At 41.6% G+C, this 121,896-nt stretch overlaps 1 protein-coding gene and 1 long non-coding RNA gene across 2 annotated transcripts; one reads left to right on the top strand and one right to left on the bottom strand.

The window, feature by feature from the left end:
* Positions 1-321: 321 nt before the first annotated feature.
* kif19 (kinesin family member 19) lies at positions 322-119,335 on the top strand. The gene is made up of 20 exons (XM_034194719.1): positions 322-360; positions 7,746-7,829; positions 72,203-72,313; positions 73,899-73,986; positions 80,402-80,538; positions 86,931-87,056; positions 87,136-87,330; positions 90,900-91,046; positions 91,142-91,264; positions 91,839-91,995; positions 92,119-92,293; positions 95,777-95,975; positions 96,080-96,350; positions 96,453-96,577; positions 97,504-97,667; positions 97,773-97,878; positions 108,162-108,285; positions 112,014-112,399; positions 112,913-113,081; positions 118,872-119,335. Exons 1-20 carry the CDS (start codon positions 322-324, stop codon positions 118,997-118,999), a joined length of 3,054 nt encoding a protein of 1,017 aa, XP_034050610.1. The 3' UTR covers positions 119,000-119,335.
* Positions 5,936-24,376, bottom strand: LOC117531592. The gene is made up of 3 exons (XR_004566656.1): positions 24,269-24,376; positions 12,010-12,013; positions 5,936-5,947 (listed from the first exon to the last, which is right to left on the bottom strand). It is a non-coding gene; the product is annotated as an uncharacterized LOC117531592 (long non-coding RNA).
* Positions 119,336-121,896: the final 2,561 nt, after the last annotated feature.

The following is a 121,896-nucleotide window of genomic DNA, read 5'->3' as shown; positions in this document are numbered from 1 at the left end:
AGACGTGAAGGGTGCGGGTTTGATACCCGCCTCCAACCCGTTCTCGGTCTGCCGCAGAATGAAGTCTTAACACTGACAAGAACAGCGAATGTTCGACGCATTTTTTTTTTCGGACGGCTGTCACAGAGACAAAAGGACGGACTGAGTCCGGACTGACAGTAAGAGGTCGATAAAGTGAGAAGAGACGACGGCAGCAGCTGTTATTATTCTGAAGAGTCCCCGAGGACAAAGTCCTTCAGCTGTGATTTTTTTTGGACACACAGTCTGCAGCATGGTCCACCGTCCCCAACTTTATATCCTTCAGTCTGTCCCAAATTGACCATGAAGGACACCGGAGAGTCCAAAGACCACCAGCTAACTGTGAGTCAGGCTGAAAAATCACTCCTTTATTTTCTTCGTTTTGTCTGACTTGTTTGCTGTTTTATGCCCTGCATTTTGTCTCATATTGTCGCCTTGTCCTCCATATGTCTGAATTATTGAAACGGCTCTTTCACTTGTCTGGTCTCTTGTCCACCAATCATCCACACAGACTGAAAAAAAAAAAAAAAAAAAACAGTTTTAAAAGTATTATTTTTATGATTACTGCTTGATTGGATGAGGGAAGAGTTGATTCATTTTTGAGGCTCTGATTCAATGCATTCTGTACTTCAACATCTGACTATGACGTCACAAACAGCTCCACTCGATGGCAACCTACCATTTTTGAGCTCGTTTTGCAAATAGAATTGCCTTATTTTTTATGGTTTAGATTTAAGAAGGTGCTGCAAGCATTTGTTCAGAGATTTTGATCAACACTAACTAGCGTGATTGCCGCAACATTACATCACCACCAGCAGCCTGATTTGTTGATAGGAGGTAGATCGGATCCACGTGTTGCTGATTCTACCATCTGGGGTTGAAATTGAGACATGTAGGCTCAGGCATTATTTTATTTATTTTTCGCCCGTGCCCACCGTAGCCTTAGTTTTAGTACTTTGCTGACAGGGGCGTGCTCAGTGTGGTCTCATGATGGCATTGTGCTTTCAGAGATGCCCTTTGGCATCACATAGTTGTTACAAGTGGTTGCTTAAGTTTTGGTGCCTTTCAACCACTCTGAGGCCTCATATGCAAAGTGTGCGTACACACAAAAACCTGGTGTACATCCGTCTCCACGCCCACGTTCAGATGTATCAAAAGTGAAATGACCATGAAAATGTGCAGTTCATCACACAAAAATCCTGACTGGTGTACGCATGTTTCTACAGCTATTGTGCCACCGTCGACATGTTGAGGTGACGCAGGAAATTGGCAATAGTGTGAAAACATGAAGGCATCAGAGTGATGTGCACACCAGAACCACACTGATGAACAATTAGCCGAACACACCCACGTGTTTGCACCAATTATGTGGATGGATATAATAGCATGCACAAAGTGATGCGTAAAATGGTGCAATGGCTGCGTTACTGTTGGCTCATAAACTGATTTTGATTACCAAGGCCACTGGAGGTGTGCATAGAACTGCAGCCGACCCAGAGTGCAATGCGGCGAGGAGCCACGGGCTGTCTGTGTCCACACAGGTGCTGACCACGCTGGGCTTCCTGGCATCAGGGGCATTCCAGTGGGAGCAGGCCGATCGGTCAGGAATGTGCCAGTCAGCTTTGTGCCGAGCCACGCCAGCTGTGCGGGATGCAATCATCCGAATGTCATCACATCACATTAAAGCACATTTTGCAGTGAGAGCTGGTTTCCCTAATGTAACCGGAGCTATTGACTGCACACATATCGCTATAAAGGCACCACCACATGATGAATTTGGGCTTGTTACTCGTAATTGGAAGTATTTTCATTGCATCAATGTTCAAATCATATGTGATGCACAAATATATTGGGTTGGGTTAGGAACAGGCTGGAGGCTGGCACAGTGCGTGATGGGTGGCTGCTTGCTGTGTAAATAGTTAATTCATGTAATTGTTCCAAACAAAAACCAACGCAGGCACATTTGAGCATGTGGGCATTCAAATATGTTTTTCTGTTGAGCCGCGAAGCACCAAATTTCTCTTATCCACCGTGTGTGTGCGCTGCTGTGAGCTCACTGTGGCTGCGGCCTCACAAACACACACACACACACACAAAGGATGGGACAGAGTCTATAAAAGTCTTTTTAAAAAAGTACAAATTCTTTCACCAAAACATCAAATCGAGGCTTGCATCTTAGATGTGCCTTCTGGCAAATTGTAGCTGAACTTTCAGGTCTCCTTTTTAAGAAAATCCTCCTCTGTACCAATTCATCATGAAGCTGTATAACTGGGAAAACAAAACATCCTCATATGAAACCAATGATAATGATAATAATAATATTAAAGTAAACAGAGCTCTGCTATCAGAAAAGTATCGGTATTGGCAGATATCCAGATACAGGTATCGAGATGATCGGAAGTGAAAAATGTGGATCGTGCATCCCTAACACACACACACACACACACACACACACACACACACACACACACACACACACACACACACACACACACACACACACACACACACACACACACACACACACACACACACTCACACATGCTCCCACTAATATATTTCCCATTTATTCTGTTTAACAGGGAAGCAAATAAACTATCACTGCTTGTGTCCACGTCACTTCCAGTCATCTGTGACTCAAACTCGGTATCATTTCTTCTCTGTATTCATGTTGACTGATGTGACGGTGTGGGGAATTTACACGAATTTGCATATTTTAATAAGGATGTGGAAAAGGAGGAGCTTGGTGCGTGTGCATGCGCACTCAATTCCACGTTGATTGGGATGTACAAACGGAAAGTGCATCCATCCATGCCTACGCACACTTTGGTACATCTGAAAGTTTTGGTGCATACGCCACTTTCTGGGTTTTGGCGTACACCATGTTTTTGTAGGAAACCCATGCAAGTGTTTGTACATGAGGCCCCAGGACATTCCTCTTTGACTTCTGACATCACCAAGGTGTTTTTCTCCTTGAGAACCACTGCTCACTGGATGTTTCTTCTTCCTTGGACCAATTTACTCTCGAGATGGTTGTGTGTGAAAATCCCAGTTGATGATCAGTTTGTGAAATGCTTTAACTGGCGACTGTGCCACATTCAGAGTCATTGAAATCCCATTTTTTCCTTAGTGTGATATCCAATCCAGTCCAATCCAACTTGATTTGTAGAGCACTTTAAAAGAACAACAAAGTTAACAAAGTGCTTTCCAAATAAGACCTGAATAAAATACAACACAGGTAAAACAAAAAATAAGTAAAAAAGTGACCAACATGACTAACACTGACTAGAACAATTTTGAAATGCCTTAGAGAAAAGATGTGTTTTTAAGCGAGACTTAAAAACCTCAAAAGAAGGAGCCAGCCTAACATCCAAAGGCAACTCATTCCATAGTTTTGGGGCCACCACAGAAAAACCTCAGCCACCCCCGTGTTTCAGTCTCGACTTGGGGACATCAAGAAGTAACTGGTCAGCCGATCTGAGAGACCTTTGAGGGGTGTATACAAGGTCTGTCAATAAAGTATAGGTCTTTTTTATTTTTTTCAAAAACTATATGGATTTCATTCATATGTTTTTACGTCAGACATGCTTGAACCCTCGTGCGCATGTGTGAGTTTTTCCACGCCTGTCGGTGACGTCATTCACCTGTGAGCACTCCTTGTGGGAGGAGTCGTCCAGCCCCTCGTCGGAATTCCTTTGTCTGAGAAGTTGCTGAGAGACTGGCGCTTTGTTTGATCAAAATTTTTTCTAAACCTGTGAGGCACATCGAAGTGGACACGGTTCGAAAAATTAAGCTGGTTTTCAGTGAAAATTTTAACGGCTGATGAGAGATTTTGAGGTGATACTGTCGCTTTAAGGACTTCCCACGGAGTGGGACGTCGCGCAGCACTCCCAGGCGCCGTCATCAGCCTGTTTCAAGCTGAAAACCTCCACATTTCAGGCTCTATTGAACCAGGACGTCGTGAGAGAACAGAGAAGTTTCAGAAGAAGTCGGTTTCAGCATTTTATCCGGATATTCCACTGTTAAAGGAGATTTTTTTAATGAAAGACGTGCGGACGGGTCCGCGCGTCGGGACGCAGCCGGCGCGGTGCGGCGGCACAGGAAAAACACCTCCGTGTTGATAACCATTTGTAAAATCCAGGTGGCTTTTGATGGCTTTCAGTGGAGTGAGTATATGAGAAATTGTTTAACAGCTGGACATGTTCCAACTTGTCCTTAAGGCTTCCAACAGAGGTGTTTTTCCTGTGGCGGAGCCTCGTGGCGGCTGCGAGCCGACGCTGCAATCCGCCCGCACGTCTTTCATTAAAAAAATCTCCTTTAACAGTGGAATATCTGGATAAAATGCTGAAACCGACTTCTTCTGAAACTTCTCTGTTCTCTCACGACGTCCTGGATCAATAGAGCCTGAAATGTGGAGGTTTTCAGCTTGAAACAGGCTGACGACGGCGCCTGGGACCGTTGCGCGACATCTCACACCGTGGGACGTCCTTAAAGCGACAGTATCACCTCAAAATCTCTCATCAGCCATTAAAATTTTCACGGAAAACCAGCTTAATTTTTCGAACCGTGTCCACTTCGATGTGCCTCACAGGTTTAGAAAAAATTTTGATCAAACAAAGCGCCAGTCTCTCAGCAACTTCTCAGACAAAGGAATTCCGACGAGGGGCTGGACGACTCCTCCCACAAGGAGTGCTCACAGGCGAATGACGTCACCGACAGGCGTGGAAAAACTCACGCATGCGCACGAGGGTTCAAGCATGTCTGACGTAAAAACATATGAATGAAATCCATATAGTTTTTGAAAAAAATAAAAAAGACCTATACTTTATTGAGAGACCTCGTATATGTAAGAGGTCTGCCACATACATGGGAGCCAAGGCACTCTAAACTTTAAAAGTAAACAATAAAATTTTTAACTTAATTCTAAAATAGACAGGCAACCAGTGTAGAGAGGTAAGAACAGGGGTAATGTGCTCACATCTACGTGTTCCTGTCAGGAGATGAGCAGCAGCATTCTGGACCATTTGTAAAAGCGAAGCCTGATCAATACCAACATAAAGGGCATTACAATAATCCAGGCGAGTGGTTACAAATCCATGCAAGACTCTTTCTAAATCTCGACAAGATAAAAAAGGCTTAACTTTGGAGAGTTGCCTCAGCTGAAAAAAGCCATTTCTCACCATTGTATTTATCTGCTTGTCCATTTTAAGAGCTGAATCATATGATATGTACAGTAGTGTTCAGAACAACAGTAGTGCTATGTGACTAAAAAGATTAATCCAGGTGTTGAGTATATTTTTTATTGTCACATGGGAAACAAGGTACCAGTAGATTCAGTAAATTCTCACAAATCCAACAAGACCAAGCATTCATGATATGCACACTCTTAAGGCTATGAAATTGGGCTATTAGTAAAAAAAAAAGTAGAAAAGGGGGTGTTCACAATAATAGTAGCATCTGCTGTTGACGCTACAAACTCAAAACTATTATGTTCAAACTGCTTTTTTAGCAATCCCGTGAATCACTAAACTAGTATTTAGTTGTATAACCACAGTTTTTCATGATTCCTTCACATCTGCGAGGCATTAATTTTGTTGGTTTGGAACCAAGATTTTGCTCGTTTACTAGTGTGCTTGGGGTCATTGTCTTGTTGAAACACCCATTTCAAGGGCATGTCCTCTTCAGCATAAGGCAACATGACCTCTTCAAGTATTTTGACATATCCAAACTGATCTGTGATACCTGGTATGCGATATATATATAGTATAGTATAGTATAGCTATTAGTAAAAAAAAGTAGAAAAGGGGGTGTTCGCAATAATAGTAGTGTGGCATTCAGTCAGTGAGTTCGTCAATTTTGTGGAACAAACAGGTGTGAATCAGGTGTCCCCTATTTAAGGATGAAGCCAGCACCTGTTGAACATGCTCTTCTCTTTGAAAGCCTGAGAAAAATGGGACGTTCAAGACATTGTTCAGAAAAACAGCGTAGTTTGATTAAAAAGTTGATTGGAGAGGGGAAAACTTATACGCAGGTGCAAAAAATTATAGGCTGTTTATCTACAATGATCTCCAGTGCTTTAAAATGGACAAAAAAAAAACAGAGACGCGTGGAAGAAAATGGAAAACAACCATCAAAATGGATAGAAGAATAACCAGAATGGCAAAGGCTCACCCATTGATCAGCTCCAGGATGATCAAAGACAGTCTGGAGTTACCTGTAAGTGCTGTGACAGTTAGAAGACGCCTGTGTGAAGCTAATTTATTTGCAAGAATCCCCCACAAAGTCCCTCAGTTAAATAAAAGACGTGCAGAAGAGGTTACAATTTGCCAAAGAACACATCAACTGGCCTGAAGAGAAATGGAGGAATATTTTGTGGACTGATGAGAGTAAAATTGGTCTTTTTGGGTCCAAGGGCCGCAGACAGTTTGTGAGATGACCCCCAAACTCTGAATTCAAGCCACAGTTCACAGTGAAGACAGTGAAGCGTGGTGGTGCAAGCATCATGATATGGGCATGTTTCTCCTACTATGGTGTTGGGCCTATATATCGCATACCAGGTATCATGGATCAGTTTGGATATGTCAGAATACTTGAAGAGGTCATGTTGCCTTATGCTGAAGAGGACATGCCCTTGAAATGGGTGTTTCAACAAGACAATGACCCCAAGCATACTAGTAAATGAGCAAAATCTTGGTTCCAAACCAACAAAATGAATGCCTCGCAGATGTGAAGAAATCATGAAAAACTGTGGTTATACAACTAAATACTAGTTAAGTGATTCACAGGATTGCTAAAAAGCAGTTTGAACATAATATTTTTGAGTTTGTAGTGTCAACAGCAGATGCTACTATTATTGTGAACACCCCCGTTCTACTTTTTTTTTTTATTAATAGCCCAATTTCATAGCCTTAAGAGTGTGCATATCATGAATGCTTGGTCTTGTTGGATTTGTGAGAATCTACTGAATCTACTGGTACCTTGTTTCCCATGTAACAATAAGAAATATACTCAAAACCTGGATTAATCTTTTTAGTCACATAGCACTGCTATTATTCTGAACACTACTGTAGTTTGAACATCAGCAATTTTTCTGGACTGTGCCTACGTGCCTAAATGCATTGATATTCTGCCATGTTTGACTAGATATTTGCTTTCAAGTGCAAATGACCATTTGGTGTATGAATATGCTGCTACAGATCCAAGTATAAAACCTTGTGTTATGCAGCATAGCTCATAATGGATTGCCATTACCATGTTCCTATATTACTCTGCCCCCACTCAGAGCGTAGGTTGAAGTTCTTATTACTTCTGGCAGCAGCTTCAGTGTTTGTTCCACCCCCATTCATTGACTGTATGTCAGCAAATAGTTCATTACAATGTTCCAGAGCCAAACATGACATCTGCACTTATTTTGTTTAGGCTAACAGCTGAAAATCAATGTGTTGTGATATGTATGGTATTGTGGAGTTGGTGTATCACTACACCCCTACTTGGGGAGCAATATTAGGTTGCTGAAAATACAACGGCATTTGCATTAACATCTGCACAAGCACTTCTTTTTTGTTGTAAAGAAAGATGCTTACTGTAAAAGCTGAAATAGGAATGTGTGCCTTTACTGTTTCTTCCCCTAAAAGCAGCGTTTATTTAATCACTCCTTTCCATCCGGCAAAGGGAAATCAGATTTGGAGTAAATTCAAGGGCAAGTAACACGGCTCTGTGTGCTGCAGGTTGCTTTGAGGATCCGACCCCTCAGCGATGCTGAGCAGGAGGAGGCGGGTACTACCATCGTGGCCCACAGAGTGGACGACCAGGTCAGACGAGTGTTAATGTCCTGCTGTGTGTGCTGTGTGCTTGTGAGCCAGTAGAGTTTCTTCTTGAGGTTTGGTGCCTGTGTGTCAGAATTTTCATCTGGCCCGTCATGAGTCCGCACAGATAAGGTGTCAGTGGGAGCCTCAGTTTATCCATCACTTCTGTTCAAACCCAACTAATTCAGCTCCTTCAATACCTGCAATTTAATTTCCTCTCAACAACAGGTCTGTTCTGACACTCACTCACAATGTTGCAGTGCCTCAGTGCATTTGTCGGACTTGAATGATCACAAAGTGTTCTGGTTAGAGCTGCCGATAGATTTTGTAATCAATTAATCGAGGAGTAAGACTTTATTATGCAAAACCTCAAAACAAATGAAAGGCATCACAGGACTGATGCATACCCCCTGTGCACTCTCCACACTGATACACACGCACACACACACACACATATATATATATATATATATATATATATATATATATATATATATATATATATATATATATATATATACGTACACTCAACAAAAATATAAACGCAACACTTTTGGTTTTGCTCCCATTTTGTACGAGATTAACTCAAAGATCTAAAAGTTTTTCCACATACACAATATCACCACGAGCATGACGAGCATGCAGATGAGCTTCCCTGAGACGGTTTCTGACAGTTTGTGCAGAAATTCTTTGGTTATGCAAACCGATAGTTTCAGCAGCTGTCCGAGTGGCTGGTCTCAGACGATTTTGGAGGTGAACATGCTGGATGTGGAGGTCCTGGCCTGGTGTGGTTACACGTGGTCTGCGGTTGTGAGTCTGGTTGGATGTACTGCCAAATTCTCTGAAACGCCTTTGGAGACGGCTTATGGTAGAGAAATGAACATTCAATACACGAGCAACAGCTCTGGTTGACATTCCTGCTGTCAGCATGCCAATTGCACGCTCCCTCAAATCTTGCGACATCTGTGGCATTGTGCTGTGTGATAAAACTGCACCTTTCAGAGTGGCCTTTTATTGTGGAAGGTCTAAGGCACACCTGTGCACTAATCATGGTGTCTAATCAGCATCTTGATATGGCACACCTGTGAGGTGGGATGGATTATCTCAGCAAAGGAGAAGTGCTCACTGTCACAGATTTAGACTGGTTTGTGAACAATATTTGAGGGAAATGGTGATATTGTGTATGTGGAAAAAGTTTTAGATCTTTGAGTTCATCTCATACAAAATGGGAGCAAAACCAAAAGTGTTGCGTTTATATTTTTGTTGAGTGTATATATATTTACATATATACAAGGTCTGTTAGAAAAGTAACAGACCTTTTTATTTTATGCAAAAAATATATGGATTTGATTCATATGTTTTTACGTCAGCCAAGCTTGAACCTTCGTGCGCATGCGTGAGTTTTTTCATGCCTGTCGGTTGCGTCATTCGCCTGTGGGCAGGCTTTGAGTGAGCACTGGTCCACCCCTCTCGTCGTTTTTTTCATTGCGAGGAAATGGAATGATTTGGGCTTTGTTCCATCAGAATTTTTCAGAAACTGTTAGAGACAGGCAGCTGGAAACCATTCGGAAAATTCACATGGCTTTCGGTGAAAAGTTTATGGGCTTCACAGAGATTAAGGAGTGTTACTACCACTTTAAGGACGGCCCACAATGTCGCGCCGCACTCCGAGCCGCGATCAACAGGCAGAAACCACCAGATCATTTCTAAACGGATGGCTGTTTGGACCGTCGTGTGCAATTTCTCTGGTTATCACAAGAGCTGGACATCAGCCATTTTCCGGCAGATTTCACTTTTAACAAGAGATTTTGTCATGGAAAGCCGCATAGAGGCTTCGTGCGTCACAACGGATTCGCTGATGGAGCGAGACAAAGAACACCTCCGTTTTGGAGTGTCAGAGGACAAGTTGGGACATGCCCAGCTCTCCACAATTTCTCTTATACTCACTCGACTGGTAAGCCACTGAAAGCCGAGATAGGCACGCGCAGCAAAAAACACCTCTGTCTTGGAAGTCTCACAGGACATGTTGGGGCATGTCCAGCTGTTTCACAATTTCTCGGATACTCACTCGACTGAAAGGCATCGAAAGCCGTCTGAATCTTCTGAATGGTTTCCAACACGGAGGTGTTTTTTTTTGCTGCGCGTCCTGAGCTCCTTCGTGCCGACCCGCGAAATCCTCCGCACGTCTTTCATTACAAAATCTCCTGTAACAGTGGAATGTGCCGCAAAAGTGCTATGTCCCGCTCTGTTGCCATTTCTGTGGTAGTCACATGTTGTCCCAGATCAACACAGCGTTCAGTTTAGAAATGATCTGGTCGTTCCAGCCTGTCGAATGGCTGCTCGGCGTGCCCTCCGCCACTGTGAGCCGTCTTTAAAAAGGTTTTAACACTCCTTAATCCGCGTGACGCTGACAGAATCTTCACCGATATCCATCTGAATCTTTCGAATGGTTTCCAACTGCCTGTCTCTAACAGTTTCTGAAAAACATTTCATGGAGCAAAGCGGCAGTCTCTCAGCAAGTTCTCAGACAAAAGAAATCCGACGGGAGGGGTGGACCATCACAAATATTTTAGTGATCAATATGATTTTTGAGCAGATCTCTTGCCGCACTGATAGTGGAGATTTTATGCTCAACATGTTTTATGAGCTGTGTTTTGTTTGATATTGACCTTTGACTAATCTATATTATCATAGTCAAGTGGCCTCTGTGTGCGTGCATGTGTGTGGCTTTGATCACGGCAAAACCGGGGACAGTTGACATTTGCCGTTTGGTATGCTTTTGTATTTTGTGTCAGGGATGAATGCTGCAAAAACAGAAAGTTGTTAAGACAAATATTTTTGGAGAAATTAGCAATTTTAGCTAACCAATAAACAATGGATGTTGGGCTTCAGTGCATCATGGACGTTTGGGGTTTTAAATGTTGTTATTGTGGTTCATGTTAGTTTAACATGTTGTTAGTGTTATTGATTTATTGTGTTTTTGTAGCTCAGTTGGTTAGTTCATTTAGTTTGTCAGTTAGTTAGTTTAGTTTTGTTGCTGGTACCATAAGTGAGAAGTGTATTGTGTCTGATGTCTTTCGCCATGTCTCTGGTTGTGTCTAAAATTAGAAGCACCTGCTTGTGGCAAAATGCAGACAAGACAAGTCTCCAGAAAAGTTTGTTCTAGAGACCATAACTTTTTTGTTTTGTTTTTGGTACCAGGCTGTAAACATGTTTATTTCTGTGATAAAAGTGTGAATTGTAATGTGTGTCTGTGGAGACCAGCTTCAAACTATCTTAGTTAGTATATGTTCTGAAAATCATTCATCCAGTTTAATTACAAAAAAGACATTACTGTTTGTCATTACCATCCTGTTTGTAGGACAGTGGACCAGTTCTTTACCCTTGCGAGGATATTAGAAGGGTCCTTGGGCGTATCACCAGTGACTCTACTTGGAAAATGTGTACAACTGGAAAACAGAAAAGACGGGGCTATTTGCACAGTCGGCATGAGAGTGGAGGGCAGGTGACCACAGTCGAGCCGGCTGCCACAATGTCTATGTGCCCCACGAGTGTGCCGTTACCAAGCAACACATGTGGACAAGCAACGTTGTCAGGTGCGACTGAGGTGACTGGAGTGTGATCGCTGTCCAGCGCAGCACGCATCTGGACAGCTGTAATGTCCAGCTGGAACAACTGACCGCTGTGTAAGCACAACTCAGCTGGAGGACATAGCTCGTGCCATCAACAACATGAAGAACACTCCATGCTCTTGTCAGTTCCAGTTGACAGCGGCTCAGTGCACGTGACATGTTAAATTAAAAACACAGAGCACAGGAAAATTAAACAAATACATACAACAATAACTACATACATAATTACATCACAAACATAAATAATCACATAACAAAGGAACAGAGAGTGACACTTTTGTCTTTGAGCTGAGTTTGTTCTGTAAGGTGGGCATGTCCACGCCAGCCGCTGATGTTGGGATCTGTGGACCCGCAAGTCACAGCTGGAGAACACATACCGTGTTATGAAGGACATCACCTGACGACACTCCACGAGAGACGTGTGCGTGTGCATGCTGTCCTCACGTGGAAATACATGAAAACACATCGCCTTTGCAATGGGCAGGAGTGACCGTGTCAGCGTGCACATCGGCAGGCTGTACCATGTGAAAAGAATCATCTGAACATGTGTACACTCAGCTGGTGATCTGAATGTCACATCACCCATGTCAGCTATGGTCCACATGATGCGGTGACCTTCAGCGCACTGCTCTCTGGGCACTCGCCACTTGTTCGACACGCTGGGCCGGCAGATGATAAGAGTGCACTGCTTCATCATGTCATTTCATGACTTGACGTCATATACAGAGGAACAGAAGGTTCATACTTGTATTGTCCACTCGATAAGAGGGATTAAATATTAGAAATTGCGTTTGTTTTTTTGGGGGGGTTTTTTGGTGTGTGGTTTTTCTTCCCCCACAGCAGCGGCACAATGTTCCAGGTGCTCGCACTGTGTTCGAAAGCGATATCGTTCATGCCTGTCCGACCGTGTGTCCCTCCTGACAGCTGATGGAATCTTTCACGGTTCCCCATTTTGTTTGTATTTTGCATTTTTTTTTTTTTTGACTGGGCTCTGCTTCTTTCGCCCACCTTTGTGTTCTGTGTGAAGGAGCCATTAGGATTATCTGGACAGCTGTCAGAATGCAGTGAGAATATGATGAATGCACTTACATTGCAGAATGAGCAAGGTCCGATTGCAGGTCAAGTAAATATATTCCAGCAGCACTCGTGGTGCATTCAGGCACTGTCGGGACATTCAGCCAGGCTCTGATGAGGTGGATCATTTCGAACTGCCCTCGAACGCGATCAGAATACTTCGAATGCCGTTTTCATGCAGTACGAATATTTAGATTTCAGTCAGACAGCACTCTGACTGCCGTTTGATAATTTTCCACCTCGACTGTACCTCTACTGTTTTGCACATGTGCAGAACATTCGGGGTAGCCACAGGAATTTGCCCGACTGTTTAGACTGCTCTCAGACTGCTGTCTGACGTCCTCAAATGAACCTTGACACTTCCGGAATGTGTGTCAAACTTCCATTCGGACGGCTTTTGGCCTCATTCAATATCTAGTGTGATGGGGCTATGAAGAAAGAGCTGAACCAGAAGGTGAGACTCTAAATTTACCGGTTGATTTACACTCCAATCTTCACCTATAGTCAGGAACTTTGTGGAATGACTGAAAGAATAACATCACGAACACAAGCAGTGGAAATGCATCAGACATCTGGGTTTACACTCAGGGACAGGGCAAGAAGCTCAACTATCAGTGAGAGACTCAGAGTAGAGCCACTGCTTGCTAGCACTGGATGGAGCCAGCAGAGGTGGTTCGGCATCTGGTCAGGATGCCCCCGATCATCTTCCAAGGGAGGTCTTCCAGGCATCTCCAACTGGGAGGAGACCTCAGGGAAGACTCGGGCCATGCTGGAGGGATTATATTTCCCATTTGACTTGGATACTCCTCGGGATCCCCCAGGAAGTGTTATGGTACTTGTCTGAGGATAGGGACGTGTGCGATAAGCTGTTTAGTCTACTGCCACCGCCACCCGGACCCAGATAGGCAGCAGCATCAATTAAGGAATGGACATTACTGTATATACTGTGTAATGGTTTCCAAACACTTAGTTATCAGTTAATTATTACGCTTTAAAAATCTAATGATTGAAATCAGTTTAAATGGCTGTTCAGTGACAGGTTAGCTCAACCATTTCTTGTGCACGTGAGTATATTTTCAACCATATTGCACCAGAGTGTCGTTTATTTGTTAGGGCATCTTTCTTCATGTCATATGAAGGACTTTTGAGCATTTCTTTAACAATAGGTGGAAAACAGAAACATTATTATTGTTATTATTATTATTATTATTATTATTGTTAGGTTATTTTTCCTTGTCAGCTGCCCATACATAGTAGCAGATCTATCTTCACCTGCGCTGCTTCTGTTGGTCTCAATATGAGACCATTTACAGCAGCATCAACAGTGAGTGAGGGATGATCATGATAGTGTAAACAGTAATGAGCATCTTCTTTGGAGAGCACTGTGCTGTCTCTCACTCTGGAAATGAATGATGCAGTAGTTGCCGCATTGGAGGTGGTAAAATGTTCTTAATGAAGCCAGAGAACAACAACAAAGCTGTCACACCTCAGAGTGTCTCAAATTTGCCTCAGTAAACCAGTGACAAACACTGGCGGCAAGCATCCACATGGAGGAGGCGATTTCTTCTTGGTTTCCTTCTCCTAAAGCTTTTCCTGGAGTACATTTGTGAAAGGTCTGCTAATCCACAGCAGCCAAGACCTGCTGGCTTGTTTACCCATCTTCTCGGAAGTAATTCAATTGCTCCAAGTATTCAGAACAACATCAGCACTTCTCTCTTCCATGACATCATTAAAACAGGCTTGGACCCAAGGGGATTAGAACATACGGGAAGACATGATGCTGACACAGCCTCAAGGATACTTTGTTACTGTCTCCAGCTCGAGCAAATCCCAGCTTCTGTACTGACTGAGGCAGATAAGCAATCATAGTGTTTTCAGCTAAGAGTCTAATTTCAAACTGGTGTTGCTGTATGGTTGCTAGGGGCTCACCTATTTTTAAGTCTACCACACTCGGCCCAGAGGTTTAGTTGGATTTGCAATACACACATTATTAAAACAGTGGGATTCCACACATCTAACTTCATTTTCAGTTTATTTTCATTTATGTAGCGCTAAATCACAACAGAGTTGCCTCAAGGCGCTTCACACAAGTAAGGTCGAACCTTACCAACCCCCAGAGCAACAGTGGTAAGGAAAAATTCCCTCTGAGGAAGAAACCTCAGGCAGAACCTGAGGCTAACTGAACCAGTGATTCAGCTGAGACCGTAGCCCACTTCAGTAATGCAATAAACATACAAAATAACACATTGTTTTTACCGTTCAATGCATCCAAAAGCCACATCAATACGTTTATCATCCCAGAGATATGGAAAAGCAGCTGTATTGAGATCAAGTTCAAGTTCAACTTTATTTGCCATATGCAGTATTAAAACCACATTGGAAAAATGGTGCAAGGAGCTCAAAAGTGCACTAGCAAGACATACACAAACAATAAAAGACATAAAAAAATGCCATAAAAAATGACAAAGCCACAAAATAATTTAAGATACATTTAAAACTAATCAAAGAGTGTTGATTATTGCCACAGCTTGTGGGAAGAAACTTTTTCTATAACGTGTTGCCCCACATTTAATAGACCGATAGCGCCTACCCGAGGGAAGAAGCTCAAACAGGTCCCTGGTGGGATGCAGGAGGTCTTTAGTAATAGCCAAAGACCAGGATTGAAGCCTTTTTTTGTCAATGTCCTTCAGGACAGACAGTTGATCAGATGATTGTCTTGCTTGTTTTGATGGCGGCCATAATACGTTTACGACATTGCCGACCATACATCATTTTACAACAGTGTGAAGGCCCCCTGACACTTGCATGCACTCTGCCGTGCATGAGAGTAAACTCATCTCAGACTTGTTCAAAACCATTGTAAACTGTGCGCAGCTTCGTGCCAGTGTGCAAAAACTTTTGAAATTTTCAAAATCTCCATCACGGATTAATTACGCGAGCTTCACGTGAACATTACGCAAACAATTCAAAAACACTGCATGTGAGCACTAGTGATTGCGTCAGCTGACCACATCAGAGCGTAGCTCGTCTGAACGATTATAACGCGATGTTAAATCTATCATGAACATACTTTTACAGCTACTCACAAGAAGGAATGAACATGCAGCTTTTTACCAAGCCATTACAGCATAAACATGACAAATAGTTACCTTTTTAGACAAAAAGCTCTGATTAGAGGTATTTTCAACAGCCAACTCCTACAGAAAATGATTAATCCGCCATATAATAATTATTTTATATACACAGCGTCCAGTGCACAATGTGTGGCATCCAGTGGAACAAAGTGCAGCGTCCAGCTGGGAACACAGCGGGTGGGATCGTCATGATGATCTGCATGCAAGTGCATGGATCAAAGTTGTGCAAGTGTCAGGACACCTTGACTGACGTCATTCATTAGTAAATTTGCATTCAAATTTAACATGCATGCAAAGGGGTTTAGTCAAATATCATTAGACATTAAAACAAACAAACAAATAAAACAAATAAACAAACTAGCGAACCGTGCTTGTAGAGCACAAACCTCCATCAACACTACTTTCCAGTTTCACAAATTTTTACCTTAAATAAAATGTTAAAGGTCAGAGTCCTGTTAGAAGTGGCTTTTCATAAGCTAAAATGTGAGGAGTATGTACACTCAACAAAAATATAAATGCAACACTTTTGGTTTTGCTCCCATTTTGTATGAGATGAACTCAAAGATCCAAAACTTTTTCCACATACACAATATCACAATTTCCCTCAAATATTGTTCACAAACCAGTCTAAATCTGTGATAGTGAGCACTTCTCCTTTGCTGAGATAATCCATCCCACCTCACAGGTGTGCCATATCAAGATGCTGATTAGACACCATGATTAGTGCACAGGTGTGCCTTAGACTGTCCACAATAAAAGGCCACTCTGAAAGGTGCAGTTTTGTTTTATTGGGGGGGGGGATACCAGTCAGTATCTGGTGTGACCACCATTTGCCTCATGCAGTGCAACACATCTCCTTTGCATAGAGTTGATCAGGTTGTCAATTGTGGCCTGTGGAATGTTGGTCCACTCCTCTTCAGTGGCTGTGCGAAGTTGCTGGATATTGGCAGGAACTGGTACACGCTGTCGTATACGCCGGTCCAGAGCATCCCAAACATGCTCAATGGGTGACATGTCCGGTGAGTATGCCGGCCATGCAAGAACTGGGACATTTTCAGCTTCCAAGAATTGTGTACAGATCCTTGCAACATGGGGCCGTGCATTATCCTGCTGCAACATGAGGTGATGTTCTTGGATGTATGGTACAACAATGGGCCTCAGGATCTCGTCACGGTATCTCTGTGCATTCAAGATGCCATCAATAAAATGCACCTGTGTTCTTCGTCCATAACAGACGCCTGCCTGCCCATACCATAACCCCACCGCCACCATGGGCCACTCGATCCACAACATTGACATCAGAAAACCGCTCACCCACATGACGCCACACACGCTGTCTGCCATCTGCCCTGGACAGTGTGAACCGGGATTCATCCGTGAAGAGAACACCTCTCCAACGTGCCAAACGCCAGCGAATGTGGGCATTTGCCCACTCAAGTCGGTTACGACGACGAACTGGAGTCAGGTCGAGACCCCGATGAGGACGAGCATGCAGATGAGCTTCCCTGAGACGGTTTCTGACAGTTTGTGCAGAAATTCTTTGGTTATGCAAACTGATTGTTTCAGCAGCTGTCTGAGTGGCTGGTCTCAGACGATCTTAGAGGTGAACATGCTGGATGTGGAGGTCCTGGGCTGGTGTGGTTACACGTGGTCTGCGGTTGTGAGGCTGGTTGGATGTACTGCCAAATTCTCTGAAATGCCTTTGGAGACGGCTTATGGTAGAGAAATGAACATTCAATACACGAGCAACAGCTCTGGTTGACATTCCTGCTGTCAGCATGCCAATTGCACGCTCCCTCAAATCGTGCGACATCTGTGGCATTGTGCTGTGTGATAAAACTGCACCTTTCAGAGTGGCCTTTTATTGTGGGCAGTCTAAGGCACACCTGTGCACTAATCAGCATCTTGATATGGCACACCTGTGAGGTGGGATGGATTATCTCAGCAAAGGAGAAGTGCTCACTATCACAGATTTAGACTGGTTTGTGAACAATATTTGAGGGAAATGGTGATATTGTGTATGTGGAAAAAGTTTTAGATCTTTGAGTTCATCTCATACAAAATGGGAGCAAAACCAAAAGTGTTGCATTTATATTTTTGTTGAGTGTATTTAGTTCATGCACTCAAATTGAAGTTTTTTTTTTGTGGTGTAGTCAAGTTTTTTGTTGTTATTGTTGCTGGTTTTTTTTTTTTTTACTTTTTTGGCTTCTGAATTCTTTTTCAGATAATTTTCACAGAACATTAGTAATTTCTGCACAGTTAGTCATTGCTTTTTGGCACTTGGTTTCCAACTGGAAGACAACTGGAAGACAAACAGGCATAAAATTGGAACCTCCATCCAATTTTGGTGGTGTAGGTAAATCCATAACAGAAAAATGAGAGTGATTGAGGCACTTTTGATTGCGATATAATGCAAAATGTACACCAAATGGGCTTTCAATATTAAATTAAAATATCCTCAAAGTCCACAATCCAAATCAAATACAGCTGAAACTTTGTCAAGTGATAGTGAGTGTCAGTCTGCACCTCACTTTCAAATATGAGAGTGATTGGGGCACATTTGATTAAGATATAATGTAAAATATATTAAATGGGGTTTTCAGTGTTAAATTTAAATGGCCACAAAATCTGTAATCTGGATCAGATCCAGATAAAGGATACCATCCTACATACATCTCAAATATGAAAGACATTTGATCTTCTTTGACAGAGTTATGAATTTTTTAAAATTCATCCAATGCTAAAGGATAGGGATTTTTTTAAAATTTGTCAAGCATTTACCTGACTTTGACCTCTGACCTGTGGTCTTGAAAATTTAATCAGTTCAGGGTATGAATCCTCTCTAAAAAATTCACAATGATATGGAAAATTCTGGGTTAGAGGCTGTTCATAAACAGACAAACAAACAAATAAACAAACAAACAGGGTGAAATCATAACCTCTGCCCGACTTCTTTTGCGGAGATAAAAAGCCTGTGAATCATGCGGCAAATGGCCCATTGAAATGGCAAAAGGACCAATGCGCTCAGCACCGAGGGGTCAACTGGCCCTTTCACATTTTTTACCGGCTGAATCACTGTCGTGATAATGCATCACTTGCGCTGCTCTGAAATGATAAGGAGAGATTATAGCTGGTTTTAAAAAATGAGTATGCATGCATTTACTTGCCACCTCAGTCCTTTTGTAACTAATTGTGTGTTGCATACTGATTGCTATTTGGGAGACACGCCGTCAGACAGCCACCATATGGTTCCAGGTCATGCTCAGACAGATTACCGAGGTTGCTGGTAGCTCACTTGGCTGATCGGATGGGAGTTGCTAGATTTGGCTGTCCTGGCAGAAAGCATACAGTTCCAAGCTGGCTAAGCTGGGTTTTAGCTCAGCTTAAACCTGCTGCCACCTGCTCTGACTCCCCCCAGCTTACTCTTCCTCCAGCGATAGCTTCAGGGGATCCGCCTCTGGCTGTCACTGACTGCCTGTTTACACACATTGAGCTTTTCTTGTCGAGTGAGTGGCGCATTAATCAGGCACTGTAAGGTTGTTTTTTTGAATGAGGCATTCGTGTGATTCCAGCTACGCTATTGTTATTCAGCCACGGTCATGTCGTTAGATGGATTGATCTTCTGGATAGAAAGGGATTTTCATGTTGCCAACATATTTTGGAAATGAGGTTGATTGTAACCGAGGAGGTAAAATATGAGCTGCAGATATCTTAAATCAGGAGTCTGAAACTCATGGCTAAACCACATGAGACAGTAATATGTGGTCCAATTAATTTGCTGGAAAATTCAGTAATTGTCTTTTTCTTAGAATAAAGGTGAATGATGTTTGATTTTCAAAAGTGCCATAGGAGCACAGCACTAGAAGGTTAGCATTAGCACGTAATGATGTGTTATCATTGAGCCTTCTGACTCAGAAACAACAGAAATTTAGTAACATGTATTTATATATTTATTTGCTTTAGGATTCATTGTGGTGTCATGATACTGTATATGCTGAAATTAGTGCTTTGCTACTTGGCTTATATTATTTCACAACATTAATATTTTTAGTACATTATTTACAGCAACTGGACTGCAGGTGTTTGGTTTATAGCACCATCTTTGTTTTCCTGTTCAATCTGTGTCAAAGCCGTGGGGAAATTTACTCCAATTGAGCAATTATGTTACTATAACAGCCCCATCTTCGAGATCTGTAGTGTGCGATCAAAAGACAATAGCGCAGTAGCAGTTGGGGCATGTTTACATGAAATATTTTTCTTGTTTCTTTCTGTTTTTCTTTTTGCTTATTGCTGACAAATTAGGCCATATTTCTTTTCTGCCACCTGATTCTGTTTTTTTCTCTCTGTTTGAGGTGCAGCTCCATCCAGAGATGGGAGTGGGTGTCTTCTTCTACAGGCCTTTTGTTCTGTGCACCAGCATGGACTCCTAATATTTCCCAAAATTTCCTCTATATTCGTATTGCCAATTGTGTCAGTAGGATGGCCCAAGCAGAGGGTCACCCCTCTGAGTCTGGTCTGCTTGAGGTTTCTTCCTCAAATCATCAGAGGGAGTTTTTCCTTACCACTGTCGCCTGTGTGCTTGCTCTAGGGGTTAGTAAGGTTAGACCTTACTTGTGTGAAGCACCTTGAAGCAACTTTGGTGTGATTTGGCGCTATATAAATTGAAATTGAACATAATCTGAGTGCATTATGGGTGGAAATGGGGTATGTCTTGATTTTCTTAATTAGTCATGGGCAGTAAGGTGAAGCTTCATATTTTTTCCATTTGTGTTTACTTTTATTACATTTTGTGGTTGTTTTCATTTCACTTTCATTGTGTACATGCATTGTCAACCCGCGTGTGTTCAGCATATCTGCCTCATAAACTAATCATGACCACACAAATGACTGCAGTTATACTTGCTGCTTACACAACATGGGTGCCAGGCTTGAAAACAGCAACTGCCTTGGTTATATACTTGGAAAGATATTTTTTCATGTGCACGTGATAGCTTTTGCAATTATTAATATAACTTTTCTTGTGGATTTATAAAAATAAATAATATACAGTGCAAAAGGTTTAGCTTGTTAAATGTGCAGAAAACCTTTAAAAATACTGAAAAGCTGCTAAATGTCTTATTTATAAATAAATAGTTTTTACTTTTTGGTGATAAAACCTTTATGTTGTCTTCTGCACATTGGTAGAAAACTGAGTTGCATTTATTCAGACTTTTATAATTGTATTACTGAGTTATTGTCTGCAACTGTCTTGTGTTGCCATTAATAATAAATTCTTATTTCTATAGTGTAAGTTGAATACACAATAAAATGTAATTTATGTCACAAGTACACCTACAAAGAAATATTTTATTATTATTATTTTTATTTTATTTATTTATTTATTTATTTATTTATTTATTTTTGGAGAAATTAAGTTTGTAACATGAAACAGATTTCTGTCTTAAATTACAGTGAGAAAAATAAGCATTTGAACACCCTGCGATTTTGCAATTCTCCCACTTAGAAATCATGGAGGGGTCTGAAATTTTCATCTTAGGTGCACGTCCACTGTGAGAGACATCTAAAAAAAAAAAAAATCGGAAATCACAATGTATGTTTTTTTCATAATTTATTTGTATGTTACTGCTACAAATAAGTATTTGAACCCCTACCAACTAGTAAGAATTCTGGCTCTCACAGACTGTTAATTTTTCTTTAAGAAGCCCTCTTATTCTGCACTCTTTACCTGTATTAATTGCACCTGTTTGAACTTGTTACCTGTCTAAAAGACACCTGTTCACACACTTAATCAATCACACTCCAACCTGTCCACCATAGCCAAGCCCAAAGAGCTGTCTAAGGACACCAGGGACAAAACTATAGACCTGCACAAGGCTGGGATGGACTACAGGACAACAGGCAAGCAGCTTGGTAGAAGACAACAACTATTATGATTATTTATTAGAAAGTGGAAGAAACACAAAATGACTGTCAATCTCTCTCGGTCTGGGATTCCATGCAAGATCTCCCTTTGTGGGGTAAGGATGATTCTGAGAAAAATCAGAACTACACAGGAGGACCTGGTCAATGACCTGAAGAGAGCTGGGACCACAGTCACAAAGATTACATTAGTAACACATGATGCTGTCATGGTTTAAAATCTTGCAGGGCTCAAGCCAGCACATGTCCAGGCCCGTTTGAAGTTCACCAGTGACCATCTGGATGATCCAGAGGAGGCATGGGAGAAGGTCATGTGGTCAGATGAGACCAGAATAGAGCTTTTTGGAATCAACTCCACTTACCATGTTTAGAGGATGAGAACAACCCCAAGAAAACCATCCCAACCATGAAGCATGGGGGTGGAAACATCATACTCTGGGGGTGCTCTTCTGCAAAGGGGACAGGACGACCACCGTATTGAAGGGAGGATGGATGGGCTCATGTATTGTGAGATTTTGGCAAACAACCTCCTTCCCTCAGTAAGAGCATTGAAGATGGGTCATGGCTGGGTCTTCCAGCATGACAGTGACCCCAAACACACAGCCAGGGCAACTAAAGCCGGGTTCACATGGATATTCCTGCCGTGTGTGGTGTGTTCAGAGCGCTCTGATCTGCTCGGAAGGGCGTCAGGAGCGCTCCGATCGCAAATCGGGGATATTCAACATGTTGGTTTTTTTTGGCCAGATATCGCAGCGTGTGTTGTGTCCTCCGACCACAAACGAGCACGCAGCCTGCTGAATGTGATGTGCAGCCAATCAGAAAGCGAGGTGACGGACATATGGAGTGGAAAATAAAATCAAAACAGCTGTTCTGACTTACCATAAGGTCCGGTGGTCACACTGTCTCCACTTCTTTAAAGAACGCCTTGTCTTTTTCTTTTTGTATCGTTTATTCCCTCTGTTTTAAATAGTCCACAAAGTACCTCCGTTTGTTTACTCTGAAGTCACGTTTAATCTCGAGAGATTTTTGCGAGATTTCCTGTGTGAACTGTAAATGTTCGTGTGTGAAATCTGTTCGTGTGTGGTGTTGTTGTTATTACCGTGTGGCTGGACACCACACACTGTACGACCAAACCTGTTAGATCCATGATTTTTTATCTTCACGTGTGTGGTCTCTCAGGTTTTGGAAACCTAAAGATAATTTTAAAATCCTGTCGTGTGAACCAGGCTTCAGGAGGGGCTCTGTAAGAAGCATTTCAAGGTCCTGGAGTGGCCTGGCCAGTCTCCAGATCTGAACTCAATAGAAAATCTTTGGAGGGAGCTGAAACTCCAAACCTGAAAGATTTGGAGAAGATATGTATGGAGGAGTGGACCAAAATCCCTGCTGCAGTGTGTGTAAACCTGGTGAAAAACTACAGGAAACGTTTGACCTCTGTAATTGCAAAGGCTACTGTACCAAATATTAACATTGATTTTCACAAGTGTTCAAATACTTATTTGCAGCAGTAACATACAAATAAATTATAAAAAAAAAATCATACATTGTGATTTCCAGATTTTTTTTAGATCATGTCTCTCACAGTGGACATGCAAAAATTCAGACCCTTCCATGATTTCTAAGTGGGAGAACTTGCAAAATCGCAGGGTGTTCAAATACTTATTTTCCTCACTGTAAACACACACGCACATCTTTCATTTGATTTTTGTTGTCTATACATTTCAAATTAGATTTTCTTTTAGAGACACAGATAAAAACAAACATACAAACAATTTTTTTTTTTTTGGTCAGAATTCTAGAGCCCTAAAGGTAAAGGTGTGTTTATGTCGATGTGGTATAGACGGTGGCTCAACCTCATGAATGAGACGCCTGAAAGGTTTATCAGTTTATCTCTCTGAGCTGCAGACTGTTGTAGCCTTGGAAGGCTTTCAGTTAATTGTCAGGAAAAATCAGCAAGACTGTAATTAGCTATGGCTACGCTATGGCTTTAGTTGCAGAGAGCAGCTGTGTTTTCCTTTTGAAATTCTTTCCAGGAGTGTGTAATGTGACTGGTGTTATTGAGCATGCTTGTCAATGGTACCTGAGTGTTGACTGCCTGCAGGATGTGTCTGTCTGAGCTTTCGAACTTATTTAGCATGTGTTCGGGAAAGCTGGCCTGTCAGTAGTACACAGTTGGGAGGCTTTACAGTGAGGCCATGTATCCATGGAGACGCCTCCACAAGGTCAGGGCCATTGTTGGTGTTTGTTTTGATGTTGTTGTTATTTCTGTTTCTCAGTTGTACAGACATCCATACCGGAGAGTAATGTTGCCTTGACAAAACCGTCATCTGTCATTTGCAGTAGTGGACGGTAGGTGACAACGTGAGACACTGTTATTTCTCTATGTTTATGAGACACACGGCAATTTACTTAATTTAAAAGACACTAACAATTTTAGCATTTTTGCAGAGGTTTATATTTACCCCCCTCACATTAGCTACCAGAGACAGATGCAAAGCGACAAGCTGCCATTCATTTTCTACCAGAGTGGGTGTGGCACAGAGACGAGAAGCCTGTGCAGGACCAAAATAGACAAGAAGTCTATTTTTTGCAAATACTGAGTGACACAACACTGTGACATGCAGTGTGATAAACATTGGTTGCTCGCTTGAACAAAAAGAATCCAAGATGGCAGAGCATGCTACATGACAACTGTGTTTCTGTATGGATCTATTATGTTTGGCATTTTTTCCTCTTGTAGTTTGTGAAGGTTAGTGAGAAATATGTACACTTGTAAATCTAAAATGCTGTTTTGTAACTAGATAATACTACTAAAAGATGTCTTATGGTGATGTTAGCAAGCTAACTAGTGATACAGGCACATCACTAATAGTGGAGTTTTTTAAAATTAGATTTTGAGAAAATCTCTGTTTATGTACAGATATTTGAGTCTGTTAAGTTCAACAGCATAAAGGCTTCTCTGTCAGAAAACAACAACAAAAACCAGACTCAGGGACTGGTGCATTCTTATTCCGTAAAGAGAAATCCAGCCAGCAAGCCACCACGCAGCTTAGGTCCTTTGTAAAGATCCAGCCCTTTATAACAATATGCAGCATTCAGTCTGGTCCAAGGACAAGCTGGCTTGATTACAGTGACGCGGGTTGACGAATTTTCTGTCGTTGTGGAACACAAAGCGCCTCACCTCAAGTGCTAAGTATAGAATTTCGACATCAGGTTCATCAGTGAAAGGAGATTCAAATTGCTTTTACACGCTTCCTTTCATTTAACTCAAAACAGCTCCACCTGCAAAAGAAATTGCACTGAATGGGAAAAAAAAACAATTGACCGGAGAAACTGCTGTCAGATATGAATGTGTGAACAAGCTCTTGTGTGCTCTGTGAGTTAAGGACTGTTCTTTGATGATAATCAAAAGCAAACCACCCTGGACAAGAAGGGGCATGAAACTGCTTGTCATTCAGAAAATAGTCATTTATTGTTGGCAGGTTTATTTTGGGGGGGCTGATGTAAGTACAATATTTTCTTAAATTTAGTAGATTTCAATTTTTAAAAAAAAAGTTGTGGTGGACATATTTTGCACATTTTGGTTAATCCAAGAGCAAGTCTTTGTGTTGTTACTTCATTAGCAATGCCTTTATTGATACTGGCTCTCATAATGGGAACAACTCAACGTAATTTTACAATCCACTTCGGTTTGATAGATTAACTGGCATTATCCAACACAGCACTAGCAACGTTGACCTATTCCAACACATTGTGGGCTTTAGTTTGTGTATTTGCTAAGACTTTTGTGTTGAGGGACCCATCCTAGGCTGTGTGTTAAAATGCTACTAAATGATTGCATTTTGTTGTGATTTTTATTTAAAAAAAATAATTTATCTTCTCCTGAGAAGTGTTTGGCAGTTGCTGGCACACTTTCATTTCTACCGTGTCAATTACTTTTTTAATCTGGAAGGTGACGTGACGCTGTTGTCAAGGTTAACTTATTCTATTGTCCTCCAAAAAAAGCCAGTTTAGCCAATTTTATAGTGACATTTAAGCTTATGTCAATCTGGGTTGTTTGTTTTTTGTCTCCAAATGTAATATGGTTTAGTGTTGCTTTAATTGGGCTTTCAAATCAAATTCATCTATTTTGCAATCAGCAAATGCCTGTCTTACCTCTTTGTAACCTGCTGTGTATTTAGAAAAGAAACCATTGCATACATTACAATAACACTGAATAATTAGCATACAGTGATAGTGGTGTCACTGATTTCACTCCTGTTGTGTTCACACACAGAGCCATTGAATTATTGTTATTATTGTTATTATTGTTCACTGTGTGGTGCTGTCATTTATCCACAGAAAAATGTCCCTCCATTAGCCTTTTCCAGATGGTGGATTCGGTGTCACTGACACTGGGGTTTCTGGTAGCGCTTAGCTTAGCCATGGGTTTAGCTTAGCTTAGCCAGTATCTCAAAGGGGTGAGAGCTGGTTCACATCACAGCTGTCCTGTTAAAAGCAACCACTCGTCGTCACCTTTCTTTCCAACTCCGTGATCACAGAAGCGGTTTCCTCAGCGAGACTTGCCAATGTCCTGAATGTAGCAGCTTAGCTTAGTGCGACGCCATGCCGAGGCATAAACCGCAAACATGGCCAGTTCCACACTTTTGGAAGAGGAAGCATGCTTTGTTAAGAATTTTCTCTTGGCGACACTAAAGGAAAGCATCTAAATCTGTGGTTATATCCATGTTTTGAAGACCATTCTCAGACTGTGCTGAGCTTCACTCGTGCTGTTTGTCAGTGATGCACTATAAAAAAAAATAATAAAAAAAACACCTCTCACTTTCCTCCTCAAAATATTATCTTTTGAAAATCTTTTCATCTCATAAGCAACACTAGGCATGTGACTATGTCCTTGCAAAATACACATTTTAACCATTTTGACGTATTCACCGTCAAAGTACACAAAAACCATTGATTTCACACTGTAACAAAATTCAGTTTTCCCCATTCATTTTAATAGAGTGACTCGAGAGACGTGACCTGAGATGATGCCACCAAATTCTCCAATAACAGCCACAGAAGCCTATTACTTCTTCTGGGTTGTCTGAGTGTCTTGGTGGCTTTCCTCACTCGTCTCCTTGTTGCACAGTCACTCAGGCCCTGTCACACCTTGATGATTTAACCTGCATATGCTGACCGCATTAAAAAAGTTGGCACACGCTGTCGTACATCTAATAAATTAATGCAGCTGTCACACCTTGATGATTATCCAGCGTATGCCGAGAGCCCCGTTTACACGCAGTGGTTCTGGGCGGTACTGCACAGTGTGGTGCACATCAGAAACAGAGTAATTTAACATTATTTTTTTTTATTTTCATTTTTTTTATCTTGGTGGACCATTTTCATTGTGTACAGAATGCTGTTGAGTCGATTCTCTGTGGTAAATGCTGCCGTGAATGAATGAAGGGCTGTGACTCTTTAAATGTTTAAAGCATCAGCTGCTTCCTGATCAGTGGACCTGATCAGATCAGATCTGATTAGGTTATCACACACCTGAATAATGAAACGCTGTGATGGTTTATACTTTTAAAACACTAGTCGACCGCGATCATGTGTTATCTGAATTAAGTGCTGAGCTGTCTGTCTGATCAATCGATCAGGTCATCTGATGGTCACACCACAGCGACAGCACTTTAAAAGTTTAAATCATCACACTTCTGTGTGATCAGAGTGCAACACCAGCATGAGAAACACACCTGGTAGGGCTGAAACGATTAGTCGAGTAACTCGAATAATTTGATTACAAAAAGTTTTTGAAGCAAATTTTGTGCCTCGAAGCGTCGTTTAACTTTGTAGTACATATGCCAGGCCTGTGTGTGGCGCTTTAAGATTCCCAGAAATAAACAAGACTAGAGCACGCCCATAAGCCGTGTAAAGGCTAACCCAAAAGCTTCCGCTTTCCAATGCGACACACAGACTAAAATAAAGCCTTTTAAGAGAAAGAGGGTCCACACTGATCATCTGAAATAGATTGACTGCACATTTAAAGCGAAGCAGTGTATTTGTCTATTTTTAAAAAACACACGGTCTGCTCTCGCCCGGTGGCCGGCTGCTGTTGCTCTCTACTGGTGTGAGGGGCTCTCAGCACTCCGCTCACACCGGGCGAGTCACAGCTCCATCCCAGCCACACTGAAACAGTTTCTGAAAGATCCTCTCAGCAAAAGTCCACTCTTCTGTGTTTTGCTCAGCCTCGCTTTGAGTGTTTCGCTTTGTTGGGCAATACACAATGCTTCACAAACACTGTAACTTAAATATAATAATAATAATAATAATAATAATAATAATAATAAACTGACTGCAAGGCTTGCATGTTCAACCTCCAGCTGTAATGCATCTGCTGAATTGCAGAGAAAAAGGGATTCCAAAAAAATTAACGCAGGGACCCAGTCCACCAACCTTTAAAAAAAACTCACAAATGGTTCAATTTTAGAGGTTGGGGAAAAAACAAAACAAAACAGAAACCATATCCCATCGCCATTTCAGCAAGATGTCAACACTGGTGCAGCAACATTGTGCCATTGCTTAGGGAGAGCCCTGGACTATTGATGTTGTTTAAAAACGCAAAGTACTTTTTATCTGATTACTCGATTGCTCACCAGAATAATCAGTAGAATACTCGATTACTGAAATAATCGATAGCTGCAGCCCAAGCACCTGGAGCAGAAAAACCACTGAGGGACTTGCTTTAAAACGCTACGTTTCCAGCCACAAATTAAAGTATTTTCAGATGTCATTTTCAAAAATCAGGAGCTTTATGTGGATTCATGTCCATCTGTGATGGTGAATTGGACTGAAATGAACAGGTCAGATTTACTCCATGTGTGAATGAAACAGTCGATCTGCATGAGAACTGCAGGTTTCAGCCAAACAGTGGACAGCATTAATGGACGGATGTAGACTTATGAGTAAATTACAAGAAACATGTGCCAACAATCACACTACTTACCTACAACTTATGTCCAGCATGTGCCACACGCTGGCACGAGATGAAAATTTTCAGCATGCCCAAAATTTTTGGAGGAACTCAGCTTATTAGGACGTACATCTGTGAGCTTCAGCGTATTTCAATGTGATTCGACGTGCTTCAACTTGCTCTTAACTTATAAAAAATTTACCCTTCACTTATTAGACTTATGCCAGCATTTTTAATACGATTGGCATACACAGGCTAGGTGTTGTCAAGGTGTGACAGGGCCTTTAGACCTCAACAATTTTTAGAAGAGGAACTCGCCCCTTTTATTTCCTGTTAATTATGTAATTTTTTAAAATGTTAATTCTGTCTTAATGTACTTATAAATTGTTTAGGTTCTTATCATATACACACTATTGTTATTATTTTTATTTTATTTTATTTTTACTTCTGTTTTGTCATTTAATTTTTAAATGGACCACAATCGAAATAAGTGTTTTCACTTTCTTGTGTCATCCATGTATTTTTAACATATTTACAATTTACAGTGTACTATATACTTGCATTGAACTTACTAAATAAAATCACTCACCGCACTCACACTTTTAACATAAAGATGACTAAAGCCCCGTTTACACATAGACGGTAAGAGCTCCCGGAAGCGTCCTGGAAGAGTTTATGGCCGTCTTAAGGATCACATGCCGTTGTTAACGCCAGCACTAGGGGGCGTGGCTTAGTTCCGGCTTTACCGGGAATCGTCGAAAAAATTATTCAACATGTCGAATAATTCCGGGAGCGCTCCCGGAGAATTCGCGTGATGACGGAGACAACGCGAACAACGGCGTTTGATACTTTTTAATTGCCATTTCATCCTGCCCCTTCCTGTAGTGCCGCAGTTTACACCGCCGTAATTGGCGGCCGGCGTTCTATACCTAATCAATAATGTAAAACGGCGATAGAGCCCACATCGGCGTCCTCAAGGGCATTTTAACCGGCGACAGAGGCAGACAAAACGGCGGCGCTAGCGGACAATACGCCGTTCTAAACGCCACCTCCCGGTTAACGGCGTTCCAAACGGCCGATAGGCGGCGGTCAATATAAAAACGCTAGCGCGCTGCATGCAGGCCTCTCACTCGCGGCCAGCTCCAGATATTTTTGCAGAGAAGCTCCAGTATGCCTCCTAAAAGAAAATTGGCAGCAGTAAGGACTTACCAAGAGGTCTGGCTCAGAAGCAGAGGGTAGCCCTGTGGTGGAGACGGAGCAAAACGTTGAGGAGGGGAAAAGGAAGGAGAATAAAAGGCTGATGATCTCCCTCCCCCTGCAGTGACAGAGGCATGTATTCCTGCTGCTTCAGCCTATTATACTCTGGGGGCGGTGCCTATATGCAAAGGTTCCTGGAGTAACGCAGGATTTGCCTGGATAAATCCAGTGGTACACAGGGCATTATCGGCGGCAGCAGAACACGCCATTCTCACGCGCGTCTTAACCTGTGATTGTAAAGGATAGAACTGGGTATTAACCCCCATTGCCTGACGTGTGCCGGATGCTACGGCGTCAAAACACCGCTTTATGCGGTGGATTTAGCGGCATTTTATCCACGTATTTGCGGCTAGTACGGCGGTCAAAATGCCGGTGAAATGCTCCGCCCCTTTCCACCGCTAAAACAGCCGGAACTACCGCGAACTTCGGTCTACGTACTACCCGCCGACAAAACCGTCTATGTGTAAACCATGTTTTACCACCCACTGCTGGAATGGAATGTGAGTCCAGAATGTAGTTAGGAACATCCATTGTTCAGTGTTGTTAGCTAATATCCGTAGCTTCTCCAAATATATTAGTCCTATCAATGTTCCATTTCGGCAGCGTTCATCCTTGACCCAAAGTACATAAGGATACCAAACAGAAAATGTCAGCTCTCCACAGTTTCTCTGTGATTGAAATTACGCACACATGCACGTACCCCCCCACACACACACACGCACAGAGCATTTTGTCTTTCCCACATTCTGCCGCAAGCAGGTGCTTCTAATTTTAGACAGGCAGGAACAGAGACGTGGCAGAAGACATCAAACACACTACAGTTTTCACTCATGGTACCAGCAACACATGGTCATTGCAACATGAGACTTAACTAAACTGACTAAACGAATTCAACTACAAAACACAAATTAATAACACTAACAACACTGTTAAACTAACATGAATTAAAATAAATGAATTAAATGAACTAACATACTGAATTTTAATGAACTACAATAACAACATTTAAAACTCCAAAACCTTGATCTCTCATAGTGCATTGCAGCAGAATGTCCATTGTTTACTGGTAAGCTAAAATTGCTCATTTCTCCAAAAATATTTGTCCTATCAACTTTGCGTTTTCACACTGTTCAGCCTTGAAACAACATACATAAGCATTGCGTGATCAAAGCCATACACACATACACACAGAGGGCACTTGGCTATTACAACAGATTACGAGGTCTATTAGAAAAGTATCTGACTTTATTATTTTTTATCAAAAACCATATGGATTTGAATCACGTGTGATTACATCAGACATGCTTGAACCCTCATGGGCATGCGAGAGTTTTTTCACGCCTGTCGGTTACGTCATTCGCCTGTGGGGAGTCTTTGAGTGAGGAGTGGTCCACCCTCTCGTCATTTTTTCATTGTTTAGGAATGGCTCAGAGACTGCTGCTTTGTTTGATCAAAATTTTTTTCAAAAACTGTAAGGCACAACTGAGTGGACACCATTCGACAAATTCAGCTTGTTTTCGGTAAAAATTTTAACGGCTGATGAGAGATTTTGGTCTGGTAGTGTCGCCGTAAGGACGGCCCACGGCGCCTGCGTGCGATCTGCGCTTCGAGGCGGCAGCATCTCGCCGTTTCAAGTTGAAAACTTCCACATTTCAGGCTCTGTTGACCCAGGAAGTCGTCAGGGAACAGAGAACTTTCAGAAGAAGTCGGCATGAGGAGTTTATTCGGACATCCATTGTTAACGGACATTTTGTAATGAAAGAACGTGTGGGCAGAGTCGCATGTCCGGCCGGACCCGACCGCAGGGGGTCGCGACAGGAAAAACACCTCCATTGGAAACCTTAACGGGCAAGTTGGAACATGCCCAAGCTGTTAAACAATTTCTCAGTTACTCACTTGTTGAAAGCCACCAAAAGCTGCCTGAATTTTACAAATGGTTTTCAACACGGAGGTGTGTTTCCTGTCGCGGCGCACACAGATTCGCCGAGTCGTCACGGAAACGACTCGGCGAATTTGCGCGCACGTCTTTCATTACAAAATGTCCTTAAACAGTGGAATGTCCGCATAAAGTCCTCATGCCGGCCTCTTCTAAATCTTCTCTGTTCTCTCACGATGTCCTGGGTGAATTAAGCCTTAAATTAGGATGTTTTGAGGTCGAAACAAGCCGACGACGGCACCTGGAAGTGCTGCGCGATGTCCCGCTCCGTGGGAAGTCCTTACACCGACAGAAACACCCCATAATCTCTCATCAGCTGTTAAACTTTTCACCGAAAACCAGCTTAATTTCTCGAATAGTGTCCACTCGGATATTCCTCACAGGTCCAGAAAATTTTTTGATAAAGCAACGCGCGCCGTCTTGAGCAGCGTGTGAAACAAAGGAATTCAGCCGAGAGGGCGGGACCACATTTCACTCAAGGCGTGCCCACAGGGAAATGACGTCACCGACACTCGTGAAAAAACTCACGCATGCGCACGAGGGTTCAAGCATGATTGGTGTAATCGCACATCATTCAAATCCATATAGTTTTTTTAAAAAATAAAAAGGTAGGATACTTTTCTGGTAGACCTCGTAATTTATATCTAATTGCAGAGATTTGCTTTGAGTTTGAGTTTAAGGAAGATCATTTAGAAATTTTTATATTGAGAATTCTGATTTACTTTTTCTATTTGAAATGGTATAAACTAATTAAAAATGCATGAAATACCAAGGGGCCCAATACTTTTGCGAGGCACTGTAGGTACCGAGTTATTGCCAAAAATACTAATGGACGATTTTGTTTGTTTGTTGGTATTTCTGCAAAAGGTTAAGTCTTTGTCCACAGGGGTGGTTATCATTTCCAGTGACATGACTGATAATTACTGATAATTTCATATATTGGTGGACAAAAGCAGTTCAAAGATATTGAGAGTAACACGGTGAATGTCAAAACCTGTTGGTGAGGATTTGTTTTCATAATAACATAAATCTGCCTCTATGAATAGATTTTCTTTCACAGTTGTACCAAAGAAACTGGGTTCAGAAATGCTTAAAATACAAATTCTGTCAAAATTGCCTCTTGTTTCCCTTATGTTCGTGTTCCCCAGCTTAGCAGTCCATCTTTATAACAACCTCGTGTAAACCCGGACAAATGGAATGAAAAAGGGTACACGTCTTTTTTACGAGGCATACTGTTTAAACAGCTTTGCGAAGGACAATACTTGGAAAGGAACTATAAATAACCTTGTCTGGAAGACTAGACTTGAGCCTAAAATTTGAACCAGTGGAGAGAGAAGCAAAACAAACAAGTGCTAAAGAAGGATTTATTTTGGTTCACACTAAGGTAGTCCGACTTGTTGCAAATCCACATATATGTGGCTCCACAAATAGACTACCCAGCCCTGGAAAGTGGATAATCTTCCCTTTCCTCTCTTCTCTTGCACCACTTGATCTCTTCTCTGGCACTGCCTGATTCCCCTCAGGACTCCTCAGGTATATGCACCTCTGAGTCTAGTCCATTGAGCTGTTGAGCTGCTCTCGTGCTCTTCCACTCCAAATCTGAAGTAGAGTGTAGGGTGTGGCAACCCTTCACAAACCAATGCTAAAGAGGCCCTGCTTATGACCACTCTTTGGTACTCCAGTAAATGCATGGTTCTCATGATGACCCCCTCTGAGACTACGCCACAGCTGGTGCTTGAAGCACCAGAAGGTGACTATGAATCCTAATGTCTGTGAAAAAAAAAAAATATAGATAGTACAGCTATGGCATGAACCAGTGACGGGTGTGACTTGTTAGCATCCTCTTGTTGCTTCGAGCATGTTCTGAGTTATCATTCAGGCCAAGACGGATAATGATAAGGCATAAATACCCAACAGGATTTCAATATAACCTCATCAACTTATTATATGTTATGTAACCATAATGTATGAGGGAAATTGTGATAAATATGCAATTACTGTCTGTGAGATGTATTTTCAGGATATGTGCATTTGTCTCTACTCCAACACTGTAACAGATTCTGGAGCAATATTCTTCTGCCTACTTATAGTAGCAGCCAGCCTCAGGACCACAGCTGATAGGTTGTACTGTAGGCTGGCTGTACACATACTCGACAAAGGCCACCCATAGGTTATCTGAAGGGTGATTTTAAAGCGCTGACAATGCAGCTCTGGATGTCACCATCGTGGCAGTGATCACCAGCCTGTTCGGAGGCAAGCCGGATTGAGCTGTTTCATCCTGTTTTTGCACGTTTTTTGAATCATGGGCGATTGTAGTAGAGGGGCACCCTGTGGAATAGCCCTGTAAGTTTGTTTTCGGGTGTTTGATTAAGTCATATGTTTGTTGAGTGGGTGTTGGTTTTCATAACAGATGGCTTGGGTGCGCGAAATAAAGTCGGGCACCTTCAGTGACTTGCATGTGTTCATGTCCTTGACTTATTTAAAGAAAACTGGCTGTAAAAGTGATGATTTGTATGAAAAATCAGCTTTATATTTAGTTTTGTAATTTCTGCTGTTTTTTTTTTTTTTTGTAATATACTGCCCCTTACGAAAAAACCAAACCGTTATATTCCTCATTTTGAATTTATTGAAAGTCATGTTGAGTCACGGGTCTCCACAGACGGACTCCATCTTGTGAAAAGACCACAAAGATGGCTCGCACAATACTTTTATACAATGTGGGCGTTATAGTGGCTGTGGTTTCGTTTCACAATTTTACTGGCTCATCTACAACTTGCACATGTGTGATGGAAGTGAAATGTTTAAACTTTAAACCAGATTTCAAGCATTTCTAAACAAATTAGCAAAGTAAATACTTGATCACTAACATAAAATAAGGAATTAGCACAGATATTATATAGCAGTTTGTCCATTTACTTATGGCCTCTGAAAATGTGGGCACTGTGTATACAAATTGCTGCAAGAGATTTGTTTAACCCCTTTAATTAAAGCTAATCTGCACTGCATAAATACCACGATTGTATCATTTCAGTTATTCGGTATTCAGTTATTTACGGATCTGACTGTATTGATAGGTTGCAGTGTGATTACAAGTGGGAAAAACAAAAGGTGGAAGGGAGGAAACTAAAGGTGAACGAGGACAGTGAGGTAGTGACGCATCAAGTGACTGCAACAGGCTCACGGACCAAACAGCCCCTGGGTTTCTTAGACTGGAGGGAGAAAATCCCTGTGGCTTTCTCTGTGTGGAAGTCATAACAACATGTTTGTCTGGCAAGTCTCAGTTACAAGCTCAGCTCCAGAATTAAATGACAGCATTAGTTCATTGTCGAAAAATGCAGCAATCTTAACTATGTTGTTTTAGCTAATCACATTTCAACACAACAAGAGGACCACAGATCACATTAACTAAGCCACCATTTGTCATGTTGCTGCCCATGATGGGTTCATGTCCTGAATCTTGTGTTTTATTTATATGAGATCAGGTTGCCATCGTCATGCTTCAGTTATGTTTTGTCTCATTTTATTTATTTTTGATGTATCATGGGCCCGCCACATATATTGTTTTGCTGTGCTATTAATTGTTTGCTTTCTCTTATGTGGATGTAGTTTCAGTTTTATTCTGTTTATCACATTGTTCATATTATACTTTAGTCACAGGGTTTTGTTATTTATCTGCAGTGCTTCTTATTTGATTATGTTCCATTTGTTATTTATTGCATTTCCTGTTTATCTGTTATCTTGTTTTATTAATTGTATTATTCTCTAGTTACCAGGTTTGTTAATTTTGCTCTTCTGGTTTGTGTTTTCAGTTCTTATGTTCGTGCTTAGTTTGTTACCAGGTCTTAGTTGTTCTGCGTTCTGTCCATGGTTCTGGTTATTGTCTCTTGTTCTTTGACTGCCCCTGCTCCAGCGCTTGTGTCTTTGTCTCCCACACTTAGATTCTGTCTGCTTTGCATTTTCACTCACTCCCGCTCTTGCACCTGCTCACGCATCTTTGTCTGTTTCATCACCCCACTCTGTTTTCCTGCCTTCACTATCTTGTTCCATGCATATCTCTGTCCAGTAGTCATGCCCCCTTCCAGAACCTTCACAGACACCTGCATCTTGTTTCACTAATCACACCACCAGTTATTTAAGCCCTCACAGTCTCACAGCTCACTGCCAAATCATTGACTTTGTCATTTTCCAGCCTCTGTCTCATGTCTTGTTTTGTCCAGCTTATCTGTATTTTGACCTTGCCTGTTTTTGAGCTTGAGTTTTGTCTTGACTCTGATTGCCCTTACACTGTGTATTTTGATCTGTGCCTGTTTTTGGCTATGCCGCTGTTTCTTTTCTGCCTGCTACCTCTGCCACGCTTCTGGACCACACATGTACCGACTACGCGCCTGTTGAGCCAATTAAATCCCTTTTTTGAACTCTATCAGTCGTGTGAGTTTGCAGTTGTGTCCTACAGTTTGTGCCACGCCTGATACCATTATTATTAATATGCATATGTCGCGGACATGAATGAGCGAACCTCGTCAGCATTGCTCCATGTCATTTAGGTTCTTCAGACTTTATTTTGAGTAAATGTTTCAGGGGAGCATTAGCATGGCAAAAACCTTTCAGCTTCTGGGAGGGTTCTCCTGCCTTTTTAAGCATTTTTCTTTATTTGCCGCTCACATACTTGGAAAAGCTCCTCGCCATCTAGCCATGTCCGTTAGGTCCTTCAGACTTTTTTCAGTAAAATGGTTCTTGGGAGCATTAGCATGACTAAAACCTTTTAGCTTTTTTTATGCATTTTCCTTATTTTGCCTTTCATCTTCTGGAGGGGCTCTGCCCCCATACTCCCCACCTTTTTAAGTATTTTTCTTTTTTTGCTTTTTAGCTGACCCCCCTCATTACAGCCCTCTTAACCCCCTGCCGCTTTCAACATTTTTTAAATGTAGATGTAAATTAATATTCAAAGTTTTCAGCTAGTTGACAGTATATAAATATATATAAATATAAATTGTCATGTAAATGTCACTTATATACATGCTGTCCATATTCTTGAGCCGCTTAGGTAGGTAGGGAGAGTTCCCATGGGATAAAAAAGCTTTTCGACTGACCATCCCTGGTTCTCAAGACCAGGCACCTATGTGGCTCTTCTCTCTCTCTCTCTCTCTCTCTCTCTCTCTCTCTCTCTCTCTCTCTTTAAAAAAAGATATTCAGGTGTACCTTAGTAAACAGTAGAGTTCCACCTTACATTTGGAATATATAATAAAAGATATACCTTACAGAATTTTCATATCAATATGATATACAATATGACTATGATTTGACACAAAGTGCAGCAACAGTGAAAATTAAACATTCTTAAACAAAACAGAAATAATACCACACTCATTTTGCACTCATCATAAGGTTAGGATACTGTGCCCTCCAAAAGTATTGGAACACTTGGAATTTCACTCATTTTAATTTATGTCATTTTAAATACAAAAAAATAAAGAATTAAAATTGATAAATTGATCTTCCTCAAAGTTAAACTGAAATCAAATCTCTAAAATTGGATAAAACCTGAAAATAATAATCAGTTTTATTGCCAGTTTTCTTTAGACAAGTCAGGGGATGGAAACATGAACATTTCCAAGTCACTGAATATGTCTTGGACTTTGTTTACATCAGTGGACTTTGTTTGACCAAAACATCAAATCTAGGCTTTCATCTCAAATGTACTTTCTGTCAGATTGTAGCTGAACTTTCAGGTCTTTTTTTTTTTTTTAAAGAAAATCCTCCTCTACACCACTTCATCAGGAAGCTGGATTTTAGATTTTTAATTAATTTATATCAAGCTGTAGAGATTTGCTTTCAGTTTGAGTTAAGGAAGATAATTTTAGAAAAAAATGTATTTGAAATGGAATAAACAAATTAAAATGTGTGAATTACCAAGTGTTCCAATACTTTGAGGGCAATTGAGAAACACAGAGAAGCAGCATCTTACTTTTTATATATAGTGCAGCAAATAAGAGAATATTTAGAGTGGAATCCTGCAAGTGGTGATACAAACATCAAATTTGGCACAAATAATTCATAGACCTTAACGCTTAAAAAAGAAAAAACTGATTGGTCACTTGAATTTTCAGTAGTCAGCCAGGTAGGGGTCAATTGAAGAATTACACTGGGCTCTAAATCAGGGGTGGGCATCTTGTTCTAGAAAGGGCCAAGAGGGTGCAGGTTTTCTTTGCAGTCCCTGATTCCACCAGGTGATTTCACTGATTAATATCACTTTGAGCAGATGGAATCAGTTAATCAGTGAAATCACCTGGTGGAATCAGGGGCTGTAAAGAAAACCTGCACCCTCTTGGCCCTTTCTGGAACAAGTTGCCCACCCCTGGTCTAAATTAAAAGATGCTCCAATCATATAGAAAACTACACCACATTATTTGCCTGATCATAAAGATTCCAAAAAAGGTATAGTTTGGACAATCTGTGACTGAATGGTCTGGAGTTATGAGGTAAAAGCAGCAAGAATGGTGACAAAGGTCAGTTTCAGTTTGTACAGGGGTCAAAAGTTAAAGTTGCTCCATTAAATTTGCTCCAGCTGTATTTATGCTGAATTTGATGCTTGTATCACCATTTGAAGGATTGTTTCAGTTACCTGCTGCACTATTAAGCCAACAACAATAAGCCACCCAAATTAAAGGAGAAATGCTGCTTTTAACAACCTGGACCTCATTTCTGGGATAAAATACAGTCGTTTACTCACCAATATAAGTTTGGTGTGATTAGAAGTCCATAGTTCAAACGACGTGTTCAGTTTAAATCTGGAGCAAACATTTTTGTTCTTCTTCTAAGCTGGATTAGAACTTTTTGGGGTACACAACACAAACTACTGGACAGGAGGAACCTAGCAGTCAGTGTGACTCACTGACTACGTTTACATGCAGCCAATAACCCTTTCATAACTGGAATATTAGCAATAACCCGGTTGCTCACAGCCATGTAAACAACAACCACAAAAACCTGAATATGCTCATATTCCGGTTTTTAAAAACACGAATGTGACCCCTGGGTTATTCCTTTTCTAATCCGAATATCGGGTCATATAAATGCGCATTGGGATATCCCTATAGAAAGGAACATTATTTTGTGTTCTGCGCATGTCCTATCTGCAAGGAATCTTGGTCTTTTGAGTATGGCAATTACTTGTATGCGGCGCGCGCAACCCACCGGACACCACAGAAGCAGAGATAAACAAGCATGGGGAAATGCAGACGTGGCAGCACAGCACCACACTTTTGGAGCGAGGAGGAAACCGAGTACTTCATTAGTATCGTGAAAGACATGAATATAATGTCTTTTATTGACGATAGAAAGTACCAAGATAGTGACATTTACAAGAAGGTGGCTGAAAAGTTACGTGAAACAGGATTTGCACGAATGCCAGACCAAATCAAGCACCGGTGGAAGACGTGCGTCGCTGTTTAGATGGGTATTATCCAAATGATACCAATGACCATGTATACAGGAGTAACTCTGTCTGCTTAAGCATGTAAACAGGTTATTCCTAATGATTCAGAAACCGGAATATTGACCTTATCCCGAATATTAACGACATGTAAACGTAGCCACTGATGTGAAAATGCAGGTCTTTCAACCAGACGTGTGGTGCTGTGACATGTCACTCATCTGTGTCCAATCAGATTTCAGGAGAGTCCAGTGAAACCCCCTTCCTCCGCTCTAGCTCCACCCATGCCAGGAAGTGTTTGACATTTGAACATTTCCTGTTTCACTGTGACTGATAAATTGGCACTTACTGTTTGAGTGTGAGCTTGCCACTGAGTTCCCGCCAGATTCCATGGGATCTCGTCTGTCAATCCAGGAAGTGTTTGACATTTGAACATTTCCTGTTTTACTGTAGATTTGAAAATTGGCACTTCCTGTTTAGGACACCCTGTACCATGAGTGAGCTTCGCGCCGCTTCGCTCATATTATTAGGGCTGAAACAATTACTCGAATAACTCGAATAATTCAATTACAAAAATGATTGAGGCAAATCCTGTGCTTCGAAGCTTCATTTAATGTTGTAGGACATATGCCAGGCCTGTGTGTGGCACTGTAATGTCCCCAGAAAAACAACAGAAGAAGACTAGAGCATGCACTCAGGATGTGTAACAGCTAATAATTTATCCCTTAAAGCTACCAGTTTCCAATGCGACAGAGTAAAATAAAGCATTTTAAGAGAAAGGGGGTCCACACTCATCATCTGAAATAGAATTACTGCGCAGTGAAGCAGTGTGTTTGTCAATTTTAAAAAACACACAGTCTGCTTGACGTGGTGAGTGACTATTGACCCGACGGCCGGGTACCCACAGTCGAAGCCGGCTGCTGTCTGTTTTGTTCAGACTCGCACTCAGTATTTAGCTTTTTAATTTTTTGCTTTTTTTGGGCAACACACAGTGCTTCATAAACACGGTATCTTAAAAAAACAAACAGTGACTGTGAGGCTTGAATGTTCAACCTCCAGCTGAAATACATCTGCTGAATCGCAGAGAAAGAGGGATAAAAAAAATCATGTAGGGACCCAGTCCACCAGTCTTTAAAAATAATAATAATAATAATAATAACTAGGACTGCAAGCAGTCATATACGGGCCCTCGTTCCGCACGACCGCCTACCCAGGGCAGTGTGTTCTTTTGTGACCAGATGTGGGCATGTGCATACAGGGGCAACCACTCATCACACAGTTAAAATTTTAAACAAATCACACAATACATCAAGGAGGTATGACATGTTGATGGTTCATCCACTAGGGGCGCTCAATGTACAAACAGAGGGGCCAGGTGTGTTGAGGATCCAACCATCATCATACATGTGAAGTTTCAAGTCAATCAGGCAAAGCATGAAGGAGTTATCATGACTTGATGTTCATATGGCGAAGGGTCAAAATGGCGGCACCATAGCGGCCACACCCTTCGACATACAGAAAAGCTTTCGATAACTTTTGGTCAGTATCGTCTCTGGGTGATCTGGAAGAAATTTGAAGTGCATTGGACAAAATCCCTAGGAGGAGTTCGTTCAAATACAACATGTGGAAATCACGCCAAAATGAGAAGAAAATTCAAAATGGCCGACTTCCTGTTTGGAGTAGACCCATGGTGCAAGAGACTTTTTTTGTATGTCTATACAAGTCACACGTGTACCAATTTTCATCTCCCTACTCCAAAAAAACCCCTATGGGGAGGGGGTTTTGAAATTTTCAAGGGGGCGCTATTGAGGCATTTTGCCCCGCCCATGGGTGACGCCCCTATGAATTGTAAGAGGTTGTCGTGCTCGACCTGTGTATCAATTTTCATGATGATGTGACAAAATTAAAGCCGTCAAAAGGAAGAACGTAATTTCATGGCGAATGGGCAATATTCGGTACGCTGCGACACGGACGCCGTTACTCGTAACTTCATGGTGTTTATCGCCTATGTTCACCAATTTGTTCTGCATGTTTTAAAAGTGGAATGAAGTTGATTGGGTTAAGTATGTGACATCAGGACCTCTTAATGTAAAAATAGGACATTTCCGGCCACCACCGGGGGGCGCTATGGCGCAGGTGGGAACTTAAGATATGTAGACGTTCAGGGCAGAGCCCTCATCATGTCCATCAAGTTTGAAGGATCTACGATGAAGTATGTGGGCGTGACAGCCATTCGAAGTGAAATGGCGTGCTCCGAAAAGCTCGCCAAAGTTTGACGACCCCTAGCAGCCACGCCTTTTGACTTAATTAGAATCTTTTGATAACTTTTGATCACCATTGTGTTGTGATGATTTTGACCAAATTTGAAGTCGATCGGATGAAATCCCTAGGACGAGTTCGTTCAAATGTAAGTAGTGGAAATGGCCAAAAATGGCAAAAATTTGCTCAAAATCGAAACTTAAAATCAAAATGGCCGACTGACTTCCTGTCGATATTTCACCATGACAGTAAGAGAGTTTTTCGTGCGTCCTGGCGTGGTAAATATGTGTACCGAATTTTGTGAGGCTACGACGAAAAAAACCCAATGCGGAGGGGTTTTTGAAAATTTCTAGGGGGCGCTATTTCGCGATTTTTCTGCGACCATGTGCAAGGCCCCCAAAATATCGAATTTCGGATCCGGCCGGACGACTTTGGAAAGTTTGGTGAGTTTTTGAGCATAGGAAGAGGCCGAAATTTCGATTTCAAGAGTGAGAATAATAATAATAATAATAACTAGGACTGCAAGCAGTCATATACGGGCCCCCGTTCCGCGCAACCGCCTACCCAGGCCAATGGGTGCCCTTGTGAGCACATGTGGTCATGTGCATGCAGGGGCAACCACTCATCACATAGTTAAAATTTTAAACAAATCACACAGTGCATCAAGGAGTTATGACATGTTAATTGTTCATGCACTAGGTGGCGCTCAGTGTACAAACAGAGGGGCTGGGTGTGTTCAGGGGCCAACCGTCATCATACATGTGAAGTTTCAAGTCAATCAGGCAAAGCATGAAGGAGTTATCATGACTTGATGTTCCATGGCAAAGGGTCAAAATGGCGGCACCATAGCGGCCACACCCTTCAACATAGAGAAAAGCTTTCGATAAGTTTTGGTCAGTATCATCTTTGGATGCTGTAAAAGAAATTTGAAGTGCATTGGACAAAATTCGTAGGAGGAGTTCGTTCAAATACAACATGTGGAAATCATTTCAAAATGAGAAGAAAATTGAAAATGGCCGACTTCCTGTTTGGAGTAGACTCATGGTGCAAGAGACTTTTTTGTACGTCTGTGCAAGTCACACATGTGTACCAATTTTCATCTCCCTATTTCAGAAAACCCCTATGGGGAGGGTTTTTTGAAATTTTCAAGGGGGCACTATTGAGGCACTTTGCCCCGCCCATGGACGAGACCCCTATGAATTGTAGGAGGTTGTCATGCTTGACCTGTGTATCAATTTTCATGGTGATATGACAAAATGAAAGCCGTCAAAAGGAAGAACGTAATTTCATGGCGAAGGTGCGATGTTCGGTACGCCACCACACAGAAGCCGTTACTCGTAAGTTCACGGCGATCATCGCCTATGTTCACCAACTTGTTCTGCATGTTTTAGAAGTGGAAGGAAGTTGATGGTGTTAAGTATGTGACATCAGTACCTGTTTAAGTATAACGTTCAATGGCGAAGGGTCAGAATGGCGGCGCCATAGCGGCCACACCTTTCAACATAAAGAAAAGCTTTCGATAACTTTTGGTCAGTATCGTCTGTGGGTGATCTGGAAGAAATTTGAAGTGCATTGGACAAAATCTGTAGGAGGAGTTCGTTCAAATACAACGTGGAAATTACGCCAAACTGAGAAGAAAATTCAAAATGGCCGACTTCCTGTTTGGAGTAGACCCATGGTGCAAGAGACTTTTTTGTACGTCTATGCAAGTCACACATGTGTACCAATTTTCATCTCCCTACTCCAAAAACACCCCTATGGGGAGGGGTTTTTGAAAGTTTCAACGGGGCGCTATTGAGGCATTTTGCCCTGCCCATGGGCGACGCCCCTATGAATTGTAAGAGGTTGTCGTGCTCGACCTGTGTATCAATTTTCATGATGATGTGACAAAATTAAAGCCGTCAAAATGAAGAACGTAATTTCATGGCGAATGGGCAATATTCGGCACGCCACCACACGGACGCCGTTACTCGTAACTTCACGGCGTTCATCGCCTACGTTCACCAATTTGTTCTGCATGTTTTAGAAGTGGAATGAAGTTGATTGGGTTAAGTATGTGACATCAGGACCTCTTAAAGTAAAAATAGGACCCGCCACCACCGGGGGGCGCTATGGCGCAGGTGGCAACTTAAGATATGTAGATGACGAACGAGCATGGGAAGATGCCGAAATTTCGATTTCAAGAGTGAGAATAATAATAATAATAATAATAATAATAATAATAAACAGCTCAATTACAATAGGGTCCTCATAGGACGTTGCCTACTCGGGCCCTAATAATAATAATAATAATAATAAACTGCTCAATTACAATAGGGTCCTCGTAGGACGTTGCCTACTCGGGCCCTAATAAATCAAAATGTTTAAATTTTACAAGTTGGGGGAAAAGAAAAACAGAACACAAAGCCACATCCCATCGCCATTTCAACAAAATGTCAAGACTTTGGCACAGCGACATTGTGCCATTGCTTCGGGGGAGCCCTGGACTGTTGATGTTATGTAAAAAAGCAAAAGTACTTTTTATCCGATTACTCGATTAATCGCCAGAATAATCGATAGAATACTCAATTACTAAAATAATCAATAGCTGCAGCCCTAATTATTATTATTACTATTATTATAGTTATCCTGTACCTCTGACAACTCCTGAGGGTAGTTTTTACAGAATCTAACAATTCAACATCAACATTTTTCGTTCAATCAGCAATTAAATCTGGGTAACGACCATTACAACTTCTTGAAGGCAGAAGAATGGCTACATTTAGTTGCCCTCAAATGTACTTTATTGTGCGTTTTACCTTTTCTTTGCAAAGTATTGTATTTTTTTAAAAACATTGTGTAAAGGTCATTTTGTGCTTCAGCAGTAGAAGACCTGGAGCTACTTGAAAAACACTATTGGTTGTTGTTTCACACGTAACGCCTCCCATTCTGCCATGTCCGATGGAGGCAAAGTGGAATAAAATGGTTATTGTCTGGAAATATTAAATGGTTTTGGACTATTACCGATGTCATTATGTGTGAACAAGGGTGTGAAGTTAACTTTACACAAAATGAATGTTAGCCAGTCGAGGTGCTGATGCTTTCTGCAAAGGTCATTACTGTGCACTCCATTTCCATCTGTGCAGCTGACAGGAGAGAAGGTTACAAACATTCAAACTTTTTTGTTGATTTTCCTTCCTGGAACTATAAAATACTGATATAAAATTGCTATTTTTAGTCTTTTGGCCCAAGATCTATAAGACTAATACCATTAAGATTCGTACACACTCTGAGGTGTGCTGAGCCCTATCTCACGATTGTCTAAAAACCATTCATACAGTTTTCTGAAATTTGGTATAAACAATTCTTGGGACTGTCTCGTCTTGGAAAGTTGGACTTTCTGATTGAATACCTTGTTGATCCAAATCCTGTGACCCCAAGAAGGGCAAAAAAATGTCATTTTTTTCACACTGAGTGTAGGTTTTTTTTTTGTTTGTTTGTTTTTGGAGGCTACCTCCAGGCAAGAAAAATGTCCTTGAATTGTTCTGTTTGAATTGTTATTTATCTCATGCACACAAAATAATTATTCAAACATGAATTATGCCATGCACACGGATTAGTTTTTGAGTGTTCCATTTTTTACACTTTATGGCTGCTCTAGCACTCTGTAGGTGTGTGCACCTTCAGGGGCAAATCTTTGAAGTCAGGTCCATTCAAGATGTGCAGCTTCTTTGAGCTGCTCTGGGTTTCAATAATGGAAACCTGCATCTCCACCTCACACAAATTGTTCCATTGGCAATTGTGTGTCATTACATCTGTATCATGCACATGTGCAACGTTTGTGTGCACCTTTGTGCCCTGTGTGTATCTGTGCCTGTAATAACATGTATCTAAATGCAATTCAAGAATAATATGGGAAAATGGCACCATAACATTGCAGATGCTTTGAACATGCTCCAAATGCTGTAACATTGACACACACAGTTCTGTTGCAGTTCCACCATACATGCTCCAATATGGTCTGTCCTGGTATATCTCATCATCATGCAGTGACACATTATTTATGTATAACATCATATTGAACTTCTTGCAGTATTTTGCGGCATGTCTGAGTCATTCATCACATGATGCTCTGTAACATGTGAATGGAATATCATAGAGGCAACCCATGTTACAACATCATCTACCAGTAAATATATTATTTAGAATAAGGTCGGTAGTTGCATTATTGCTGTCCTTATAAATATAGTGACACTGGGCGCACCATGGCTTTTACTTATTGCCACTTTATTGCATTACTGCCGTTAAATTAATGTTTTCTTGGATGAGATTTTCCATTATTGCTCCCTTTGTGCTCCTGCTGTTCAATAGTACACCTAGTGCCCCGTGGATGGAAGAATGGAAATGAGCAAGCAAGCAGGAAATAAGAGCCCCTCTTTGATTTATGGTTCTGTAAGGTGTCATAAATCCAATTACAGTGGCTTTGTGTGTGTGTGTGTGTGTGTGTATGTGTGTGTGTGTGTGTGTGTGTACACGTGTATGAAGTTAAAATTGCATCGGCCAGCGTCTCACTGTATTGACTGAGCATCCTTTTTACCAGAGTCTGAGTCTGATGTCCGCAGCCAGATGTCTTATGTAACCCTGACTGATCCCACTGCCAGGTCCACTGTGATTCACTCCACACCTCCCACCCCGGAGAGCCCCTGAAACTGGATCTACAGCAGCATTGTTGGGGAGCCGGAAGGGCAGCTCGAACACTTTCTATCAGATGACCAGAGTAATTTGTGCCTCCGATTATTCCAAAGCTCCGAAAGAGCAGCTTGAATGGTCACTTGTTAAAGGTCACCACTAAGATCTGATTAGTTTGTCGTCTTAATCCTTTTATTTACTGTACTTTTTTTTAAAACTTAATCTTTATTTTTCTTTATTTTTGTATAAACACATACACACAAACAGCAGCATGAGAAACAGCAATCAAAGAAAAACATGTTTGATACATCAATGACAGCAGAAAACAACAGAAACAAATACAGGTCATTGTATTAATAATGGCAGAACTGGTTTCCATCTCTCATCAAAAATTGGTTTCTGCAGTCTCAGTAAATACGTAATTTCTTCCATTTAGTACACGGTCCATACCTTCTGGATCCATATATTATAAGATGGAGGCTCTGGCTTCAACCATTTAATGGTTATGCATTTTAGTGCTACAGTAAGCAATAAATTTAAAAGATGCTTTTCATTTCTCCTGTCCATATCTTCAGGAGCTGCACCTAATAATGCTATTAAAGGGATCTGTGGTATATCTTTCCTGAAGATCACTTTAAAGGCATCAAATATCTCTTTCCAAAAAAGGCTTAATTTAGGACATGACCAAAATATATGTGTGTGATTAGCAGTGTTTGCCCCGCAGTTCCTCCAGCACGAACTGTGGTTTGTTGGTCGCATTTTAGCTATTATCTCTGGTGTCCTGAAAAATCTTATTATGACTTTCCATTTAAATTCTCTCCAGTTGTTTGAGCTTGTGACCAAGTGTGCACTAGTGCATATCTTATTCCAAGTGTCTGTTGATAGGTCGATGTTCATCTCCGCCTCCCACCTCCGACGTACATGCTCAGAGTTTTGAGTGGCTATTGATATAAATAAATGATATAATTTACCAATCACTTTCCCGTCTCCTTCACCAATTTGTTTCACTAGAAAAGTCTCTATGGGGTTGGGTGTCAAAAGCTGCTCCCAGTCTTTGTGCATGGTCAAAAATGACCTAAGCTGCAGGTATCTAAAAAAATCTGTCTTTGGAAGGCTAAATTCCTTTTGCAGCTGTTCAAATGATTTGATATTATTATTTTTTATCAACTGGTGTAGATAAGATAAATTACAGTCTGACAATTTTCTAAAACCAGTATCTAAATTATTAGGGATGAAAGTTATCATAGAGCCAATATTTGTTAGGATTGAGAGCAGCCTTAGCAACCCAAACGTCAAACGGATTTTGTTCCAGATTTTTTAAATATGTTCTGTCCATATTGTCATGTCCCTTACAGGGTTATCTAAAAAGGGCAAATTCTTTTAGGGGTACTGAGCACATACTTTTTTCTATATTTAGCCATCGGGTGGACATGTCGTCTTGTATCCAGACTATCATTGGTTTCATTCGTGCCGCCCAGAAATAATATCTGAAATTTGGGAGATTAATACCACCATTGGATTTAACATATTGCAGTATTTTAAGTCTAACCCTAGGGCGTTTTTTCTGCCATATAAATTTAGATATTAGTTTGTCAACGTGGTCAAATGTCATTTTTGGAATTTCAATCAGTAACATTTGAAATAAGTATAGTAGTCTTGGCAAAACATTCATGCGGACACTCTCCACTCGCCCTAGAAGAGAGAGAGGGAGTAAGGACCATCGCTCTAAGTCATCACTAATATGTTTTAGAATTTTTTTATAATTTGCATCGAATAAGTTGGTAAGAGACTGAGGTATGTTGATGGCTAAGTATTTTATGCCCTCTTTGGGCCATCTAAACCCACTTTGTTGCTTTATATTTTCTGAGACCTGATTATTTATATCAAGTGGTGGGCACACTTCCGATAATCCGATAACAGATAATTATCGAAGATAATGTTTTCATTATCGGATTATCTTTTTAGATAAATTTAAAAACCATCATCGGACTAATTATCTTCCGATGAATTACCGTCCAATAACTTTTAGACCGACAACGTACTAAACTAAGCTGAACAGTGAAAAACATTTTTAAAACTGTTAAAGCTGTTGAGACCTATCTGTTAAAACTTTCTTAATAGGCATGTTGTACTAACCTCGGCAATCAGAAACCACTCTATCATCTATAAGCAAAGGAGAACTGGTGATTTCCTTTAACACCACACTAATATAATCGCAATGTCACCAAGTCATCCAGAGGCATACATGTTTAACTTATGGTTCAAATTTTAACCACTCATTTTAGACAAGTTATTTAAAATTATTGTCATGTCTGAAGTTTATAAAGTGAAAATATCAGATATATGTTTTTGTTTTAAAGTAATGTGCTAATTTTTAAGGTTTTGTGAGCGCATGCTGTGCCAGGCAGCAATGCATCTCAGACGTTCACGACAGGACAAATGCATTTCAGACACTCTGTTCAGGGTCCACAGATAACAGCATTAAACTCTAGTGCCTAAAACTCTCGTGAATATATTCTCTGGGTTTATAAACGTTAGTGTATTTGCGTTTGTTAAATTCCACGCATCTTAAATGTAGCAGACACGCATTATCTGGAATTTTGTTTGACATTTTTTTCAAGGCCGCTACTGCCATCTACTGGCCAGGAGTGTTCATGGCAGTATTAAACGTCTGGGTACATGGCTGCTCTCAAAGTGTTGGTATTGTCCATTGTCCAGGCGCTTTTTGTGTGTATATATTTGTTAACTTTGTATTCTAAAACTACAGTTAGAAGTAATTCCGACTCCTTATCGGTCCACACGAACGAGGCCATGTTTTTAGTTTTTGTGGAAGTGACGACAAGAGAATAAGGCTCCTGATTGGATAGAATTTTAATCAGTACCGCCACCCAAAGGTTTGGCAGACTAATTACAACACATTTATACGGTTCGATGTGGATGGATTTTTTTTAAACGACGTAGTGTGGATGACGTTTTTTCCCCAAACTGAAAGGGTAAGATATTCGGTTTTACAAATACCCGACAACGTGTGTACATGGCCTTATGTCTGTGAAAAGCACTATATAAATAAATTTACTTACTTACTTACTAATATTGAGTGCACGTTTTACAACATCATAAAAGTTTTAAAACATGCAATTGCAATGACACTTCCAGGGCTCCGTAAAAATGCCTGTTTTTACAAATAAAAATGGAATATTTTACAAAAGCACATTTATCTTTAAACCAACACACGTCACATTAACGTGTTGGTTTACATAATGGATTACTGAACCAATCACTGTTTAGCAATTTTACCCAGAATGCTTTGCGGTCTGTGTTTGTTACAAAACCTCAGAATTAGTGCCTTATTCAACATTAAAAGATATATGTTATATTTTAACTTTGTGCAAATGACAGAATTGACATTAATGGAGTTATTCTATCAGTATTTTCAAAAAACCATAAGTTAGTATGACTTTATTTTTCAAGACCTCCGCCTGACCAGAGTGTTGAAATTGATAGGGAGTTGGCCTTATGGCTGCAGTGTGCCTCTGTGGTGGGAGCGCTGTTGTAAACAAGAGCTTCTAACAGGGGCAGAATGTTGAAAGAAAAATGATTATGATTGGTAAAGAATTGATTATGTGGGTGCTCTCAGGATGTGTCTGTGCTGCTTCCTGCAGGGGGCAGCATGGTCTAACATTCATTGCTTATTCTTCAGGTCATTGATTTTTAACACAACCGCTTTTGAAAGCATCAAAAGCGGTTGTGTTAAAAATCAATTTCAGCTCTTTAGTAACTGCAAATGTTTCATAGACAACACCGGAATTTATCGATTATCTGTAACTTCCGATACATTTTTGGGCGGTTTATCGGTTTATCTTTATCAAAGATAACTTTTCAGTTATCTGTTATCGAAGTTAATTTTTTGGTTATCTGTGCCCACCACTGTTTATATCCATGGCTTCTGTTTTATCTACATTTATTTTGTACCCAGAGTAATATCCGTAATTAGAAATAAGTTCTTTCAAGTAAGGTACTGTCGTTGCAGGTTTGGTTAGATACAATAAAACATTGTCTGCATATAGTGATATTTTGTGTTCCTCTCCTCCAATCATAATTCCCTGTATATTCTTATTATCTCTAATAAGTTGTGCTAGTGGCTCAATGCTTATAGCGAATAATAACGGGGATAGGGGGCAGCCTTGTCTACATCCGCGCTCCAACGTAAATCTCTTTGATCTATATCCATTAACCCTCACCTCTGCTTGGGGATGTGAATAAAGAGTTTGAATCCATCTTAGAAAGTTAGGGCCAAAATTAAACCGCTTTAATGTTTGGAAGAGATATCGCCACGATACTCGGTCGAATGCTTTTTGTGCATTCAGAGATATAACTACTGATTCCGCTACTTTATTCTTTTGATGGGCCATTATGTTTAATAGTCGACGTACGTTATCTCCATAATATCTACCAGAAATAAATCATGTTTGGTCTGGGTGTATAATCTGAGTGATTATCTTGTTGACCCGTTGAGCTAAAATCGCAGTTAATATACGTACATCTCCATTCAATAGCGATATTGGTGTATAAGACATAAGCATATTTATAGGCTTTTAGCAGCAGGGGGATTAAAAGATCCTTAAAGGTCTTATAGAATTTGTTCACATATCCATCTGGGCCTGGGCTTTTCCCATTTTTAAGTGAGGAGATGACTTGTTTAATTTCAACTTCTATTATGGGTTCATCCAATTCCTTAGCTGACGAGGCTGGTAATTCTGTAAGTTCTATGTGCTCTAAATAGTTAGCCAATTCCACATCATCACATCATCAGAACAGGTGTCTGTATTTTTATATAATGATTTATCAAATTCAGCAAAAAGATTCGGCTATGTCTTCAGGTTTAGTGACGAAATCTGTCTGTAATCTTATTTTGTGGACTGCATTGGAGGATTGTTGTTTTCTAAGTCTGAATGCAAGTAATTTGCTTGCCCTATTCCCGTCTTCATAGTATCGTTGATTTGTGAATCTTAAATTGCCTTCAGTTTTATTGGATAATAAACTATTAAGTTCTCTGCGAGTGGCATTTACCTCTTTTGTAATATTAATTGTGACGGATTGTTTATGTTTCTGTTTTAATTTTTTTAGTTTATCCTCAAGTTCATGCTGTTTGGCCTCTCTTTCTTTTTTCCTTGCAGTTGCGTATGAAATAATTCGTCTGCGGATATAAGCCTTAGCACAGTCCCATAAAATTAATGGATTTGTTTCTGGGGTGACATTAGTTTGTAGATACATTTTGAATTCTTCTATAATTGCTGTGTGGGCCGCCAGAAGAGGAGGTACTGCTGGCCCACCACCAGAGGGCGCCCTGCCTGAAGTGCGGGCTTCAGGCACGAGAGGGCGCTGCCGCCAGGGACACAACCGGGACAGCTGTCAAGAGATAATGAGTGACAGCTGTCACCCATCTGCTCTACATCATCTCACTCCATAAAGACCGGACGTCATCTCCACCTGATTGCCGAGATATCATCTACCTGTGAAGGTAATAGTCTCTGCTGTGTCAGAACTGTGACTTACGTGTGCTCTGTTTGCAGCCGTTTTCCTGTGGAGCCTTGTCAGCTGATTGGTGGTTTATGAGAGTGCCGACGTCTTCGCCTCTCACTCCTTCCAGATAAGTGCTTTAACAGGAGTTGCACATGTGTGTGATTAGAGGTGGACTTTCCACCTTCTGACTGTTTTTGTTGCTGGGTGTGCACACACCCACATCTCACTGTTTGTGCTCCTCGCCAGCAGTACCAGATCCGACAGTCGGGGACGGTGATCACCTGGGAATTCGGGACTTGGCGGCTCCAGTATTCACCGGGTTCTGTGGCGGTGGAAATCGTGTGGTTCATCTATTGACCGTTCATTTGCGCCCCCTGTTGTGGGTCCGTGTCACTACACTTTCCCCAACAATAATAAAAGGAAGAAAATCTTTATCATTAAGTAGAGATGTATTGAGTCTCCATTGTTTAGTTGTATTTTTATGGCCAATATCCCATAGTAGTGATCCGAAAGGGTGATAGGTAAGATTTGAATTTTTTTTATCCTATGTAATTCTGACTTTGGGTTGAAAAAATAATCTATCCTGGAATAGGTCGCATGTCTGTTAGAATAAAAGGAGAAGTCGCGGTCTCTCGGAAACTTGCTTCTCCATATATCCACCAAGCCTGTTTCTAGAATGTGGTTTTTGAGGGCTTTACTCATTCTAGATAAAGGGGTCTTGGAGAGGTGTTGACGGTCCAGTAGCTGTGACATGACAGTAAAATCACCTCCCATTAACAATATACCTGTACTAAACTGTAATATTATATTAAATAATGTATTGATAAATGCAGGCTCATCCTCATTAGGTGCATATACATTCACTAGTGGAACTTCTACACCGTCAATTATTCCATTCACCAGAACATACCTCCCCTCTGTATCCTTATGTATAGAAGTGATCATGAAATTAATATGTTTATGTATAAGTATAGCAACTCCCTTCTTTCTGCCTGAGCAGTGTGAAGAGTAGTATATTTTATCCGCCCAAGATTTTAATTTTTCATGTTCAACATCAGACATGTGAGTCTCTTCTAGGAAAGCTATATTGCAGTTAAGTTGTTTTAGTTGACTTAAAATTTTATTTTTCTTGATTGGGCTGTTCAGGCCCTTTACATTATAGCCTATAACTATTAATCCATCCATTCCCATCTATCTAGATTGAGATTATATTATATGTAGACAAATTTAGTAAGGATATGAGTGCAGGGTGGGAGGCGGAGATGAACACGCACCAGTTATTATTTGTGGGTCTTGAGCTGCAGGGCCAAACCAAACAATCCATCCATATATGGTGAGCTGCATCTATAGTTGAAACATTTTTCATTCTGTTTATGGTAAAAAAGATGCAAGACAATGTTGTTCTCATGCTTAACACAAGTTCCCTAAAGAACAAAGGGAACAAAGTAACAAAACACAGAGTAAAAAACACACAAGAAAAAATACAACAGATAATTTGGGGAACAGACATTTAACGTGTGGGGAAACTCGGCCCTAAGCTACTAAATAGCAGCAAAAGTGCGCAGCACAGATTAGAATTAACTGCGCTCTAAGTGCACAAACAGGGAGGGAGAGAGAAAAAAGAAAAAGAAAACTAAAAGAGAGTGACTGGTGCTCCCGCGGAGTCAGCACTTGTATTAATCAAACAGCTGTTGTATATCGGTATAATTTTATTATTTAAATCAACAAACACTCTCTATATAATCAGTGTTTAGTTATCACCAACATTCACTTTGTCCTGGTATTTTAGGCCAGCGTATGTTACACGTCTCTTACCCCGTTCCCGGTCCTTCTGGCTCCGCGCTCGTCATTTGAAGAATACGCTTGGCATAGTCCATGGCTTTCCGTGCGTCCACAAATTCCTTGCTCTGGTCTCCGTATGTAACCCTGAGTCTGGCCGGGTATAGTAGTCCGTAGCGGATCTCTTTAAGGCCTCGCAGCATTTTTCGGACTTCAGTAAACGCTGCTCTGGCTTTGGCCACAGTAGTGATGTAGTCGGGAAAAATGGCAACACGTTGTTGATTGTACATCAATGGCATGCGGTCTCGGGCTTTCCGCAGAATCATAGCAGCGTCCTCATCATAGTGTAGTTTGGCAATTATCACCCGAGGTTTCTCCCGGTCCTTTGCATTGCCTGGAGTAAGTGCTCTGTGGGAGCGGTCCACTTTCACGTCCAGGTCTAATTGTAAGATTTCCCTGATGACTTTAGCAACTGCTGTGGGGGAGCTGGAGTCAGGCCCCTCTGCTATGCCCGCTATCCTGATGTTACATCGGTGCATTCGGGCCTCCATGTCCTCACATTTGTCTTTCAGAGTGGTTACCTGGGTCTTAAGGTGGTCTACAGTGGCATGTAGTGCGGTGGTTTCATCTGACCACGTAGATATACTCTGCAGATCTTTCACATCCGTCTTTATTGTCCCAATTTCCTCACGCATTGTTTTAGTGCTATTAGCGATTTCAGCTGTGAGGCCTTGTAGTTCAGACTTAAGCGCCTCGAAGTCACTTGTTAGCGTGGCCTTAAGTTCGTCCCTCAGTATTTTGGAAATGTCCCCTCTCAGGGAGGATAATACCTCTTCCTTAAAGTCTTCGGTGGTCGTCATGTCTCTATCCACACTCTCAGAAGGGCTGTGTGGGATTTGATCTTGGTCCGTGCCGGCTAGCCTCAGCTTTCTTTTAGCTCGCGAGCTATTAGCCTTGCCGGTATAGCTAAATTTTTGGAGTTTTTGAGCCATTCAGACCGGTCGTATGGGCGTAGTTTCTTCTGTAGCGAGATTACGCTGTGTTACAGCAGTGTTGTGGGGTTGGTCTCAATGAAATTAGCTGTATTATGGCATAAAATTGGTTGGCTCAGCGGGAGCTCCAGAAATCGCGTCCTACTCCATGCTCGCTCACTAGCGCCCCCCTTCTTTACTGTACTTTTTAAAATAGATTTCTTCTCAGTCTGTTTCAGAGATGTCATTGAGAAATGACTCACTTGTTCCATCATTGGGTGTAGTCACAGGAAAAACAGTATAGGACAGGTAGAGAGGCCACCTGTACGTGTACGTACAGTAGTGTTCAGAATAATAGTAGTGCTATGTGACTAAAAAGATTAATCCAGGTTTTGAGTATATTTCTTATTGTTACATGGGAAACAAGGTACCAGTAGATTCAGTAGATTCTCACAAATCCAACAAGACCAAGCATTCATGATATGCACACTCTTAAGGCTATGAAATTGTGCTATAAGTAAAAAAAGTAGAAAAGGGGGTGTTCACAATAATAGTAGCATTTGCTGTTGACACTACAGACTCAAAACTATTATGTTCAAACTGCTTTTTTAACAATCCTGTGAATCACTAAAGTAGTATTTAGTTGTATAACCACAGTTTTTCATGATTTCTTCACATCTGCAAGGCATTAATTTTGTTGGTTTGGAACCAAGATTTTGCTCATTTACTAGTGTGCTTGGGGTCATTTTCTTGTTGAAACACCCATTTCAAGGGCATGTTCTCTTCAGCATAAGGCAACATGATCTCTTCAAGTATTTTGACATATCCAAACTGATCCATGATACCTGGTATGCGATATATAGGCCCAACACCATAGTACTGTAGGAGAAACATACCCATATCATGATGCTTGCACCACCATGCTTCACTGTCTTCACTGTGAACTGTGGCTTGAATTCAGAGTTTGGGGGTCGTCTCACAAACTGTCTGCGGCCCTTGGACCCAAAAAGAACAATTTTACTCTCATGAGTCCACAAAATATTCCTCCATTTCTGTTTAGGCCAGTTGATGTGTTCTTTGGCAAATTATAACCTCTTCTGCACGTCTTTTATTTAACTGAGGGACTTTGTGGGGGATTCTTGCAAATAAATTAGCTTCACACAGGCGTCTTCTAACTGTCACAGCACTTACAGGTAACTCCAGACTGTCTGATCATCCTGGAGCTGATCAATGGGTGAGTATTTGCCATTCTGGTTATTCTTCTATCCATTTTGATGGTTGTTTTCCGTTTTCTTCCACGCGTCTCTGTTTTTTTTTTTTTGTCCATTTTAAAGCATTGGAGATCATTGTAGATGAACAGCCTATAACTTTGTGCACCTGCGTATAAGTTTTCCCCTCTGCAGTCAACTTTTTAATCAAGCTACGCTGTTCTTCTGAACAATGTCTTGAACGTCCCATTTTCCTCAGGCTTTCAAAGAGAAAAGCATGTTCAACAGGTGGCTGCTGGCTTCATCCTTAAATAGGGGGCACCTGATTCACACCTGTTTGTTCCACAAAATTGACGAACTCACTGAATGAATGCCACACTACTATTATTGTGAACACCCCCTTTTCTACTTTTTTTTTACTAATAGCCCAATTTCATGGCCTTAAGAGTGTGCATATCATGAATGCTTGGTCTTGGTGGATTTGTGAGAATCTACTGGTACCTTGTTTCCCATGTAACAATAAGAAATATGCTCAAAACCTGAATTAATCTTTTTAGTCACATAGCACTAGTATTATTCTGAACACTGCTGTACACACACACCTCAGCGTGGATGTTGTGGGGTTGAGCACTATTTTGGGTAGCAGTACTCTCATTAAAATGAGATGCCTAGCTGATTTTAAGTGTTTTATGCATGATTGTAAACTGACCATATTCATAAGCAGTTTTATGCTCCAGTAGAAAAATTACATATTCAAAGCTGTACGGTCATTCAGATTTCACAAAACAGATAAAATTAATTTTGTACCGAAATCCAAGCATTATAATGCCAGTTGGTTTTTGCTACGTGTTGCAAAATTCTAGCAGCTATAATTTTATATGGTCTCTTTATTAAAATGAGCTACAACCCCTGGCAAAAATTATGGAATCACCGGCCTCGGAGGATGTTCATTCTGTTGTTTAATTTTGTAGAAAAAAGCAGATCACAGACATGACACAAAACTAAAGTCATTTCAAATGGCAACTTTCTGGCTTTAAGAAACACTATAAGAAATCAAGAAAAAAAGATTGTGGCAGTCAGTAACGGTTACTTTTTTAGACCAAGCAGAGGAAAAAAATATGGACTCACTCAATTCTGAGGAATAAATTATGGAATCACCCTGTAAATTTCCATCCCCAAAACTAACACCTGCATCAAATCACATCTGCTCGTTGACATTGACCCTATGTCATGAAATTGACCCTATGTGTCTTTTTGCAAGGAATGTTTTCACAGTTTTTGCTCTATGGCAAGATGCATTATCTTCTTGAAAAATGATTTCATCATCCTCAAACATCAGAAAAGTGTCCAAAATATCAACGTAAACTTGTGCATTTATTGATGATGTAATGACAGCCATCTCCCCAGTGCCTTTACCTGACATGCAGCCCCATATCATCAATGACTGTGGAAATTTACATGTTCTCTTCAGGCAGTCATCTTTATAAATCTCATTGGAACGGCACCAAACAAAGGTTCCAGCATCATCACCTTGCCCAATGCAGATTCGAGATTCATCACTGAATATGACTTTCATCCAGTCATCCACAGTCCACGATTGCTTTTCTTTAGCCCATTGTAACCTTTTTTTTCTGTTTAGGTGTTAATGATGGCTTTCGTTTAGCTTTTCTGTATGTAAATCCCATTTCCTTTAGGCAGTTTCTTACAGTTCGGTCACAGACGTTGACTCCAGTTTCCTCCCATTCGTTCCTCATTTGTTTTGTTGTGCATTTTCGATTTTTGAGACATATTGCTTTAAGTTTTCTGTCTTGATGCTTTGATGTCTTCCTTGGTCTACCAGTATGTTTGCCTTTAACAACCTTCCCATGTTGTTTGTATTTGGTCCAGAGTTTAGACACAGCTGACTGTGAACAACCAACATCTTTTGCAACATTGCGTGATGATTTACCCTCTTTTAAGAGTTTGATAATCCTCTCCTTTGTTTCAATTGACATCTCTCGTGTTGGAGCCATGATTCATGTCAGTCCACTTGGTGCAACAGCTCTCCAAGGTGTGATCACTCCTTTTTAGATGCAGACTAACAAGCAGATGTGATTTGATGCAGGTGTTAGTTTTGGGGTTGAAAATTTACAGGGTGATTCCATAATTTATTCCTCAGAATTGAGTGAGTCCATATTTTTTTCCTCTGCTTGGTCTAAAAAAGTAACCATTACTGACTGCCACAATCTTTTTTCTTGATTTCTTATAGTGTTTCTTAAAGCCACAAAGTTGCCATTTGAAATTACTTTAGTTTTGTGTCATGTCTGTGATCTGCTTTTTTTCTACAAAATTAAACAACTGAATGAACATCCTCCGAGGCCGGTGATTCCATAATTTTTGCCAGGAGTTGTATAATGTAGCTCATGTCAATGATGAGACCATATTTACCTCAGGGAGAATTCCATAACAAAAATTTTCTTTTCCTTTTAACGCCATCTTCAGGAGGAAGGGCATGTGCACATGCGCAAGGATTTGAGATGACCTTTGATGTGATGAGCCTGCATAATGCAGGCGGACTCGGGCTCATACAGTGCGCGATACATAAACAGACGTGATACGGTATACATGCATTGCAACACAGATGCTTCCCGCTGATTTTGCTTCTCCTTAAGCGGCACACATGACAGCCGTTACACATGTGATTGCCATCATCACCTTTGTGTCCTTTGATTAATTTCATTTGTCCAGCCACAGTCAAGAAGCTAGTTATTATTTAAAGCGTAATGTTCAAGCATTTCAGTACCAGCCTGAAATTTGGATTATTACACTACACTACAAAAAAATTCAGTTTTTCCCCATTCATTTCAGTAGAGTGAAATGATGCCATCGAAGTCCACCTTTCTGACAGCTTGACGTTTCTGAGCGTTTATCAGCGGCAGGTGAAATCATTCCCATGTTTATGACTTAATTCCTCACAGCATATGGCACTAAAAATAAAAGGCAATGCATCAATGTTTTCAGAATTCTTTATTTATTTAGAATAGTCGGCTCATTTGACATTTCATTTACTAGTGATATGCACACTTTCTGATGTCCATTTATATCCATCCCTAACATGAACTTAAACAGTAAAAGCACAAAGGAATATGATTGAAAATGAGATGAAATCAGAGCAAAATACAGTGTTTTCACATTTGTGGGGTTTTTTATTGCAAGTTTGTGATCAGCAAGTTAAAATTTCAGTAATTTCATAGTCTATGCAATGTTTTCAGATCCAAATATGTATGAGCCAGCATTTGTGTTTTTTCACTAAAAAACATAATATCTGAAAAGATAATGCAGTGCTAAAATACCCTTGGTTGTATGAGCATTGTGTTCTTTATAATTTGCAGTTGTTTAATTAATAATTAAGATCCTATAGTCTTACGTACAATTTGTACATGTTCAATTAACCCACTCTATCAATCAATCAAAAACAGTATTTTCATTTCAATAGTGTCTGTAGGAGGCCTTGAGTGTGTGTGTGTACATGAGCTTTTGACAAGAGCGGAAGTTGTGCAAATCAAGGAATATTTGTAGATCATCTTCTCTGCATTTGCAGGTATTAATGAGACAAATTTTACTCCATAGTAAGTTAGCTTTGAGTTAGCAGAAGTTAGCATGCACACTAACATTCATGAAATGTCTTGTAAATAGCTCCAGAGGTGTTATCAGGTTACAAAACCAGGGTTTTCAGTTTCAGAAGTGTTTATTTCTTGCTAGCTTTTACATAATATATGACAAAGAGGCTACACTTACACACAAATGAAACAGAGTTTTGCAGCTCGCTACCAGCCTGTGACGTCACCATGCTAACATAAAAAATAGGTTCAGAGGTGTTACTAGGTTCCAAAAACAGCGTTTTAAGTTTTAGAAGTATTTATTTCTCGCTAGCTTTTACGTAATACGTGAGAAACGTATAGAAACACATAAAAAGGCCTTAACGAGGCCTTTCTGCTGATGGAACAGCATTCTGACAAGTGCATTAAATTACCACCAGTGTTTCAAACACACAAAATATAGACACGATCTGCACACTCTAAATTTCCATTTGACATTGATAAATCATGTTATATGTGTATATTTGAAAGATGTGTATATTCGAAAGATGCAGTCCTTTTTTACACACGCAAACCTGTAATAAATCAGGCATTCTATGTTGAACTTAATTTCAGTTGAAACTGTTTCAAGATCTATCCCCTGGTAATGAGTTTTGATTGAAGCTTTTTGGCCCACTCATCAACAAACCTTTATTGGCATAGGAATGAAAAATACTTGCGAATGCCTTAAATCCTTTTCTGTGTACAGAGTGACAGTTACACTGTGGGCACTTCATATGATCGAGATTTCCAATGGCTCATTTGACATTTTGTCATTCACCCGCTCCATCATTTATGTGTCCCTGTAAAAGGGGTTGATGACTACATGACTCCTGACTCTTGTTGCCCATCTTGGCATCATTAGCCTCTTGGCACATGATAGTGGAGCAAGTCAGGGAGAACCAAGCGAAGCACGTAGGTGAAACTGCACCACATCCAGGCCTTGAATTATGGATCTGCTGTGGGGCCTAGCTGTGCTATAATCAGCTAAATGACTAAATGAGGCAGCCTTGCTGCTTTAATGAGCCGAGCAGCAGGTCCTGTTGATTAAAAAAAACAATCAGCCAAGAAAGGGGCCGGGACAAGGATGCTCGATCGCTCCCCATTGTTTTTATTGCGTTTAGATAACTCCATAACTTTAATTGGTTCCAAGCTGCAGCATAAGCAAGCTGTTGTTTTGACTTGAGCTTTTCCTTGTGAAAATAAATCAATTTTTGATGAGCCTGTTGTTTGTCATAGCTGCAGGTTGTAAATTCATGCTCTTACTGTTTTGTTATGTCAGTCTCGGGAGGTCATGTTAAACCAGAGGGCTCGTACCTTACGCCTGGAATGCACCTGCTCAGCATATTTTCCAAGTCTATCCACACCTGATTCGATAAGTCTGGTGCTGCAGAGCTCTTGATTGGCTCTTGATTGGCTGAGCACACCTGACCGGGTCCATTAGTTGTGAGTGGAATGGTTGAATTGGTAAACATGTGGGACAGGTGCTGTCCAGGAGCAGGGGTTGGTGACCCTACAGGTAAATTAACAAGGTCCTGCATCCAAACAAAAAGCAGCTTTAGTATGTAATGAGGAGCAGCGCGATTAATACTGCTAAATATAGCCCCACTTTTACTGAGGCTGTCAACCAGGAAATTGCTTTCCATTTCAGCTCATGTGCTGTTTGGGCCACATCAGGCTTCTGGTTCACTTCTGTTGAAATTGCCCGCTTCCTCCGGCATTGGTGATGAATTAATCAGTAGTTGACAGTATGGGGCACTTGGTCTCAGTAGAAAGTGGAAAAGAATCTATTTCATCCATTGCTGATAATATGACCTTGGCACCCAATAATCTGTTTTCAGATTGGGCTATAGATGAGTCATATCTTTGTTAAGCACCAAGTGTTCCTTCAGAAAGATTACAATGTGCATGTCTCGGCTGGCTTGGGGACGCCTTGGGGTTCCCCCGGAGGAGCTATGGGAGGTGTGTGTGGATCGGGAGGTCTGGGTGGCTTTGCTTGAGCTGCTGCCCCCGCGACCCGACTTCGAATAAAGCGGAACAAAATGGATAGATGGATGGAGTCAATCTGTGACCCATCGCAAACCCTTTTTTACATAAAAGACTCAGATAATAAACAGTCAGTCATATGTGCGCTTTTGTGAATGGCACAATCATTTTAATAAATCTAATCAATGCATCTCATTTTATTTGCTGTACCTTCAGTCAATCTACAAAGTGCAGTGAAAAAAAATAGGTTGTGGGTCAGTAAACAGCTGCACAGCAACCATTCTGCAAACACAAATGGTGCAGCGCACACACACACACACACACACACACAAAGCCCATAGAAACTGATAAGATGCAAATGTCAACACAGGGTCAGTTGTCACTTGGAATCAGCACGCCTGAACTGCGACAGTGTGACATCGATAACTAGAAGAGCGCTCAAAGAGCACGCCCTCTCTTGGAGTATATAATGGAAGGGTCGAGATCACCAGCAGTGTTTAGTTAACCTCTGCTTGACCCAAGAGTCATCTCCTCAACAGTTTACTGTTCACCATATTTAGTCACATGACCCCTCACACCTTGTCTTGATTTGTGTGGATGCTGCACGTCTAACACCTGTTGGCTGCTAGCAGTAATGAACTGACGTAAAGACTAAGAAGACACAATATCTACTACCAATTACAATCTTTTTGTATTCATATATGCAGGTCACCGACTGATCTGCGTCTTTCTGTGGCCACCACAGCTCATCACATAGTGAATGTGGCATGGATGGCCTTGAACTGGGAGCCTTCTGTTTGGGATGCAAGCATGCTAACCACTTGCGTCACTGTATCAGGTTACTCACCCTTAAAAGTTGACTTTTCAGCGTTTTGGTCATGTGGTGCATTTCTGAGGGCATGATCCAGGTGCCTCTGTTTTGAAGATCTCAGCAGCTGTATTTCAATTAGCTGTAGCAAATAGATGGCTGCTTTTGAGAACTTGGGTTGCACAGTTTGTCTGCATGGGTTGCTAACCATCCAGAACCCAAGGCAGTTCTGTACAGGGGTAGATGATGCAACAACGTAGTGCCAAGGCCTGACCTGCATGCCACAGTGAACAGAATCACCAGTAGTTGGGTTCATGAGGAACATTTAGAGAGGGAACTGATAGCTACAAATGAGCAAAGCTAACAAAGAATAGCTAGCTTCCAAAAACTAATTTGGTCTTACTTTAAATGGAACAAGTAGCTCTGTGTCATAGGAGTTGGACTTCCAACCGGTGTGTCGGCTACCTGTGCTCTTGGACACAGTCCATCTTAGTCCACCCGGATTATTCACAGGTTATTCCCCAGGTAATGCCAGAAAATTTGTACTGACATTGCCTGGGGAATAACCTGCAATGGATTGGCTTCTCATCCAGGGAGAACGCAGAATCATGGACTCCCATCTACATCTGAGGATTAGCACTGGCCCAGTGAAAAAGTTGTTATAGGTCAGAACTTGTGTTAGACCAATGTCCTGCTGCTGCACATTGCCACATACACCACCTCATGGAAGACCTTTGAGTTTCAAACCAATAAACCAACCGAACCAGTGTAGAACCCACTGAGGCAGACCTCTGTTCAGTGCACGTTTCATTAATGTAATCATGTATCTGCCACAGCCAGATGATAGGTGGGCGATCCTTTGCATGCCCAGTCAATAGGGTTCTGAGCAATGACACACCAGGACCATGCTTGGGGAAAGCAGACCAAAATAGAGAAATGAGTACACCAAATGGATGTAATGCCTCATGATGCAGGCATAATGCTTACCTTGGTCTTCTGAAGTCATTGCTCTTTGTCCTCCTACTCTGGTTTCGGCCTCAGAAATCCCACATTCAACGCAGAAAACCTACAAAACCTGCCACATAAAATCTCTGTACCTCTGAGGTTTAGGCTTCTCCTCAATACCACAGACAGCTGCTTAATCTAACCCAGCAGCAGTACCAATGGAAGCATCAAACTCGACAACAAACCTCAGAGCTACAATTATCTCTACAGCTAAAGCTTTCAATGGAGTCATTTTAGTGTCTGAACACTGACAAAACATCACAGCAGTTGATAGGTTTGAGTAATCTTTTGTGCTGTGCTTTTGGAGAGATAATGAGGCATAATAATCCAGCAGGGATATGGACCTGTGTATGCTTTAAGGCATGTGGTTTTCTTAAAATGGTTTTCCATGGATTTATACAAATTTGTGATTGAACTGGGCAGGCTTTAATGTTTGGTGAAGCAGAAAAACTCTCAGTCAGTTTAATGGCTCGTCTGCTAGTATTGACCTTTGCTTGACCAACGATGGTCTCTTAGAGTCCTCTCAGTTGATCTTAGAGGACCATTTTCAGTTACAAACACCTGTGTTGGTGAAGTTTGAACTGAGGCCATGACGGGCAAACATTATGCCCAGGTTTATGTTGCCACCTAATGTGCCGTCACTGGAGCCCATCTTGTCAGAAGACTTAAGACAATTAGTGCCATAGAATCTGCTCAAGTAGCAGCTGCTGTGTGTGGATGTTCAAGGGTGGAGCTCCGTGAAGTGTAGTAACTCAAGAAACACAGGTGACAGATGGTATGAGCGGTGTTATCAACACCCGTGGTTGTTAATGAGTATAAGTTATAACCACGCATTGGTTGTGTACAGTATTTGATCCTGTGATGTTAGACATGTAATTTTGCAAGAGTATGTTTATCAGGTTACTCAAGGATCGCACACCACATGCTTTGAACGGATGTCCATGCTCTGGCATGAAAACACAAACTGTCAATGTTTTTCAGCTGTAGAGGGTGAAGTGTTCCCAACACAATATAGCATGCTACGTTACAACGGATTGTGGCATTGTGTGCTGTCAGCATGGTATGTCTATCTTAGATTTAGCTAAAATAGCTAATCCCCAGCAGTTAAAGAAAGTCAAGGACAGTTTATCCTGCAAATAACCGTCCTAAGAAGCATTTGACACTGGCAGTGAGTGTACACACTTATTATATTGAGTGCTTTGAGCTTTTTTTGGATGAAAATGATTGGATATTGTGAGTCACTGGCCTTGCAGCCAAAAATATGAATGATCATGCTGATTTATATGTGTGTATGTGTGTGAGCAGACGAATGGAGCAATTAATTCAGCTGATATTTCTAAAATGCAAATGAAGCAGCCAATTTAGAGCAGTGAACAACCTCCATCTCTGCTTAAACAAATGAACAAATGCATGAAATTACTGTAATTTATAGCTGTTTCTAATAAATACTAACTGTGGCTATTCATGCAATTAAAAAAAAAAATAAACAACTGGTCACTGAAAGCATTTTTTGTGTGGTGCTTCTGACATCTGGAGGCTCTGACGTACCTACTATTCCTTCTTTTTCCATGAATGTTGTCCAGTGCGCTGCTCCCGTTTTGTTCAGGGTTGCCACAGCGGATACAGCCAAATCCGCATTGGCATTTGGCAAAAGTTTTACGCCGGATGCCCTTCCTGATGCAACTCCAGTATAACCTGGAGAAACACACACAGCTGCTGGTGGTCGAAAGAGGTCTCCTATCCAAGTACTAACCAGGCCCCGCACTGCTTAGCTTCTGAGAAATGACGGGATCAGGCTAACATAGAACAGATCAATTGCTCTTTTTCCATGAACACTGTCTTTCTTTCTTTCTTTTTTTTGGTGTTCAGTTGAGGTGTAACATGTCAGTAGAAGACTCTGTTCCTGATGCTCATGCACCTTTGTCAAGAGCCACAGCACCAAAACAAGCTGTTTGTGGCTGCTGTAATATCTAACAGAGACAGACCTTTGGTGTGTTAGGGTGCTCAGAAATGATAGAGATGTCTAATCAGGACATTCCTACTCTATAGCTATATTTTTTTATGTTGTTGGCAATCTGGTCTCACGGCAAGTCATGATTCAGCAGCATGAAATATACATTAATGTGTTGGTTCGTGATATTGTGACGAAAAGCGCCTCATTTTCGTCACGGCAGGACAAATTCATTCTAATTCATTCTGTGATGGCTGCATGAAATTAAAAGTGAAGTGTGTGGGGGGGTTCTGGTTAGGGTGGGGGGAAAGAGTAGGATTAGGTTATGGTTAAGGTTAGGGTCGGGGTAGGAGTAGGGTTAGGAATAGTGAGTTAAAAAAAAAACCCGTCACGAAAATTTGACTCATTTTGTCACGGGAGCACAAAAAACAACAACAAAAAAACGTGAGACTGGGCTGTTGTTGGAGGGTTGGAGCAGGCTGTTCTGTGGCATAGGAGTTGGACTACCATCCTCTAGATTGGGGTTTGATTACATTTGCATACGTCAAACTACCTGTCTGTGTCCTTGGACAAAACATTTAATCAGTCTACCAGTTTGTGAAAGGGTAACTACCGCCATGGCAGGAGGAGTAACTTGCATTGTATTGACATCCCATCTAGGCAAAGTCGTGGATTTTCTTCCACTTAATGCTACAGTCTCCAGCTTGATTGGCCTCACGACCTGTACAGGACTTAAGGCTCATTTATGTTCTATTTCTGTAATTAAATCTATCCGTGTGTTTCAAACAAAGTAAATGCCACTGCCTTCATGTGTCCATCATGTTGGCACAAATGTTAAGCAATATGTCCATTAGTATACAAATAATGAATGTTTATGAGTTCAATGGTAGGAATATTTCATGAGGTGAAAGATGGAACATTCCAGCTTTCACCGAATTAAATATTCGTTCCATTGAAAGAATGAAAACCATTCATTTGTTTTATATAAACAAATAATGGTTATATAAATATATAAACGGCTAAGATAGATCCTTGTCATTTGATATTTTATTCATTATAAAGAACAGAAAAGGGACTTACATTTTGGTGTGCGTCACTGGTGCTTAACAGTCCAACACGAACTTTAAATAGGAGTCTAAAATTGCGATGATGTAGTCCGTGATGCAGCCCACTGACTTTGTGTACTAAAAAAAAAAGACTTCGTGTTCCACGACCTTCCTGGTCATGGAACAACCGACCAGCTCTTCACTTTCACAAGAATCCTGGAGGGTGCCTGGGAGTATGCCCATCCAGTCTACATGTGTTTTGTGGACTTGGTTAGAGATTATTCAGTATCTCCACACTGGCCTGGGAATGCCTTGGGATCCCCCAGTCAGAGGTGGTCAATGTGGCCCAGGAAAGGGAAGTCTGGGGTCCCGTGCTAGAGCTGTTGTCCCTATGACCCGATCCCGGATGAGTGGTTGAACATGGGAGTGATGAATGAAAAATCACATCAGAAATTTGTCCAGCTTTTTCATCCTAACAGCTCTTCATGCCTCCAGATGCTTTACAGCGTAGTGGATTTGTTTTGTTAGAAGAATTGTTGTTGTGTGTTGGGGGGGTGTGGCTGGACATTTTGGTGTTCTTTTCTTTTCTTTGCTCTCCAGGTGGTATGCAAACTGATTTATTGTCTGTGGAGAAGGTGCTGGCAGAAGAGTCCTTCACCCTCATCAACATAATGTGCAGCACCAGTGGATGGTGATCACGTGCAACCTTAAAGACTTTCAGCTGAAGCAGATAATGAGATGGTGTTCTGCATTTAAGTCATGTGTGATTCAAGCAGAATTGCCGGGAACTCGACCTTGTGATGTTCGTTTGTGAGACGCTGAGGACCGCGCCTGGGTTTGACACATCGTGCCTGTGAAGGAGGAAAGGTGAGGGACACATGCTGTCAGCACACATCAGAGGTGATTGATTATCTGAATAATTATTAACAGTAACTTGGTATTTTGTTACGCAGTATATTTGAACTTTGATGAGAGTTGTGCAGCTCGCTTCTCACTGCCGTGGCATGCGGACTGATGATCCTCCACCTGTTGTGAGAAGCTGCTCATTTACATAAAGCTTGAATTTGGACCTGAATGTGTTGCTGATAGTGTGTGCCTTTTGAAGGATATTAATTGTAGCTGCTGACTTACCTCACCTTTTCTATCCTTCGCAGAGTCGGTTTGTCGTGTCCACCTGGGGGGTGTTTGGCGGTGAACGTGGGTCCAGAAACGCCGGGCTTCGATCCTTTTGGGCGCTGGAGAGCGTGCCGTCCTTCACTCCGCCAGACCGACGCAGTTTTTGTTTGTACACTTTGTTATGCACCAAAGGGGGAAAATAAATTGTTTTGTTATTGGAACCGCTTTCTGGTTGTTTTAGTGCTGGGTTCCGTCAGACGCAGGTCCGCTCCTCAACCCGCGTCGACACATAACAATTGTGGCATCAATTAGATCCTTCAAATTGTCATCCACCAGCAGAACAACCTCTGCAGTTTTTAGCTAAACGCAGCAAAAGAGGCAAAAGTGTAGATGGAGGTGGTTTCTGAGGCCATTAAATAATTTCTGACAAAATTATGTATGTAAAACTAGTTATTGTTAACTGTCTTCATCATGTCTTTTTGCCAAGCATGGTGTCGTGCTTGAACTTGGGCTACACTGCCCACAAAATGTCTGGTGGTACTGCTCCATTTCCTCCATATCTGTAAGCTTTTAGAAAAGACAGATATGGTCCAAATGTACGCCTAATGTGGACAGAAGGCTCGATCTGTATGTGTTTTTAGCTTTGAGCATCAATTAGCCTTTTCCCTTTACTCTTGGGTGGCTAACCATTTGGATTCCTGCCTGGCCAAACCAATGGGAGGGAAATGCATCTGGCATTCCATACTAGATATATTTGCAAATTTTGTTGTGTTGGAGGTTTTGAAAAATATTTTTAATGTGTCAGATGATTTTGCAGATTTTTCAGTGATGTGTTTGGCATCAAAACACTGTGTCTTCATCTGTGATCAGATATTTGTGATTTTTCTTAATAACAAAAATCTGTTTTGTGCACTATAGTTAGCTTTGATAGGAAAGGTTTCATATAGGAATTGTGCATAATCAGTTTTCATGCACCTTCTTCATGTACTGTATATTGAGGTTGTGGTGTCGGGGGTAAATTAAAAATCTTTGACTGTGTATGGATAAACCACCCAATTTTAAATAAAATTTAGCTCTGAAAAGTCTTTAAGATTTTTGTGACACAAAGTCAGAAAGATGCCGACCTACATTAGCCTGCTAAGACGATCTATAACGTGACCCCTTTAAGTGCTTCTGACCCTGGATTGAGAGAAGCCCTCTCTTATTCATGATCGCTTTCCTGTGAAATGTGATCGGAACGCATACGTCACTGCAGCCAGTCTGTGTTGCACTAAAAATTCAGAGGAGGAGCTGCAAGTTAATCAGAAAGATCGGAGGCAGAGAGCAGCACAGTGCATCTTGAATTTAAAGTATTCTTTGTTGACCTCTTACATTTCACAAAAGAATTGCTTTCTGCAGAACAAACAAGATGAAAAGCATCATCTTGAGGAATAAAAATGTTGGACAAACAAGGAGGGGGTTGATCACCGTGTGCTTGCTCCAGCTCCTTCGTTCCGCTCTCTCTTCTCTCGCTCACACTCTTCTGTTGACTCATTGCAGCCTTGGTAGTCTGACTGGGCTCCCCTCCCTTCATCTCTTGTTGTCCTTATATTAAATGTGAAATCCTCTCTCTTGAATTTCAATTGAGAGGCTTCAAAGTGAGCGGCTCAGTGGTTGAGGGGCATCATCAAACAAGCCGGGTGCTTCAGTGGTACAGGCCTCCGAGGACACTTCAGGTCCAATGCCAAACAAATGGCGTGAACCACCCCCCCCCAAGACAACTCCCAGCTGTCCCATTACTGAATTTCCAATAAAGTTTCCTACACAGTCAGGTTTTGATAAGTTTTGAGCATTAAATAAACAGGTTTTTGAATACTTGAGAATCCTTGTGCGTCACTGTGGCACTTTGAATTGGACGCCTGTGTACAGACTTCCTGTTTACTTCATTTTGTATCTTGGAATTTGTCAGCGTTATGTTCTCCTTCTTTCATGCTGTTTCTGCTGCAGAATTTTAAAGGGGATATTTGAGTCATTCTCCGTGCACTTCACAGCATCCTAAGCTTTTTACTGCTCAGACTGTCATACACAAACATTTTATCTCTCGGTGTTTGAGTGTCTGTGTTATCTTGTTCTCTTTGACTTCACCTGAGCCGACTCAGTCTGTTGCTTTTGTTGAACAAAAAGGATTCAGAAGATGTCAGATTGAATGCAAGCATACAAAACCTAGATGAATACATGCTTACATCAGTTGCTTTCACAGTAATTCTGTTTTTGTAGCAAGGGCAGTGTGTCAAACACAGGAGGATTTTTAAATGATGTCCGTAATGAGGAGTAATGAATGTAAAAATATTACTGACAAAAATGTACAGTTGTGTTCAAAATCCTAGTAGTGTTTAAAAGAAGTGAGTAAGCTTAAAATCCTTAAAATAGCTTTTATTTCCTTACACGCAAATGCACTGGCAACACTGCCAAGATTCCAGCTCAAAACATGAAGAAAAATGTATCAAATTTGTTATTACTTTGGAGAAAGTGAAGAAAAGGAATGGGCTGTTCAAAAAATAACAGTGTCAGCATTTTTCTTTACAAACACAAATGTTTGAAGATTTACCTTTCCTATGAATCACTGAACTAATATTTAGTTGTATAACCACTGTTTCTGAGGACTGCTTCACATCTGTATTTCATGGAGCCAACCAACTTGGCACCTGTGAACAGGTATTCCGGCCCAGGATGACTGGACTACATTCCAGAATTACTCTGCATTTCTTGGTTTATCCTCAGAAACAGTATTTTTGATGTCAACCCACAGGTTTTCTATTGGATTAAAGTCCAGGGATTGGGCTGGCCACTCCAGAACATTAATCTTGTTGGTCTGGAGCCAAGATGCTGCTCACTTTCTCGTGTGTTTGGGGTCAATGTTTTGTGGAAACACCCATTTGATGGACATTTCCTCTTCGGCATAAGACAACATGACCTCGTCAAGTATTTTGATGTATTCAAACTGATCTATGATCCCTCGTATGTGATAAATAGGCCCGACACCACAGTATGAGAAACATCCCCATATCATGATGCTTGCTCCACCATGCTTCTCTGTCTTCACAGTGGACTGTGACTTGAATTCAGTTTTGGAAGGTCATCTGACAAACTTCCTGCAGCCCCCAGACCCAAAAAGAACCATCTTGCTTTCATCAATCCACAAAATGTTGCACCATTTCTCTTTAGGCCAGTAAATGTGTTCTTTGCCAAATTGTAACCTCTTGTTTTTTTTTTCCAACATTGGGACTTTGCGGCACCTTCTTGCCCATAGTAGGCGTCCTAATTGTTACAGTACTTGAAGGTAACTTTAGACCTTCTTTGATCACCCTGGAGCTGGTCATTGGCTGAGTCTCTGTCATTCTGGCTGTTTTTTGATACATTTGAATTGTGGCTTTTCATTTTCTTCCACCTCTTTCTGGTTGTGGTTTCCATTTTAAAGCATTTGAGATCATTTTCGCTGAGCAGCCTGTCATTTTCTGCACTTCTTTATATGTTTTCCCCTCTCCAATCACCTTTTTAATCAAGGTGCGCTACTCTTTTGAAAAATGTCTGGAACCACCCATTTTACTCAGATTTTCAGAGAGAAATACAAAAAAAATCCCAGCATGTACAACATTTGCTGCCTTTGTCTTTAAATAAGGGTGACCCGTAAGGGTGTAATAAAGGTCACAGAAAGAAAAGTGCAGACACTGCTTTTTTATGAACAGTCTAATATTACTTTTTCTTCAGTTTCTGTGAAGTAATAACAAATCTGATAAATGATTTCAGTTTGGAATAGAATGTGCTGTGTTCCCAGTGGATTTGTGTGTATGGAAATAAATGCTATTATAACTGTATAAGGATTTTGAGCTTTACTCACTTTTTAAAACACACTACTATTATTTGGAACACAACTGTAAGTAAAGTAGGAAGGACATGTCTGCAGGTTTGAGACTCGTATCCCAAGCACTAATAGCTACAGCTACCAACACACTGAATGCTACAATAAAACCCAGTAGTATTTATATTGTATGAACAGTGCATTGCAGTACGACTATGATTGCCATGTGAGGCCTCATGAAGCATGTGCTAAATGGCAATCAGCTTTCAAAAAACAGTTTAAACCACAATAGACTTCAGTTGGCTTTAAAGCCTTTATTTTAAAAGGTAAAGCCATCTTGTGGGGTCAGAAAAAACAAATTCTTTATGAGACTTCAATTTTGCTATCACTACTACTAACCCAATAGTGATTATCCGTATCTTTTATAGATCTTATAGAATTTCCACCATGCCATGTACAACTTCCACCACAATTTAAAGTAGCAACACAAACTCCATTAAACTCCAAAAGATAAAGAAATGTACATTGTGAGAGTTTTTTTTTCTTTCAGTGAAACTCGTCATAAAGTACTAGTAATCACTACATGGTGCTATCTGGTTCTATAATAGCCACTCGGACTGCCACTGCACGAAAATGTTTTGTACCTGCAGCCATGACCACTTGGAATACAAATCTCATACCTGCAGCCACATTTAAGTAGAAAACACATACATATAAGAAAATACACTTAATGCTTTGCAAAATAAGTTTTACTCCTCTTGACCATTTGGTATACTAATAGGGGTGAGTACAACAACAAAAACCAAAGCATACTTCATGGTAGTACATTATGTATGCATTATGTTTGATCATTTACAGACCAAATACACAGATGGTATCAACGTAGGCTGCATTCATATTTTGGGCTTAAATGAACTAAATATTGAGTGTCCTTCTAATAGTTGACATTTCTGTTTATGATGTGACACGTCTCAGAGCAGTGACACTGCCAGACATTTGATGCATTTATAATCTAGGGTATATACAGCTCATTCCAAATTGCGGTGTGAATGCGGTCTTCGTGATATAGCAGAAACTGTTTTTTCTTAGCACCACTTGACATTTCTGTCTTTCAAAATGCCTTTTTGCTCACTGACTGGAGTTTTAATTTGTTGCATTATGTGCTCATTCATCTGGTAAAGTTTAAACAGCAAAGGAAAGCGATTCCTGTCTCTTCTTGTCCTCTGTCCTTATCATCTGTCTGTGTTTATCCTCCTCTTCATGCACAGATGGTGGTTTTGATGGACCCCATGGAGGACCCAGATGACATCCTGCGTGCCAATCGCTCCAGGGAGAAGACGTACATGTTTGATGTGGCGTTTGACGAATCAGCCAGTCAGGTAAGTCAAAATAAACAAGAAGAGACATTTCACACCGTACATACAAACCCTGGTAAAAATTATGGAATCGCCGGCCTCGGAGGATGTTCATTCAGTTGCTTAATTTTGTAGAAAAAAAGCAGATCACAGACATGACACAAAACTAAAGTCATTTCAAATGGCAACTTTCTGGCTTTAAGAAACACTATAAGAAATCAAGAAAAAAAAGATTGTGGCAGTCAGTAACGGTTACTTTTTTAGACCAAGCAGAGGAAAAAAATATGGAATCACTCAATTCTGAGGAAAAAATTATGGAATCACCCTGTAAATTTTCATCCCTAAAACTAATACCTGCATCATATCAGATCTGCTCGTTAGTCTGCATCTAAAAAGGAGTGAACACACCTTGGAGAGCTGTTGCACCAAGTGGACTGACATGAATCATGGCTCCAACACGAGAGATGTCAATTGAAACAAAGGAGAGGATTATCAAACTCTTAAAAGAGAGTAAATCATCATGCAATGTTGCAGAAGATGTTGGTTGTTCACAGTCAGCTGTGTCTAAACTCTGGACCAAATACAAACAACATGGGAAGGTTGTTAAAGGCAAACATACTGGTAGACCAAGGAAGACATCAAAGCGTCAAGACAGAAAACTTAAAGCAATATGTCTCAAAAATCGAAAAATGTACAACAAAACAAATGAGGAACGAATGGGAGGAAACTGGAGTCAACGTCTGTGACCGAACTGTAAGAAACCGCCTAAAGGAAATGGGATTTACATACAGAAAAGCTAAACGAAAGGCATCATTAACACCTAAACAGAAAAAAACAAGGTTACAATGGGCTAAGGAAAAGCAATTGTGGACTGTGGATGACTGGATGAAAGTCATATTCAGTGATGAATCTCGAATCTGCATTGGGCAAGGTGATGATGCTGGAACTTTTGTTTGGTGCCTTTCCAATGAGATTTATAAAGATGACTGTCTGAAGAGAACATGTAAATTTCCACAGTCATTGATGATATGGGGCTGCATGTCAGGTAAAGGCACTGGGGAGATGGCTGTCATTACATCATCAATAAATGTACAAGTTTATGTTGATATTTTGGACAATTGAAAGGATGTTTGGGGATGATGAAATCATTTTTCAAGATGATAATGCATCTTGCCATAGAGCAAAAACTGCAAAAACATTCCTTGCAAAAAGACACATAGGGTCAATGTCATGGCATAGGGTCAATGTCAATGAGCAGATCTGATTTGATGCAGGTGTTAATTTGGGGGATGAAAATTTACAGTGTGATTCCATAATTTTTTCCTCAGAATTGAGTGATTCCATATTTTTTTCCTCTGCTTGGTCTAAAAAAGTAACCGTTACTGACTGCCACAATCTTTTTTTCTTGATTTCTTATAGTGTTTCTTAAAGCCAGAAAGTTGCCATTTGAAATGACTTTAGTTTTGTGTCATGTCTGTGATCTGCTTTTTTCTACAAAATTAAACAACTGAATGAACATCCTCCGAGGCCGGTGATTCCATAATTTTTTGCCAGGGGTTGTAGAATGCTTTGTATCACTTTTTCATTTGTCACTTTTCGGCCTGTGCAGGAGGAGGTGTACCGAGCTACAACCAAAGGGCTGATTGAGGGCCTCATATCAGGCTATAACGCCACCGTATTTGCCTACGGACCCACAGGTGTGTGTCTGAGAGTGTGCAGACTTTCAGCATCCTCTCAGGAATGCAGGGAGGCATTTTGCTGTCATCTGTCTTGTTATTAATTTTGAGTGGAAAACTAGACATGTTCTTCCTCCCACTTTGTCAGTGGGTAGAGGCAGACTGTCAAAGAAGAGTCAAGTGCTGTTTCCCTGAGTTTAACCGTCTGGCTTTCTACTGCGCAGCCTTCTTCTGCCATCTGTCTGAGAATCACTTCACTTTGTCACCACTTGTGAGGAAACAGGGATTTTAACACTCATACGAGGGCTGTCAATAAAGTAAGGGTCCTTTTTATTTTTTTCAAAAACTATGGATTTCATTCATATGTTTTTACGTCAGACATGCTTGAACCCTCGTGCGCATTCGTGAGTTTTTCCACGCCTGTCGGTGATGTCATTCACCTGTGAGCACTCCTTGTGGGAGGAGTCGTCCAGCCCCTCGTCGGAATTCCTTTGTCTGAGAAGTTGCTGAGAGACTGGCGCTTTGTTTGATCAAAATTTTTTCTAAACCTGTGAGACACATCGAAGTGGACACGGTTCGAAAAATTAAGCTGGTTTTCAGTGAAAATTTTAACGGCTGATGAGAGATTTTGAGGTGATTCTGTCGCTTTAAGGACTTCCCACGGTGCGAGACGTCGCTCAGCGCTCTCAGGAGCCGTCGTCAGCCTGTTTCAAGCTGAAAACCTCCACATTTCAGGCTCTATTGATCCAGGACGTCGTGAGAGAACAGAGAAGTTTCAGAAGAAGTCGGTTTCAGCATTTTATCCGGATATTCCACTGTTAAAGGAGATTTTTTTAATGAAAGACGTGCGGACGGATCCGCGCGTCGGGACGCAGCCGACGCGGTTCGGCCGCACAGGAAAAACACCTCCGTGTTGATAACCATTTGTAAAATCCAGGCGGCTTGTGATGGCTTTCAGTGGAGTGAGTATATGAGAAATTGTTTAACAGGCAGGACATGTTCCAACTTGTCCTTAAGGCTTTCAACAGAGGTGTTTTTCCTGTGGCGGAGCGTCGCGGCGGCTGCGAGCCGACGCTGCAATCCGTCTGCACGTCTTTCATTAAAAAAATCTCCTTTAACAGTGGAATATCCGGATAAAATGCTGAAACCGACTTCTTCTGAAACTTCTCTGTTCTCTCACGACGTCCTGGAACAATAGAACCTGAAATGTGGAGGTTTTCAGCTTGAACAGGCTGACGACGGCGGCTGAGAGCGCTGCGCGACGTCTCGCACCGTGGGAAGTCCTTAAAGCGACAGAATCACCTCAAAATCTCTCATCAGCCGTTAAAATTTTCACTGAAAACCAGCTTAATTTTTCGAACCGTGTCCACTTCGATGTGTCTCACAGGTTTAGAAAAAATTTTGATCAAACAACGCGCCAGTCTCTCAGCAACTTCTCAGACAAAGGAATTCCGACGAGGGGCTGGACGACTCCTCCCACAAGGAGTGGTCACAGGCGAATGACGTCACCGACAGGCGTGGAAAAACTCACGCATGCGCACGAGGGTTCAAGCATGTCTGACGTAAAAACACATGAATGAAATCCATATAGTTTTTGAAAAAAATAAAAAGGACCGTTACTTTAGTGACAGACCTCGTATACACAATAAAATGTCTAACACAACTGTCAGAACATTCCAATTTGTTAAGGCATTTGATAGGTTGATTCAGGATAGTAATTATTTGAACATCAAGCTTTTGTGTTTGTGTTAAGAAAACGGTCCTTCTGGTAGATTTTTGCAGTCTGCACAATTCATTGATTTGCTCCTTTTGTGTGTTGTGTTGTTATTTATTCATCAAAGAATAAGCTCACTTCAAAAGTCTCTGAGAGCTCTCCTTACATTTGATGATTGCTTTGTTTGTGAGTCAAGCAACAGTGACCTTAGTATTCAGCAGGACCCTGCAAGTAGCAACAAGGCTTCTTGTTGCCACTGAACAGACGAAAATGTCAAACCGGAGCGAAATGTGTGCAGGCTTTCCTCACAAAATGTGGTGGTCAAGTGATTAAGTGTGCTTGTTTCCAGTGCAGAAGGTTCCTTGTTCAAGGCCACTCCTGCCCATTCTCCATGTAATATGATGTTGCATCAAGGAGAGCATCCTGTGTAAAATTTGTGCCAAATCAACATTCAGAGCCAAATCAGATCTGCTGTGGTGACCCTGAGTAAAACAAGGGGAGAAGCTGAAGGGACTTAAGCCTCGGTCCCACTGAATAATAAGCCATGAATAATGGCCCACACATGGGTGTGTAGTGATTATTCAAAGAAAGACCCACGTTTTCATCTATCACGTATCCACTACTAAGGCACCTTTGTGTGCCTCTCTGTACCCCGCATGTGCCACGTAGCAGCCTCTAGTGAGCCACGACGACTGGTCATTTGAGCCTCGAATGGCTTGTATCAGCCATGCTAAGCCACGTAGAGCCACACAGTGTTGTGTAGCGCAACATTTGGTCCTACCCTCCACCATTCCCACACCCCTTCCACACTTGTTTCCTCATGGAGCAGGAAAGGGGGAAAAAGCATCAAGATTAAACAGTCTTCTGTAATTCCAGAAGTGATTGGAGGTCTTTTCAGCATCCAAGGTTTGGCAGAAAATGATTATAATCCACTACAAAATAATTATATATATATATATATATATATATATATATATATATATATATATATATATATATATATATATATATATATATACAGTAGTGTTCAGAATAATAGTAGTGCTATGTGACTAAAAAGATGAATCCAGGATTTGAGTATATTTCTTATTGTTACATGGGAAACAAGGTACCAGTAGATTCTCACAAATCCAACAAGACCAAGCATTCATGATATGCACACTCTTAAGGCTATGTAATTGGGCTATTAGTAAAAAAAAGTAGAAAAGGGGGTGTTCACAATAATAGTAGCATCTGCTGTTGACTCTACAAACTCAAAACAGTTATGTTCAAACTGCTTTTTTAGTAATCCTATGAATCACTCAACTAGTATTTAGTTGTATAACCACAGTTTTTCATGATTTCTTCACATCTGCGAGGCATTAATTTTGTTGGTTTGGAACCAAGATTTTCCTCGTTTACTAGTGTGCTTGGGGTCATTGTCTTGTTGAAACACCCATTTCAAGGGCATGACCTCTTCAGCATAAGGCAACATGACCTCTTCAAGTATTTTGACATATCCAAACTGATCCATGATACCTGGTATGCGATATATAGGCCCAACACCATAGTAGCAGAAACATGCCCATATCATGATGCTTGCACCACCATGCTTCACTATCTTCACTGTGAACTGTGGCTTGAATTCAGAGTTTGGGGGTTGTCTCACAAACTGTCTGCAGCCCTTGGACCCAAAAAGAACAATTTTACTCTCATCAGTCCACAAAATATTCCTCCATTTCTCTTTAGGCCAGTTGATGTGTTCTTTGGCAAATTGTAACCTCTTCTGCACATGTCTTTTATTTAACAGAGGGACTTTGCGGGGGATTCTTGCAAATAAATTAGCTTCACACAGGTGTCTTCTAACTGTCACAGCACTTACAGGTAACTCCAGACTGTCGTTGATCATCCTGGAGCTGATCAGTGGGTGAGCCTTTGCCATTCTGGTTATTCTTGTATCCATTTTGATGGTTGTTTTCCATTTTCTTCCACGCATCTCTGTTTTTTTTGTCCACTATAAGCATTGGAGATCATTGTAGATGAACAGCCTATAATTTTTTGCACCTGCGTATAAGTTTTCCCCTCTCCAATCAACTTTTTAATCAAACTATGCTGTACTTCTGAACAATGTCTTGAACGTCCCATTTTCCTCAGGCTTTCAAAGAGAAAAGCATGTTCAACAGGTGGCTGCTGGCTTCATCCTTAAATAGGGGGCACCTGATTCACACCTGTTTGTTCCACAAAATTGAAGAACTCACTGACTGAATGCCACACTACTATTATTGTGAACACCCCCTTTTCTACTTTTTTTTTTACTAATAGCCCAATTTCATAGCCTTAAGAGTGTGCATATCATGAATACTTGGTCTTGTTGGATTTGTGAGACTCTACTGAATCTACTGGTACCTTGTTTCCCATGTAACAATAAGAAATATACTCAAAACCTGGATTAATCTTTTAAGTCACATAGCACTACTATTATTCTGAACACTACTGTATATTTGATTTTAAATATTGCAGCTTGATCATTTATATACAACCCCTGGCAAAAATTATGGAATCACCGGCCTCGGAGGATGTTCATTCAGTTGTTTAATTTTGTAGAAAAAAAGCAGATCACAGACATGACACAAAACTAAAGTCATTTCAAATGGCAACTTTCTGGCTTTAAGAAACACTATAAGAAATCAAGAAAAAAAGATTGTGGCAGTCAGTAACGGTTACTTTTTTAGACCAAGCAGAGGAAAAAATATGGACTCACTCAGTTCTGAGGAATAAATTATGGAATCATGAAAAACAAAAGAACGCTCCAACACATCACTAGTATTTTGTTGCACCACCTCTGGCTTTTATAACAGCTTGCAGTCTCTGAGGCATGGACTTAATGAGTGACAAACAGTACTCTTCATCAATCTGGCTCCAACTTTCTCTGATTGCTGTTGCCAGATCAGCTTTGCACGTTGGAGCCTTGTCATGGACCATTTTCTTCAACTTCCACCAAAGATTTTCAATTGGATTAAGATCCGGACTATTTGCAGGCCATGACATTGACCCTATGTGTCTTTTTGCAAGGAATGTTTTCACAGTTTTTGCTCTATGGCAAATTGCATTATCATCTTGAAAAATGATTTCATCATCCCCAAACATCCTTTCAATTGATGTGATAAGAAAAGTGTCCAAAATATCAACGTAAACTTGTGCATTTATTGATGATGTAATGACAGCCATCTCCCCAGTGCCTTTACCTGACATGCAGCCCCATATCATCAATGACTGTGGAAATGTACATGTTCTCTTCAGGCAGTCATCTTTATAAATCTCATTGGAATGGCACCAAACAAAAGTTCCAGCATCATCACCTTGCCCAATGCAGATTCGAGATTCATCACTGAATATGACTTTCATCTAGTCATCCACAGTCCATGATTTCTTTTCCTTAGCCCATTGTAACCTTGTTTTTTTTTCTGTTTAGGTGTTAATGATGGCTTTCGTTTAGCTTTGCTGTATGTAAATCCCATTTCCTTTAGGTGGTTTCTTACAGTTCGGTCACAGACGTTGACTCCAGTTTCCTCCCATTCGTTCCTTATTTGTTTTGTTGTGCATTTTCGATTTTTGAGACATATTGCTTTAAGTTTTCTGTCTTGACGCTTTGATTTCTTCCTTGGTCTACCAGTATGTTTGCCTTTAACAACCTTCCCATGTTGTTTGTATTTGGTCCAGAGTTTAGACACAGCTGACTGTGAACAACCAGCATCTTTTGCAACATTGCGTGATGATTTACCCTCTTTTAAGAGTTTGATAATCCTCTCCTTTGTTTCAATTGACATCTCTCGTGTTGAAGCCATGATTCATGTCAGTCCACTTGGTGCAACAGCTCTCCAAGGTGTGATCACTCCTTTTTAGATGCAGACTAACAAGCAGATCTGATTTGATGCAGGTGTTAGTTTTGGGGATGAAAATTTACAGGGTGATTCCATAATTTATTCTTCAGAATTGAGTGAGTCCATATTTTTTTCCCTCTGCTTGGTCTAAAAAAGTAACCATTACTGACTGCCACAATTATTTTTCCTGATTTCTTATAGTGTTTCTTAAAGCCAGAAAGTTGCCATTTGAAATGACTTTAGTTTTGTGTCATGTCTGTGATCTGTTTTTTTCTACAAAATTAAACAACTGAATGAACATCCTCCAAGGCCGGTGATTCCATAATTATTGCCAGGGGTTATTTATATTTATATATATATATATATATATATATATATATATATATGGATAATGGGGTTTTAGCAGCCTCGTAAGCACCACGCACATGCCTATAAAATTCTCATTAGTTGTCGTAACTCTTACACAAACTGCCCCATGCTGTTGTTGCTAAATTTTGAACATCTTGAAATTAGCGCCACGCTCAGAGCCTCATTAACTGAAGATAATACCTCTCAGAGCCACCATTCTCCCACGATAGATGAATAAACCCTCTCATAGTAAAAAACCATGCTGTGGCTTATTATTCGAGCTTCATTATTTGGTGGGACCAGGGCTTTACTTACTGTTGTTCTTACCTGAGCCTTGCTGTCTTCCTTGTTGTGATTCTAGCTGTTCAACATTATAATAGAAATGCCCTTTGATGGCAAACATGAACTTAGCTTGAAGATTTAGAAGGAGCTTTTTGTCTCATTACTAATGAATAAATACAGCAAATGGCAATTATTATTGAACCAAAAGTATTGCATTTGGTTTCTCTTTCAGGTTGTGGGAAAACATACACCATGTTGGGAACAGACAAGGAGCCTGGCATCTACGTGCGAACGTTGAACGACCTGTTCCGTGCAATTGAAGAAACCAGTGATGACATGCAGTACAGTGTCTCCATGTCTTATCTGGAGGTCAGAACACATCTCACACACTTTACTTAAGCCTCAGTCACACAGAGACAAGGCTGTCTGTGATTTAATAGAGTTGCTGACAGTCTTGCAGTCAGATATGAGAATCTTTTATGAAAAGCACTGATGCACACGTGCACAATGGTAGCAACGTTGTTGTGGTACAGCCATGTGTATACGGCATGACGTTATAAGACTGTCATCCTTTTTGTAGTCACTTCTGCAGGAGCTGTCCACGGTGCTGAACCGTGGTGCTTTTTGTCAATGAGAAAGGACAGCGTGCGCGTTATAATTGTGTGTATAGGACACGTTATGCAAACACCCGGACACACACCCCAACACAGTTTTTCCAAGATGCACCCCAACATATTTGTCTCACAGACACATCTGACCACCCCCAGCGTGTTACTCCCCCAGCGACTGGTTTGTTTGACTATGGTGAGCGCTCTGAGCCGTGGCCGTGGCTGTAGTCGTAGCCGGGCTGCTGGCATGTGTCCGTCTGTTCTGACCAAGTGAGGAAATGATAAAAAACAGCCGAGCCCAGTTTCTTGTGCAGTGATGGCTCATTAGCTGCTGATTAAAAGGATGTTTTATGTTTAAGCTTCCTAATTAACAAATATTCAAAAGGAGTGTGTCTGAAGCGGCCACTTGAAGTCTGAACACAAACAACACAAGTCCATTGACTAAACGTCATTGTCACGTAGAGCTGAAACAACTAATCGAGTTAATCGATTAAAATCGATTATTAAAATAGTTGTCAACTACAGGAGTGGTGGCCAAGTGGTTAATGCACTTGGTTTCAGTGCAGAAGGTTCCGGGTTCAAATCCCACCCCTGCCACATTTCTCCATGTAATGTGGAGTTGCGTCAGGAAGGGCATCCAGCGTAAAACCTGTGCCAATTCAACATGCAGATTCACCTTGGATTTGCTGTGGTGACCCCAAGTGTAAACAAGGGAGCAGCCGAAGGGACTGACTTACTATTTAAATAGTTGTCAACTAATTTAGTCATTGATTAGTTGCTAAATAACTTTGTTTTACTGCAAATGTTTTGTTTCTTCCATATAGCCAACCGAGCTTTGCTTTGAATCTTGAACCAATGAAGGAGTGCTTTGAGCTACTGCTTCATTGGTTTCATTTGTTTTATTTTGCTTTATCTTAATTTTTCCCCACGAAAACCCTAAAGAGCATATGTCTGTGAGGAATATTTACTTTTTTATGTTCAACTGACCTTTTATGGTCTTCTGAAACAGTTGATAGATGTATTTTATGCTAACGCTGATGCTAATGCGTTAGTATGTCTATGGCGTTTTCAGTGTTAAAGTTAGCATTAAGCTGCTGGCATTTCAGCATGTTTGTGCATGTTTTATGTATAATAATTAATGGCTCAGCGTTTGTTGTCATAAAAGAATCAAATGTATTACAAATTATAATATTTTTAATTTATTGTGTTTATATATTAATAATAATAGCAATAATAATAATAGTAATAATAACTAATAATGCTACAATACCAGTAGAGAAGCTTGAATCTTCGACTGGACTGGGTTGCTTGACGCGAGGACGTTTCGCTTCAAATCATAGAAGCTTCCTCAGCTAAAATTCTTGCTCTGGTCGTCTGCCTTCTGTCTTGACTCTTGTAGAGAAGAATAAACAGAAGCCACAAAAGCTGGAGTTTTAAACCTAACCAGACCGCTCCTACCGAGAGGCAGACTGCTATAGGCTAGTGAATAAACAATAGCTCTAATTAGCACCTATTGTGCTCTAGTTAGCACCCTCCTAATGACAGGGCAGCTGTCCCTCCTAATGATGGGATGGACGCCTCTCCTGACGGCTCCCCTGACGACTCTCCTGATGATGTGAATGACTCATTGCCATGAACAAAAGACGGAAACTGCTTTGACCTGAGTACTCCATTGTAAACAAGAGACAAAGCGTGTCTCAGACTCCCTCCCCGGTTAAGGCTGGGTTTCAACTGTTTCACATAAAATGCCTCCTACACTCCTCTCTCAAACCATTTCCTTTTCTCTGGCTAAGATTTTTAACTTCCTTGTCCTCAAACATGTGATTAGTGTCTTTAAGGTGGAGATGAACTGCAGACTGAGGTCCACTTGTGCCCTCTCTGTAGTGCTGGTATAGCCTTTTGTGTAACGGCTGCTTAGTCTCACCTATGTAGTGTTCGTTACAGTTTTCCTGACATCTAGTAGAATACACTACATTGCTCTGTTTGTAACTAGGGATCCTGTCCTTAGGGTGAACTAATTTCTGTCTCAAGGTGTTAACAGTTTTAAAGTAAACTGGGATTTTGTACTGTCTGAAGATCCTCTCTAGTTTTCCCCTACTCCTGCTAAATAAGGGAGAGACACTCCTCTTCTTCTTGGCTCCGTCTCCTGTCTGTCTTGTCTCTTTGTTCTTTGAGACTTTTGCACTTTATCCAGGGACCATCGTGGGTAACCACATACTGTGAGGGCTTTCCGGACATGTTGTTGCTCTTTAGCCCTTCCCTCTGTAGTTGTGGGCACCTGTAGGGCTCTGTGTTAAAGAGTCCTGATCACCCTGAGCTTGTGTTCAAGGGGGTGGTTTGAACCAAAGAGCAGATATTGGTTAGTGTGAGTGGGTTTTCTGTAAACCCCTGTCTGGAGCTGCCTGTTCTCTCCAATCGTAACATCACAGTCCAAGAAGGCTAAATGGTTGTTTCTGGCATCCTCACGTGTGAACTTGATATTGGAGTCCACCGAGTTGATGTGCTCTGTAAAGGCCTCCACTTCCTGTTGCTTGATTTTAACCCATGTGTCATCGACATATCTGAACCAGTGACTGGGAGCGATGCCCATGAATGACTCCAAGGCTCTCTTCTCCACTGGCTCCATGTACAGATTGGCCACAATGGGGGATACCAGAGACCCCATCACACAACCATGGATCTGCCTGTAGTAATTCCCCCTAAAGAGGAAATACGTGGTGTTGAGACAGATCTTCAAGAGATGGCAGATGTGGTCTGGTGTAAGTTTGGTCCTTTCAAGTAGAGGTGCATCCTCCAACAGCCTCTGCCTCACAGCTGTGATGGCCTCCGCAGTGGGGATGCAGGTGAACAACGATGTTACATCAAATGACACCATATTTTCATCTGTCTACAGCTGAAGGTCCTTGATCTTGATCACAAAATCTTGTGTGTTCTCCACATGGTGATCTGAGTTACCCACTAGAGGAGCCAAAATCCACTTGAGGTGCTTGGCCAAATTGTACGTGATGGAATCAGTGCTACATACAATAGGCCTGAGTGGCACGTCCTGTTTGTGGATTTTGGGCAGTCCATAGATGCATGGAGTGGTGTCCCCAGGGTACAGTCTGTAGTATGCCTGACTGTCGATGAGTCCCTCTTTCTCCAGGTTTTGGAGGTAGTTAATGATTTTCTTCTTATAGCCGCTTGTGGGGTCTCTCTTCAGATGCGCTTATGTATTGGAGTCACTGAGCAAGTTGTTGATCTTGGCCTCGTAGTCCGATGTGTTCAGGACCACCGTGCATCTGCCAGCAGACAAAGGCAGATGGCTCCTCTAGTGGGTAACTGAGACCACCATATGCTGAATATGCGCATCCAGGTATTGTGCACCTTTTTTTCTGTTAAACAATCAGGAATTACCTCAGGTTGTATTAATGTTATATGAATGCAAACGTCTATGTACAAAGGGCTGCTTATGTCCTCACATAGAGATATGCTAAAAAGACACATTTGACAAACAAACTTTCCATCTTTCGCTCACCAACATTTTTGCACGCCATACGGTCACGCCTCACTGTGCAATTCAGTACTTAATACATAACAGCAATCAAATTTAGCACTGAGATAATATTGTTAAAAACTCCATCACTCCTGCCTTAAAGGATGCTTAATGTCGCAATGTTTTCCTTACGGATTTGTCATCATGCCACGACAGAACAGGTAAGTGAGTGGGTTAAAGCAAAGGTGGCCAATGTCTGAACCACATAATATGGTCAGTTGGTTCACCGAGCACATCAAAAAGAGGTAAATCCAGCCTACAGAGATCTGGTGTGTCCTCGGTTTGTGCACCTCGGACAGCAGTGCAGTACGGAGCCATTCATAGATCTACAAAATTTGCCACATCCATGTTGGCTTCGTTTATCAGCACAGGAGGTTGGGGCTTGGTCTTTTCAGAGTTTTTCCTCAGAATTATTGTAATCATTCTTATTTTCACATCCAGCTGCCAGTGCACAGTATGTTCTGTTCATGTGAATTTCAAAATAATGAAAACAGCACTGAAAATGAAGGCTTCATTTTATATTTGCAATGAAAAATGTAGTTGTGATGTATTATCTTCTGGAAGGCAAATATGAAGAACATGCAGCGTACAAGTAAAGAACGAGTCAGACTCATCAGCAGGAGGTCACAAAAATGCAAGAAAAAAAGGTTAGATAACAAGAAAGACAAAGGGAAAGAAATAAGCATCGACAGGAATAAATTTTATGAAAAGAACATTCAGCCTTCAGCACAAAAATGGAAACCAGCACACTAGGGTACAATCACTGAGAGGAAAGTTTATAGCGGATGTTAAAATTACACAGAGTATTTCTGCTCCACACACTATCATTATGTTTGGTGATTGACATTGTTATTGAAGCGCCGCTTTTTAGCAGCACTCGAGGGTAGGCAGATGTGGAAATTTTCAAATTAAAATGCCAATCAGAAATTGTGGATGTTCCCTGATGTGTATTGAACTGTTCAATTTATGAGTCTTGACTAAAAGCTGCTGTGTGACGTGCATGTTTGCAGTTTCCAAGGAGCAATCTGTCGCGCTGCTGCGCAACCACAAGCCAGTTAAAATGGCGTTTTACAGCTGGTGTGATGTATGCATCCTTTTCTCTTTTCAGTCATCCCCTCCTTTTCGTAATGTATAAAGTGCGCATAAACATATACTGGAGCAAATACACACACTGTGCAATTCTGCAAACTTGCTAACCCTAACCCTAATTAATGACACGAAAAATCTTTTATTTTCCCCAAACTTCCTTAACAACAAAAACACTTTTAGAATAAATACCCAACTGTCAGGAGTTTTTTCTGCTGCTGGGTTCTACTTTAGCAAAAAAATAAATAAATAAATAAAAATGTTCCCAGTCACTATCACTTTTCAGAATGTTACTTCCTATGTGCAGCTTTTATGTGGATATTTGATGCCTTTTTCCTCGCAATTTGTTAAAGAATCATCAATTTCACTGTCCGATCACTGTTCCAACCAAAGTTACAGTTTCTGCAAAACAAACAAAACATAACTGTTTTAACTCTTAAAGCTACTGTGTGTAAGAATTAGTGTCACCTAGAAGTGACGTTGCAGATTCCAGTACGCCTTTGCCGGTCACAATTTTGTTTCCCTTCACGTTTATGCTTCTTTGATGACTGGAGTGTTGTTCTTTGACGAGGAGTGTTTTGCATTGTGAGGCAGGATCAGCTATGACATTTTGGTCATTGGGCACGTTTCTCTATACATAATCCAGTGTGGCGGTATCTGAGGGCTGAACACCCCAGTAGCTGGAGAAGGCCAAGGGAATGCCTACGATTCTCCTGGCTGAGATGTGAGGATGAGAAGGTTGTCTGCTTGAGTGGTTGCTAAGGCGGTTCCATTGTCGTGGATGCAGCGAATTGCAGCATTGGTGCCCGCTCCCAGGTTTGAATTGACTTGGCTTGACAACTGGGATTTACACTCCCTTGCCATCTCTTGGGGTAAACAAGATTCAAGATTCAAACAACTTTATTGATCCCTAAAAGGGCCAACTCATATCACACCCAATCCACAATTATTACTAGTTCAGCATAATAATGGCACGCATCAGAATTAAAACACCGCACATATACATTTGATTGTTTATGTACGTTAAACTTTAAGACATTCCGTCATCCGAATTGAGACAGTGTGAGTGTGGGGTGGCTGCAGCAGTCTCCCGCACAGCCGCGAGCTTGCAGGAGAGCTGCAGTGAAGAGGAGTGGCGGGGGGATGGGGTGGTGTTGGTGGTGGTGATGGTGGGGTGGGGGGCAGGAGAAGTGCGCGTAGTCAGGGGTGTACCCCGCCTCTCGCCTATTGATGGGTGGGATAGACTCCAGCCCCCATTACCCCTAACGGGTTCAGAAAATGTATGGATGGTTCTGCAGTATAGCAATTGACTAGTTTAATTCCAGTATTTTGTCACAAAAGATTTACTGGGAACACTATATAATACATGCAACTGAGTCATATTGCAGAGCAGATGTGTTCTGCATTTTGTTCCTGAGTGGTGCTGATTTATCATGTTTCCTAATTTTTTTTTTTTTTTTTTGTGGCAGGTGGACAGTGTTGCTGTGATCAGCAGATAACATGCATTTTGTTTTGCTTGCATGTGACCTTAGATCTACAATGAGATGATCCGTGACCTGCTGAACCCCTCCTCTGGTATTTTGGACTTGAGAGAAGACAGTAAGGGAATGATTCAGGTAGCTGGCATCACCGAAGTGTCGACCATCAACGCCCAAGAGGTGAGGTACATTAATGACATCAAAACGTGCAGATTTCAATCAGCACATGCACTGATGCATTCTACATGTATGTTGCCAGATTATGGAACTGCTGGTGAAAGGTAACAAGCAGCGCACACAGGAGCCCACAGCAGCTAATAAGACGTCGTCCCGCTCCCACGCTGTGCTACAGGTGGCCATCAGGCAGCAGAGTCGCTGCCGAGATGTCCTGCAGGAGGTCCGTTTTGCACGCCTCTTCATGATCGACCTCGCCGGCTCTGAACGAGCAGCACAGGTGTGATTATGTCCAGAATCTGGAGGTGGATTGTGCAGTAATTAGTAGCTGCCTGTGTGGCATTTGGATATCTGAAAGCAACATTTATGCCAAACTCTGTTCAAGTCGAAAGATTTGGCTGCTCTTCCTTTCAATCTCTCACCCGTACAGACAGACTGCACAGAATAAGGATCCATTTTTCACGCACATTGGACACAGTGTGGGCTCTAAGTGTAGTCAGCTCGCCAGGGAAGCTTGGCACTGTTTCCTGACAACAGTCTAGAGGATTGAGGGTCCTATAAACTTCAGGAGACTTGAATAAAAGCCTCTTTATATGTGACATTACGGCTCAGTATGTAGTTTATGGATGTGGAGTAATACAACAGCTCGATGGCAAATGGGCTTTTTTAATCACCTACAGTGCAACAAGATGCTCAACAGCATCACAAAATGCACTCTCGTGAGTTACATTCTCAACATACAAAGGCAATGCAAATAAAATGTTTAGCAGAAACTTCACATATTCTTTTAACAAGAGCACAGGAGTTATCATACTTTTGTGTTTCTGCTTTTTTATTGTTAATGCAGAGTCTACTTTAGTGTGCCATTTTCTATTTGAGGTTTGAGTGACAGTTGATTAAGCCCCAGTCAGAGAGAGAGAGAGCAAGAGATAGACAGAGAGAGAGAGAGAGCGCACGAGAGACAGCAAGAGACAGACAGAGATACAGAGTGAGAGACAAACAAAGAGAGAGCATGCTGTCTAGCCCTGCGCGGGACTAAATTCTTCATCCCACTCCCGCCTGCTTCCGCTGAAATTCTGACCATTTCGGCCTGCACCAGCAGCATGTGTGTTACAGTCCCACCTGCTCCCACAGTGGGTGTGTCCAGTCCCACCTGCACCTGTGAGAGAGCACACAATAATAGAGATGTGTTGATTTTGTGTATTCCGCCGTCCCGTGGGAGAAAACACGTCATTTAGGCTATTAGTAAAGAAATTCATGGGATTGTTTGTTTTGTTAAATCCCTGGCCTGTATGTCTTTTGACACACTGATCAGGAATAGCATTACTATTTGGTTGTTTTCAGTTTAAAGACAGTTTCATGTGACACTTCAGTTACTGCATACCCATATAAGGGCGTGCAGTAACTCGCTGCACTGTAGCACAGAGAGACACAGACTCACTGCGCTGTGTCTGCGTCGCTCTCTTTGCTCCTGTAATGTCCACTGCTCCTGTTAAATTATTTAAGATGAAAGTAGCGTGTGGACATGCATACTTTGCACTCTTCTCCTTTGTTGACTGAGTCATCTTGTCACTTTTGTTCCCGCAGTGTTTATTTTTAGCCACCCACATCGAAGTTCGAAGTTCTCCCGCAAGATTTGCGTTGGGTCCCGCGGGACCCAATCCCAATGCAGCCCTCTACTGTCTGTTTCTTTCAGACATGGAGCTGGACTCATGTACCCTGTCAGTCATTTCTCTGCTTGCTTTACTTTTGACGAATCAGAACACCAGAATGAACAGCCAGACAACAGTAGGAAAAATAAATAACACGGAGAGGACAAGCGGCAAAACGGAAAAAAAAACAAAACAAACAAAAAAACACACACACACAAGCAGCAGCAAAGTTCTCTGCCTGATATCCACTTAAAATTTTGAACATGCCAAAACTTTCAGATGGATGTGGTTGGACATCAGCTGACAAGGTGTACATTTTGCGGATGGGAAAATTACTTTTGTTGGACAGAAACAAACACGAAGGTCTAGAATCAGTTCCTCATACATTTCCTTAGTGTGACTGGGGCTTTAATCTTAAAAAAGGTATTGAACAGATGGTAGGAGGCAGTGCCATCTGCTGGACAAGAATGGAAACATAACTGCTGTGACAGCAGTAACACCGAGGGCCTGATTTACTAAGATCACTTATGACGAGGGCGTCCACGCTTTTCCATATTGGGTTGGAGAACGTTTTGCAGGTGACTTACTCAGAATAACTGCACACGATAACAGGTGGTAACATGATGTAGACAGCAGGAAAATGAGGATTTGCGTTTGTTAATGACCGTCAGCACAAAAATAAACTCAGTCAACCACTTGCAGCTGTCCACCTTTTGCTCTGTTATGCACAAACTCTGCCACATAATTGAACGTGTTCACATGCTGGCTGGTGAGTAATTATGTTGCGTTCTGCAGGTGGAATGCACAGAGAACTGTGCACAGAGATGATTGTTCTTTGTGTTCTCATGCATGCGTTTCTGTGTGTTGGGGACAAAATTAATTAAATTTGTTTGCAGGTTTTTTCGTTATGTGCACTGGAAACTATAACATGGTTCACGTTAGAGAAACACATTTTTATACCAGTTTTCATGAAATTTATTGCAGTTTGCGGTCAGCACAGAGAAGTGCAGAAAACTATGGTCCACCTGTTATGCATTTATTTGATCTTAACAAAACAAGCACAACATAAACTTCTCTTTATACTTTTTAAATATGCCTAACATTTACAATGAATGATTTGTAAAAAAATTTTTTTAGTCTATGAGGAGACAGCACCATCTTGGCTGCTGAAAGAGCAGTCTGTCATGTACAATAACTTAACATTCCTGTTTTATACATGCAATATACAGGTGCAACCAGAACCTGTTATATGTCATTTTCATCTTGATAAATCTCACTGCATGTCACCTATTTCTATGTTCAACACTCAAGTCGACACACAATTGCATATGCATAATGGAAAACAAATGTACAATTGTGTTAGCTATCGCATTGCAAGCATGAAGTCCTCAGTGTGCACTTTAGTAAATCAGCCCCAAAGAGTGGGAAAGTTGAAATCACTTTTAAGTCACTGTCCACATTCTTGTTATGTAAGTATAATTCATAGTGTTCAGTGTTCGCAGTCACTGCCTTAAATGTTTACAGTCACTTTTTAAGCTGTGGTTTATAAGATGTCTTGTTTTTTTTTCTTGTGGTGTACAGTAGCTCTGCAGGAGCACCCCCAATTTTGTTGTACCCCCCCCACCCACCCCGTACACTGACAATAAAGACTATTCTATTCTGTTCTGTTCTAGTCTATTCTATTCTATTCTAGGTAGAGTAGCTCAGTGGAATAAGTGGTTGGACTACCAGTATGCAGACTTGGGTTAGATTTGTGTGTCCTTACACAAGACACTTCAATTTTCTCAATATATAAATAGAATTGTAAATGAATTTTTCTGTACATTTGATATATTTCACAACTGCTCCGTTGTCAAACTCATATAGTCGGTTAGTGACAAAAGCAGAGGAAAGTTTTCAGAGTTATCCTGATATTAAAAAGTATTATATAAGTAATTTTATCATTGCATTGTTTACCAGACCAATATAGAATGAGAGACATGATATACGAGTGTGTGTGTGTGTGTGTGTGTGTGTGTGTGTGTGTGTGTGTGTGTGTGTGTGTGTGTGTGTGTGTGTGTGTGTGTGTGTGTGTGTGTGTGTACGTGTACTCATAGATATTCAGATCAGCTAAATTAGCTGCTGTGGTCCAATTCTTTCAGCAGTGATTCAGTAATGAAATATGCTGCATTAATAATCTCGTTTGTTTTTGTCTCAGACTCAGAACAGGGGTCAGCGTTTGAAAGAAGGGGCTCACATCAACCGTTCCCTCCTTGCATTGGGCAACTGTATTAATGCCCTGAGTGATAAAAATGGCAACAAATACGTCAACTATCGTGACAGCAAGTTGACCCGCCTACTGAAGGTACAACATTTTCCAGATTTGTGTTTTAAGACTCATTTCGCATACCTATTATAGTTTGATTTTTCCTCTCTCTTCCTCTTGTGTTTGATTGACAGGACTCTTTAGGTGGGAACAGCCGTACGGTCATGATAGCCCACATTAGCCCCGCCTCTGTGGCTTTTGAGGAGTCTCGTAACACACTAACTTACGCCGACCGTGCCAAAAGCATCCGCACACGGGTAAGTTCAGAACAGGCGGTATCTCTGTGAAATTATATTTTGGCCATAATATGGATATATCAAGCTGTAATTTGAGAAATGTGTGTGTATGTGTGTGTGTGTGTGTGTGTGTTCCACTACTTCTTTGAGGTGCTTGGACCAGTTTCCAACAAACTTGCTGTGTGCATGTAGGTTGACCCTAGCATTGTCCTTTAAGGGTTTGTTTTGGCGTAGATCTTTGATAGACCTTTGGCAGTTTTGCCAAAGGTCATCATTGGACTCAGAGTCAGGCTTGCTTCTGTTTGCTGGCCTGCTCCTCCCTGGTCCTTGTGCTGATTTTTACCAAACTTGGTATGTCAATAAAGGTTGGTCTTGAAATTGCCATTGCAAAATTCATTTTGGCAAAGGTCAAGGAAATTGATTTTCAACCACATTTGAACCAGATGTGGCACACAATTTGGTCGTTTCCAAAATTACCCTTGGCAAGGTCAGCCAGATTCAGTCATATGGGTGAAGGTCAAGATCATTGGGGTGAAATGCCATATTGCTGTCAAATATACTTTGAGGTACATTTTCCCCCTGTGCTTTTCTTTAGGTGAAGAAGAACCTCCTAAATGTGTCATACCACATTGCTCAGTACACTAACATCATCTCAGACTTGCGCTGTGAAATCCAGCGTTTGAAAAAGAAGATCTCAGATCAAGCAAGCCGCCAACTCAGTTCAGACAAGGCTGATATCCGCCACGTCCAGGGTAATGAGCATCCTGCCTACTTCAGACAAGAGGGCAAAAGTGTCAAATCTACATAATGATGAATTTGTCCAGTCTTGTTGGAATGTGTGAATGGTGGCGAAGCTGACGGATTTTCTCTCTTAGCTGAGGTTCAGGCTCATTCCAGCCAGCAAAGCCAAGCTGAGATGGATAAGCTGAGGGAGCAGCTCCTCGATGCCTTCCGCCAACAGATGGAAATCAGGAAGAGCTTGATGGAGCTGGAAAACAACAAAATGGAGATCCAGTCAGACACCTCCAAAAACCTGCTGACCATTGCAGAGTCAGTTTAAGTTTAATTTTTTTTAATCCTCCCACATTTGATAGTAGATAACATATTTATTGAACTGAACCTCCTCAGGGAGCAAGTTTAAAACTGATCACTTTGATTGGTTTGCCTGTCTGTAAGATGGGATAACTACATTTTCCAGTGTATATCACTCTTCTTTTTACTAGTTTAGGAGGTCCTGCAACATTTATGCCCATGCAACTTGTATACGGAAAATCATTCATTTGTTAATAATAATAATAAAACTCCCTCTGAGGAAGAAACCTCAAGCAGACCAGACTCAAAGGGGTGACCCTTTGCTTGGGCCATGCTACAGACACAAATTACAAAACAATTTACAAAACAAATATACAGGAAATGTTGCTGGTGCACAGGACAGGAGGGTTTCAGAAACAGACACCACACCCATCTCTGGATGGAGCCCGACCTCAAACAGAGAGGAAAAAACAATCAAGCATCAGAAAGACAACAAATACAGTATAATTTGTCAGCATTAAGCAACAAGAAAAACAAAAGAAATACTAACGTGATCACCAGCCACTAGCCATAAGTTTGACTAAAAGACACAGACTTTAGATAAAGTTGAGGCAGCGCCACGCTCTGTTTCCTAATAAAATGAATTGAAAGAGTAAAAAACATAGTAACATTCTATGCCATTATGCTAGGCATACAAAAGGTAAAATATGTGTGTTTTAAGTTTGGACGTGAAAGTCTGAATCTGCCTGTTTTATTGATGCAGGGAGATCATTCCACAGAAGTCCCTAACAGATAAATAAAGTTATTTTTATTTTTTAATTTTTTTTTGAGAACAGGGGCATGATAAGAGAAAGCTCTGTGACCCACAGACTTTTTATTCACCCTAGGGACACAAAGTAGTCCCGTACCCTGAGAACGCACAGCCAAGGCCGGTACGTAGGGTTTAATTAGGTCAGCTCGAGGTGCCAGTCCGTGAACAGTTTTATAGGTTAGTAGCAGAACCTTAAAATCTGATCTCACAGGTACAGGAAGCCAGTGAAGGGATTCCAAAATGGGCGTAATGTGGTCAAACTTTCTGTTTCATCTTTTTTAGTGAAAGCGGACCTTTGTCAGCAGAGGGTTTTTTTGTGTGTTTTTGATGTCCAGGGATGCTTTGGTTTTTGATTACTTATCTTTCCCCAATCCCCCCCAATTTAGTTGTACTGCTTAATGTGTTTTCTTTTGCACATTTTCACCTTTTCTTTGCCTTTAACCAAAATTAATATCAGTACCTACATATTTGTTTGATAAGATTACTAACCACAAGCACCGTAATCATATTCATATTCTTGGCTTTCCTCATCCTAACGAACCTGATTTTAAAGCTACAACCCCAAACAGACCCAGTAATTTCCAAACATAGAAGATACATCCCACTTTAGATATACAGAAGAGTTAAATTAAGTAAAATTATTTATTACCGAAGGCCAAAATATGACCATCAGGTATTGTGAAGACTGCGTCCATCTGTCCGTCTGTCTTTCCTTAGCATAAGTCCAGTCATATTACTGTCAGGGCCTTCAAAGTCACTGGGAGCATTCTTGGGACACAGACCTTGAACAAGTTCAAAGATGGCTAAGCTTAACCTATTCTAAGGGTCAGAAGGTCACATTGTTCTGCACACTCTGCCAGTGAGTACACGCTCATATGGCCAAAGATATTTTAGCATTGTGTTGTATTTATATCATTTTTTTATATGGCTCATCAATTAAACTTAGTCCAGAACTACAGTAAAACGTAGGCCCAGAGTAATAGTGATTTAAACATTTCAGTTGATAAAATTATTATTATTACAGTATTATTGTTATTATAAGTTGTAGTAGTATGAAAATCTTTTCAAAAGTGGACCTTTAATCAAGGGGTGTTGTGAAGGTCACCCACCCCACAACAACCTCTTTCCATCTGGATTCGTCTCTGAGCAGGAACAATCAGGAATTTGTATATTTATGTAGAAAGCGCTACCTGATTGAGAGGTAATGAGGTTTTATGAGCATATTTTATGTCATGCTAGTCTCAGGAAGAGATTTTAGGCATATTTTGGAGGAAAAATGCGTGACTGTTTACTGTTAATCTGAATCTGGGTTTTTAGCAGACTTTGAAAGAAAAGAAAAGTTTAAAAATATGTTTGTAAAACTCTGCTCTGTACGCTGTGTTGCTGCAGCGCTGTGACACAAACATACCACAGGCTTATGGAGTTAAAATTGTCTCAATATTTGTACATGCACACAGGGTGATCTACAAATAATCATTGATTTGCAAATGTGTTCAGATATCCACAAATGCAAATTTCATATTTGTAACTTGTAAATTGGTCTTTGCAAATAATGCTGTATTTGCAAATATAAAACTTAATTTGTAAAGAAAAAAAATTTGTATTTTGGTGAAACTATATGCTCCCGGATGACTCTTTCTTTCTCTCATTCGGGAGCATATAGTTTCAGTTTGCCACGTCAATGAATGGAACCACACTGCCATCTAGTGGATATCCAGTGTGCATGAGTGTTTATTTGTAAATCAGTCGGCATTTGTTTGTGGATCTGTGTTTGCGAAAAGAATGTCTCAAAATGACGTCGCAGAGGAAAGCGATGAATGCGTGTAATTGGTGAACCACAAATGCTGAAACTCAATTCACAAATACAATTTCTAGTTTTACAAATGTATTTTTTTTTTTTACAAATTAAGTTTTATATTTGCAAATACAACATTATTTGCAAAGACCAATTTACAAGTTACAAATATGAAATCTGCATTTGTGGATATCTGAACACATTTGCAAATCAATGATTATTTGTAGATCACCCTGTGTGCATTTACAAATATTAATGAGACAATTTTAACTCTATACAGGCTGCATCAGGTCAGCTCAGCACAAATGCTGTCTTTCGGCACCCCAATTGATGGAAACCCGTCATAGCGATGGAAAACTTTAATCCCTGTATGTTGTTCAGTGCACATTTATTCATTCATCTTGTTTATTTTGGAATAAAAAGCCCTTATGTTAAGTGACAGCACATGCTGTGGTGTGCACATGTGCTACTGAGTTCCTATCTGTTGTTTAGCTCGACCCCATGGACATGCGGCTTTAAAAAGTGACTTCCACAGTGAAAAAATGTGCAACTTGTACTACTGTGTTACTTATATACTGTATGTTTTTACCTTTTCGAGAGGCACTTTTTGACAGGTGCAACTTATACTCCAGAAAATATGGCAATTCTTCATTCAACACTCAAACCATTGTCATAATACAGTTATCATAGTACTGTCAACCATTACCATCGAAAATATTAATTTCTTTTTTCTTTCATTAATTTCATTAATTTCTTTTTTTTTCAGTCAGCAATTTATAACTGCAGCCTTTAAAAATGTCTTAATTTTCAAAAAGCCAAAGATGAAAATCAGTAATTAGAATTTTGTTGTAAATAACAAGTTTGCATAATTTATTCATTTTTTTGAATATCTTAGCTGGGAGCAGGAGCGGAACAGGCGCAGGAGGAAGTGGCGTGCAGAAAGGAGGAAGGAATGTTTGCATAAGGATGAGAGTGAAAAGGATTCGGACTCCCCAGAGTCTCCACCGGACAACACGGAGACGCAGGAAGTGGCCACAGCTCGAGAAAACCTTGTCACGCTCATGGCTGAACAGAAGAAGATCCACAAACAGAAGGTGAAATATATGTTTGCGTCCCTTGTAGCCACAGGCTTTGGTCGTAAATGTCCAAACATTTTTATCTGTAGATTTTATTCTGAACTATTCTGTTTGCTTCCAAGACTGTTCTCGAGTGCAGGTTTCTGGAGCTGAGGGACCAGGCGCGGCATCTGGAGGAGCTGCTGCCTCGGAGGGTGAGCTCAGAGGAGCAACGTGAAGTTCTGGGTCTCCTCTGCAAAGTCCACGAGCTGGAGATCGAGAACGCAGAGATGCAGTCGCACGCGCTGCTCAAGGACAATGTCATTCGGCATAAAAACTTTGTGGTACAGCGTTTTGAGCAGCACAGACATCTGTGTGACGAAATCATACAGCAGCAGAGACGGTTCATTGACGGTGGGTCCATCAGAATTTACTCTCTATGGTTCTCCTGATAAGATATTTATTGTAGGTGGTTAATTGAGGTACAGTTGTGAGTTACTGAAATGTATGTTCCAGACCACAGTCTGCTGGTCCCACCACATCTCCAGGAGTTGTATGATGTGTACATGAGGGAGTTGGACGAGCGAAAACTGGACAGAGTCATGGCCCTGGACAAGGTGACCATCAGATGCACCACCAAGGTAGCCCCAGCATGGCCATACTCAACCACAACCACATGCTGCTATCAAAGGAATAACCAAACTAAAAATAACCATTAATTGGTGCTGTCATTAAATTGATAAAAGTATTTGAAAGCTGTATAACTTGTATATATTTGGATGCAGAATGTATGAAATATAAAGACAAGATGCTCGGTTGCTGGAGCATATTGTCATATATCGAGACGTAGTTGGACACAGTGACAAAAGTATTTATATTTTTGTCTCTGTGCACCATCACAGATCAGGTCAGTTCTGGGAGCCACATCCATCACACTCTGACACCGTTGTGGGTCCTGGATAGCAACCATCCAAGCAGACAACAGGTCCATCTCAGTCCCGTCCTCTCTTGGCCATGTAGTGCATTTTTCTGGGCATGATTCAGCCAACAGGTGCCTCAGGTTTGAGGATCCCAGCAGCTGGAGAAGGCCAAGAGGAAGCTGATATTCTATCTTACTGTGGTAAATAGATGGTTACTTTAAAGAGGTGGAGATGGACCTGCCTGAATGGTTGCCATCCAGGATCAGATTCAGTGATGTGATGAATGCGGCCATGCACAGCACCAGGACATAATTCCAGACTTGACTTGACTTGAGAGAAGAAGACTGAAGAACGAGAATGAACAAAAACCTGTCTGCCGTTGATGACGAAACTAAAGGAGATAAACATTTTCATATAGATCACTACCTAAATTTACTCAACTCTTCTTTGGCCATTTAATCCAAAACCACTTCTTGAGTTTTGGCATTCAGAAACAAGCATCGTTGATCACATGACTCCCCTCTCTGGCAGACGTTATAAATAATGATTGGATTGGTGGGTTTTGATATATCCAGAAAATTAAAGAGATTATCCCCTACAGCTGTCTGATTTAATCTCGTCCCTCCCTCTCCATTTCATGTTTCTAGGAGGGTTCTCTACCAAAGATCACCCTGCCTGGTCAGGGCCGGGACAGCATGCAGGATTTGGACTCTGACCAGGAGAGTATACGCAACGTGTGCATTGATACCAGAAGAGGCCCACCCAGAACCCGTAGACACACGCTGCCTCCCATTCTGCCTGAGCCAGAGTTGTAAGACAACTTTGATCATACAGTCGCAGCTTTGGTTCATAATATTTTAATTCCCATTAAAAAATTGTAATGTTCATTGTTGTGTTATTTTCCCCTCCATATCAGGGACAGTAACAGAGTTTTTAAAAGCAGCCCTCATGCCAGGAAGATGAAATACTCCAATACCATGACCCCGCCTCCCATCCATATCAACGGGAAGGGAAACAGAGAGGTGAGAACTGCTCTCATGAACATAAACGTGGTAACAAGGGTACTGATGAGGCTCCTTAATCAGGAGAGGTAAGGGAGGTGTGCACAGTGGACCATCATCAGTCCAGCAATATCCAATAGGTCCATCTCAATGCACTTATTTGATGTTTCCTTCGTCCTCCATCCCTGAGTGACAGGAAATCAGCCGAAACCTCCATCTCAGGGATGATCTGGTTTCTCTATTTGTGCTTGGAGAATGGTGGATGGAGGAGACATAACACCATTTTGGAGTAGACATCAAGACCTCCCCCTCTAGCTGCCACCTTATTGTAGTGGGGGAGTTTGCGTACCTGGATGGTCCTAGGAGCTATGTTGTCGGGGGCTTTGTGCTCCCTGTAGGGTCTCCCAAGGCAAACAGGTCCTAGGTGACGGGTCAGACTGAGGGCAGTTCAGAACCTCCATGACCAGTAAAAAATCAAGGACCGAGACGTCGCCCGGTATGGCGGAGCCGGGGCCCCACCCTGGAGCCAGGCCTGGGGTTGGGGCTCGCACGTGAGTGCCTGGTGGTCGGGCCTTAGCCCATGGGGCCCGGGCTCAGTCCGAAAGAGTGACGTGGGCCCGCCCTCCTGTGGGTTCACCACCTGCAGAGGGGGCCATGGGGTCGGGTGCAGAGAGGATTGGGTCGTGGTCGAGGGCGGGTGGCCTGGTGGCCTGGTCCATGCTCACAGCCCCTGGCTGTTGGGACGTGGAATGTCACCTTGCTGGGGGGGAAGGAGCCTGAGCTTGTGCGGGAGGTTCAGAGATACCGACAAGAGATAGTCAGTCTCACCTCCACGCACAGCTTGGGCTCTGGTACCCAGCTCCTGGAGAGGGGCTGGACGCTTCATTTTTCTGCCGTTGCCCACGAGGAGAGGCGGAGAGCTGGGGTCGCATTGCTTATTGCTCCCCAGCTCAGTCGCCATGTGTTGGAGTTCACTCCGGTGAACGAGAGGGTCGCGTCCCTACGCCTTTGGGTGGTGCACAGGTCTCTCACCGTTGTCTCGGCCTACGGGCCGAGGAGCAGTGCAGAGTACCCAACCTTCCTGGAGTCCCTGGGAGGGGTACTAGATAGCGCTCCGACTGGGGACTCCATTGTTCTCCTGGGGGATTTCAATGCCCACGTGGGCGGTGACAGTGAGACCTGGATGGGGGTGATCGGGAAGCACGGCCTCCCCGATCTGAACCCGAGTGGTGTTCAGTTGTTGGACTTCTGTGCTAGTCACAGTTTGTCCATCACGAACACCATGTTCGAGCACAACGGTGTCCATAAGTGCACGTGGCACCAGGACACCCTGAGCTAGAGGTCGATGATCGACTTTGTAGTCGTATCATCTGACCTTCGGCCACGTGTCTCGGACACTCGAGTAAAGAGAGGGGCTGAGCTGTCGACCGCTCACCACCTGGTGGTGAGTTGGATCCGCTGGGAGGGGAGGAAGCCGGTCAGACCTGGCAGGCCCAAACGTATCGTGAGGGTCTGCTGGGAATGACTGGCGGAACCCTCTGTCAGCGAGGTCTTCAACTCCCACCTCTGGGAGAGCTCCCAGATCCCGGGGGAGGTTGGAGACATGGAGTCCGAGTGGACCATGTACTCCACCTCCACTGTCGATGTGGCCGCTCGTAGTTGTGGTCACAAGGTCTCTGGTGCCTGTCGCGGCGGAAATCCCCGAATCCGGTGGTGGACACCGGAAGTAAGGGATGCCATCAAGCTGAAGAAGGAGTCCTACTTATCTTTGTTGGTAGGTGGGACCCCAGAGGCAGCTGACAGGTACCAGCAGGCCAAGTGTGCCGCAGCCCGTGCGGTTGCAGAGGCAAAAACTCGGGTCTGGGAGGAGTTCGGGGAGGCCATGGAGGAGGACTATCGGCTGGCCTCGAAGAGATTCTGGCAAACTGTCCGACGGCTCTCCACCAGCACTGTTTACGGTGCGGGTGGGACGCTGTTGACCCTGACTGGGGATGTTGTTGGGCGGTGGAAGGAGTACTTCGAGGATCTCCTCAATCCCATCGTCACGTCTTCCGAAGAGGAAGCAGAGACTGGGGACTCAGAGGCGGACTCATCCATTACCCAGGCCGAAGTCACTGAGGTGGTTAGAAAGCGCCTCGGTGGCAAGGCTCCTAGGGTGGATGAAATCCGTCCTGAGTACCTTAAGCCTCTGGATGTTGTGGGACTGTCTTGGCTGACACGCCTCTGCAACATCGCGTGTCGATCGGGGACAGTGCCTCTGGATTGGCAGACCGGGGTGGTGGTCCCTATGTTTAAGAAGGGGGACCGGAGGGTGTGTCCCAACTATAGGAGGATCACACTCCTCAGCCTCCCCGGTAAGGTCTATTCCGGAGTACTGGAGAGGAGAATTCGACCGATGGTTGAACCTCGGATTCAGTAGGAGCAGTGTGGTTTTCGTCCTGGTCGCGGCACACTGGACCAGCTCTACACGCTCTATCGTGTGCTCGAGGGTTCATGGGAGTTCACCCAACCAGTCCACATGTGTTTTGTGGATCTGGAGAAGGCGTTCGACCGTATCCCTCGGGGCACCCTGTGGGGAGTGCTCCGGCAGTACGGGGTCCGGGGTCCTTTGCTAAGGGCTATCCGGTCGCTGTACGACCACAGCAGGAGCTTGGTTTGCATTGCCGGTAGTAAGACAAACCTGTTTCCAGTGCACGTTGGCCTCCACCAGGGCTGCCCTTTGTCACCAGTTCTGTTCATTATTTTTATGGACAGAATTTCTAGGCGCAGCCAGGGTGTAGAGGGGGTCCAGTTTGGAAACCACAGAATCTTGTCTCTGCTGTTTGCGGACGATGTGGTTCTGTTGGCTTCGTCAAATCAGGACCTTCAGCGTGCACTGGGGTGGTTTGCAGCTGAGTGTGAAGCGTCCGGGATGAAAATCAGCACCTCCAAATCCGAGGCCATGGTTCTCTACCGGAAAAAGGTGCTTTGCCCTCTTCAGGTCGGTGGAGTGTCCTTGCCTCAAGTGGAGGAGTTTAAGTATCTCGGGGTCTTGTTCACGAGTGAGGGATGGATGGAGCGTGAGATTGATAGACAGATCGGTGCAGCATCTGCAGTGATGCGGTCGCTGTATCGGACCGTCGTGGTGAAGAGAGAGCTGAGTAGGGGGCAAAGCTCTCGATTTACCGATCGATCTATGTTCCGATCCTCACCTATGGTCATGAGATTTGGCTCATGACCAAAAGAACGAGATCGTGAGTACAAGCAGCCGAGATGAGTTTCCTCCGCAGGGTGGCTGGGCGCTCCCTTAGAGATAGGGTGAGGAGCTCGGTCACTCGGGAGGAGCTCAGAGTCGAGCCGCTGCTCCTCCACATCGAAAGGAGTCAGTTGAGGTGGCTCGGGCATCTTTTCCGGATGCCCCCTGGACGCCTCGCTGGAGAGGTGTTCCGGGCACATCCCATTGGGAGGAGGCCCCGGGGAAGACCCAGGACACACTGGAGGGACTACATCTCTTGGCTGGCTTGGGAACGCCTTGGGGTTCCGCCCGAGGAGCTGGGGGAGGTGTGTGTGGATCGGGAGGTCTGGGCGGCTTTGCTTGAGCTGCTGCCCCCACGACCCGACTCTGGATAAAGCGGAAGAAAATGGATGGATGGACATCAAGACCTTGCTCAGACTTGGGGTTAATGAGCTAACGTTAGCATTTATGTTGGCATATACAGTGTAACTGGAAACTACTCACAGTGCTTAGTTCGTTCCACATTTTGTTAAACTTAGGTAAACACATTTTTTCCCTCCAAATTCTCCTCACAACACACCATAATGACAACATGAAAAACATTTTTTTTTTACAGATTTATTAAAAATAAAAAACTAAAATAATAAAAAAAAAACAATTTGCTCAACACATTGTTGATTAATCTTTTGAAGCAGTTACAGACTCAGCATAAATCTAAGTTGTCATGATTAATGTGTGACATGTCCTTTCAATCTTCTTGAATATGATGCCACAAGCTTGGTGCACCTATCTTTGGGCAGTTTTGTCCATTCCACTTTGCAGCGCCTCTCAAGTTCCATCAGGTTGGATGGGGAGCGTCAGTGCACAGCCGTTTTCAGATCTCTCCAGAGATGTTCAATCGGATTCAGGTCTGGACTCTGGCTGGGTCACTCAAGGACATTCACAGAGTTGTCCTAAAGTCACTCCTTTGATATCTTGGCTGTGTGCTTAGGGTCATTGTTAGGGATGGGTATTGATAAGATTTTATTGATATATATTTATATATCAATTCTGCTTATCGATCTTATTCCTTATCGATTCCCTTATCGATACCTCTTGTGAATTTTCTGTGTACTAAAAATAGGCTTTACAGGTTTTCTTTGTCAACAACATTTTATTGAGTCTTAAAGTAAATAAATATGAAATTGGTCACTGGATCCTTAAACTCTGGACATAATAAACTTTACATCGTGGATCCTTGATCTCTGGACATAAATAGAAATAAACAAAATCTGTAGTTTTGTCAAAAGCTTTTCCTTTCAGACATTATTGGCATGATGTCACTCCATACATCTGAGCTGAACCCTTGCAGCTGTACTGTGCTGCACGTCAGCATCAATGTAATTCATGAAGAGCGCAGGCCGTTTCATTTTGGGAGGAAAACGTTTTAGTTGATTGCAGTTTATTGTCTGTATTACAACATTTGGAAAGAGGTGTCATTTTATTTAAAGCAGCGATTCGCTTTGAAGTTATTAATTCCGACCGGACTCTAACATGGCTCGGCAGAGAATGGTGCAGCGTCTGGAGCTGTGCCAACGGATCGGAGGACGATTCTCGTTTCTTGACTGCAACAAGACAGGAGTCTCAGTTAGTGACTTTAATCCACACAAAGGGACTCATGATCGACATATTTTAATGGCTTTGAGAGGGGTTAAGAAGAAGAAGACTTGCCCTTTCTGAAGAGCGGAGAAGCAATGAATCAACGAAGCAGCAGCTCGAAGCACTGCTTCATTGGTTCAACCTTCAAAGTGGAGTCACGCTGCAGAAGCGGTTGATTACAGACCCGCTGCAGCATCTGTAATCAACATAGAGAAATGATCGTTTTCCCGACAAACACCCTCAAAAACAATGGCCGCTCTGAAGGACCAATAAGGGAATCGTTAAGCAAAAAGGCTATTCATATCGGTGGATCGAATCATTTCTTAACGATACCCGAAAAAAAACCAGTTCTCGATAACCAACCCCAGTCATTGTCCTGCTGAAAGATGAACCATCACCCCAGTCTGAGGTCAACAGCACTCTGGAGCAGGTTTTCACCCAGGATGTCTTTGTACATTGCTGCATTCATCTTTCCCTCAATCCTGACGAGTCTCCCATTTCCTCCTGCTGAAAAACATCCTCACAGCATGATGCTGCCACCATCATGCTTCACTGTAGGGATGGTGCATGGTTTCCTCCAAACATGATGCCTGGCATTCACAACAAAGAGTTCAATCTTTGTCTCATCAGACCAGAGAATTTTGTTTCTCATGGTCTGAGAGTCTTTCAGGTGCATTTTGGCAAACTCCAGGTGCGCTGCCATTTGCCTTTCTAATAAGGGGTGACTTCCGTTTGGCCACTCTGTCATACACGCCTGATTGGTGGATTGCTGCAGAGATGTTGTCCTTCTGGAAGGTTCTCCTCTCATCACAGAGGAATGCTGGAGCTCTGACAGAGTGACCATCACTGCTCAGGGAGGTGACCAGTAAGACCCTTCTCTCACGATTGCTCAGTTTAGACGAGCGGCCAACTCTAAGAAGAATCCTGGTGGATCTGAACTTCTTCTACTTATGGATGATAGAAACCACTGTGCTCATTGTGACCTTCAAAGCAGCAGAAATGTTTCTGTACCCTTCCACAGATTTATGTCTCGAGACAATCCTGTCTCTGAGGTCTACAGACATTTCCTTTGACTTCATGCTTGGTTTATACTCTGACATGTACTGTCTACTGTGGGACCTTATATGTAGACAGGTGTGTGCCTTTCCAAATCATATTCAATTGACTGAATTTACCCCAGGTGGACATGTGCAGAAAAATGTCACAATGATCAATGGAAACAGGATGCACCTGATCTCAATCTTGAGCTTCATGGCAAAGGATGTGAAAACTTACAGTTGTGCTCAAAAGTTGACATACCCTGGTAGAATTTTTGCTTTTTTGGTCATTTTTAAGAGAATGTGAATGACAACACAAAAACTTTTTTTTTCACTCATGGTTAGTGATTGGGTGAAGTCATTTATTGTCAAACAACTGTGTTTCCTCTTTTTAAATCAAAATGACAAGAGAACTACCCAAATGACCCTGATCCAAAGTTTACATACCCCTGTTCTTAAAGTAGACCTGCATTGAAATAAATGCAGTCAGATCTTTGGACCAAAAAATGACATATTTACACATAAGATCCTTCTGAATGTAGTCAAGTAAATCTGCAAGCCCAGATCTGTCATTCAACGGAGAAATCTTCATTTAAAAATGACAAATTTACAGCTAAAATTTAGCCCTCCGCAAAACTGTCATCACATCCAGGACGCTGCTGAGACGTCAGGGAAAAGACCCTATCCCAGCATGCATTGCACGCGCCAACTGTAATTTGTGGATTTACGTCAGTTTGCATCTGCACCTTTTTCTTGTCTTATACGGAAGGATCTACTTTTTTAAAACTTCATATTGTCTTGCGGCACGTTTGGTGAGTACACATTTCTTTTATTTGTGCTTGAAAATTATTTTGGGGGACTTTTTCATACGCCCGTTTGACTGAGTGGTGTCGCATTGAAAAGCTGCTGTCTTTCGCCTCCGGTGTTACCGTCGCGGGGTACGGAGGCGGGACCCGCAAAGAATCCAAGTCATTAAAAAAATATAAACCTCTCTCAGCGGCCACGATTACCGAGACGTGCGGCGCTGCGGAAAGTCTTTCCTTGCAGCAACAGGTGTCACCGGCCGCTCCGCATCAAAACAGCGAGCGTATTCTCTGGACTTGTGCCAAGTTGGCTGCACCTCCATTCAGTAGACAGGGACGTGGTGCCGGGTGCACAGCAGACACGGGGGTGATGTGAGTGGCCCGCTTCAGTGTTTACCGAGCACGTAGACTCAGTAAGCACAGCGGAGGCAGAGAGCGAGGCGTCGGGGAAGAATGTCGCCCGCTGTCGATGTCGCCGCTGATCTGAGCATGCAGAGCTGTATCTCACATTCATTGCAGCTTACTTTTGGATGCTGAAACCAGGATGAGTATAACAGTAACATTACTAACAGATAAAATCAATTTCAGTGCAGGATCGGACTGAAGGCGGGAGTGCTCCGTCTTCTGCCGGATGTCACTGCAATGACCCGGATGTACAAACAGTTTTCACTGAGGGCCAAATTTTAGCTGCAAATTTGTCATTTTTAAATGAAGATTTCTCCGCTGAATTACAAATTTGGGCTTGCAGATTTACTTTACTGCATTCATAAGGGTCTTATAAATACATATCAGCTATTTCTTTCTGAGATCTGACCACATTTATTTCAATGCAGGTCTACTTTAATACAGTGTATTGCCCCCTTTAACATCAATGACAGCTTGGAGTCTTTTGTGGTAGTTCTGGACGAGGCTCTCTGATGGTAAAGCTGCCACTGAATATGTTTCGGACTTTATTTACATCAATTACAAAGAACTACAAACAATATGGCACTTTATGGTAAATCTGCATGGAATACAGTTCTCAAAAAATGAGTGATTGCAAGAAGTAGAAGAGTGAGGAAAGCCACCAATACACCCAGACAACCCAGAAGAAGTTATAGGCTTACGTGGCTGTGATTGGAGAAATTATGCACAGTGCAAGCTTTGCATTTTGTATCACCAGTTATCCATCTTCATGATGAAGTAGTATCAAGGAGGATTTTCTTTTAAGAAAACCTGAAAGTTTAGCTCCAAATTGACATAATGTACATCTGAGATGCAAGCCTGGATTTGATGTGTTTTGGTGAAAGAACTTCCTTCTCTGCTCTACTCCACTATGAAGCTAAGAGTAGTGATGCAAAATGCAAAGCTTGCACTGTGCACAAATTCTCCAATCACATCCACATAAGCCCATAACTTCTCCTGGGTTGTCTGGATGTCTAGGTGGCTTTCCTCAATCTTCTCCTTCTTGCACAGTCACTCAGTTTTTGAGAACTGTCTACTCTATGCAGATTTACCATAAAGTGCCATCCTGTTTGTATTTCTTTGTAATTAATGTAAATAAAGTCCAAGACATATTCAGTGGCAGTTTTACCATCAGAGAGCCTCGTCCAAATCTACCACAAAAGACTCCAAGCTGTCATTGATGTTAAAGAGGCAATACACAGTGTTAAGAACAGGGATATGTAAACTTTGGATCAGGGTCATTTGGGTAGTTCTCTTGTTATTTTGATTTAAAAAGAGGAAACACAGTTGTTTGACAATAAATAGCTTCACCCAATCACTAACCATGAGTGAAAAAAAAAAGGTTTTTGTGTTGTCATTCATATTCTCTTAAAAATGACCAAAAAAGCAAAAATTCTACCAGGGTATGTCAACTTTTGAGCACAACTGTAAGTTTTCACATCCTTTGCCATGAAGCTCAAGATTGACGTCAGGTGCATCCTGTTTCCATTGATCATTGTGACATTTTTCTGCACATGAGTTGGAGTCCACCTGGGGTATGTGAACTTTTGAGCACAACTGTATGTACATGTGATTTCTTAGTTTTTATTTTTAATAAAATTTTAAAAATCTCAAAAAAATGAATTTTGTCCATTTTGGAATAAGGCTGTAACATAAAATGTGGAAAAGTGAAGCGCTGTGAGAACTTTCTAGATGCATCGTATGTATTTTTTAAGAACATTATCAATCCCTTGGCCCACAATGGAGACGTTCAGCTCATGCTAACATAATGCCAAGCTCGCTCCAAGCCAGTTATACAAGATTTTATATGAGATTGTAGCTTTATCAAAATATGTGCCTTTACCAAAATAACAGTGATGCAAGACAGTGACATCATTTACCACTTATGAACTGCAGCTGGATTCAGTGTATATAATTTAGAAGGACCTTGAAACTAATACTGAGGTTAGAACCCTCGGAAACCCGGAAAGACCCGACACAAAAAAAAAAACCCTACTTCCAGAAAATGTGCATTCATGAGATTATCTCGGAGACAAATATGGATCAACTACTTCACATATGACAGTAGCGCGTTTGGACTCAATGAAATTTTCAGAGATTTTTGCTGATGTGGGGTGCTTCTGATTTAAGAAAATGTACATATAAAGATATTACATATAGTACTAATGTTGGTAAAAATTAATTTCAAAGATGAGTTTTCAACACTCATAACGTCTCACTAGTCGCAAACACGACTGCCACGGCTGTGACTGGCTGACATGGCTGTCAACTCGGATACCTCACTTGCTCGGTTACTCAATTTCCTCACAAGTTTCCAAGCGACTATTCTGTCCCGATGGAGCATTCAAGGCATTTTTATCAAAGCTAGAAGTCAGAATTTCCAACCTTCCAAGGGTTTTGAACACAGCAATATCTCTAAGTATTTTCCTGATAAGTGCTTGATTAAAGTGCAGATTATAGTCAAATTTATTGGCTGTGATCTTAATAAAGCTATTTTATTTATCAACTCCTATTTAATAAATACTATGACTAAAGAAACCTACCGTAAACCTAACATAATTAGCTTTAGTTATTTGGGACATTTTAATATACTTCATTAATTTCACACATTTACTAATATAGTTAAATATTTTTATTTTGAGGGTTGTCAGATAGATTAGAGTGGTTTTATCAGTGGGGATGGAGCCTGTGTATGTACGATTTATGATTCTGGCAGCATTTCATTTGACTGCATGATGAGGCGCACATACTGTGTTTATGCTGTTAAATAAGTTACTAAGATTTTTCCACCCACTTTTTGAATATTGGCTTGTGACATTTGGAGGAGGCCAGGTACAGCTGTAGGAGGTCCTCCAGGAAGGCACAACAAATGGGTATCTCCTGGATTGGATACTGTTAACTGCTTTGAAACAGCATTACCACACCGCCACAGCTTGTCGCTTGTCTTTTGAAATAACCACCTACTTAAGGGGACACTTTGTGTTTTAAGCTATTTGAGTGCATCTTAGACTGTTCAATTTCATCATTTTATGCACGTCAGAAGTCATGAAAAATGGTGTTTTGAAGCCCAAATACAACTCACGTTTTGAGGGAGACAGGCTGACGAGAACTGAAAACAAACTAACAGTGATGTGTTTTTGATGTGTCCTCTGTATCTCATTCATGTAGTTGCAGCATGTTGGTCCTGAGAGCTCACTGAGCTTCAGCCACCTCAGTCTCAGCATCAGCAGCCATCTGGATTCATCGCCCGAGAGCAGTGAGGCGGGGCCTGATGCCCGAATTGCATACAATGGTACGTGTCCAAACAGAGGCATAAAACTCTGGCTTCAAAAAGTAGAAGTCCAACCACATATTTGTTCCATCTTCCTAATAAACCACCTGATTGTAATTAGTTCAACTCTTCAGGCAGGTGGATGAGCTAATTATTGAGATCGCCTGTTTTACATACATGGTCGGGCTTTTCCTTTCTGAAGGTGGAGTTTTCCACCTCTGTGCCCAAACCATTCAAAAAAATATGGCCACATGAAGAAACATAAAGTGAATTATTGGACCGTGGGCTTCTGTCAATCAGGAGAGGTAACGAGTGAAGTGCCCACAGTATGTATTATTCCTATAGAAAAGTGCCAGCTTTGTTGAAGATCTTTGTCGAAGCTGGCACGTGAGAACATTCCACCATGTGATAATAAAGCAAGAAGTGTCTCTGTGTCTGTGGCTCGCATATCTCTCACACTGTTTTTGTATTATTTATTTCTTTGATTTATTTTTTCCTTCTCTCCCTGTGAACGCGTTAGAGATGTGCATCTGTTTAAGGCAAAGAGTGGCTCATCTTTGTCGATGATCTTTGTCGAAGCCGGCGCGTGAGAATGTTCCGCCTTGTGTGTAATGCGTAATGATGATGACTTCAAAATAAAGGTTTTGAAAATTAATCCCTCAAATTTTCATAATAAAGGATGCACATTATCAAGCCATATCTGAAAACTGAGAGAGATATGTGAGAGATACGTGAGCCACACACACACACACACAGACATTTCTTGCTTTATAGATAGATGATTTTTCCAGCAATTGTGATGAACAGATTTCATAGAAATTAGTGAGCAGACAGACAATGCTCTGGGAAAAAAGTGATTTAAAAGTGATTCATTTAGTAATCAGGAATATATTCCAGAATTGAAGTCAAGAATAATGTTTGGCACATATGTAGAAACATTTTACTCAGAAGGTTGCAACAGGATGTTGATGAAATTTGGTTAGCAGATGGATAATATCCAAGAAAATGGGGCATTGATCCAGAACATATTTTAGATCCAGGATCCAGAAGAAATTTTAAGCATTCAGGAACATGTAGTGTTAGCGGCGGTATAGACTCTCTCAGCACCTTCTAGTTTTAAAATTATATTTATGTTTGAGGTGTTGTGGTATCCTAAAATATACAAATGCATGTTATTGTGAAAAAGTTCATTTTCTTGTCAGTTATTTTAGAAAGTGAAATTTTTATATATTCTTGACTCATTACATATAAACTAAAATGTTTCAGACATTTTTATTTTATTTCAATATTGACTTTAATATCAATCCATATATAACTGGGAAGTTGACTTGGTATTGTAGCATTTCTAAGCTTTCATGGTTGCCTCCATGGCAAATATTTTTTTTTCTTGGGTGTGTCCTCAAACTCATTTAATCCATCCATCCTCTATACTCACTTACTCCACTTAAGGGTCACTGGGGGACTGGAGCCTATTCCAGCAGTCATAGGGCATGAGGCAGGGTACACCCTGGACAGGACGCCAGTCTGTTGCAGGGAAACTCAATTAACGATTGACTTAATAATAATAATAATAATAATAATTAGAAGCACTCAGAGAGTGCAAACCTCCACCAAGGCCATGGGGTCACTGACGCCATAACATCTACACGCCGTGGAATCATTGAACCTAAAAAAGTCTAACGATGTTTGCTCAGTAGTAAAAAAAGTTTCATCTGCTGTGACTGGATAGCATGTATCCTTAGCGCTTGGCATCACAGTTTATTGCAACTTGCACCTTTCCCAGAAGCTACTGTCATCTGAGCACTGATATTGATATTGCATGTGCTTATAGACAAAAACAAATAAGAGACAAAATTCAATTTATTATTCAACTAAACTGCAAATATATGAATTTTTTAACATTTATGAAACACTTCTCTAAACAAGGCCATAGGGTCACTGACCCTAAAGAGATTCCCTCTGTTATGTGTCGGACGCAGCCCGGAGAACCGACCAGCGTTTGAAGGACCCAGTATAAAATAAGCAGAGCACGGTACAAAAGGATAACAGAGTTTAATAAACATAACAGTGATGTGATAAATATAAAAGTGCGCGGTCTGGCGTGGTGGATTGCGGTGCACTCCCAGCAGCGCTAACGGTCCGGAGCCAGAACCAGTTCGGACCCCAGGACCCCGCCGACACCCCCCAGGTGGCCGCGACAAACCGAGTCTGTGAATGAAGAAATCATCTTGTGAGTCCACACTCAACACACAGAGAGAACGCTCAAAGGTGTACAAACAGCAAACACTTCCTGGCTTAATTACTAATCAGCTTCCCACCCTGCAGGCATGGAACATCCTGTTCACAAACTCACTGCAGTGGAAGCTAATTAAAACGACCAACATAACAGCTCAATACAATAAGGTGTGAGGGACACCACATTTACTGACTGTATAAATGTTAGTCACAAAATCTAACGTACCTCAGGAAGTGTGCTGACGAGCGTGAGACCTCACCCCCTCCTCTTTCACAGACCATGCATCAAACCTGGACGTTCTCTGCATCCACTGATGATGAGATGGCTCTTGAGACGATGATCTCACCCGTCTGGTCACAAGGTCGAGTCTCTGGCAAATACACACTGTGTACTCCAGTCTTAAATGCCACCATGTTCCAATCCATGTAGATGCACCACAGCTGTGAGTCCTGACGAGCCGCAGGTGATCAGCCTCAGGTGATCAGGGTGAGGTCCTGATAAACTCAGCTACACAGCCACTCAGTCCCAAATACGCACCACCTGGGAGGAAAACCAAAAGACAGAAACAAAAGACACAAAAGCCAGCCAGGCACGCCAGCCACAACACCCTCCTTGGCACAGTAATCTATTCAATAATTCAGTGTTACAACCAAAACTATGATACATACACTTTTCTTTCCTTTATATTTGACATCCGTGACCATGAAAACATACCACTAGAACTTGGAATCACTTTTATGTCTTTATTAGTTCAAAAGTTATTGTATAAAAACGATTTTTCGGTAATGGCGGTTTTCTTCAGGATCTAGCTCCATAACATTTGAAGCTACATCAAATCTGATGACACCTTACTGAATCAGTACAGATTCAGCTACAATTTGGTGTTAGTTGTGCGTCTCTAGCTTCATTTGTCACCTCACACTGACACATTTTCTATTTTCCCTATATTTTTGCATATTCTGGATCACCAGATCCGGAATCCGGATCTGATCATCACCAAACTTTGTTGTTTGATAGAACATTTGACTATGTTACACCCTAATGTTTTTCAAGCCTTTCTGACTTGTTTTTGTGGAGTTAGAAGCTAGAATGTCAAAATTCCCCCTATCCCCGCAATGGTGAAGAATCCTTTAAAAAATTCCTGGATCCGGATCGTGATCCAGATCACCACTAAAATTTAATCACTTGTTCCTCTTGTCATTTCCAACCACTCCACAAAATTTCATCAACATCCGTTCAAAACTTTGAGTTATCCTGCTGACAGACAGACAAACAAACGCGACCAAAAACATAACCTCCTTGACGGAGGTAATAATGATAATGATAATAATAATAATAATAAATGGGGACTTTTGTTGTATGTTTCTCCTGAAGTTTGTCACTGGTGCCTGCTGTGCTAAAATCTACTTAACTAAAAATAACTGGAGTTGAATGACCGACTACTTTGGGTTCTAAGGTGCCCTGTAGCTCATGAATAAAGTGATATAACAGATCTGTCTTTGGGTTTTCACAGAGAGGCAACAGATATTAAACGGCGTCCAGAACATTGTGATGAAGGCAGCTTGTCGATGCTCCAAAGTTCTGGAGCTGGACGGCTCACGGTTGCCCCCTACCCCATCTCCTCTGGACCCAAAGAAGCAGAAGGGTAACTTCGCTTTGAACGAGGCACCCCCCAAAGGTCTGGCCATGCTGCGTGGCCGACAGCCGACCCCTGAGCTGAGACATGCCACCTCAGATGATAATCTATCCAGCAGTACTGGGGAGGTTACCCTACAGGCAACCTGGACACGCCCACGCAACCGTCACCTCATAAACAAGAACCGAACCCCCCGTGAAGTGGACTTTGAGGCTCGGCGGAAGAAGAGGCGCTCACGCTCTTTTGAGGTGACTGGCCAACCAGTGAGTATTTTCACTTTTCTGCAAGTAATTTTGAGAAAACAAGTGGCAGCATTGTGGAACAGTGGTTAACACTTGTGCCTCCCAGCAAAAAGGTCCTGGGTTCTAGATCACCAACACCCAGTTCCTTTCTGTGTGGAGTTTGTATGTGTGGGTTTGTTTTGGGTACTTCATAAGGGTGTAACAATTCCCTGATATGAATTGAAAATTGGTTTTAAACTAAAAGATGTGACTACATTGACACACGGATGCCTGGCATGATCTAAATGCATGTTTACAAGTTGATGGTCCATTCTTTATGTGGAAGTAGAAGGTGTTATGCCCTATGTACCGTAGGCCAACGTGACTCACGTTTTGTGTCTGTGTGTTTAAATTCTGATATCCAATCCAGTAATTTTCACCAATGTCTGACCATTACTGCTCTGAAATATGGGATCAGCGCACCCCCAGTTAAAAACAATGAAGAAATACACAAAGGATTGTCTTTGCTGAAATTTATGCTCTTCTTCCATTTAGGTGCCTCAAACAAAGATGGCCACAGTGCAAAGGTTCCGTCCTCTGGACAGCACATCAGACCCCCACCTCCACATCAACGGCCATACCCACCCACCCATGCTGCGCTCTCAGTACAGAGGGGCCGCCCCTCTTTCCAAAATCAGGGCACCTCACAACAACCTGCAGACAGGTACAACACAGTACGGTAGATATGCGAAGAGTTAAAACACTTTCATACGAAGCAAAATATTCCAAATATTTTTTTCATGGGGTTGCACGGTGCTCTCACTTTTCTGCAGAAGTGCCTGCCAGCATTGGTGTACAAAAATATTACACACACGAGAAATGTAATAGTTGACAGAGGTGGCATGACTTCAGATTTTTTAAAAGTCGACAGTTGTCATGAATGTAGAGTCGAGGATGACTAACTACTGATGTCATTAAAAATACAAGAAGAGAGTGATTTACTTTCATAATCATGATCTACACAAATTAACACATTTATTGACTGTTCAACATCTTTTACAGAAAGAAGCAGAACAACAACAGCAACACATATATACTACAAGTTCTATTTAATTCTATTCCTGTATACAGTGTCAAATCGCAATGTAAATCACCCCAAGCTGTTACACAAGAGTAAGGACAAACCTTACCCACCCCCTGAGCAAGCTCAAAGGCAACAGTGGTCAGGAAAAACTCCCTCAGGTGTTTTTGAATATAGGGAGAAACCTCAAGCAGACCAGACTCATTGGGGTGACCATCTGCTTTGGCTGTCCTATCATTAACAAATGAAATAATCACAACAAAGAACTGTCACACATGCAAGGACAGAAATGTTTTAGCTGAGCAACCACACACAGTTACAGCGACCACTGGGTAGGTGGTGTCAGTGATCAGTGTCAGGTCAGTCACTTAAGGAACACTCTCCAGATTGCATCCATATGATGCTTTCTGAAATCCTTTGTCTGCTCTGGATTTCAACAGTTCCCTGTAAATCTCACATGTCCCAGTTCTGAAAGGATCTCGGAAGATCAGGTGGATGGCCGAGGGATGGACAGAACACAGTACAACCCCAATTCCAGTGAAGTTGGGACATTGTGTAAAATGTAAATAAAAACAGAATACAATGATTTACAAATCCTCTTCAACCTATATTCAGTTGAATACACCACAAAGACAAGATATTTAATGTTCAAACTGATAAACTTTGTTGTTTTTGTGCAAATATTGCTCATTTTGAAATGGATGCCCGCAACACATTTCAAAAAAGTTGGTGCAGGGCAACAAAAGACTGGGAAAGCTGATGAATGCTCAAAGAACACCTGATTGGAAACAGGTGAGTGTCATGATTGGGTATAAAAGGACCACAGTGGTAAACATACCACTGTCCCAGCTTTAAACGTGCCTGGAGCCACAGCTGGAGCAGTGTGGGTCTGCATCTCTGAGTGGAGAAACTGCAAACAGAAGCTGTGGAGATCTGTGTGCATGTTGGTGGCACCACCTGCTCTGGTTCCTCATCCAGAACAAAAGAGGGATCATCTCCTTCATCATCAGAATCCATGCTGTCTCTCGACATGCTGCATGCTCCGTCTTGCTCCAGTTTTTTTTTTAAAGTGCCATGGTCACTGCTGTATCACTGTATTATGTTACTAAGCCATATATATTGATTTATAACAGAAAACTGTCAAAAGGGGGAATAAATATAAGTGTAAGGATGATTGAATATATCAGAGCAGTAAACTGATCAGTGCGTGTGAACTCCGCGCATTGACTCCCCATGTTTGGTTATTCCACGAGCTGCAGCTGATCCACAATGTGAATTCTGCCTTCCAGAACAGCTCTTTATATAATCATTTGAATTATCTACCTGTTGTCACATGTACAGAAGGGCTGGATTGTCATTCCTACACTCAGATTGTTATATTTAATAAAAAATAATAAGCGCGCACAGGAGCTGCAGCTGTCGCTGCCACTGCATTCAAGTACTGTTGGAAATTAGACAACTTTTTGTTGTTTCAAATTCAGCAGTTGCTTGTGGCAAAAGAATTAATTGTATCCACACAAAAGATTAATTCTTCCCCATATATCATCAATTTCATCAATTTTATTTATATAGCGCCAAATCACAACAAACAGTTGCCCCAAGGCGCTTTATATTGTAAGGCAAGGCCATACAATAATTACCTAAAAACCCCAACGGTCAAAACGACCCCCTGTGAGCAAGCACTTGGCGACACTGGGAAGGAAATACTCCCTTTTAACAGGAAGAAACCTCCAGCAGAACCAGGCTCAGGGAGGGGCAGTCTTCTGCTGGGACTGGTTGGGGCTGAGGGAGAGAACCAAGAAAAAGACATGCTGTGGAGGGGAGCAGAGATCAATCACTAATGATTAAATGCAGAGTGGTGCATACAGAACAAAAAGAGAAAGAAACACTCAGTGCATCATGGGAACCCCCCAGCAGTCTAAGTCTATAGCAGCATAACTAAGGGATGGTTCAGGGTCACCTGATCCAGCCCTAACTATAAGCTTTAGCAAAAAGGAAAGTTTTAAGCCTAATCTTAAAAGTAGAGAGGGTGTCTGTCTCCCTGATCCGAATTGGGAGCTGGTTCCACAGGAGAGGAGCCTGAAAGCTGAAGGCTCTGCCTCCCATTCTACTCTTACAAACCCTAGGAACTACAGAAGCCTGCAGTCTGAGAGCGAAGCGCTCTATTGGGGTGATATGGTACTATGAGGTCCCTAAGATAAGATGGGACAATCTTATCTTATAAGATTGTCCCAATATAAGGTGCCTGAACCCAGGTGAAGCTGGCCCCCCCACCCAGATAACAGGCTGAGTTTGCCCTGTAATTTCCGACGGTACATGAACGCAGCAGCACTCACAAACCGGCGTCTGCACTGTGTGAAAACATTCAGCTGGTCGAACGAAGTCAAACTGAACAATAACATTACAAAAACTAAACAAACGATAACAACGTCAAGAACAGCAAAACGAAACACGGATGAATTGAGGTTTTTCGCTGCCCTTCGTTCAAATTTTTCAACAGTTTAAAAATCTGACGAAGAGCCAGCTGCAGGAACAAAGCTGTGCGAAGGTTTAAACGATGCCAACAAAAGTCAACGAAAGTCCAAATTTCTTGTTTTGTCAGGGCTTGTTGCCCTATGTTAAGTGCCATGTGACGGCCATAAATTTTGCACAGTAAAATATACTCTACTGCATCAACGTTGTGTCCCCAGTCCAAATAGAGTTAAATATACTATTTCACAGTTACTCAGTCAACTCTATCACAGTATAAAATCAAATCCATCATGCCGTTGCATGACTCTTACTGGAGTATAAAAATTGATTTGACAAGACAACAGAGCTGATTTCCTCTTACAATAGTGTATTTTACTCTTTTTTAGACTGGGACCAAATTTTATCCCGGCAGAGTAAATTTTACTCTGCAAATTTACTGTGAAGTTTTTATGAAACTACAAAATGGTCTAACAGCATGCAGAACACAAAGCCCCAGGTCCCTTTTGCTGATGGTCCGCATCTTCATCAGCAGCTTGACTTCAGACAGAGAACATAGTAGAAATAAATCAGCCAGTAAAAATCATTTAACAATTAAGACCCCGTGTCCATCAGCTTTTATTTTTTTTTACCCTGGTGGGAAAACATGGAGGGCACCCAAAAACACTTTATCCCAGCAGTCTCAGCATTTTCACTAAGGGGAGGGAGGATGGGAGTGCTCCTCTTGGGATTTGTTTCTGTGACAACAATAAACAGCTAGCAAGTAACTTTTATATAATGCCTAAATAGATCCTTGTCATTTGATTGGTGGTCACTTGACATACTGGCAATTGTATGTCAAGTGATATTGATCATTCGTCCGATTTGCCATTGTGTTCCACTTACCGTGCAAATTTGGTTCCATACGTTTTGTATCATTTCACACCGCGACCACCACACGCTCACACTAGTGGCATCGGCTCGTAGCTTAAAAACAAATATGGCAGGGTTTGTTTTGGTGAAAGACGACTATTTGAATGAGCTTATTGATGGTACTAATTCGTCTAACACAAAAAAACAAATCTTACTACTCCGTAAGCTGTCTGAAGGCATTTGCAGTATTCGCTGGGATGCTGTCCAATGAAGAGCTCAGCAAATTTCTGTCGCGATTTTACACTGAACTGAGGAAAAGCATTGATTGGATTGTTATTTAAAGTTCATATTGGACTGTTTGGAACCTCTTGACCTCAGAGGGCCAGTGATGCACACCAAAATGTAACTGCTTTTCTTGTGTTTATAAATTAATAAAATATCAAATGAAAGGATCTATTTTAGGCGTTATATAAAACAAATAATGAATGTTTTTTATTTAATTCAAGCAATAGAAAGAATATTTCATTTGGCAAAAAATGAAATGTTCCATTCCACCTTTCACCTCATGAAATATTCTTACCATTGCACTCATAAGCATACATTATTTGTACATTAATGTACAGCCATCTGTCCAGTCTAAATGGATAGGTTTTTGTCTCTGTTGTGACTTTGGGTGGTAAAAATAAACATCTCCTCCCAGTTTCTTGAAAACGTGCTGCAGTGACATCATCCAATCCAATCCAATCCACTTTATTTATATAGCACATTTAACAACAAAAACGTTCCAAGTGCTGCACATACAGTAGAATCACGATAGATAAAACCCCAATAGTCAAGAAATAAATAAAAATAAGAAAACTAACAATAAAAATAACTAAAATGTGCAAGATAAATAAATAAATACATACAGCATACAAAAGATAAAACCAATAAAATCTACCAAAATAAAACAAAACCAATAAAACAGAGGACCACACAACTCACGCAGTGTTAAAAACCAGAGAATAAAAGTGGGTCTTCAGATGAGACTTAAAACACTGCACTGTGGGGGCTGTTCGGACATGGAGGGGCAGAGCGTTCCAAAGTCTGGGGCCAGCCACAGAGAAAGCCCTGTCCCCCCTGGTTTTAAGTCTCGTCTTGGGTACCACGAGCTGGAAATGGCCCTCAGACCTCAGAGCATGCACTGGAGAATAAATTTGTAGGAGGTCAATGATATATTGAGGGGCCATTCCATTCAAAGCTTTAAAGACAAACAGTAAAATCTTAAAATCAATTCTAAAATTAATAGGAAGCCAGTGCAAGATGCAAGAATCGGGGTTATGTGTTCACGCTTCCAGGCTCCTGTTAAAAGTCACGCTGCAGTGTTCTGGACTAACTGCAAACGGGAAAGAGCCCGTTGGCTAATGCCGAAATAAAGTGCGTTACAGTAGTCCAGATGACTTGAAATAAAAGAGTGCACAACTTGTTCAAAAAGGTTGAAAGATAAAAATGGTTTTACCTTTGATAAAAGACAACACCATTGATTTGTTTATGAAATTTAAAATCGCTGTCTATCATGACGCCAAGGCTGGTGACCTTGGGACGTACAAAATCCTTAAGCGGTCCCAAGTCAACGAGGACATCATGGCATCTATCTGAAAAGTTCAGTGATAAAAATGACAACAAAAATGGCTCTCTCTGGAAAAAAAAATGGCTGGGCACGGCTGCTTGTGGTTGCATGCTCTTATGTCTGACTTAGAGCAGTTGACTTTGTGCTAAAACTCGCTTTGTTCATGGGGAGGGAGAGGATGTCCAGTTACGCTTTGACATTTCTTTCAAACACAGCCATCAGTCATTTGTTGCCCTCCCATTTCCCGCTCTGAGAAACTGGGTCACTGTTTTGTATCTTTATCTTTTTGTATTCTTTATGCACAAAACACTGGCAGGTACATCCTGATCCTGATGCAGCGGTCGCATCTTATTAGGTTGTGACATTGGCTTTAAGCCTTTTCCTCACCATGGTGACCCTTCCAGTTGCAATTTTATTACTTTTTGTATTCTAGTCTGATGTTGACGTCAGTGAGTTTTGTCCTTGACCTTTCAGCTGAGCTTTGTTTGAATTTATCTCCACAGGCACAACTGCTGAGTCATCCACAGGTCACACGAATAACATGAAGCGAGGGACCCAGCTGCGTCAGCCCCAGCCGCTCCTCTACATCACCACCACAGGCACCGGGGGGCCACACACACGCAAACACTAGACACTTACCCACTTTTACCATCAACTCACCCAATAGACAATGTGCACTGATGTCACACACAACACACGGTTTTGTGGCCGACGCCATATTGGACGGCAAGCTCCGGGTACACCACGACATGGCCGATGCTGGATCGTCGGTGGACGGCCAAGCTAATTTGTCCACTGTAGCAAAAGCGCGCGACCCTGAATATCAGAAGAGGTATTTAGAGAAAATACAGAGAATCAACGTGGATTGCGACAATATTTCCCTCGAGAGGTTCACCAGTTTTATCAATTTTGAGCGGAAGCCAGACATGCGGTATCCAGACATTTTCAGCTACTTTATCAACACTCCATCACCCTACACAAGAGAAGACCTGAAGACATATAAACATTGGGATGCCTACAGCTTCTTTGCAGCTGGATGTGCTTAGAATGTGGTAATCAGTCAGGTTACTGATGACGTCTTGGTAATAAAAGCCAGAGTAAGTAAATACAATAAAACTCGCCTAAACCGTCATCGTATAAACCGGATATTCGCACTCACCAGACAAAAAGAAAAGTCCCAATGCTTTTGTATGGTTTTCTATGTAATAAACATTGTATATAATAGATTTTGTATAACAGATTTTTTTCACATCATTCAAAACCTCCTGTCTGTCCGATGTACTGGACAAAGCAGTCTGGGTGTGCCCAGTAACAGAGGTATGAAATTCAAATCCAACACGGACACTTGCCGATTCACAGAAAGTGAGTACCGTATTTCCTTGATTAAAAGCCCAGCTGTTTAATTTTTTCAAACCGTACTCAGACACGGGACCCACAGTCTGACAGGCACCTGCCAAATCAGACACCGCAAAGGGCTGTGATTTGTCACTTTCATGTTTTCACTCCTTCTTCTCCCATCATATTTTAAATGTTTTTGCAGTGCGCACACCGATTACATTTCGATCATGGATCATATACATTTGGCAGAAAAGTCCGCAAATATCACTTGACAACACATAGTCAGAAAAAGATGCTCAAATGACCTGCAAGTCATAAAGGAAATTGTACACCTTACCTTTGGTCGGGGATGTAGGCAGAAATTATAAAAAGGGTGGGCCCAGAAAAAATCAGACGGGCCCAACCTTTGGGGTTGTAGGTAAGGTGTAGGTATTATAATACACCGTTTGAAAAAGTATGCCTCGTTTGGACATCGCAAGCAACGTTATCACTTAGCCTACAGCACTGGCAAAGTGAGCACACAGACGCGACACGTCAGACACAAGTACTCTTCATGGATAATGCAAGCTGCAGTGCAGTGCCACACACACACACACACACACACACTCAGTGCAAGTCTGGTAGCCTACTTGGCTCGGCCTAAACCCAAAACATCAATAGGTATTTAAATAAGGCATTGTTTCAAAAATGAATTCCAAATTTAATGATGAACACATCTCAGCCAACTGCACAGACGCTGTGTGCACAGTTACACAGACGCAAAGTATCAGACACAAGCACCCCCGTGGACAATGCAAGCAGCAATGCAACGCTTAGTCATGTAAGTCCTTTAAAATAAAAATTCAAAATATATCCGCAACATGAAAACAAGTTGGCTCCGCGGCCAAATTATGAAATTGATAAACAATGGAAACCATGGCTCGGCGGCCAAATTAACAACCATCAGAACGAACACCAGCATGATTCGTGGCAGTTGCAATATAATATTAATAATTAGGCCTATTTAGAAGAAAAAGTAATTAATGGTCTCACACTTACATTTGATGAATCCCTTTAATGCTACAGCAGGAGACGACGGGGTTTTTGTTGAGCTCTCTTATCACGTCATCATCACAGTCCAACGATTCGGTCAGTTCTCTTTCAAGGGAAAGCATGGAGAGTGCATTCAGTCTGTGAGTCAACATGGATGTTCTGGTGGACGTTTTTATCCGATTAACAGTAGAAAATAGCTGTTCGACAGTGCGTGTTGTTATTGGCATTGTGATGAGGGCCCGCAGAAGGCTATTTATTTGAGGTAAAATGTGCTCCCATCGTTTATCGTGGAGTTACATTCAAGAATAACTCGCGATAAACGAAATCCGCAAAGTAGTCAGCGCTATTCTTTGCAATTATTATAGATATTTTAAGGCTGTAAAACCCCTCACTACACACTTCATACACTTTTCTCAAACAGGCATTAACATTTTCTCACTTTTTTCTCCTGTGTAAACACTCTTTTTTCTTCTGTGCAAGAAGATTATAAACAGACACACACAGAACACAATGCGTGTGCTCTCCCCTCGCTCACTGCCTCCCGAGGTACAGATGCGGGACCCGCAAAGAATCCAAGTCCTCTCTCGGTGGTCACGGAGCTCTGCGGCTGCGGTCAACATCCGGATCAAAACAGCGAGCGTAGTCTCTGGACCTGTTGCCAGATTTGGCGCAATTCTGCACAGCAGACATGAAGAGGTGGCCCGCTGCTGCATTTTGTGAGCCCGCAGAAAGCACATCGGAGGCAGTGAGAGCAATAACGGTGATGCCGACCGGTGCCGCGAACGGCCCGCCTGATAAGGACGCTGAACACAGTGCGCCGTTTAAAAAAAAAAAAGCATGCAAAATTGCACTAAAAAATCCGCGAAACTGCAAGGCCGCGAAAGGTGAACCGCGTTATAGTGAGGGACCACTGTACTCTGAAAATGAATTAATAAAAATCACAGACGATGAACCAGAATTATTAATTGTCGCATCAGTGCTAATGCAATACCATATCATAGGAATACAATGAGGCAACACAGGTGACTGTTGAGTGTCGACTCAGCCTTCTCATTGGATGGGGTGGGCCTGGCTGACAAGTGGGCGGGCCCAGGCCCATCCTTGGCTACGCGTAGCCTTTGGTTTGGAGGTTGATGATTGTAGAATGAAGAGCTCATT

The sequence above is a fragment of the Thalassophryne amazonica genome, chromosome 18, assembly GCF_902500255.1.
Source record: "Thalassophryne amazonica chromosome 18, fThaAma1.1, whole genome shotgun sequence".
Taxonomy (NCBI): domain Eukaryota; kingdom Metazoa; phylum Chordata; class Actinopteri; order Batrachoidiformes; family Batrachoididae; genus Thalassophryne; species Thalassophryne amazonica.
This window is presented reverse-complemented; position numbering and strand designations above follow the sequence as displayed.

Bases quoted from the DNA above. Each gene is read 5' to 3' on its own strand.
- kif19 (XM_034194719.1), top strand. From the start codon at position 322: ATGAAGGACACCGGAGAGTCCAAAGACCACCAGCTAACT. The intron at 92,294-95,776 runs GTCAGTTTAAGT...TGAATATCTTAG, and splicing joins AACCTGCTGACCATTGCAGA to CTGGGAGCAGGAGCGGAACA. The intron at 97,879-108,161 runs GTGAGAACTGCT...TCATTCATGTAG, and splicing joins ACGGGAAGGGAAACAGAGAG to TTGCAGCATGTTGGTCCTGA.